Genomic DNA, 144,179 nt, shown 5'->3' with positions numbered 1-144,179 from the left:
TAAGGCACCTACAGAGATATTTTGTCAAGCTGCTCACACAAGGGAAGGTCAGTTTCCAAATGGTTTCAACAGAGAAAACAGGTGGAGTGGAACGCTAAAGCAATGTGAGTTGGAACAATTGGATATAATAATAACAATTGATTTATAAATTTTTTTTATAATATAAATTTAATTTCTGCAAATAAAATCATGTAATATTAGTAATAAATATAGGACGCACAGAAGAAAGTTATACTTATTGTGATCCTGCTTGTTCCTAAATTGTTCAGTCATTAGATATAAAATAATCCCCAATTGAGTCCACCATTGGGTGTCCATATACCTGACTTGGTTTGGAGTACCGCTGGAGGATGTTATGCTCCTGGGATTTCGAGATGACCTCACGATGTTGCAGATGGATTGGTCCAAAGATTAGCAGGTGGTGGCTTCCGAAGATGTTGAAGTGTAAGGGAAACAATATGGCCGACCACGATGAGTATAGGCTTGAGCTGGTTCAGTGCGGGATATAATTCCCGAGTCCTACAGTGTGTCTTGAGCTGGTAGATAGCTCTGTGTTTACTTGCGCGTTTCGGTGTTCAAAATAATTTTTAAATAAGATTGAACACTTTCGGAACACCACCACCTACTGATCTGTGGACCAATCCACCCGCAACATCGTGAGGTATAAATTTCTTCTGTGTGTCCTATATTTCAAGTGCAGATGATTTTATTTGCATAAATAACATTTTATTATCTTTTTTTAATAATTGTTATTGGTACTTGTGTAGTTTCACGTCGCCAGCACTCTATCTTTGAATATTGGCAGCTTGCCAGACTGCCTTACTTTACTAAGCTACGTTATCAGCGTAGCGCCGGCAGCAGCGCGGCTGCCTTGTGTAGTTTCACGGTGGCAGTGTAAGCTACGTTATCAGCGTAGGCTGCCGCCGTGAAATTACACAAGTAACTACCGTACTGTTGCCAGGAACAGCATCTCTGTCCCCGGCGTCCCTGGCAAGCCTAGTGATCGCCTCTCTGACACCGCCAGCGCCAGCATGATCCCCTCTCTTTGGTGGAGAGGTGATTATGCTGGCGCTGGCGGAGATGCGCTCCATCTGTTTGAGCTGCGGGAGCATCTCAGACGCTCCAGCAATGATACGCTCCTGCGTCTGAGTAGCTCTTGCTGACTTGTATGATATGGCAGGCGTGAATGTGTTCCTGAAACACCCCCACTATCCACGGCAGCCCGAAGTGTGTCGAGCGCAACGAGCCCCGCGAGGTGACACATTACGCGTCCTCCCGACCTTTTCATACCCCCACTAGCCCGAAGCGTGGCGAGCGGACACGGATTACTTTACATACACTAACCTGCTGCACAGAATAATATGTAAGATACTATGATGGAGCAGTCACCTAGATACCCCTTTATATACGGGATGCGGTCAATTTCCCGGCGGTCGGAATCCCGACACTTTCTCCCTCCGTGGTTGTCCACGACACCCATAGAGGTAGAATAAATTAGTGTGCCGAGTGTAGCGAGGCACCGGGCCCGCTGCGTGGCGAGCACAGTGAGTCCGCAAGGGGGGATGATCCACGTCCCCCCTTGTCGGGATTTCGGCGGTCGGGATTCCGGCGGCGGAATTTTGAACGCCGGGATTCTGACCGCTGGGATTTCATACCAATCCCCTACTTAGGCATGTGGCTTTCTTAGTTATCTCTAACCACCTGATGTATTTTGTCATACAATTGACTTCATCAGGTGTTTTTGATATCCTCCATCGGCACAGCAGGAATATATAGCATTTATCCCATATACAATGTCTGGTGGACACTCTTTCACGTTTATGTATTTAGTGCAATAATAAGTAAAATGGTATAACACAGCCAAGGCCAATAAAACTCTGGCATGTATTAAAAGGGGCATGGAAACTAGGGATTCAAAAGTAATTATGCCTCTGTACAAAATCATTGGTTAGACCGCACCTCGAATACGGAGTACAGTTCTAGGCCCCGCACTATAAAAAGGACATCATACAATTAGAAAAAATCCAAAGAAGAGCAACAAAACTTATTAGGGGAATGGAGAATTTAAGCTACGAGGAGAGATTAAGCAATCTGGGACTATTTACACTAGAGAAGAGACGTTTAAGGGGGGACATGCTCAACATGTACAAATATATCAGGGGCCAATATAAGGAACTATCAAACACCCTTTTTTCTGCTAGACAGGAATCTAGGACGCGAGGGCACAAGTTTAGATTAAAAGAAAAAAGATTTTGTTTATCTAGTAGAAAAACTTTCTTTACAGTCAGAGCAGTCAAACTTTGGAACTCTCTTCCTAGAGATGTGGTGTCGGCAGACACTATAAATATGTTTAAAATAAGGTTGGATAAACATTTATTGGTTAAAAACATCCATGGGTATGAATAAGTAACATAAACTTTAAAATATCGGAACATACTATACAACAAGGGATAAGATACTATAAACATAGGTTGAACTAGATGGACGCAAGTCTTTATTCAGCCTCACCTACTACGTAACTATGTAACAGCCAGTAACTTGCTGAGATCAGGTGAGATTGGGTGCTGCTATTGGTACCATTATTATAGGCTTATATAATCAACCCTTCCTAGAATTTCTTAAAGGGAAGGATGCAAAAGGAGTTGTCTGTAGAACTGAATTTTATGTAATGCTTGTGCTGTATATAATAATAATAATAATAATAATAATAATAATAACTAATTTGCAGTATACAGCATTTTTCTCCCAATAGGACTCACAGTGCTTTACATTTGCCTTTACAGAAAAGAAAAACAAAACAAACATAACAGCGGACATTAGTGAAATGCTTGAGAGAACAGCAAAGTCTTGAGTCTATTTTTGAAGGATTCCACAGTGGGGGCCTCTCTCACTCTGTGGGAAAGAGTCAGAGCCACAAAGCTGAAAGCTCGACCCACAGATGAGTTCATGCAGATTCTAGGTACAGTTAATAGTCCATCATCTGCAGATCACAGTAATGGAGATGGGCAGTATGGAATCAGAAGCTGCTTCAAGTACCTTGGGCTCTGGTCATGACGGGCTTTGAAAGTCATAAAGCCAATCTTAAAAGCAATTTGCCATTTTACAGGTAAAAAGTGTTACACAAGCATCTCCTTGAGGTACGTTCCACAGGCAACATACGATAACTTGAGAAGACCACAAAGAAAACAAGATGTGTTGATGTCTATGTTGTGCTACTCTTCGTGTCCACAAGAACATCCATTTTTTATGTGGAGTAGATGTTACTATGAGAATATAAAATGTCCTATAAACCATACAGGACATAGAAATCAATGGAGTCCTCTACTGGGTTATTTATTTTCTCTCCAAGATGGCTTTGTAGAATGGCCTTCCATGTGACAAACACCCTTGTGAACATGGTGAATATTTTGTCTAATAATTCAAGGAGTTTTTGTGCACAGCTTCCATATAACCCTCTTCACCTCTTGGTTCCTCAGAGTGTATATAAGGGGATTCAACATGGGAATCACCACTGAGTAGAAGACAGAGACCACCTTGTCTCGTTGATCAAAGACACTGGCAGATGGGTGCAGGTAGATGAAGAAAACTGTCCCATAGATGATGGAGACACACAGGAGATGTGAGGAACATGTACTGAATGCCTTTTGCCTGCCCTTACTGGATTTCAGACGTAGAATGGAAGAAACAATTAGAGCGTATGAGACCAGGACTGTCATCATAGAGCCAATACCACAAGAACATACAATAAAAACATTTACCATGTCACATGGCAAAGTTCTAGAGCAGGACAACATGAGCAGGGGAGGTCCATCACAGTAGAAGTTGTTTATAATGTTTGATCCACAGTAGTGGAGACTGAATACACAGCTTGTCTGCACAGATGACTGTAGGAAGCCAATAGATAAAGAGATGAGAACAAGGATCAAACATTTTTTATAGGTCATAATTAAGACATAATGGAGAGGATGGCAGATAGCGATATATCGGTCATAGGACATGCTGGAGAGCAGAAGAGCCTCTGTGACTGATAGGGCAGTAAAGAAGAAGAACTGAAGACCACAACCAACAAATGAGATGGTTTTAACCTTGGACAGAAGGTCAAAAAGCAATTTAGGCGTTATTGCTGATGAGTAGCAGATGTCAGCTAGGGCGAGGTTGCTCAGGAGATAATACATGGGAGTCTGGAGGGCGGAGGTCTTATAGACAACAGCCATGATGCCAGCATTGCCAACTATGGTCGCCAAGTAAACAAGCAGAAGAAATAGGAAAAGGAAGGGGACAAGTTCTTCATTGTTTGTTAGACCAGAAAACAGAAAGAATCGCACTTGTGTCTTGTTTTTGGTTTCCATCGTATTTTTGGTCTGTATCGGTGAAAAAGAAAAAATATTTAATAATCCCCATATTAAGTAGGGATTTCCAGAGAAAGTCAGTCCCTCCTCCACAGTCTTAAGTTCCTGTAACAGAAATGTAAGTACAAGGGGTCTGTAACCTGAGCAAACCACAAGGAGATCATACAATCTCCAAACTGGTTGGAATCTAACTCATGGCCTTAGCACTGTGACACAACCAGGCTTACCCAGAGCAGGCCCTAACTAATCTGATGCCCTAGGCAAAATTTTGACTGGTGCCCCTTAGCACCATCGCTAAAGATGAATCTTATCAATGCCATGATGCATACACATGGACACATGCATAGCGGCAAGCTGCAGTGAACACAGACACTAGTCAGTCAGGTTTCACTCCATAGCAGTCTATGGCATACGCATGTGTACGCACGTGTGCATCATAGACATGGGCACATTAGTTGTGCCATAGGGAGACGATAGGCGCTAGGAAAGGGATAGTGAGACGTAGGACGGTAGGGAAGGGATAGTGAGACGTAGGACGGTAGGGAAGGGATAGTGAGACGTAGGACGGTAGGGAAGGGATTGTGAGATGCAGGGTGGTAGGGAAGGGATAGTGAGATGCAGGGTGGTAGGGAAGGGATAGTGAGACGTAGGACGGTAGGGAAGGGATAGTGAGACACAGGGCGGTAGGGAGGGGATAGTGAGACACAGGGCGGTAGGGAAGGGATAGTGAGACGTAGGATGGTAGGGAGGGGATAGTGAGATGCAGGGTGGTAGGGAGGGGATAGTGAGAGGTAGGATGGTAGGGAGGGGATAGTGAGATGCAGGGTGGTAGGTAAGGGATAGTGAGACGCAGGGCGGTAGGGAAGGGATAGTGAGACGTAGGATGGTAGGGAGGGGATAGTGAGATGCAGGGTGGTAGGGAAGGGATAGTGAGACGTAGGACGGTAGGGAAGGGATAGTGAGACACAGGGCGGTAGGGAGGGGATAGTGAGACACAGGGCGGTAGGGAAGGGATAGTGAGACGCAAGGCGGTAGGGAAGGGATAGTGAGACGCAGGGCGGTAGGGAAGGGATAGTGAGACGCAAGGCGGTAGGGAAGGGATAGTGAGACGCAGGGCGGTAGGGAAGGGATAGTGAGACGCAGGACGGTAGGGAAGGGATAGTGAGACGCAGGGCGGTAGGGAAGGGATAGTGAGACGCAGGGCGGTAGGGAAGGGATAGTGAGACGCAGGGCGGTAGGGAAGGGATAGTGAGACGCAGGGCGGTAGGGAAGGGATAGTGAGACGCAGGGCGGTAGGGAAGGGATAGTGAGACGCAAGGCGGTAGGGAAGGGATAGTGAGACGCAAGGCGGTAGGGAAGGGATAGTGAGACGCAGGGCGATAGGGAAGGGATAGTGAGACGCAGGGCGATAGGGAAGGGATAGTGAGACGCAGGGCGATAGGGAAGGGATAGTGAGATGCAGAGCGATAGGGAGGGGATAGTGAGACTCAGGGCAATAGGGAAGGGATAGTGAGATGCAGGGCGATAGGGAGGGGATAGTGAGACTCAGGGCGATAGGGAGGGGATAGTGAGATGTAGGATGGTAGGGAGGGGATAGTGAGACACAGGGTGATAGGGAAGGGATAGTGAGACGCAGGGTGGTAGGGAGGGGATAGTGAGACGCAGGGTGATAAGGAAGGGATAGTGAGATGCAGGGTGGTAGGGAGGGGATAGTGAGACGCAGGGCGATAGGGAAGGGATAGTGAGACGCAGGGCGGTAGGGAAGGGATAGTGAGACGCAAGGCGGTAGGGAAGGGATAGTGAGACGCAGGGCGGTAGGGAAGGGATAGTGAGACGCAAGGCGGTAGGGAAGGGATAGTGAGACGCAGGGCGGTAGGGAAGGGATAGTGAGACGCAGGACGGTAGGGAAGGGATAGTGAGACGCAGGGCGGTAGGGAAGGGATAGTGAGACGCAGGGCGGTAGGGAAGGGATAGTGAGACGCAGGGCGGTAGGGAAGGGATAGTGAGACGCAGGGCGGTAGGGAAGGGATAGTGAGACGCAGGGCGGTAGGGAAGGGATAGTGAGACGCAGGGCGGTAGGGAAGGGATAGTGAGACGCAAGGCGGTAGGGAAGGGATAGTGAGACGCAGGGCGGTAGGGAAGGGATAGTGAGACGCAGGGCGATAGGGAAGGGATAGTGAGACGCAGGGCGATAGGGAAGGGATAGTGAGACGCAGGGCAATAGGGAAGGGATAGTGAGATGCAGAGCGATAGGGAGGGGATAGTGAGACTCAGGGCGATAGGGAGGGGATAGTGAGATGTAGGATGGTAGGGAGGGGATAGTGAGACACAGGGTGATAGGGAAGGGATAGTGAGACGCAGGGTGGTAGGGAGGGGATAGTGAGACGCAGGGTGATAAGGAAGGGATAGTGAGACGCAGGGCGATAGGGAAGGGATAGTGAGACGCAGGGCGGTAGGGAAGGGATAGTGAGACGCAGGGCGGTAGGGAAGGGATAGTGAGACGCAAGGCGGTAGGGAAGGGATAGTGAGACGCAAGGCGGTAGGGAAGGGATAGTGAGACGCAAGGCGGTAGGGAAGGGATAGTGAGACGCAGGGCGGTAGGGAAGGGATAGTGAGACGCAGGGCGGTAGGGAAGGGATAGTGAGACGCAGGGCGGTAGGGAATGGATAGTGAGACGCAGGGCGGTAGGGAAGGGATAGTGAGACGCAGGGCGGTAGGGAAGGGATAGTGAGACGCAGGGCGGTAGGGAAGGGATAGTGAGACGCAGGGCGTTAGGGAGGGGATAGTGAGACGCAGGGTGATAGGGAGGGGATAGTGAGACGCAGGGTGGTAGGGAGGGGATAGTGAGACGCAGGGCGGTAGGGAAGGGATAGTGAGACGCAGGGCGGTAGGGAAGGGATAGTGAGACGCAAGGCGGTAGGGAAGGGATAGTGAGACGCAGGGCGGTAGGGAAGGGATAGTGAGACACAGGGTGATAGGGAGGGGATAGTGAGACGCAGGGTGATAGGGAAGGGATAGTGAGACGCAGGGTGGTAGGGAGGGGATAGTGAGACACAGGGCAATAGGGAAGGGATGAGACGTAGGATGGTAGGGAGGAGATAGTGAGACGCAGGGTGATAGGGAGGGGATAGTGAGACGCAGGATGGTAGGGAGGGGATAGTGAGACGCAGGGTGATAGGGAGGGGATAGTGAGACGCAGGTTGATAGGGAGGGGATAGTGAGACGCAATGTGATAGGGAGGGGATAGTGAGATGCAGGGTGATAGGGAGGGGATAGTGAGACGCAGGGTGGTAGGGAGGGGATAGTGAGACGCAGGGTGATAGGGAGGGGATAGTGAGACGCAGGGTGGTAGGGAGGGGATAGTGAGACGCAGGGTGGTAGGGAGGGGATAGTGAGATGCAGGGTGATAGGGAAGGTATAGTGAGACGCAGGGTGGTAGGGAGGGGATAGTGAGATGCAGGGTGGTAGGGAGGGGATAGTGAGACGCAGGGTGATAGGGAAGGGATAGTGAGACGTAGGATGGTAGGGAGGGGATAGTGAGATGCAGGGTGATAGGGAGGGGATAGTGAGACGCAGGGTGATAGGGAAGGGATAGTGAGACGTAGGATGGTAGGGAGGGGATAGTGAGATGCAGGGCGGTAGGCAGGGGATAGTGAGATGCAGGGTGGTAGGGAAGGGATAGTGAGACGCAGGGTGATAGGGAGGGGATAGTGAGACGCAGGGTGATAGGGAAGGTATAGTGAGACGTAGGACGGTAGGGAGGGGATAGTGAGACGCAGGGTGGTAGGGAAGGGATAGTGAGACGCAGGGCGGTAGGGAAGGGATAGTGAGACGCAGGACGGTAGGGAAGGGATAGTGAGACGCAGGGCGGTAGGGAAGGGATAGTGAGACGTAGGACGGTAGGGAGGGGATAGTGAGACGCAGGGTGGTAGGGAGGGGATAGTGAGACGCAGGGTGATAGGGATGGGATAGTGAGACGCAGGACGGTAGGGAAGGGATAGTGAGACGCAGGGCGGTAGGGAAGGGATAGTGAGACGTAGGACGGTAGGGAGGGGATAGTGAGACGCAGGGTGGTAGGGAGGGGATAGTGAGACGCAGGGTGATAGGGATGGGATAGTGAGACGCAGGGTGGTAGGGAGGGGATAGTGAGACGCAGGGTGGTAGGGAGGGGATAGTGAGACACAGGGCGGTAGGGAAGGGATAGTGAGACGCAGGGTGGTAGGGAGGGGATAGTGAGACGCAGGGTGATAGGGAGGGGATAGTGAGACGCAGGGCGGTAGGGAGGGGATAGTGAGACGCAGGGTGATAGGGAGGGGATAGTGAGACGCAGGGTGATAGGGAGGGGATAGTGAGATGCAGGGCGGTAGGGAGGGGATAGTGAGACGCAGGGTGATAGGGAGGGGATAGTGAGACGCAGGGCGGTAGGGAAGGGATAGTGAGACGTAGGATGGTAGGGAGGGGATAGTGAGATGCAGGGTGATAGGGAGGGGATAGTGAGACGCAGGGTGATAGGGATGGGATAGTGAGACGCAGGGTGGTAGGGAGGGGATAGTGAGATGCAGGGCGGTAGGGAGGGGATAGTGAGACGCAGGGTGATAGGGAGGGGATAGTGAGACGCAGGGCGGTAGGGAAGGGATAGTGAGACGTAGGATGGTAGGGAGGGGATAGTGAGATGCAGGGTGATAGGGAGGGGATAGTGAGACGCAGGGTGATAGGGATGGGATAGTGAGACGCAGGGCGGTAGGGAGGGGATAGTGAGACGCAGGGTGATAGGGAAGGGATAGTGAGACGTAGGATGGTAGGGAGGGGATAGTGAGACGCAGGGTGGTAGGGAAGGGATAGTGAGACGCAGGGTGATAGGGAGAGGATAGTGAGACGCAGGGTGGTGGGGAGGGGATAGTGAGACGTAGGATGGTAGGGAGGGGATAGTGAGACGCAGGGTGGTGGGGAGGGGATAGTGAGATGCAGGGTGGTAGGGAGGGGTTAGTGATACATAAGGCACTAGTGAGTGGATAGAGAGATGGAGGGAGCTAGGGAGGGGATAGTGAGAGATGCAGGGAGCGGATAGCGAGATGCAGAAGCAGGGGCTGAGATCCCTGTACAACCTATACCTGTACCTGCAGAAGTTCCCTCACAGCCAGACATCACTGACTGCATTCCTCCTGTTTCTGTGCTCAGCCAGCCCAGGTGGTTTGTGATGTCCCACTACCATGAGCAAAGTAATGATGACAGGGGAAGGACCGATGTCGGTGGTTGGAGGGAAGCGCTGTACTAGGGCAGTGCTCCCATCAACTGCTCATTTTTTCCTGTGGTGCAGGCGCTGCCATGGTGCAGTGATCCTGACATACTGTAGAAGCATTTTACATGCTGTGGTCTGTAATACCCTCATGGTGGCCTTGGGTGCAGGGGAGCTGTGGGCACTGACACATACACACACACACACACACACACACACACACACACACACACTGGCAAATACACTGACACACACATACACTGACACACCTTACCTTCCACTTCCTGGCCAGGTTATTTGCTCCTTCATCTTGCTGACTCCCTCCGCCCTGACAGGGCTTAATGTGATGGCTGTAGCCGGTCCACCTCCACCAGGCAGACACAGGGGAGCAGCAAAAGCAGAGCTGCACCGGGTCCAGGCAAAGAAGGGCGTGGCCTAATCATGGCCCCCGTGGCCACGCCCCTTTAGAAGAAACCCCCTCCAGTGCACCGCACAGATCAAGCTGTCTGGCAGAGGACAGGGGGGGCATGGGACCTGGCAGGTGGCTGATGAATCAGTACGCAACTGCCACTGTCCCTGTCAAGCTGAGCCAGCCCTAGGTTAGGCATGTATGACCCATGTATGACCCGAGGCATTTGCTTAGTCTGCCTATACCTAGGGCCGGCTCTGGGCTTACCACTGTAAATTGCAAGCTTATAGTTAGGGCAGCCGAGAGGAGGGGGGCGGGTACTAATTACCCGGGCCCAGGCTTGCTGGAGGGGCCCTGCAGGGGCCCTGGTCCGACCCCTCCATTCCCCCCTCCATCCCCCCAGGTAGCAACACTTCTACAGCATGTGCTGTGCTGACAGTAGGCTCAGCATGAGCGTCTCACTGGCAGCGTTTGAGCTCATGCTGAGCCTACTGTCAGCACAGCACAAGCTGCAGGTATGTGCTGCTGCTGCTGAGTTTAGAGTTTGTAGAGTTTTCATTCACCCTCCTCTAAACATTTTGGGGGCGTGGCCTAAGTGTGGGAGGTGGCCACACCTCCCACACTTAGGCCACACCCCAAAATTTTACTGGGGTCCGGCATTCCTCTCGGTTGCCCTGCTTATAGGGATAAATAGTATGGTCTCTTAGCTACATGAAAAGTAGAAATATAGAACGATGTACATGCTGTAATTAAGCCATACTGACTGGACCTATTCAGTGACAGTGACTGTTCTCCAAAGATTCTCCAAGCAACCTCACAATGTACCACTCCCAGGGGTGAACCTATGGGTGCTAGGAATTCAGTATTGAGTTGATAGAACTACAGTCAGTAAAAAGCTAAGCAGTCAATAGGTCCACCCCAAATGGTCAACAGACAATAGGTCGACAGTGTCAAAAGGTTGGTCAACACAAGTTTTGGTTCCAAGTTTTATCATATACTATTGAATTACGAGTGCTAATAGAAACCTTGCCAAAAACGTGGATAGGGAACACATTTCCACTTATTTGGCTTCGATATGGTTAAACGTTTTTCATGCCGACTATTTTACTGCAGATCTAGTAAAGCACACCCTAGGAATTCACCCTTCAACCCTAATACTCCCACTTCCCTCTCCATACCAAAGAGCAGTGCAAGCATGTTAGGGTGTGTTCATCTAAAGTGGTTATGTGATCACAAGCAGAACTACCGTCTCAGTTTATAAAAAAAATAAAAGTATGTTTTTTTTATTTTAAAACCTATAAATAGATTATTTAAAGTTTAAACAACCTGTGTGCGCTGTACCACTGTGCGTTTATTATTCACATGCATGATAAAATAAAAGTTCTTTGAATTCCCACAGTGAAAGTTGAGCTGGGAAGTGAAAAATAAATGTATTCTTCTATTGTATTGTACTTTTTGGTGCGCTTTACCATAGTGCGCTTTATTCAAAGCCGTGTGAATACTTGCAGTATGAAACGGGTTGCAAATAAAAATAGATGCTTAACGATCAATTTTAGAGAAAAGCAATCAAACACAAGCACTGCAGTTTGATGAAGTCTCTAGTCCATTGACGTCATCTACTGAAGCCAATGTTCAATGGCCTAAGTCAGGACATCTAAAATAAAAAAGCCAACAGATAGTGTTAAAGACAAAAAATAACCTCTAATAAAGATAAAGTTTGGTTCAGAAAAATATAAAATTGCCAAAATGCCACTCACCACATGCAGTTGCAAGAAAAGGCTCAGGCCTTGGCCCTCGTATATCAATAGTGGTTCTGCAACTGGAAGTGAGGCATCTTCTTCTTCTGCCTCTCATGACGATGCAAAAACTTTTTACTTATACTGCTTTCACATTGCAGAAATGGGTAATGACACGGTATTCTTAAATGGGACTTTAAAACGGGTCTGAGCCTTGAGACCTTTCACATTGCAGGTGAAAACCGTTTTAAAAATAATTTAATACCATTCAAACATTCAACCCGTTTAACCCCCAAGGGACACGTTTCAAGCCATTGAAATAGAGCTGTTCAAACTGCCAAAAAAACGGCTTTGAACCGTGTAGGACTCTGCTTTTTAACCGTGTTGAAATACCGGTTAACTTTAACCGGTAAATGAACTCTGGCACTTTCACATTGCAGCCTTAACCGTTTTAAAATGGAAAAAAAATGGCAATATACCGTTTTAAAAGTGCGATGTGAAAGGGGTATTAGAGTCCAGAAGAAGTGTCAAAACTTGCTGCAGCATCTGCACATGTGAAGAGCAGTGAATGTAAAGATGGTGATGATGAGGACATACTATCTGGATGAGGATTTTGATGGTGTTGTTTGTGTGAGTTATCCCCCAGAGGCTGATAAAAATAAAGCTATTTTGTGATACCTGGGCATAAAACCAAAATGCCACCTCCAGGGTATGGGAATATTTTTGCCCACATCCTGACAATATTTGTGAATGCCTCTCCTCTATTTGGGCCTTATTCTAGTTCACTCTTTCTGACAATATCCTTCTTAGATGGACAAAACCATGTGCACTGCAGGGGGCAGATGTAAAATGTGCAGAGAGAGTTAGATTTGGGTGAGTTATTTTGTTTCTGTGCAGGGTAAATACTGACTGCTTTATGTTTACTCTGCAATATAGATCTCACTTTGAAGTAAAACCCCACCCAAATCTAACTCTCTCTGCACATGTTACATCTTCCCCCCTGCAGTGCACATAGTTTTGTCCATCTAAGAAGGATTTTGTCAGAAAGAGTGAACTAGAATAACCCCCATTGTGAGGTCAAGGTCAGTTCATGAAATTTATGTAGCAAGATTAGATTGCCATTAACACCCTCATTATTGATTATAGGTAGCCCTTCCAAAAAATAGTTTTTTTGGCTTCCTCTCTCAGCCATGATGTTATTATGTCCAACATTCCTAGAGGACAGGAGTCCAGACCTGACTCCTCTAGCATCCTCAAAATCTGTCTGCTGTAAGGTGGCGGACATTTTGTGAGGGTCAGTTTTCATTAGCAGGAGCCAGGAGCAGCGCCGGGACCACAGGCAAGTAGATCTGCGGGTCCCAGTTACGGACCAGGCGGCAAGCGGAGGGGTAAGGCAGGTCCCGGCAGGCAGCAGGGGGGGTGCAGTGATAGCCCCCCCAGACCTCCGGCGCCCACACTTACTCAGCGCCTCCCCTCCACCGCGGGGTCCATGGGGCTGTTATGCCACTGCCAAGCCGCCAGGCTCGATGCCAATAATAATAAAATAAAAATCAATCTTATATACCATAATACAATGTGGCAAACATTCTAAGACTGTAGAGATATAATGCAATAATGTCTATGAGCCAAAAGCTCGTTGTATTAATTTCTATGATTGTGTTATAATAATAATAATAATAATAATTCTTGTGTTAAGAGACGTATATCGCTCCCTTACCTGCCTGGCGCATAATTGTCTGACATCCGGGATCTCCCATCGCCGCGCAGCAAGGCGCTGTATTATATCAGTCCCAGGGACCCCGGAGTATAATTATATTCGGTCCCAGCGCACACACGGATATACACACACACAGCTGTCACATAATGTAGGGACATCGCTCTGGGATCAGAATACAGCTGCCGTCTATCGTAATCATTTCATTTATTACGTTGTCACATTACGGGCCTAGGAAACAAGAGAAGGGAACTTACAACTTCCTGGTGATGCACCGGCCGCTCTGTCAGGACGTCTCTGCTAGGTGGTCCCACAATATATATCATTGCCCCACTTTGGGTCATGTATTCACGTATTATAAAAGGGGTATAGATTAGGTCCACTCATATTAGGTAGACATACATTGTGTCGATTACTGAAGGTCGACATGGCTTAGATTGACAAATTAAATAGATCGACATGGTTAGTTCGACAGGGTTTGAAGGTCGACACAAGCATTCGGTCGACATGGGTAGGTTGACAGTCAAAAAGTCGACATGATTATCTGACGTTTTTTCGAGCCGACATGTGCCGACAGGCGGTATTTCACACCCTACCATCCACTAGGGCATAGAGGGAGAATAAAATAGTGTGCCGAGCGCAGCGAGCCGTGCGAGGTGACACGTTGTACTTAGACGGTGTCCATGGCAACTGTATAAAAAAAACAGACGCTTAATACTCACGGTGTGTGCAGTGGGCCGGCCCCTCTGGTGACTCCGCCCCAAGTGATGCAATGGGACCCGACTCAAAGTGACTGCGCTGCAGAGGTACATCATAGAGGCAGAGATCCTAACTACGTATACGCTACCCCCAACAATTCTCCTGTTCAGTCCAAGCACCCGCAGGTCCCTGTAATCGGCGTCGTCACTGTGATGATCACAAAGCGGAGGGGCAAACGCTCAGGGCTGTGGACGTAGATACCAGCGCCGGAGGCTACTCCCGTGTGCAGCGTTATGGGGCGGGGGCAAACGCTCAGGGCTGTGGGTGTAGATACCAGCACCGGATGCTGCTCCCGTGTGCTGCGTTATGGGGCGGGGGCAAACGCTCAGGGCTGTGGGCGTAGATACCAGCACCGGATGCTGCTCCCGTGTGCTGCGTTATGGGGCGGGGGCAAACGCTCAGGGCTGTGGGCGTAGATACCAGTGACGGAGGCTACTCCCGTGTGCAGTGTTATGGGGCGGGGGCAAACGCTCAGGGCTGTGGGCGTAGATACCAGTGACGGAGTCTACTCCCGTGTGCAGCGTTATGGGGCGGGGGCAAACGCTCAGGGCGGTGGGCGTAGATATCAGCGCCAGAGGCTACTCCCGTGTGCAGCGTTATGGGGAGGGGGCAAACGCTCAGGGCTGTGGGCGTAGATATCAGCGCCAGAGGCTACTCCCGTGTGCAGCGTTATGAGGCGGGGGAAAACGCTCAAGGCTGTGGGTGTAGATACCAGCACCGGAGGCTACTCCTGTGTGCAGCGTTATGGGGTGGGGGCAAACGCTCAGGGCTGTGGGCGTAGATATCAGCGCCGGAGTCTACTCCCGTGTGCAGCGTTATGGGGCGGGGGCAAACGCTCAGGGCTGTGGGCGTAGATATCAGCGCCAGAGGCTACTCCCGTCTGCAGCGTTATGAGGCGGGGGAAAACGCTCAGGGCTGTGGGTGTAGATACCAGCACCGGAGGCTGCTCCCGTGTGCAGCGTTATGGGGCGGGGGCAAACGCTCAGGGCTGTGGGCGTAGATATCAGCGCCAGAGGCTACTCCCGTGTGCTGTGTTATGGGGCGGGGGCAAACGCTCAGGGCTGTGGGTGTAGATACCAGCACCGGAGGCTGCTCCCGTGTGCAGCGTTATGGGGCGGGGGCAAACGCTCAGGGCTGTGGGCGTAGATACCAGTGCCGGAGGCTACTCCCGTGTGCTGCGTTATGGGGTGGGGGCAAACGCTCAGGGCTGTGGACGTAGATATCAGTGACGGAGGCTACTCCCATGTGCAGCGTTATGGGGCGGGGGCAAACGCTCAGGGCTGTGGGCGTAGATACCAGCGCCGGAGGCTACTCCCGTGTGCTGCGTTATGGGGCGGGGGCAAACGCTCAGGGCTGTGGGCGTAGATACCAGCGCCAGAGGCTACTCCCGTGTGCAGCGTTATGGGGCGGTGGCAAACGCTCAGGGCTGTGGGCGTAGATATCAGTGCCGGAGGCTACTCCCGTGTGCAGCGTTATGGGGCGGGGGCAAACGCTCAGGGCTGTGGGCGTAGATACCAGCGCCGGAGGCTACTCCCGTGTGCTGCGTTATGGGGCGGGGGCAAACGCTCAGGGCTGTGGGTGTAGATACCAGCGCCGGATGCTCCTCCCGTGTGCAGAGTTATGGGGCGGGGGCAAACACTCAGGGCTGTGGGCGTAGATACCAGCGCCAGAGGCTACTCCCGTGTGCAGCGTTATGGGGCGGGGGAAAACGCTCAGGGCTGTGGGCGTAGATACCAGCGTCGGAGGCTACTCCCATGTGCAGCGTTATGGGGCGGTGGCAAACGCTCAGGGATGTGGACGTAGATATCAGCGCCGGAGGCTACTCCTGTGTGCAGTGTTATGGGGCGGTGGCAAACGCTCAGGGCTGTGGGCGTAGATATCAGCGCCGGAGGCTACTCCCGTGTGCTGCGTTATGGGGCGGTGGCAAACGCTCAGGGCTGTGGGCGTAGATACCAGCACCGGATGCTGCTCCCGTGTGCTGCGTTATGGGGCGGGGGCAAACGCTCAGGGCTGTGGGCGTAGATACCAGCGCCGGAGGCTGCTCCCGTGTGCAGAGTTATGGGGCGGGGGCAAACGCTCAGGGCTGTGGGCGTAGATACCTGCGCCGGAGGCTACTCCCGTGTGCAGCGTTATGGAGCGGGGGCAAACGCTCAGGGCGGTGGGCGTAGATACCAGCGCCGGAGGATACTCCCGTGTGCTGCGTTATGGGGCGGGGGCAAACGCTCAGGGCTGTGGGCGTAGATATCAGCGCCGGAGGCTACTCCCATATGCAGCGTTATGGGGCGGGGGCAAACGCTCAGGGCTGTGGGCGTAGATATCACTGCCGGAGGCTACTCCCGTGTGCAGAGTTATGGGGCGGGGGCAAACGCTCAGGGCTGTGGGCGTAGATATCAGCGCCGGAGGCTACTCCCATATGCAGCGTTATGGGGCGGGGGCAAACGCTCAGGGCTGTGGGCGTAGATATCACTGCCGGAGGCTACTCCCGTGTGCAATGTTATGGGGCGGGGGCAAACGCTCAGGGCTGTGGGTGTAGATATCAGCACCGGAGGCTACTCCCGTGTGCTGCGTTATGGGGCGGGGGCAAACGCTCAGTGCTGTGGGCGTAGATACCAGCGCCGGAGGCTGCTCCCGTGTGCAGCGTTATGGGGCGGGGGAAAACGCTCAGGGCTGTGGGCGTAGATACCAGCGTCGGAGGCTACTCCCATGTGCAGCGTTATGGGGCGGGGGCAAACGCTCAGGGCTGTGGACGTAGATATCAGCGCCGGAGGCTACTCCCGTGTGCAGCGTTATGGGGCGGTGGCAAACGCTCAGGGCTGTGGGCGTAGATATCAGCGCCGGAGGCTACTCCCGTGTGCAGCGTTATGGGGCGGTGGCAAACGCTCAGGGCTGTGGGCGTAGATACCTGCGCCGGAGGCTACTCCCGTGTGCAGCGTTATGGGGCGGGGGAAAACGCTCAGGGCTGTGGGCGTAGATACCAGCGTCGGAGGCTACTCCCGTGTGCTGCGTTATGGGGCGGGGGCAAACGCTCAGGGCTGTGGACGTAGATACCAGCGCCGGAGGCTACTCCCGTGTGCAGTGTTATGGGGCGGGGGCAAACGCTCAGGGCTGTGGGCGTAGATATCAGTGCCGGAGGCTACTCCCGTGTGCAGCGTTATGGGGCGGGGGCAAACGCTCAGGGCTGTGGGCGTAGATACCAGCGCCGGAGGCTACTCCCGTGTGCAGCGTTATGAGGCGGGGGCAAACGCTCAGGGCTGTGGGCGTAGATATCAGCGCCGGAGGCTACTCCCGTATGCAGCGTTATGGGGCGGGGGCAAACGCTCAGGGCTGTGGGCGTAGATACCAGTGACGGAGGCTACTCCCGTGTGCAGCGTTATGGGGCGGGGGCAAACGCTCAGGGCTGTGGGCGTAGATACCAGCGCCGGAGGCTACTCCTGTGTGCAGTGCTATGGGGAGGGGGCAAACGCTCAGGGCGGTGGGCGTAGATATCAGCGCCGGAGGCTACTCCCGTGTGCAGCGTTATGAGGCGGGGGCAAACGCTCAGGGCTGTGGGCGTAGATATCAGCGCCGGAGGCTACTCCCGTATGCAGCGTTATGGGGCGGGGGCAAACGCTCAGGGCTGTGGGCGTAGATACCAGTGACGGAGGCTACTCCCGTGTGCAGCGTTATGGGGCGGGGGCAAACGCTCAGGGCTGTGGGCGTAGATATCAGCGCCGGAGTCTACTCCCTTGTGCAGCGTTATGGGGCGGGGGCAAACGCTCAGGGCTGTGGGCGTAGATACCAGCGCCGGATGCTACTCCCGTGTGCAGCGTTATGGGGCGGGGGCAAACGCTCAGGGCTGTGGGTGTAGATACCAGCGCCGGAGGCTACTCCCGTGTGCTGCGTTATGGGGCGGGGGCAAACGCTCAGGGCTGTGGGCGTAGATACCAGCGCCGGAGGCTACTCCCGTGTGCTGCGTTATGGGGCGGGGGCAAACGCTCAGGGCTGTGGGTGTAGATACCAGCGCCGGAGGCTACTCCCGTGTGCAGCGTTATGGGGCGGGGGCAAACGCTCAGGGCTGTGGGTGTAGATACCAGCGCCAGAGGCTACTCCCATGTGCAGCGTTATGGGGCGGGGGCAAACGCTCAGGGCTGTGGGCGTAGATACCAGCGCCGGATGCTACTCCCGTGTGCAGCGTTATGGGGTGGGGGCAAACGCTCAGGGCTGTGGGCGTAGATACCAGCACCGGATGCTACTCCCGTGTGCAGCGTTATGGGGCGGGGGCAAACGCTCAGGGCTGTGGGCGTAGATACCAGTGACGGAGGCTACTCCCGTGTGCAGCGTTATGGGGCGGGGGCAAACGCTCAGGGCTGTGGGCGTAGATATCAGCGCCGGAGGCTACTCCCGTGTGCAGCGTTATGGGGCGGGGGCAAACGCTCAGGGCTGTGGGCGTAGATACCAGCGCCGGAGGCTACTCCCGTGTGCAGCGTTATGAGGCGGGGGCAAACGCTCAGGGCGGTGGGCGTAGATATCAGCGCCGGAGTCTACTCCCTTGTGCAGCGTTATGGGGCGGGGGCAAACGCTCAGGGCTGTGGGCGTAGATACCAGCGCCGGATGCTACTCCCGTGTGCAGCGTTATGGGGCGGGGGCAAACGCTCAGGGCTGTGGGCGTAGATATCAGCGCCGGAGGCTACTCCCGTGTGCAGCGTTATGGGGCGGGGGCAAACGCTCAGGGCGGTGGGCGTAGATACCAGCGCCGGAGGCTACTCCCGTGTGCAGCGTTATGAGGCGGGGGCAAACGCTCAGGGCGGTGGGCGTAGATATCAGCGCCGGAGTCTACTCCCTTGTGCAGCGTTATGGGGCGGGGGCAAACGCTCAGGGCTGTGGGCGTAGATACCAGCGCCGGATGCTACTCCCGTGTGCAGCGTTATGGGGTGGGGGCAAACGCTCAGGGCTGTGGGCGTAGATACCAGCGCCGGAGGCTACTCCCATGTGCAGCGTTATGGGGCGGGGGCAAACGCTCAGGGCTGTGGGCGTAGATACCAGCGCCGGAGGCTACTCCCGTGTGCAGCGTTATGGGGCGGGGGCAAACGCTCAGGGCTGTGGGCGTAGATATCAGTGCCGGAGGCTACTCCCGTGTGCAGCGTTATGGGGCGGGGGCAAACGCTCAGGGCTGTGTGTGTAGATACCAGTGCCGGAGGCTACTCCCGTGTGCTGCGTTATGGGGCGGGGGCAAACGCTCAGGGCTGTGGGCGTAGATACCAGTGCCGGATGCTGCTCCCGTGTGCAGCGTTATGGGGCGGGGGCAAACGCTCAGGGCTGTGGGTGTAGATATCAGCGCCGGATGCTACTCCCGTGTGCAGTGTTATGGGGCGGGGGCAAACGCTCAGGGCGGTGGGCGAAGATACCAGCGCCGGAGGCTACTCCCGTGTGCAGCGTTATGGGGCGGGGGCAAACGCTCAGGGCTGTGGGCGTAGATATCAGCGCCGGAGGCTGCTCCCGTGTGCAGCCTTTTGGGGCGGGGGCAAACGCTCAGGGCTGTGGGCGTAGATACCAGCGCTGGAGGCTACTCCCGTGTGCAGTGTTATGGGGCGGGGGCAAACGCTCAGGGCTGTGGGCGTAGATACCAGCGCCGGAGGCTACTCCCGTGTGCTGCGTTATGGGGCGGGGGCAAACGCTCAGGGCTGTGGGCGTAGATACCAGCACCGGATGCTGCTCCCGTGTGCTGCGTTATGGGGCGGGGGCAAACGCTCAGGGCTGTGGGCGTAGATACCAGCGCCGGAGGCTGCTCCCGTGTGCAGCGTTATGGGGCGGGGGAAAACGCTCAGGGCTGTGGGCGTAGATACCAGCGTCGGAGGCTACTCCCGTGTGCAGCGTTATGGGGCGGGGGAAAACGCTCAGGGCTGTGGGCGTAGATACCAGCGTCGGAGGCTACTCCCGTGTGCAGCGTTATGGGGCGGGGGCAAACGCTCAGGGCTGTGGGCGTAGATACCAGCGTCGGAGGCTACTCCCGTGTGCTGCGTTATGGGGCGGGGGCAAACGCTCAGGGCTGTGGGCGTAGATACCAGCGCCGGAGGCTACTCCCGTGTGCAGCGTTATGGGGCGGGGGCAAACGCTCAGGGCTGTGGGTGTAGATACCAGCGCCGGAGGCTACTCCCATGTGCAGCGTTATGGGGAGGGGGCAAACGCTCAGGGCTGTGGGTGTAGATACCAGCGCCGGAGGCTACTCCCGTGTGCAGTGTTATGGGGCGGGGGCAAACGCTCAGGGCTGTGGGCGTAGATACCAGCGCTGGAGGCTGCTCCCGTGTGCTGCGTTATGGGGCGGGGGCAAACGCTCAGGGCTGTGGGCGTAGATACCAGCGCTGGAGGCTGCTCCCGTGTGCAGCGTTATGGGGCGGGGGCAAACGCTCAGGGCTGTGGGCGTAGATATCAGCGCCGGAGGCTACTCCCGTGTGCAGCGTTATGGGGCGGGGGCAAACGCTCAGGGCTGTGGGTGTAGATATCAGCGCCGGAGGCTACTCCCGTGTGCAGTGTTATGGGGCGGGGGCAAACGCTCAGGGCTGTGGGCGTAGATACCAGTGACGGAGGCTACTCCCGTGTGCAGTGTTATGGGGAGGGGGCAAACGCTCAGGGCGGTGGGCGTAGATATCAGCGCCGGAGTCTACTCCCGTGTGCAGCGTTATGGGGCGGGGGCAAACGCTCAGGGCTGTGGGCGTAGATACCAGCGCCGGATGCTACTCCCGTGTGCAGCGTTATGGGGTGGGGGCAAACGCTCAGGGCTGTGGGCGTAGATATCAGTGCCGGAGGCTACTCCCGTGTGCAGCGTTATGGGGCGGGGGCAAACGCTCAGGGCTGTGGGCATAGATACCAGCGCCAGAGGCTACTCCTGTGTGCAGCGTTATGGGGCGGGGGCAAACGCTCAGGGCTGTGGGCGTAGATACCAGCGCCGGATGCTCCTCCCGTGTGCAGAGTTATGGGGCGGGGGCAAACGCTCAGGGCTGTGGGCGTAGATATCAGCGCCGGAGGCTACTCCCATATGCAGCGTTATGGGGCGGGGGCAAACGCTCAGGGCTGTGGGCGTAGATATCACTGCCGGAGGCTACTCCCGTGTGCAATGTTATGGGGCGGGGGCAAACGCTCAGGGCTGTGGGTGTAGATATCAGCACCGGAGGCTACTCCCGTGTGCTGCGTTATGGGGCGGGGGCAAACGCTCAGTGCTGTGGGCGTAGATACCAGCGCCGGAGGCTGCTCCCGTGTGCAGCGTTATGGGGCGGGGGAAAACGCTCAGGGCTGTGGGCGTAGATACCAGCGCCGGAGGCTACTCCCGTGTGCAGCGTTATGGGGCGGGGGCAAACGCTCAGGGCTGTGGACGTAGATATCAGCGCCGGAGGCTACTCCCGTGTGCAGCGTTATGGGGCGGTGGCAAACGCTCAGGGCTGTGGGCGTAGATATCAGCGCCGGAGGCTACTCCCATGTGCAGCGTTATGGGGCGGGGGCAAACGCTCAGGGCTGTGGACGTAGATATCAGCGCCGGAGGCTACTCCCGTGTGCAGCGTTATGGGGCGGTGGCAAACGCTCAGGGCTGTGGGCGTAGATATCAGCGCCGGAGGCTACTCCCGTGTGCTGCGTTATGGGGCGGGGGCAAACGCTCAGGGCTGTGGGCGTAGATACCAGCACCGGATGCTGCTCCCGTGTGCTGCGTTATGGGGCGGGGGCAAACGCTCAGGGCTGTGGGTGTAGATACCAGCGCCGGAGGCTACTCCCGTGTGCAGCGTTATGGGGCGGGGGAAAACGCTCAGGGCTGTGGGCGTAGATACCAGCGTCGGAGGCTACTCCCGTGTGCTGCGTTATGGGGCGGGGGCAAACGCTCAGTGCTGTGGACGTAGATACCAGCACCGGAGGCTACTCCCGTGTGCAGAGTTATGGGGCGGGGGCAAACGCTCAGGGCTGTGGGCGTAGATATCAGTGCCGGAGGCTACTCCCGTGTGCAGCGTTATGGGGCGGGGGCAAACGCTCAGGGCTGTGGGCGTAGATACCAGCGCCGGAGGCTACTCCCGTGTGCAGCGTTATGGGGCGGGGGCAAACGCTTAGGGCTGTGGGCGTAGATACCAGCGCCGGAGGCTACTCCCGTGTGCTGCGTTATGGGGCGGGGGCAAACGCTCAGGGCTGTGGGCGTAGATACCAGTGACGGAGGCTACTCTCGTGTGCAGTGTTATGGGGAGGGGGCAAACGCTCAGGGCGGTGGGCGTAGATATCAGCGCCGGAGTCTACTCCCGTGTGCAGCGTTATGGGGCGGGGGCAAACGCTCAGGGCTGTGGGCGTAGATACCAGCGCCGGATGCTACTCCCGTGTGCAGCGTTATGGGGTGGGGGCAAACGCTCAGGGCTGTGGGCGTAGATATCAGTGCCGGAGGCTACTCCCGTGTGCAGCGTTATGGGGCGGGGGCAAACGCTCAGGGCTGTGGGCATAGATACCAGCGCCAGAGGCTACTCCCGTGTGCAGCGTTATGGGGCGGGGGCAAACGCTCAGGGCTGTGGGCGTAGATACCAGCGCCGGATGCTCCTCCCGTGTGCAGCGTTATGGGGCGGGGGAAAACGCTCAGGGCTGTGGGCGTAGATACCAGCGTCGGAGGCTACTCCCGTGTGCTGCGTTATGGGGCGGGGGCAAACGCTCAGTGCTGTGGACGTAGATACCAGCACCGGAGGCTACTCCCGTGTGCAGAGTTATGGGGCGGGGGCAAACGCTCAGGGCTGTGGGCGTAGATATCAGTGCCGGAGGCTACTCCCGTGTGCAGCGTTATGGGGCGGGGGCAAACGCTCAGGGCTGTGGGCGTAGATACCAGCGCCGGAGGCTACTCCCGTGTGCAGCGTTATGGGGCGGGGGCAAACGCTTAGGGCTGTGGGCGTAGATACCAGCGCCGGAGGCTACTCCCGTGTGCTGCGTTATGGGGCGGGGGCAAACGCTCAGGGCTGTGGGCGTAGATACCAGTGACGGAGGCTACTCTCGTGTGCAGTGTTATGGGGAGGGGGCAAACGCTCAGGGCGGTGGGCGTAGATATCAGCGCCGGAGTCTACTCCCGTGTGCAGCGTTATGGGGCGGGGGCAAACGCTCAGGGCTGTGGGCGTAGATACCAGCGCCGGATGCTACTCCCGTGTGCAGCGTTATGGGGTGGGGGCAAACGCTCAGGGCTGTGGGCGTAGATATCAGTGCCGGAGGCTACTCCCGTGTGCAGCGTTATGGGGCGGGGGCAAACGCTCAGGGCTGTGGGCATAGATACCAGCGCCAGAGGCTACTCCCGTGTGCAGCGTTATGGGGCGGGGGCAAACGCTCAGGGCTGTGGGCGTAGATACCAGCGCCGGATGCTCCTCCCGTGTGCAGAGTTATGGGGCGGGGGCAAACGCTCAGGGCTGTGGGCGTAGATATCAGCGCCGGAGGCTACTCCCATATGCAGCGTTATGGGGCGGGGGCAAACGCTCAGGGCTGTGGGCGTAGATATCACTGCCGGAGGCTACTCCCGTGTGCAATGTTATGGGGCGGGGGCAAACGCTCAGGGCTGTGGGTGTAGATATCAGCACCGGAGGCTACTCCCGTGTGCTGCGTTATGGGGCGGGGGCAAACGCTCAGTGCTGTGGGCGTAGATACCAGCGCCGGAGGCTGCTCCCGTGTGCAGCGTTATGGGGCGGGGGAAAACGCTCAGGGCTGTGGGCGTAGATACCAGCGCCGGAGGCTACTCCCGTGTGCAGCGTTATGGGGCGGGGGCAAACGCTCAGGGCTGTGGACGTAGATATCAGCGCCGGAGGCTACTCCCGTGTGCAGCGTTATGGGGCGGTGGCAAACGCTCAGGGCTGTGGGCGTAGATATCAGCGCCGGAGGCTACTCCCATGTGCAGCGTTATGGGGCGGGGGCAAACGCTCAGGGCTGTGGACGTAGATATCAGCGCCGGAGGCTACTCCCGTGTGCAGCGTTATGGGGCGGTGGCAAACGCTCAGGGCTGTGGGCGTAGATATCAGCGCCGGAGGCTACTCCCGTGTGCTGCGTTATGGGGCGGGGGCAAACGCTCAGGGCGGTGGGCGTAGATACCAGCACCGGATGCTGCTCCCGTGTGCTGCGTTATGGGGCGGGGGCAAACGCTCAGGGCTGTGGGCGTAGATACCAGCGCCGGAGGCTACTCCTGTGTGCTGCGTTATGGGGCGGGGGCAAACGCTCAGGGCGGTGGGCGTAGATACCAGCACCGGATGCTGCTCCCGTGTGCTGCGTTATGGGGCGGGGGCAAACGCTCAGGGCTGTGGGTGTAGATACCAGTGCCGGAGGCTACTCCCGTGTGCAGTGTTATGGGGCGGGGGCAAACGCTCAGGGCTGTGGGTGTAGATACCAGCGCCGGAGGCTACTCCCGTGTGCAGCGTTATGTGGCGGGGGAAAACGCTCAGGGCTGTGGGCGTAGATACCAGCGTCGGAGGCTACTGCCGTGTGCTGCGTTATGGGGCGGGGGCAAACGCTCAGGGCTGTGGGCGTAGATACCAGCGCTGGAGGCTGCTCCCGTGTGCAGCGTTATGGGGCGGGGGCAAACGCTCAGGGCTGTGGACGTAGATACCAGCACCGGAGGCTACTCCTGTGTGCAGAGTTATGGGGCGGGGGCAAACGCTCAGGGCTGTGGGCGTAGATATCAGCGCCGGAGGCTACTCCCATATGCAGCGTTATGGGGCGGGGGCAAACGCTCAGGGCTGTGGGCGTAGATATCACTGCCGGAGGCTACTCCCGTGTGCTGCGTTATGGGGCGGGGGCAAACGCTCAGGGCTGTGGGCGTAGATATCAGTGCCGGAGGCTACTCCCGTGTGCAGCGTTATGGGGCGGGGGCAAACGCTCAGGGCTGTGGGCGTAGATACCAGCGCCGGAGGCTACTCCCGTGTGCAGCGTTATGGGGCGGGGGCAAACGCTCAGGGCTGTGGGCGTAGATACCAGCGCCGGAGGCTACTCCCGTGTGCTGCGTTATGGGGCGGGGGCAAACGCTCAGGGCTGTGGGTGTAGATACCAGCGCCGGAGGCTACTCCCGTGTGCAGCGTTATGGGGCGGGGGCAAACGCTCAGGGCTGTGCGTGTAGATATCAGCGCCGGAGGCTACTCCCGTGTGCAGCGTTATGGGGCGGGGGCAAACGCTCAGGGCTGTGGGCGTAGATATCAGCGCCGGAGGCTACTCCTGTGTGCTGCGTTATGGGGCGGGGGTAAACGCTCAGGGCTGTGGGTGTAGAAATCAGCGCCGGAGGCTACTCCCGTGTGCTGCGTTATGGGGCGGGGGCAAACGCTCAAGGCTGTGGGCGTAGATACCAGCGCCGGAGGCTACTCCCGTGTGCAGCGTTATGAGGCGGGGGCAAACGCTCAAGGCTGTGGGCGTAGAAATCAGCGCCGGAGGCTACTCCCGTGTGCTGCGTTATGGGGCGGGGGTAAACGCTCAGGGCTGTGGGCGTAGATACCAGCGCCGGAGGCTACTCCCGTGTACAGCGTTATGAGGCGGGGGCAAACGCTCAGGGCTGTGGGCGTAGATATCAGCGCCGGAGGCTACTCCCGTGTGCTGCGTTATGGGGCGGGGGTAAACGCTCAGGGCTGTGGGCGTAGATACCAGCGCCGGAGGCTACTCCCGTGTGCAGCGTTATGGGGCGGGGGCAAACGCTCAGGGCTGTGGGCGTAGATATCAGCGCCGGAGGCTACTCCTGTGTGCTGCGTTATGGGGCGGGGGTAAACGCTCAGGGCTGTGGGTGTAGAAATCAGCGCCGGAGGCTACTCCCGTGTGCTGCGTTATGGGGCGGGGGTAAACGCTCAGGGCTGTGGGCGTAGATACCAGCGCCGGAGGCTACTCCCGTGTACAGCGTTATGAGGCGGGGGCAAACGCTCAGGGCTGTGGGCGTAGATATCAGCGCCGGAGGCTACTCCCGTGTGCTGCGTTATGGGGCGGGGGTAAACGCTCAGGGCTGTGGGCGTAGATACCAGCGCCGGAGGCTACTCCCGTGTACAGCGTTATGAGGCGGGGGCAAACGCTCAGGGCTGTGGGCGTAGATATCAGCGCCGGAGGCTACTCCCGTATGCAGCGTTATGGGGCGGGGGCAAACGCTCAGGGCTGTGGGCGTAGATACCAGTGACGGAGGCTACTCCCGTGTGCAGCGTTATGGGGCGGGGGCAAACGCTCAAGGCTGTGGGCGTAGATACCAGCGCCGGAGGCTCCTCCCGTGTACGGCGTTATGGAGCGGGGGCAAACGCTCAGGGCTGTGGGCGTAGATATCAGTGCCGGAGGCTACTCCCGTGTGCAGTGTTATGGGGCGGGGGCAAACGCTCAGGGCTGTGGGTGTAGATATCAGCGCCGGATGCTACTCCCGTGTGCAGTGTTATGGGGCGGGGGCAAACGCTCAGGGCTGTGGGCGTAGATATCAGCGCCGGAGGCTACTCCCGTGTGCAGTGTTATGGGGCGGGGGCAAACGCTCAGGGCTGTGGGTGTAGATATCAGTGCCGGAGGCTACTCCCGTGTGCAGTGTTATGGGGCGGGGGTAAACGCTCAGGGCTGTGGGCGTAGATATGAGCGCCAGAGGCTACTCCCGTGTGCAGTGTTATGGGGCGGCCTCACCACTTAGTAATCTTTTTGTGAAGGAAAACTGGAGATAATGTTTACAACAAAACTTTCTGATCCATGTGTACAAAATAAAATATACATCACAATATTAGATGGCCCCTGTGTCAGGTACAGAAACCCAGAAGCTCCATTCTGCCAATAGGGACATAAGGTGCATGCTCTCGTGAGGAAGGTCCCAGAGAAATTCCACATTGTCTATATATATATATGTAGTATTTGATTGTGTGTCTACGATACACTGGCATCTGCTGGCTATGAGTGAAACTACATCTCTTTCTCTCTCACACATGCACAAGCACAGAGGCAATCACAAGGTAGCAGACTAGCTTACTAGTATACATGTGCGTGCGTGTGGGTCGCTTGCACGTCCCAGTCAGATGGACCGCCATCTTGCCTATCTGGCAAGCCCCGGTGGTGGCTGAGAGACGCTCCATCTGTAGATGCGCAGGACTCACTTCCAGACTGGGGTTGAGATTTCCTCTTCTGGATCAGCGCAGGAACACAAAAAGGATTGTACAACCCCCAAAAGAGAGTCATCACACATTGGGGGAAATTTACTAAGAATACGAATAATCGTATTCGTATTCTTAATACGAATGATTACGACTGGCATCGCCGATGTATTGCATTTACAAATTTGTATTCCGGATGAAAATGTACTAACCAGACGTATTTGACTGATTCGTGTGTTCCGATGACATATGGATTTTTTCCGATACAAATTCGTATTTTAAAATACAAATTCATATTGGCAGCCTGCACGAATCAGCCAGATCTGTGCAGGCTGCAGTGTAAAAAAAACACCCAGCAAAATAAATAAACAATAATAAAAAATGGCGTAGCGTGTCCCCCCCCATGGGCATAACCAGCCCCAGGCTCAAAGAGCCGGTCCTGGTTTTAAAAAATACTGGGGACAAAACGAGTAGGGGTCCCCTGTATTTTTTTATTTTTTTGGAATATATTTTTATTGAAAATTGAGAAAAATTGACAAGTGGTACATCGAAAATGACATAGAACAAAATGATAGTATAATAGAAGGCAGAATGGCACATCACAATATCTCGACATTAGACACATTAGCATCATATTCTGGACACATATATATATCTCTAATTCTATATAATGCATGAGTAAGAAAGGGGAAGACGCCTAGTAGTGGTTCAGAAAGGAGGGTGTCCCCGTTCCGGAGTGGCCAAGTTATACCATGTTGTAAGACTAACCGCTTGTCTAATACGTTCTTTTTCTGGAGTCGTGAGAGAAGATATGAATAGTAACCAAGTGCCAGAGAATTTTGATGCCTTCGTTTCCGTATCCAGTAAGCACTAAATCCAGTCCATCTGGAAAATTAATTTGGTACTTGTGTATTATCACAGCGCCCATCGCTTCACATCGCATATCACTAATTAAGGTATGCGATGGCATGCGATGGCATGCGATGGACCCGATTTCAGCCTTCTCCCGGGCTGAGTATACAATTTTAAAATCGCGTTGCATCGCATGCCATTACAATGGCATGCGATGCGACGCGATTTCCCATTGATTCCCATGTTAAATGGCACCTCCAGACCCGATTTTTAATTGTATACCCACGCTGATGGGTAATGAGTATGTTAAATGCCCCCACATTGTTAACGGCCCCCCACTATGAACGCCAACCCGAAGCGTGGCGAGCGCAGCGAGCTCCGTGAGGGGACGTGGAATACATGTGAAGTAATCCGCGTCCCCTCGCAGGGCTCGTTGCGCTCGCCACACTTTATAAGATCAACTCCACGCAGACGTGGATATTGGGGGTATGAAAAGATTAGAGGATGCGTACTGCCACCCCACGCGGGCTCGCTGCGCTCGCCACACTTTGGGTTGGCATTGATAATGGGGTGGCGTCATAGGCGTGCGCAGCCCAATTTATTAGTGGGTGCACAATTGGAGGGGCATTTCTATCACCGCCTACTGGGCGTGTCTATCACCGCCTACTGGGCGTGTCCATCATGCTTGGAATAGAAAAGAAATACACATAATTTCTAAGTGTGTAACAGTAATCCTAACCCACACCCAGAGTACCCTCCTTCAGAGGCGTAACTAGAACTTTGTGGGCCCCATAGCAAAAATGTATAATGCCCCCCCCCCCAACAGTGCACACCAGTATTGGGAACAGTAAAAATGTGCCTCTCCAAAAGATATTTTAAAAATAAAGAACGCACACATTCTAAAAAAGGGAAATGCCCATTACACATTGTGTGACACACCGCAATGCCCATTACACATTGTGTGACACACCGCAATGCCCATTACACATTGTGTGACACATCGCAATGCCCATTACACATTGTGTGACACACCGCAATGCCCATTACACGACACACTACAATGCCCATTACACATTACACGACACACTGCAATGCCCATTACACATTATGTGACACACCGCAATGCCCATTACACATTATGTGACACACCGCAATGCCCATTACACATTATGTGACACACTGCAATGCCAATTACACATTATGCAACACAACGCAATGCCCATTACACATTATGTGACACACCGCAATGCCCATTACACATTATGCAACACCGCAATGCCCATTACACATTATGCGACACACCGCAATGCCCATTACACATTATGCAACACCGCAATGCCCATTACACATTATGCAACACCGCAATGCCCATTACACATTATGCGATACACCGCAATGCCCATTACGCGACACACTGCAAAGCCCATTACACATTATGCGACACACCGCAAAGCCCATTACACATTATGTGACACACCACAATACCATTACACGTTATGTGACACACCCTATAACCCCCTTCTGACTCATAAAGCAATTACAAACTTACCCTCCTTCTTTCTTCTTCTGTCCCATGCTGCTCCTCAGGCGTCACGGCTCCTCTCTGCTTCACAGGTGCGGGATTACGAGATGCCTCTGGACTATCGCCTTAGCACATGTTGGAGCAGGGGGGTCCATTTAATCATGGGACAATAGAGGGAGTGGGAGGGGGGGGGGGGGGGCGCCGGGCGTGCTGCTGCAGGGCCACCATCAGGAGGTGGACAAAATGGGACTGGTGTCTCAATGACAGGCTTGGCAGGAGACCATGGATCCATATACAAAGCTCCTGAGATGCAGGAGACTGCTGCTGCTGCTGCTCCTAGGACTCGAGTCAAGCAGATTGGGGACTTGGCTGGAAGACAAACTTGTAGAGACAGAGCTGCGGCATTTTGAATTTGCCGCTCTCCTGAAGCAAATCACAGCTCACAGCCAATCAGGAGTGACTGCGAGCAGTGATTAGTTCAGACAGCGGCAAATTCAACATGCAGTTGCGCTGTCTCTAAAAGTTTGTCTTTCAGAACATTACCCGATCTGCTTTACTAAAGGTTTCCTGCCCCTGTCCCTGGGGGGGAGGGGGGAAGGGGCTAGAGATATTGTTGGCGGGGGCATGGGTATCAGCGGCTGCCGGAGGAGGAGCCGGAGGTATCGGCGGCAGCCAGCGCGGGGGGGGGGGGGGTGGGGGGCAGGGTATCGGCGGCGGCAGCCAGCGGGGGATAAGCGTGGATATCATACACTGCCTCTGCCAGGGTGCGTCACCGTGCTGCTGGGCTGGCTCTCTGAGGCAGCACTGGAGGGGAGGAGAGCGTGGGCAGGATGACAGGAGCGCGGCCAGGAGAACAGGAGTGCGGCCAGGACGACGGGCGTGCGCTGTGGCGTCACCATGTCACGCTAGCGTGTGACATCTATAGAGGCGGGGCCGGGGGCTATCTTGAATGGAACCCACAGCCAGCTCCTCCTAGTCACCCGGCCGCCGTGTTATTTTTGCACTGCGGGCTGGAGATCGGCGGCGGCAGCGGCAGGCAAGTAAGGCTGTCCTGACCGCCGCTGGCTAACGGTGCTGCTGCGCATTTTGCGTGCAATCGCGTGGGGGGGCTGCCGGCGGGCATTAGGAGGTGCCTGTGCACCCCTGGCACCCCCCGTGCGCACGCCTATGGGTGGCGTTAACAATGGGGGGGCATTTCACATACTCATGACCCATGACGGTGGATATACAATTAAAAATCGGGTCTGGGGGGGCATTTAACATGGTAATAAGGCATCTGGGTGCCTGTACAATTAAAAATTGGGTGAAATCGCGATTTTTCATTATACAATGCCCTGCGATGGAAATCGTGGGCGCCGTGATAATACACAAGTACCATGAATTTTAATCTTGGAAGCATGAGTTTCAATGAAATGGGGTTGCAGTGTATCCATTGGGAGAGAATGGTTTTCTTTGGCTAAAAGACCCTTAGTACCCCGTGGACATTAACATATTGTATATGGCAATCAAGTCTCCGTTTGTGATTACAAGCAGAGTAATTATGTTGCGATGAATATAATTTTTGGAGCAGTTCTGCCAGGATGCCATCTTTATCTCTATGGAACGGCACATGTTGGATCATGTGATTATTGATTTATTCTGTGCTGCATATGTACGGTGATGGTATTTTTCACTTATTTTTATGTTGTATGTACGTCCTATTATGTCCTCATTTGCCCATTGACTATTATACTATCTAATTGCCCCGGCGCTTGTGACACCTTTTAGCGCTTCTTTCTCTTGGACAGAATTCAGACTGTGCTTTTTGGACCATGTGAGGTCAGATAGCTGAGCACCGCCCATCCAATCCCGGGCGGCAGCGGAGGTCAGCAAGCAGGAGCGGACATGCACTGGGTGTTCTATTTAAGGTAATTCGTTTGATGTACACACTGTATCCTGCAGACGGTCATAATAAAAAGACTGAAATGATAATATTGCAGTAAACCAAAAACTGATTAAAAAATTCTTGAGCGCTTAAGGTTTTAATCCAGCTGCTGTTGGTACAGATGGAAAGTTCCCCTGTAAACTTATCAAAGAATGAATACATTTAAAAAACTATCAGGACTCCTCACAGTGCTGGATTATTTCCTCACAAAAAAAGAAAAACTCCAATACACAGAAAAACAGTAATAAAATATATCTCACAAAAATAGCCAGAAAGAGGTTTCTAGGTGGAGTAAACCGGACCTTTAAGGATATTTCCTTCTTGTGCTCAGTATCTGTTTAGGGTTTTGATGTTATCCCCGGGTATCCCTTCACAGTCGAATGAGTACTCTAAAGGCCCCCATACATTAGTCCGACTTGTCCTAAGGACAAGTCGGACCTGATTTCTCTCAGCCAATTGCTGACAGGCTGAGAGAGCGCTCAGCCAATCACAGGCTGCCCATTCATTGTATGGGCTTTTTTTTTTCAGTGCCGACAGCTCCCGGCTCCCCCCGCCCGGCTCTATGTCACTGCCGCCTGTGTCCCCCGCAGCGTCCACACTACTAGCAGCGTGTCCCCCCCCCCTACCCGGACGGAGCATGACAGCTCCCTGCTCCGGCTCCCCCTGCCGCCCCCCTCCCTCGCCGGCGTCTCCCACCCCCCTCCCTCGCCGGCATCCTCCGAATCACCACGGCTGCACATAAGATTTATCTTATGTGCAGCCGGTCCGACGTCCCGACTCTGACCTGATGCGCACGGGACCGCGCATCGGGTCGGACCGGGTGTCAAAACCTGCGAATTGGTCCGATTTCACTGCCCGATCCATCTGGATTGGATGAAATCGGGGCCGAATCGCATAGTGTATGGCGGCCTTAAGGGCCAGAAATATAATGGGAAAATATTTTTCACTATCACTATCACTTACCGGACATTTTACACATTTTAAAATATATACATCTCTTTTGCTGCTGCTAGCAGCCTCTAAACTATCAGCTTTAAAGAACTGTGTTGGGAATATTTTGTATTTTCTATTCGTTTTTGTATTTTAGGCTGTAGATGTGCTATACATTTTGTTAAACTGCTCTGTGTTTGTGCTGCTGCTCTGTTGCTTAGTAACCAGCCAGCTCACTGCAGCCTTTGGCCTATATTGGTGAACTACATTGTGAGCTGTGATGTCATCCATTTGACTGGAAATGAAAATAAATTATGTTAATACTATTGCAGGAAAAAAGAAAAATCGAAATGACACGGTTTTAGCAGATTCTTTTTAATACATTTTTAAAGAAACTAGGATCCAAACCCAGAACATATGAAGATTTAAATCACTACTTGCGTACACTTAAAGGTACCCATACATCTGCGGGGGTGACCCTTCAATCTGCTGGATGATCAGGAAAATGAAACAAGTTAAAAGATGCCAGGATCTGTGGATCGGAATTTCTTAACATCCTCAAATACCCAATACACGACTGTAAGGGTATCGTTATTAATTGAACCTCAAATGCAACAGGTGTTATCAAGTCCCCCTCACCCCACAATAGAGTGCAAGCTCCTAGTAGATATGCATGATGCTTTTTCAGTTCAATCACCCGATGCGTTTTGTCGTATGACTGACTTCTTCAGGTACTTTATTCTCCATGTCCATATTTATCCCATATACAATAGGTCTGCCTGAGGAGACGCTTCTACACTTTTGTTTGTTTGTTGGCAGGATTCCGGTCTATAGCATTGAGTGTTATCTGGTTGTGCAAACTAGATTGGCCAAGTGCAGGGGTGGATTGGGAACTCAAAGTGGCTCTGGCAATATTTCTAGAAGTGGCCTCATGTGGGCGGCACCAAATTCAATGTAGGAGGAGCCAACACAAAAATAGGTGCTATCAATGCAACTCTAGACCTGTGTGGAAGCCGTTGGTTTAATTATGCTTGACAGTCTTGTGGCCCCCAGACCTTTAAGCAGCTGTCACAAACTAAAACCTCCACATTTCACATTATACCCCACCTCCCCCCACTGAGACTGAACACAGACCCCAAAACCTCCATCAAGCAGACAAACTACTCATTACCAAATATCACAAATATCCCCACCCCTTCCTCCAATGAAGCCTTGAGACACCAGAATTCGTTACACACCCAGATTGCACCTACTTCTGTCCCTTTAACAGATGTCACAATGGAAATAGATAAGTCTTAGATGAGTTTATGCAGCATCCAGCAAAGGTGGTTTATGTGGGAGACAGGAGGTGGATGGGTCTACAGCTATTTTTTTTAAAAGTCACTGGCTGACAGGTGGCCTCCCAGGTGCATCGGCCTCCCAGGAATCTTCCCTGTAAAGTCTTTGGCCAATCCGTCCATGGCCAAGCGGTTCTTATTCTGCCATCGAATTCTGTTGTGTGCAGTCAGTCAACCATCACTGAGCCACAGAGCATTGAAGGTCTGGATGTATCCAATTTAGTAGCTGTTATGGACCCCTTCAGAAACACTGGATAGATTTTATCACTGAAAAGGATCTATTACACAAACATTGAGAAGACCACCCATGGGGAGAAACATTATGGATCTCTATGCTATCCAACTCTTTGTGTCTTCAAGGAGAGTATTTTAACACATGGCTTTGATGTTAACCCTAGAAGGTAATGTGTCTTATAAGCCATGCAGGACATGGAAATCAATTTAACCCTATACTGTGTTGTTTATTTCAAAGTCGGCTTGTGGAAAACACTCCCATTATCCTCATGTGAACCCGATGAACGCTTTGTCTAATTCAATGAGGTTTTTGCAATACCTCCACCATAATCCTTCTTACCTCTTGGTTCCTCAGACTGTATATAAGCGGATTCAACATGGGAATCACCACCGAGTAGAAGACAGAGACCACCTTGTCTCGTTGATCAAAGACACTGGAAGATGGGCGTAAGTAGATGAAGAAAACTGTCCCGTAGAAGATGGAGACACACAGGAGATGTGAGGAACATGTACTGAATGCCTTTTGCCTGCCCTCACTGGATTTCATCCGTAAAATGGAAGAAACAATTAGAGCGTATGAGACCAGGACTGTTATCATAGAGCCAATACCACAAGAACATACAAAGAAAACAGTTAACATGTCACATGGAAGACTTCTAGAGCAGGACAACATGAGCAGGGGAGGTCCATCACAGTAGAAGTGGTCTATACGGTTTGATCCACAGTATTGGAGACTGAATACACAGCTGGTCTGCACAGATGACTGCAGGAAGCCAATAGATAAAGAGAGGAGAACCAGGTATAAACATTTTTTATAGGTCATAAGTAAGACATAATGTAGGGGATGGCAGATAGCGATATATCGGTCGTAGGACATGCTGGAGAGCAGGAAAGCCTCTGTGACGGCTAAAGCAGCAAAGAAGAAGAACTGAAGAGCACAACCAGCGAATGAGATTGACTTTATCTTAGACAGAAGGTCAAAAAGCATTTTTGGTGTCACCACCGAGGAGTAGCAGAGGTCAACTAGGGCGAGGTAGCTCAGGAGATAGTACATTGGAGTGTGGAGGGCAGAGGTCCTATGGACTACAGTTATCATGCCCACATTGCCAACTATGGTCACCGCATAAACAAGAAAGAAGAATAGAAAGAGGAAGGTGACAAGTTGTTCGTTGTCTGATAGACCAGAAAACACGAAGACTTTCACGTGTGTCATGTTTATGACGTCCATGGTTTAACCTGAGGTGGCCAAAACAATACAAATATTAACTTTACCCCTCTAAGTAAACTATAAACATGTAACAGAGAACATAAAGCCAGGACACATGTAATAGGGAATTAAGTACAATGCAAATGTCTATTTATTTTGCCTTTTAAATAAAACCCTCAGATCTGGCCGTGGAATGCCACCAAATTAATCAGGATGGGGAATATTGAATCATTGACATCCGTCCTTGCCCACTTAGACATCTTAGGGGGGTACTCAATGTGGCATTCCAACTGTCAGAACGTCCAGACAGTCGGCATCCCGGGCCTTTTTTGGTCAGCTCACTTGCAACTCGACATGCAGAATTCAGTGTTCCGCCTGTTGAGTGGTGAAAAGTGGGCGTGTCGGCGAAAACGGCTGCGGATTGTCCAGAAATGGCCATTAACTCGACAATCCGACAACACAGATAAGCCTTGGTTTCCAGTCGGATCTGTTTTGTCCACCTCGGAAACGGCAGCAATGATTAGGGGGTGGACTCTATTTCCCCTGGCAGAATTGAATACCCAGCCGACATTGAATTCCCCCCTTACAGTCAAAGCTGCCACAAAGCCTGGGGACTATATGAAGCCACGTAGCCTTCAGTATGTAGATGGACTGGCAGAGAAACCAGAGGTAAATAAAGGGAGAACCTGCCTCATGGGAAGGACAGACGGCATCTTCATTGGTCCTCGGAGACCCCCACTCAGATACTTACCCCAGGTTGGGGTCACTTACAGGAGGAATGAAATATCTGGGTGTGATATTTTGGGTGGAAAATGTTTAGGACGACAGGTTGACAGGCACAATGTCGACAGTGGCAAAAGGTTGCCACAAAATTGGAGTGTCCATTTGTTGTTGTCAGCACTTTACCGGTCTAAGGAAGTCAGAAGCAACATGGATGTAGACCTTCGAGACATGGGGGGAAGTCACTAAGACGGGAGTTCTAGAGAAGATGGGATGTTCTTACGGGCAACCAATCAGATGCTATCTGTTATCTTCTAGAAGGAGCTAAATAAATAAGTAGAATCTGATTGGTTGTTCCGGGCAACATCCCATCTTCTATAGAACTCCTATCTTAGTAAACGGACCCCATAAAATGCAGATTTAACATAATTATAGAACAAAACGCATTTGTGTAACTTAATCGACATACATGTATAAGTGACACATAAAAACTATACACCCACACACTGAGGGTCCACAGGGTTGGAAGGTCGACAAAACATTAGGTCGACAATGAGAAGGTCGACAGTCAAACTGACGACATGAGTTTTTCACATTTTTTTTGAGCCGATGCGCCGACAGGCGGAATTTCATGAGTTCATTAAAATAGTGGCTGAAGTATGTGTGGGGACGCGTACACTTAGACTGTGTCCATGTCGACGTGTCGGCATTCAGAACAACCCCCCCTCACGTGAAAAACACAAGTCGACATTTTGACTGTCAACCTTCCCATTGTTGACCTAATGCTTGTGTCGACCTTCCAATCCTGTCCCTGTCAACCTTTGGCATGTCGATCTATTTCATGTGTCAACCTAAGCCCGTCAACCTTCAGTGGTCGATCCAATACATGTCAACCTAAATTGGGTGGAGCCAATGTCCCGAACCCTAAATATTATCATTCCCAGTTGGTGCTTTCATTATTCATTTTTTGATAAATAAAAAATATATTTTTTCCATTAGACCAAAAAAGGTTTCTGAAGATGTAATTGGAGATTACTGGTGAGGAGGAACTCCATGGCATAGAACCACAACTGATATGAAAAGTTGGACGTCCAGATGGATAGCAAAATCATGCTGCACTGCAGGTGGGGCAGATGTAACATGTGCAGAGAGACCTGGGTAACACCATGCTGCACTGCAGGGGGCAGATGTAACATGTGCAGAGAGACCTGGGTAACACCATGCTGCACTGCAGGGGGCAGATGTAACATGTGCAGGGAGACCTGGGTAACACCATGCTGTACTGCAGGGGGCAGATGTAACATGTGCAGAGAGACCTGAGTAACACCATGCTGTACTGCAGGGGGCAGATGTCATATGGGCCTATATCAGTAAAATGGAAAAATGATGATAACAAGTAGTAGTAGTAGTATGTTTATTTATAAGGCGCCACAAAGTGTCCGCAAACAAAAAACAAATGAGAAGTTAACGTACAGGGTGTGTTGATAAAATACAGTATAAATAGGGGTATAGCTGGTAGAACTAAAATCAGCATCAGTTCTGCAGTAGGTGTCGAAATTGTCGAGGAGACTGAAGATGAAGTAGAGGAAGGGAAGAACAGGACAGGAGCACATGTGAGGTAATGAGGTAGGGTGAGTACGTGAGGAAGGAGGGCCCGTGTAACAAGTTACAGTATCAATAGAGACACAAGGGTATGGGTTGCTTGGTCAAGCTGCAGTGTACTCGTAAGGATTGTCACACCCGTACAAAAATCTGGAAACAAGAAAAGGAAGGTGTACACCGCGCTAACTAATGAAATAATCATGATTTCCAATGTTTGAATGACAATGACGGTCATTAAAAACACATTTAATAATATAGACAACAATTAGAATAAAAAATAATAAATACGATTTTAAAAGTAATGAATTAAGAATGAACACTGCTAAGTGCAGGGCCGGCAACAGATTGTTTGGGGCCCCATACTCTGAAATATCTGGGGGCCCCCCACACCCTCAAAAGCTAACAACCCCCCCCCCCATTTGCTGGAACATAAACTGGATGCACTGCGGCCTGCGTTCTTTACCACTGACCCCCTTCCTCACCCCACAGCTGGGACTCTATCATACTTCCTTACCCCGAGACCTTCGCTCTATACTGTAACACCAATGCACTCTCTTACCCTGCGCTCTGTCACACTGATGCTCTCCCTCATCCTCTGGCCTGCGCTCTATCACACTGATGTACTCCCTCACCCTGCAGCCTGCGCTCTATCACACTGATACATTCCCTCACCGTGCAGCCTGCGCTCTATCAGACTGATGCACTCCCTCACCCTGCTGCATGCATTCTGTCACACTGATGCACTCCCTCACCCTGCAGCCTGCGCTCTATCACACTGATGCATTCCCTCACCCTGCGGCCTGTGCTCTATCACACTGATGCACTCCCTCACCCTGTGGCCTGCGCTCTATCACACTGATGCACTCCCTCATCCTGCAGCCTGCGCTCTATCACACTGATGCACTGCCTCATCCTGCAGCCTGCGCTCTATCACACTGATGCACTCCCTCACTCTGCGGCCTGCGCTCCATCACACTGATGTACTCCCTCACCCTGCTGCATGCATTCTATAACACACTGATGTACTCCCTCACCCTGCGGCATGCATTCTATATCGCACTGATGTACTCACTCACCCTGCTGCATGCATTCTATAACACAGTGATGCACTCCCTTACCCTGCTGCATGCATATAACACAGTGATGCACTCCCTCATCCTGCTGCATGCTTTCTATCACACTAACACAATCCCTCACCCTGCTGCATGCATTTTATAACACACTGATGCACTCCCTCACCCTGTGGCATGCATTAAATCACACACTGATGCACTATCTCACCCTTCGGCATGCGTATAACACAGTGATGCACTCCCTCACCCTGCACTCTATCACACTGACGCACTCCCTCACCCTGCGCTCTATCACACAGTGATGCACTCCCTCACCCTGATGCATGCATATAACACAGTGATGCACTCCCTCACCCTGATGCATGCATATAACACAGTGATGCACTCCCTAACTCTGCTGCATGCGTTCTATCACACTGACACAATCCCTCACCTTGCGGCATGCATTCTATAACACAGTGATACACTCTCTCACCCTGCTGCATGCGTTCTATCACACTGACACAATCCCTCACCCTGCGGCCTGCATTCTATAACACACTGCTGCACTCCCTCACCCTGCGGCATGCATTCTATAACATAGTGATGCACTCCCTCACCCTGCGGCATGCATTCTATAACATAGTGATGCACTCCCTCACCCTGCAGCATGCATTCTATAACACACTGCTGCACTCCCTCACCCTGCGGCATGCATTCTATAACATAGTGATGCACTCCCTCACCCTGCAGCATGCATTCTATAACACACTGCTGCACTCCCTCACCCTGCGGCATGCATTCTATAAAACACTGCTGCACTCCCTCACCCCGCGGCATGCATTCTATAACACACTGCTGCACTCCCTCACCCTGCGGCATGCATTCTATAACACACTGCTGCACTCCCTCACCCTGCGGCATGCATTCTATAACACACTGATGCACTTCCTCACCCTGCGGCATGCATTCTATAACACACTGCTGCACTCCCTCACCCTTCGGCATGCGTATAACACAGTGATGCACTCCCTCACCCTGCACTCTATCACACTGACGCACTCCCTCACCCTGCGCTCTATCACACAGTGATGCACTCCCTCACCCTGATGCATGCATATAACACAGTGATGCACTCCCTCACCCTGCTGCATGCATATAACACAGTGATGCACTCCCTAACTCTGCTGCATGCGTTCTATCACACTGACACAATCCCTCACCTTGCGGCATGCATTCTATAACACAGTGATACACTCCCTCACCCTGCTGCATGCGTTCTATCACACTGACACAATCCCTCACCCTGCGGCCTGCGTTCTATAACATAATGATGCACTCCCTCACCCTGCGGCATGCATTCTATAACATAGTGATGCACTCCCTCACCCTGCGGCATGCATTCTATAACATAGTGATGCACTCCCTCACCCTGCAGCATGCATTCTATAACACACTGCTGCACTCCCTCACCCTGCGGCATGCATTCTATAACATAGTGATGCACTCCCTCACCCTGCAGCATGCATTCTATAACACACTGCTGCACTCCCTCACCCTGCGGCATGCATTCTATAAAACACTGCTGCACTCCCTCACCCCGCGGCATGCATTCTATAACACACTGCTGCACTCCCTCACCCTGCTGCATGCATTCTTTAACACACTGCTGCACTCCCTCACCCTGCGGCATGCATTCTATAACACACTGCTGCACTCCCTCACCCTGCGGCATGCATTCTATAACACACTGATGCACTTCCTCACCCTGCGGCATGCATTCTATAACACACTGATGCACTACCTCACCCTGCGGCATGCGTTCTATAACACAGTGACACACTCCCTCACCCTGCTGCATGCATTCTATAACACAGTGATGCACTCCCTTACCCTGCTGCATGCATATAACACAGTGATGCACTCCCTCACCCTGCTGCATGCGTTCTATCACACTGACACAATCACTCACCCTGCGGCATGCATTCTATAACACACTGACACAATCCCTCACCCTGCGGCCTGCGTTCTTTAACACACTGACGCACTCCCTCACCCTGCTACATGCATTCTATAACACACTGATGCACTCCCTCACCCTGCTGCATGCATATAACACAGTGATGCACTTCCTCACCCTGCTGCATGCGTTCTATCGCACTGACACAATCCCTCACCCTGTGGCATGCATTGTATAACACAGTGATACACTCCCTCACCCTGCTGCATGCGTTCTATAACACACTGATGCACTCCCTCACCCTGCGGCATGCATTCTATCACACACTGATGCACTCCCTCACCCTGCGGCATGCGTATAACACAGTGATGCACTCCATCACCCTGCGCTCTATCACACTGACGCACTCCCTCACCCTGCGGCCTGCCCTCTATCACACTGATGCACTCCCTCACCCTGTGGTATGCGTTCTATAACACAGTGATGCACTCCCTCCCCTGCAGCATGCATTCTATAACACAGTGATACACTTCCTCACCCTGCGGCATGCATTCTATAACACACTGCTGCATTTCCTCACCCAGCGGCATGCATTCTATAACACACTGATGCACTCCCTCACCCTGCGGCATGCGTTCTATAACACAGTGATGCACTCCCTCACCCTGCGGCATGCATTCTATAACACACTGATGCACTTCCTCACCCTGCGGCATGCATTCTATAACACACTGATGCACTCTATCACCCTGCGGCATGCATTCTATAACACACTGATGCAGAGAGCCCTGAGTAACACCATGCTGCACTGCAGGGGGGGGGGGCAGATGTAACATGTGCAGAGAGCCCTGAGTAACACCATGCAGCACTGCAGGGGGCAGATGTAATATGTGCAGAGAGACCTGGGTAACACCATGCTGCACAGCAGGGAGGCAGATATAACATATGCGGATAGACCTGGGTAACACCATGCAGCGCTGCATGGGGCAGATGTAACATGTGCAGAGAGACCTGGGTAACACCATGCTGCTAACAACCCCCCCCCCATTTGCTGGAACATAAACTGGATGCACTGCGGCCTGCGTTCTTTACCACTGACCCCATTCCTCACCCCACAGCTGGGGCTCTATCATACTTCCTTACCCCGAGACCTTCGCTCTATACTGTAACACCAATGCACTCTCTTACCCTGCGCTCTGTCACACTGATGCTCTCCCTCATCCTCTGGCCTGCGCTCTATCACACTGATGTACTCCCTCACCCTGCAGCCTGCGCTCTATCACACTGATGCATTCCCTCACCGTGCAGCCTGCGCTCTATCAGACTGATGCACTCCCTCACCCTGCAGCCTGCGCTCTATCACACTGATGCATTCCCTCACCCTGCAGCCTGTGCTCTATCACACTGATGCACTCCCTCACCCTGTGGCCTGCGCTCTATCACACTGCTGCACTCCCTCACCCTGCAGCCTGCGCTCTATCAGACTGATGCACTCCCTCACCCTGCTGCATGCATTCTGTCACACTGATGCACTCCCTCACTCTGCGGCCTGCGCTCCATCACACTGATGTACTCCCTCACCCTGCTGCATGCATTCTATAACACACTGATGTACTCCCTCACCCTGCGGCATGCATTCTATAACACAGTGATGCACTCCCTTACCCTGCTGCATGCATATAACACAGTGATGCACTCCCTCACCCTGCTGCATGCTTTCTATCACACTAACACAATCCCTCACCCTGCTGCATGCATTTTATAACACACTGATGCACTCCCTCACCCTGTGGCATGCATTAAATCACACACTGATGCACTATCTCACCCTTCGGCATGCGTATAACACAGTGATGCACTCCCTCACCCTGCACTCTATCACACTGACGCACTCCCTCACCCTGCGCTCTATCACACAGTGATGCACTCCCTCACCCTGATGCATGCATATAACACAGTGATGCACTCCCTCACCCTGCTGCATGCATATAACACAGTGATGCACTCCCTAACTCTGCTGCATGCGTTCTATCACACTGACACAATCCCTCACCTTGCGGCATGCATTCTATAACACAGTGATACACTCTCTCACCCTGCTGCATGCGTTCTATCACACTGACACAATCCCTCACCCTGCGGCCTGCATTCTATAACACACTGCTGCACTCCCTCACCCTGCGGCATGCATTCTATAACATAGTGATGCACTCCCTCACCCTGCGGCATGCATTCTATAACATAGTGATGCACTCCCTCACCCTGCAGCATGCATTCTATAACACACTGCTGCACTCCCTCACCCTGCGGCATGCATTCTATAACATAGTGATGCACTCCCTCACCCTGCAGCATGCATTCTATAACACACTGCTGCACTCCCTCACCCTGCGGCATGCATTCTATAAAACACTGCTGCACTCCCTCACCCCGCGGCATGCATTCTATAACACACTGCTGCACTCCCTCACCCTGCGGCATGCATTCTATAACACACTGCTGCACTCCCTCACCCTGCGGCATGCATTCTATAACACACTGATGCACTTCCTCACCCTGCGGCATGCATTCTATAACACACTGATGCACTACCTCACCCTGCGGCATGCGTTCTATAACACAGTGACACACTCCCTCACCCTGCTGCATGCATTCTATAACACAGTGATGCACTCCCTTACCCTGCTGCATGCATATAACACAGTGATGCACTCCCTCACCCTGCTGCATGCATTCTATAACACACTGACACAATCCCTCACCCTGCGGCCTGCGTTCTTTAACACACTGACGCACTCCCTCACCCTGCTACATGCATTCTATAACACACTGATGCACTCCCTCACCCTGCTGCATGCATATAACACAGTGATGCACTTCCTCACCCTGCTGCATGCGTTCTATCACACTGACACAATCCCTCACCCTGTGGCATGCATTGTATAACACAGTGATACACTCCCTCACCCTGCTGCATGCGTTCTATAACACACTGATGCACTCCCTCACCCTGCGGCATGCATTCTATCACACACTGATGCACTCCCTCACCCTGCGGCATGCGTATAACACAGTGATGCACTCCATCACCCTGCGCTCTATCACACTGACGCACTCCCTCACCCTGCGGCCTGCCCTCTATCACACTGATGCACTCCCTCACCCTGTGGTATGCGTTCTATAACACAGTGATGCACTCCCTCCCCTGCAGCATGCATTCTATAACACAGTGATACACTTCCTCACCCTGCGGCATGCATTCTATAACACACTGCTGCATTTCCTCACCCAGCGGCATGCATTCTATAACACACTGATGCACTCCCTCACCCTGCGGCATGCGTTCTATAACACAGTGATGCACTCCCTCACCCTGCGGCATGCATTCTATAACACACTGATGCACTTCCTCACCCTGCGGCATGCATTCTATAACACACTGATGCACTCCCTCACCCTGCGGCATGCATTCTATAACACACTGATGCAGAGAGCCCTGAGTAACACCATGCTGCACTGCAGGGGGGGGGGGCAGATGTAACACGTGCAGAGAGCCCTGAGTAACACCATGCAGCACTGCAGGGGGCAGATGTCATATGTGCAGAGAGACCTGGGTAACACCATGCTGCACAGCAGGGAGGCAGATATAACATATGCGGATAGACCTGGGTAACACCATGCAGCGCTGCATGGGGCAGATGTAACATGTGCAGAGAGACCTGGGTAACACCATGCTGCACTGAAGGGGACAGATGTAACATGTGCAGAGAGACCTGGGTAACACCATGCTGCACTGCAGGGGTCAGATGTAACATGTGCAGAGAGACCTGGATAATACCATGCTGCACAGCAGGGAGGCAGATATAACATGTGCAAATAGACCTGGGTAACACCATGCAGCGCTGCACGGGGCAGATGTAACATGTGCAGAGAGACCTGGGTAACACCATGCTGCACTGCAGCTGGGGCAGATGTAACATGGACAGAGAGACCTGGGTAACACCATGCAGCACTGCAGCTGGGGCAGATGTAACATGTGCAGAGAGACCTGGGTAACACCATGCTGCACTGCAGCTGGGGCAGATGTAACATGTGCAGAGAGACCTGGGTAACACCATGCTGCACTGCAGCTGGGGCAGATGTAACATGGACAGAGAGACCTGGGTAACACCATGCAGCGCTGCAGCTGGGGCAGATGTAACATGTGCAGAGAGACCTGGGTAACACCATGCTGCACTGCAGGGGGCAGATGTAACATGTGCAGAGAGACCTGGGTAACACCATGCTGCACTGCAGCTGGGGCAGATGTAACATGTGCAGAGAGACCTGGGTAGCACCATGCTGTAGTGCAGGGGGCAGATGTAACATGTGCAGAGAGACCTGGGTAACACCATGCTGCACTGCAGGGGGCAGATGTAACATGTGCAGGGAGACCTGAGTAACACCATGCAGCACTGCAGGGGGCAGATGTAACATGTGCAGAGAGACCTGGGTAACACCATGCTGCACTGCAGGGGGCAGATGTAACATGTGCAGGGAGACCTGGGTAACATCATGCTGCACCTCAGCTGGGGCAGATGTAACATGTGCAGAGAGACCTGGGTAACACCATGCTGTAGTGCAGGGGGCAGATGTAACATGTGCAGAGAGACCTGGGTAACACCATGCTGTACTGCAGGGGGCAGATGTAACATGTGCAGTGAGACCTGGGTAACACCATGCTGCACTGCACGGGGCAGATGTAACATGGACAGAGAGACCTGGGTAACACCATGCTGCACAGTAGGGGACAGATGTAACATGTGCAGGGAGACCTGGGTAACACCATGCTGCACCTCAGCTGGGGCAGATGTAACATGTGCAGAGAGACCTGGGTAACACCATGCTGTAGTGCAGGGGGCAGATGTAACATGTGCAGGGAGACCTGGGTAACACCGTGCTGCACTGCACAGTCTTGCTATGATGGAATATGTGATGTGACAAGGATAACAATATTTGTTTTTAATCAAGGTTGAACAAACAGATAATACCTGCAATAACGGGGATTGTACCAATGTATCCCACATATGACAATGGTTATAGAAGGACAGAAGAAATAGTCAGCCATTCTCCATTGTAGTAGGATAGAAGAATATATGTTATTTGAAAGATATTACATTGGGTCTATTTCAGATCTGATCGCAGGACAAATTTGTTCTCGAAACAGGCAAAACCATGCTGCCTTGCAGGTGGGCCAGTTGCAACATGTGCAGAGAGAGTTAGATTTGTGTAAGTTATTTTGTTTCTGTGCAGGGTAAATACTGGCTGCTTTATTCTTACACTGCAATATAGATATCAGTTTCAACACACCCCACCCAAATCTAACTCTCTCTGTACCGGTTACATCTGCCCCACCTGCAGTTCAGCAGGGTTTTGCCCATTTTGAGAACAAACACGTCCAGCAATCAGATCTGAATGAGCCCCTATGTACTATAAGTCAGTTCCTGTCCCATCTCCTGGGTCCCAGGTGACAGCTCTCTGCTTGTCCAGTTACCTTCAGAACGTGTCCTGATTGTGAAGGATCCATCTGATGCCACTGTCATACTCAGTCACCATCTCTGGTTGCCTCTTACCTGCCTGGCATGTAACCGTGGGACAGCCAGCAGCCGAATGTCTCCCGATCACTGTAAATAAGAGCGTTAATATAATACACACAGAGACCCAGGGGGATAATCATCGTCTGTCCCACAGCACAAGGCATTAGCTGCTGTCTATGGGGGAAAACAAAGGTTGCTTAATTGGTTTACACACAGTTATACCTATAATAATTGTATATTCTTTATAGTTTATGGAAAGCTCAGTCATACTGTACTGTACACTCACATACTGTACTGTATACTCACATACTGTACTGTACACTCACATACTGTATGTACACTCACATACTGTACTGTATACTCACATACTGTACTGTACACTCACATACTGTACTGTATACTCACATACTGTACTGTACACTCACATACTGAACTGTACACTCACATACTGTACTGTACACTCACATACTGTACTGTACACTCACATACTGTACTGTACTGTACACTCACATACTGTACTGTACACTCACATACTGTACTGTATACTCACATACTGTACTGTACACTCACATACTGTACTGTATACTCACATACTGTACTGTACACTCACATGCTGTACTGTATACTCACATACTGTACTGTACACTCACATACTGTACTGTATACTCACATACTGTACTGTACACTCACATACTGTACTGTACACTAATATAATGTACTGTACACTCACATTCTGTACTGTACACTCACATACTGTACTGTACACTCACATACTGTACTGTATACTCACATACTGTACTGTACACTCACATACTGTACTGTATACTCACATACTGTACTGTACTCACATACTGTACTGTACACTCACATACTGTACTGTACTGTACACTCACATACTGTACTGTACACTCACATACTGTACTGTACACTCACATGCTGTACTGTATACTCACATACTGTACTGTACACTCATATACTGTACTGTATACTCACATACTGTACTGTACACTCACATACTGTACTGTACACTAATATAATGTACTGTACACTCACATTCTGTACTGTATACTCACATTCTGTACTGTACACTCACATACTGTACTGTACACTCACATACTGTACTGTACACTCACATACTGTACTGTATACTCGCATACTGTACTGTACACTCACATACTGTACTGTACACTCACATACTGTACTGTATACTCGCATACTGTACTGTACACTCACATACTGTACTGTATACTCACATACTGTACTGTACACTCACATACTGTACTGTACACTCACATACTGTAGGCAGAATTGCCAGAGGTCTCTATGAATAGTTTGACGCACTAGCCAATGAGGCGACCAGTGAACGCTAGATGTGCCGTGGTCTTCACCTATTGTGATCCCCCTTTCCATAGAGTAATATATTCTCCTAGATTCTTAGCTACCCCCAGAACTACAAGCTCATAGTAGTCAGGATTTATATACTGTACGTGCTGGCTTGTATAGGAATATGGAGATTCACAAGTATTAGGCAGACATAGATAGATAGGCAACCTAGATCCAAGGCAGATGGCAGCAGGACGACAACCAGGAACAAATGATAGGTCAGGACAGGCAGCAAGCACAGGTCAAGACAGGCAGCAACAAAACCAGCAACAAAACAGGTCAAGACAGGCAGAAACAAAGCAGGTCAGGACAAGCAGCAAGCAAGCACAGGTCAAGACAGGCAGCAACAAAACAGGCCAGGACAGGCAGCAAGCAAGCACAGGTCAAGACAGGCAGCAACAAAACCAGCAACAAAACAGGTCAAGACAGGCAGCAACAAAACAGGTCAAGACAGGCAGCAACAAAACAGGTCAGGACAGGCAGCAACAAAAAAGGTCAGGACATGCAGCAGAAATCCAGCAACTTTAATGAAGCCAGAATCGTCAGCATGTACACACACACACACACACACACACACACACACACACACACACACACACACACACACACACACACACACACACACACACACACACACACACACACACACACACACACACACACTGTCCCTATTTTGAGTAGGTGGGAGGCACCAAATGTCTAATTATGGCACTGTCCGTGATAACATATGGAACAAACACATCCAAAATGACACCTACTAAGATGGGTTAATTAAAGACGTGAGACACATAATACGATGTCTTTGCTTCAGGCGGATAAACGCAAAACGGATCTTGCCTGTGCCAAGTGCTTGTCAGCGCCACCAACTATGGGCCTATATCAGTAACATGGAAAAATGATGATAACAAGTTACAGTATCAATAGAGACACAAGGGTATGGGTTGCTTGGTCAAGCTGCAGTGTACTCGTAAGGATTGTCACACCCGTACATAAATCTGGAAACAAGAAAAGGAAGGTGTACACCACTCTAACTAATGAAATAATCATGATTTCCAATGTTAGACTGACAATGACGTTCATTAAAAACACATTTAATAATACAGACAACAATTACAATAACAAATAATACATAAAATGTTAACAGTAATGAATTAAGAATTAACACTGCTAAGTGCAGGGCCGGCAACAGAATTTTTGGGGCCCCATACTCTGAAATATCTGGGGGCCCCCCCACACCCTCAAAAGCTATATACCCCCCCCACCATTTGCTGGAACATAAACTGGATGCACTGCGGCCTGCGTTCTTTACCACTGACTCCTAATCTCACCCCACGGCTGGGGCTCTATCATACTCCCTTACCCCGAGACTTGCGCTCTATACTGTAACACCAATGCGCTCCCTTACCCAGCGCTCTGTCACACTGATGCACTCCCTCACCCTGCTGCATGCATTCTGTCACACTGATGCATGCGCTCTACCACACTGATGCACTCCATCACACTGCTGCATGCATTCTGTCACATTGGTGCATTCCCTCACCCTGCGGCCTGCGCTCTACCACACTTATGCACTCCGTCACACTGCTGCATGCATTCTGTCACACTGATGTACTCCCTCACCCTGCGGCATGCGTTCTATATCACAGTGACGCACTCCCTCACCCTGCTGCATGCATTCTATATCACACTGATGCACTCCCTCACCCTGCTGCATGCATTCTGTCACACTGATGCATGCACTCTATCACACTGATGCACTCCCTAACCCTGCTGTATGCATTCTGTCACACTGATGCACTCCCTCACCCTGCGGCCTGCGCTCTACCACACTGATGCACTCCGTCACACTGCTGCATGCATTCTGTCACACTGATGTACTCCCTCACCCTGCGGCATGCGTTCTATATCACAGTGACGCACTCCCTCACCCTGCTGCATGCATTCTATATCACACTGATGCACTCCCTCACCCTGCTGCATGCATTCTGTCACACTGATGCATGCGCTCTACCACACTGATGCACGCCATCACACTGCTGCATGCATTCTGTCACACTGATGTACTCCCTCACCCTGCGGCATGCGTTCTATATCACAGTGACGCACTCCCTCACCCTGCTGCATGCATTCTATATCACACTGATGCACTCCCTCACCCTGCTGCATGCATTCTGTCACACTGATGCATGCACTCTATCACACTGATGCACTCCCTAACCCTGCTGTATGCATTCTGTCACACTGATGCACTCCCTCACCTGCGGCCTGCGCTCCATCACACTGATGCACTCCCTCACCCTGCTGCATGCATTCTGTCACACTGATGTACTCCCTCACCCTGTGGCATGCGTTCTATATCACACTGATGTACTCCCTCACCCTGCGGCATGCGTTCTATATAACACTGATGCACTCCCTCACCTTGCGGCATGCGTTCTATAACACACTGACGCACTTCCTCACCCTGCTGCATGCATTCTATAAAACAGTGATGCACTCCTTCACCCTGCAGCATGCATTCTATATCACACTGATGCACTCCCTCACACTGCTGTATGTGTTCTGTCACACTGATACACTCCATCACCCCGCGGCCTGCATTCTATCACACACTGATGCACTCCCTCACCCTGCTGCATGCATTCTATAACACACTAATGCACTCCCTCACCCTGCTGCATGCGTTCTATAACACAGTGATACACTCCCTCACCCTGCTGCATGGGTTCTATAACACTGATGCACTCCCTCTCCCTGCTGCATGCGCTCTATCACACTGATGCACTCCCTCACCCTGCGTCATGCATTCTATAACACACTGATGCACTCCCTCACCCTGCGGCATGCGTATAACACACTGATGCACTCCCTCACCCTGCTGCATGCGTTCTATAACACACCCATGCACTCCCTCACCCTGCTGCATGGGTTCTATAACACTGATGCACTCCCTCACCCTGCTGCATGTGCTCTATCACACTGATGCACTCCCTCACCCTGCGGCATGCGTTCTATAACACACTGCTGCACTCCTTCACCCTGCGGCATGCATTCAATCACACTGACGCACTCCCTCACCCTGTGGCCTGCGTTCTATAACACTGATGCACTCCCTCACCCTGCGGCATGCATTCTATAACACTGGCGCACTCCCTCACCCCTGCAGTCTGCATTATATAACACTGATGCACTCCCTCACTCTGCTGCATGCGTTCTCTATCACACTGATGCACTCCCTCACCCTGTGGCATACATTCTATCGCACTGACGCACTCCCTCACCCTGTTGCATGTGTTCTCTATCACACTGACACACTTCCTCACCCTGTTGCATGTGTTCTCTATCACACTGACACACTTCCTCACCCTGTTGCATGTGTTCTCTATCACACTGACACACTTCCTCACCCTGCAGCCTGCGCTCTATCACACTGATGCACTCCCTCACCCTACGGCCTGTGCTCTTTTACACTGATGCACTCCCTCACCCTGCTGCATGCGTTCTCTATCACACTGACACACTCCCTCATCCTGCAGCCTGTGCTCTATCACACTGATGCACTCCCTCATCCTATGGCCTGCGCTCTATCACACTGGTGCACTCCATCACGCTGCGCTCTATCACACTGACGCACTCCAACATCCTGCGGCATGCATTCTATCACACTGATGCACTCCCTCACCCTGTGGCCTGCGCTCTATCATACTGATGCACTCCCTCACCCTGCACTCTATCACATTGATGCACTCCCTCACCCTGCTGCATGCGTTCTATAACACTGATGCACTCCCTCACCCTGCGGCATGCATTCTATAACACTGGCTCACTCCCTCACCCCTGCAGTCTTCATTCTATAACACTGACGCACTCCCTCACCCCTGCAGTCTGCATTCTATAACACTAATGCACTCCCTCACTCTGCTGCATTCATTCTATAACACAGTGATGCACTCCCTCACCCTGCGGCATGCGTTCTATCACACTGATGCACTCCCTCACCCTACGACCTGTGCTCCCTCACCCTGCAGCCTGCGCTCTATCACACTGACACACTCCCTCACCCTGCTGCTTGTGTTCTCTATCACACTGATGCACTCCCTCATCCTGCAGCCTTGCTATGGGCCTTATTTTGGTTCATTCTTTCTGACAAAATCCTTCTTAGATGGGCAAAACCATGTGCACTGCAGGTGGGACAGGTGTTACTTGTGCAGAGAGAATTAGATTTGGGTGGGGTTTTACTTCAAAGTGAGATCTATATTGCAGTGTAAAAATAAAGCAGTCAGTATTTTCCCTGCACAGAAACAAAATTACTCACCCAAATCTAATTATCTCTGCACATGTTACATCTGCCCCCCCCTGCAGTGCACATGGTTTTGTCCATCTAAGAAGGATTTTGTCAGAAAGAATGAACAAAAATAAGGCCGTATATCACACTGATGCACTCCCTCACCCTGTGGCATACGTTCTATCACACTGATGCACTCCCTCACCCTGCGGCATGCGTTCTATCACACTGACACACTCCCTCACCCTGTTGCATGTGTTCTCTATCACACTGACACACTCCCTCACCCTGTTGCATATGTTCTCTATCACACTGACACACTTCCTCACACTGATGCACTCCCTCACCCTACGGCCTGTGCTCTTTCACACTGAGGCACTCCCTCATCCTGCTGCATGCGTTCTCTATCACACTGATGCACTCCCTCATCCTGCAGCCTGTGCTCTATCACACTGGTGCACTCCCTGAATGGATGATTATGCAAATCATCCATTTTCAGCCAAGCGGGGGATCAGCCCATGCGAGGGAACGGGGGGGGGCTGTAAGGTCCAGTATCCCCCCAAATTTTTTTCTCTATGGTGGTGCAGCCAAAGAGTATAAATGGTACAGGTAATGAGGGAAATAAAAAGAAGGTACTTGTTTCCTAGCAGGGCGCCACCGATTTTAATTGTATGAAATCGGGTCGCAAAAATCGGGTCAATCGCATCGCATGCGACCAAATCACATGCGATGCGACGCGACGACCCGATTTTTACATTGGAACCAATGTTAAATGGTCCCTGAGACCCGATTTTACATTGGCCCAATGTTAAATGCCCCCCAGACCTCATTTTTCATTGTATTTCCCCCCATTGTTAACGCCACGATCAACGTCAACCCGAAGCGTGGCGAGCGCACCGAGCCTGCGTGGGGCGGCGGTACGCGTCCTCCGACCTTTTCATACCCCCACTATCGACGTCGACGTGGAGTTGATTTTATATAGTGTAGCGAGCGCAGTGAGCCACCGAGCCCGAAGCGTGGCGAGCAAAGCAAGCCCCGCGAGGGGACCTGGATAACTTCACATGTATTCCGCGTCCCCTCGCGGGGCTCGCTGCGCTCGACATGCTTCGGGCTCGGTGACTCGCTGCGCTCACCACACTATATAAAATCAACTCCACGCCGACGTGAATAGTGGGGTTATGAAAAGGTCGGAGGATGCGTGCCGCCGCCCCTCGCCACGCTTCGGGTTGATGTTGATTGTGGCGTTGCATTAACAATGGGGGGCATTTGACATAATTAACCATCAGGTGGGTTTACAATTAAAAACCGGGTCTGGGGGGCATTTAACATTGGGTCCAATGTAAAAATCGAGTCGGTCGCGTCGCATCGCATACCATTATAATGGCGTGCAATGCGACCGATTTTCAACGTGGCCGCCATGATAATACACAAGTACCCAAATTTGTACTGCGATCAGATCTGAATAAGGGCCAATGTATACAAAATAAATATAGTTTAAAAAAATGGTGTCATTCTGCTTAAAGATCACATGTGATATTACAGATTTTATTTTGTATCTACCAGACGAAAATAATTAGTATATATGCCCAAAAATGTATAAAAGAATTCCTATATAAAGAGAATATATATATATATCTATATATATATAGATATATATATATATATCTATATATATATATATATGCGAGTAGGTGAGGCCGGCACTCCCCTGGTTGCCAGTGGATACTTGGCCCGGTGCCATCCAAGGCCTGCGTTTATATATATATATGTTGTTGTGGCTGGCCGGCACTCCTGGGCTTTCAACATAGTAGTGCTTGGTGCCCTCCGTAAATTACCTGCTGCAATGGCAGGCTGCTACATAGGTTGGTGGGTGACGGCGGCACTCTCAGGCTCCATAGAACAAACAACACTTGCCAAAGGTTTGCTTCACTGTTTCAGTGCCCGTGCACTTTTATCAAGAACGGCAGAACGTTCTTGATAAAGCATTGTATAGCATTGTATGGCATTGTATGGCATAAAATGGCATACGATGCGATGCGATTTAACCCTTCCCGCCCAATTGTAATCCCGCCCTCTGGCACATCTGGCAGAATGTCACTCTGAGGTGATTTTGTGAGGAGATAAGAAGTATATTGGAGAGCTGCTGTGATTGTGAGGTGTTGTGGATTGGATTTGATCGATTTGACGATGGCTGCATCGTCAGCTTCTTCTGTGAGCCTGTTCAGCCTGCCGCAGAGCGAGGAGGATGCTGTGCGGTTTTTGCAGGTCCGTAATCTGCTGCCAGTCACGGCAACATCCAGCAATGGACACCCAATGAAGTTGTCCATAAAATAATATAAGTGTAGGTGCCACATCAGGAGCTGTAGGAAGAAGGCGAGCCTGAGGGCAGGGCTTTTCTTCCCCGGGTGCCGCTTGCCCTTTGTGAAGTTAGTCAGATTTATATACTCCTGGTGCGAGGAGCTTACATCAATTGACTTCTGTGATTGAAAAGGGGTGACCCTAAGGTCGCACAGAAGCGCTAGTATGTTAACACAATAAAACTTTTAATAGTGTGTATCTATAAAAATCTATTAATCTCTTTGGGTATAACTGCCGCCTCCTGTCAGAGGTATTGTGTTCCTCTGCTAGTAGAACAAGATTTGGGAGTGATAGAATACTATCACAAGGTGGCGCTGTTTTACCACAAAGTACAATTTACACAGTGCTGTGATATCACTTTGATTTAATAGAAAAACATATTAAAATACAATTCATAAAACACTCAAATGTACGTATAAAATAAAAACAAACAACATATAACATATAATAGCATATATTATGCAGAGCGAGGCATTTTCAATATATGAGGCTTTTTGATTTGTTCAGATATACTTTGTGAGGCAAAATGACCATAGTTACCAGTCCCTTAGATGCTGTTCCTTTGGGTTTTTGTATATATTGGAGATATTGTCCACTGTATTCCTATTTCTGAGCAATTCAAAATGGGTCCTGCAATGGTTGGACCGGCTCCAGGTATAAGTGTCCAATTTTGTAAACTCCTTTTTAGGCTCACTGAGCCAATTTCAGCTCACCCAATATTTAGCAGTGTGCAGAAGCTGATGGTTGCAGCGTTTCAGGGTGCTGGTACCGGGCTGTAACGGGCTTCCAATACGCGTTTCTCCGCCTTAATGGTGCTCGGCGGCTTCCAGCTGAGGAAGCCGCCGAGCACCATTAAGGCGGAGAAACGCGTATTGGAAGCCCGTTACAGCCCGGTACCAGCACCCTGAAACGCTGCAACCATCAGCTTCTGCACACTGCTAAATATTGGGTGAGCTGAAATTGGCTCAGTGAGCCTAAAAAGGAGTTTACAAAATTGGACACTTATACCTGGAGCCGGTCCAACCATTGCAGGACCCATTTTGAATTGCTCAGAAATAGGAATACAGTGGACAATATCTCCAATATATACAAAAACCCAAAGGAACAGCATCTAAGGGACTGGTAACTATGGTCATTTTGCCTCACAAAGTATATCTGAACAAATCAAAAAGCCTCATATATTGAAAATGCCTCGCTCTGCATAATATATGCTATTATATGTTATATGTTGTTTGTTTTTATTTTATACGTACATTTGAGTGTTTTATGAATTGTATTTTAATATGTTTTTCTATTAAATCAAAGTGATATCACAGCACTGTGTAAATTGTACTTTGTGGTAAAACAGCGCCACCTTGTGATAGTATTCTATCACTCCCAAATCGACTTCTGTGATTGACAGCTACACATGTCAAACAAGACAGCTGTGCTGTATAATGGCTTCATGCGGGAGGCCTGCGAACTTGATTTGTTGGGACAGCCGCAGCGCCGCATTGGGGGCCCGGGACAAATTGTGGAAATAGATGAGACCCTATTTGTCAAAAGAAAGAGCAATGTGGGGCGAGTATTACCCCAACAGTGGGTTTTTGGAGGAATTTCGAGAGAGACGGGACAATGTTTCATGACCCCTGTGCCGTAACGGGACACCTCCACCCTCATGGCCGCAATCATTGCGAATATTGAGCCGGGCACAACTATATTAAGCGACTGCTGGCGTGCTTACAGCACACAGGAACTTGAACGCGCTGGATACCAACATGCGTGGGTTAACCATCGATACAACTTTGTCGATTCTGACAGTGGAGCTCACAATCCAACACATTGAGCGTCTTTGGGGATGTGTGAAATGGCGAAACAAGCAACATCGAGGTACTGCTCGCCAGCACTTCCAATCATACATGCAAGAATTTGTGTGGAGGAAATGCCTTGCAGGAGACCAACCATTTGACCACATCTTGCATGCATTAACACTGATACCGAAATCAAATTGACTTTTCAAATTTTTTTCTTTTTATTGTCATTCATGTTGTATTTACTGTTAGTCTTATTGGCCTGTCATTGCCACTTTTATTGTTGATTTTTCATGATATTTATTGTTCTATCATATTTTATCATTATCTTCTAAAAATTAATACAGTTCTTCGTTAACACCTGTTGTCATTACTGAGTCAGATGATTGATATTGGTGGTGTGAATGTGTCCCCAAGGCCCACACCCCCCCCCCCACTATCCACTATATCCCGAAGCGTGGCAAGTGCAGCGAGCCCTCGAGGGGCAGCGGTACGCGTCCTCCGACCTTTTCATACCCCCACTATCCACTTCGGCGTGGAGTTGATTTTAGATAGTGTATCAGATAGGGTTTGGATGCAGGGGGGAGAGGACATGGAAAGCATTAAGCTGCAGGTGGGGAGGGTTAGAGTTTGGTTACAGGGATGGGGGCGGTTAGAGTTAAGCTGATTGAGGGTAGGGTTAGAATAGGGGAGGGGCAAGTTCATTCTGCTACTTGATTTTAAATCCTACTTGAAGTTAGATTTAACCATTGTTAAAGCACAGCTCATTCTTTCTTTCACTTCCTCCTATGCCTTCTCTCCCCCTGAAAAGTGGTGGCACCAGTAGGCAGGATCAGTCAGCGAGGCCTGGGGAGGGGGTTAGGGTATGACTTACTGTGGGCTGCACTAGACAATCTGCCATAGGATCACACCCCTCATCACATGCCCATCACTGCGCACCCCAGTGTTTGACAGGGGAAACCCTCAATAGCAATATTTACCGTATATATTTATTAAGGGGCCCAAAGCATGCAATCTTGGGCCACACTCCTTAACATGGGCCCCTACAAATGAATTATCCCGGTGGGCCCAGACCATGCAATTTTTAATGGTTAGCCACACCTCTGGAGACTGGCCACTCCCCTTAACATGGGCTTAGACTGACACTGGCATACCCCCTCACCACATCCCCATCACTGCACATCCCCATTACTAAACTCCACCTTATCACATCATCATCACTGCACCCCATCATTTTATATTCCCATCACACCCCTCATATCATCCCCATCACTTCACACCCCACATTATTACGCACCTCATCATCCCTGCATACACCCCTATCAGTGAGCGTCGCCCCACCACTGCACTCCAATCACTGCACCCCCCCAATTACTGTGCACCCCCTCATCGCTGCACACACCTCCCTCAGTGAGCATCCCCCCATCATTATGCACTCGACTTCCGCCCATCACATCCTCATCAACACATCACACCCGAACAAACGCACGGTACCAGTCAGCAGGGCTGACTCCTTTCTGAGGAAGCCACCGATATAAAGGGGCAGATGTTAACAAGAGATAAATGCAAGGGTGATAAAGAGAGATAAACGTCCAGCCAATCAGATCCTTACTGACTTTTTTCAAACACAGCCTGTAACATGGCAGTAAGGAGCTGATTGGCTGGACGGTTATCTCTCCTTATCACCCTTGCATTTATCTCTTGTTAAGGCTGAATACATCTGCCCCAATAGGTGGAGAAACGCGTAAGGTGACCCGTTTACACATTTTGCTGACCGCACTGCCGCACGCTTACCGTCCCGTGGAGAAACCATGAAGGGCTGTATATAATCGGTTGGGAACCAGCAGCCAGGACACCGCAGTTTTAGACGAGACCAAGCACTGCAGCGGGGAGGTTGGCAAGTTAAAGCTCACAGGAGCCCAATTTCTTTTTTATTCTGGCAGTAGGTGTCGGGATCGGGAGGCACTGGCAACCCTGATCATAGAGACCTGGCTTCATTTGGGGACATGATGGCACCACCGCCATTGGTCCCATCTCTCATCTTCTGAAATATGAGCGGCCACCAACAAAATGCTTTGTTACGTCCGTAACTTGGGCCGGCTGTTGCAACTGCAGAAATTGTTAGCATTTGCCAGCGGACCCCCTATGTGCCTGCTCCTCTGTGCCCCCTTGATCTCTAATGACTTCATTGCCTCCAGGAGTTACACCACTCGGGACACCTACCATTAGTGGAAGATTAAGGAAGTAGAGTCATGAGAGGTAACAGAGAAGAAACAGTCAGACAGGTAGGGGGACAGCAAAGTCAATGACTGGAGGCGAGGTGGAAGTGGGCAGAGAAGGGAGTTGAAAGTGGTGAAGTTGGGGGTTTGAGGATTGGGGGAGACAAGGTCCTTGATATGGCTTGAAAAGGGATATATACTAGAATATATATCCACCTAAGGCACTAGGTATGTGTGTGCTTGGCTATTAACAGCAATCTTAGAAAAGGGGGAGTCAACCCCAATACAATATGGATAGCAAAAGAAAGTGGTAGATTGCGCTCAAATATTAAATGGTTGTAATTACAAGTACAAACAATAAAAAATGTTAAAAATTGGATGGTCAGGTGTGGAAGTAGAACAAAGAATGTTTAATATGCAACACTAAGCTTAACAATACAAAAACATGTAGCTCTAAAATTGTATGATAAAAATTAAAAGTAACGGTCAGATCAAATACTCACCCAGATGGATCCAAGTGGCCCAGATCTGCAGTCACTAGGTAAGCACCTATGCGTTTCGCTGTGCCCAGCAGCTTTTTCTTGAAAAAGCTGCTGAGCGCAGCGAAACGAAACGCGTAGGTGCTTACCCAGTGACTGCAGATCTTCTCTACACCTTGTGCCAGCTTCACCCAACAATTACACCAAAAAGTGGCTATTTATAGAAATCCACTGAGGGACATCCGTTACCATCTGGAAAATACCACAGCTCGCAAACCACCACAGCTGACCGACCCACTCTGGCTCCGTGGCAACAAAATCATTTGCGGGTACGCCACCTCCTAACAAGCCCGGCTACTACATCAGAGGTCTAAGGTTTCCAGCATCATTTGAGCATCCTTTTCCTTCTACCAATCGGATTACAAATTTCTCCCTCAGAAGTGTGATATATACCACGATAAACTCGCAAGCTGGCCACTTGGATCCATCTGGGTGACTATTTGATCTGACCGTTACTTTTAATTTTTATCATACAATTTTAGAGCTACATGTTTTTGTATTGTTAACCTTAGTGTTGCATATTAAACATTCTTTGTTCTACTTCCACACCTGACCATCCAATTTTTTTTTTTTTATTGTTTATACTTGTAATTACAACCATTTAATATTTGAGCGCGATCTATCACTTTCTTTTGCTAAGGTCCTTGATATGTTTAGAGAGGGAAAGGGCATCACTGTAGGATGTGACCATAAAAGTGAAATGGAGGATGTCTGGAGGGGGTGTGATATCCTACACTGTCACTCTTTTTTCAGGTGTGTATCTGAGAAGGTAATCAGCAATATCTGCAGTAGTAGAGCCAAGAGCAATTGTATTGGAGGTTTTGTGTAGGGAAGTGGCTTGTTCGGGGCAGGACAGAGAGACAAGAGGACTTATTCACGTAGGACGTAGGGACTTATTCATAATTGATGCTTCATAGCAAGTTAACAATAGAGAACATTTCCATTTTCCACTTGTTAAATTGATTAGTGCAAATTCCTCATAGAGTCAGTTCTAAGAACATTTGCACTAAAGTGAATTCTCCTATGAGCTTTTATTGCTAGTTTTATTTACAATTACATATATATGCAGTTGGTTCGCAGCACTACAATTTACACCACTAGTGACCTCAACTTTAAAATACAAAGATCTCTCTGAGATAAGTAACAATATTGCGTGATAAAACAAAGTATACCAAATTTGTTGTTATGTAGGCTCCATAACTGATAAATGACATAATTAAATCTGCTTCTGTTTGTTCATCGCTCGTAGGATGACTCTTTTCACCTCTTGGTTCCTCAGGCTGTATATAAGTGGATTCAACATTGGTGTCACCACTGAGTAAAAGACGGAAGCCACCTTGATGTGTTTCTCAAAGGCATGTGAAGGAGAGTGTAGGTATGCAGCGAAAACTGACACATAGTAGATGGTGGCACAGGTGAGGTGTGAAGAACAAGTACTGAAAGCTTTCCGTCTGCCCTCGGCAGATTTCAGCTGTAGAATAGAAGAAAGGATGAAGATGTATGAGATCAGAATAGTTGTCAAAGAACCTAGGCTACAAGAAACTATTAGGAAAAGGGTGACAGTGTCACAGGTGAAAGTGTCGGAGCTGGACAGCTTGAGCAGTGGAGGGACGTCACAGTAGAAGTGGTCTACAATGTTTGAGCCACAGAATTGGAGACTGAATATACAGCTGGTCTGTGCTGAAGACTGTAAGAAGCCAATGGAGAAAGATAGGACAACTAGATACCAACATTTTTTCTTGGTCATTATTGAGACATAATGCAGAGGGTGGCAGATGGCAGCGTACCGGTCATAGGACATACTTGAGAGAAGCAAGACCTCAGTACAGGCAAGAGCAGCGAAGAAGAAGAACTGAAGGCCACACCCAACAAAGGAGATGGCCTTCTTAGTGGATATAAGGTCATAGAGCATCTTAGGAGTTATAACTGAGGAGTAGAAAACATCCACCATGGAGAGGTAGCTCAGGAAGAAGTACATCGGAGTTTGGAGGTTGGATGAAATATGGACAATGGCCACCATACCGATGTTCCCCACTACAGTCACTATATAAACATGTAAGAAGAGTATGAAGAGGAACGGGGCAAGTTTCACATTGTCGGTAAGTCCAGAGAACACAAACACTCTCACTTCTGTACTGTTCATGACGTCCATTATTCTCTCTGTATGTAGTGAGGAAGAAAAAAAAGACTAAGTAATCACACAAAAATAGCACACTGTAATACAACTGGCAACAAGGGACCGTGTTTAAGGCCAGGAACTAAACCCCACTGCAGGGGCAGACGTATCACTCCTTCTCAGGGCCGTCGCTAGACTATTTGGCTCTCACAATTAAAAATGCGTCCCCCCCCCCCAATTTTTTTGCACATCAGAAAGGAGGTGTGGCCTCCTGAAAGTGGAGCGTGGTCTTTGGGAAGGGGTAGCCTTGCAGAAAAACCCTACTTTATACCCCAGTTTTGTCCTGCATGCCCAGTCCTTGGCCACCACAGGAAGATAAATGTTCTGATTCTTGCCCCTTACATTATTTGTAATTTTTCCTCTTAAAAATACCACTAATATATTATTCCACACTTTATAATGCTCTTCAAAATCTTAGAGGTGAGACAGCGCATGCGCCAGCCACCGGGTGGAGTAAAGAGCTATCCGGTGCCCGTGGAGTAATATGCTGCATACGCAGAAGTATACTGACCTGTTTACTATGAGTCCCATTCCTGTTACTTTAGCGCCCAGCAGCACCAATCCACAACCATACAGGGCTGGACGCATAGCGCCAGGACAGCGCTGCATCCATGGGTTGTTATGGGCACTACTCCTCTAATTCCTGGGAATATTCCCCCATCCTTGGTGCCTTCACCTCCGCTTCCTCTCAGCAGCACAGGTGGGAAGGAAGGACCTGGCAGGTGGCGGGTGAGCTGCCTTTCGGCAATAGCATGAATCAGCGGATGAGCTGTGCAGTCACGCGGTGCGGTGGAATGCACGGCGCCCGCCCCCCCCCCCGCCGGTAGAAATGGCCCGCTACCTCTAAAGTGCACAAGTAGAGATGTTGTCAATAGCAACCAACCAGCTGCATCCTATTTTTTATTAAGTACTTTCTATAAAATGCACTTTAGAGATGTGCGGTTCAGTTCTTCAGAAATCCGAGTTCCCCCTGAATTTTGTTTATCTGTCCTGAGCCAAATCCTGGTTTGAATCTTCCTAAAAATCTGAATTTAAGGTTTTGGATTGCATAAATCATGTGAACTTAGCTTTTTTTTATAGATTTTTTTCAATGTTTATTGATTTTTGTTAATTTTAATTTAAACTGAACCAAAAGGCAAAGTCAAACCAAAAAACTTGAGGTTGTTTTTGCCAAAACCCAATGATGAAATATATAAATGGGGTCTGCACACATGTCTAGGCTTATTTAGAACATTTGATACATCTAGACCTGTGTAACAAAGAGAGTTTAAAAACTTAGATTAATATGATACTCTCTTCACATAACCAGAATATATAACTTTAATTGAGGAGTCCTGCACCTATGAAGACTGGTGCAGAAAATGAAATTCCCGGGTCATACTTAGCTATTCATGACTGTGGACCTCTAAGAGTTGCGTCTTGATGTCCGATAGATGAAATTCTGTGTTAATGTAGCATCGGAGCCTGGTGTTTCTATTGGATGCTGTTGAAGGGTGCAGAGCAAATAATCTTTTGATATGAACAATGCACTTTGGGTCGATGTTGACTGACTTAAAATTCGATCTTAATTGGTGGACTTCAAAGACTAGAACAGAAATTTACTACTTTTTAAAATGAATATAAATATTTGACTGTGTTTTAACACTGGAAGCCCAACATTGACTAAGATCATGGTTGGGGTTTTAAATTGATCAACATCGATAAAAAATTATTATAAAAACAACAACAACAAAATAATAATAATCCACCAACATCAACCAAAATCTACTTTCAGTAAATGTGCTCCCAATAAGAGAAATTTAGTGCTGATAATGCTATGACTATATTATGGGTTTGGGAATAAGATGTCTAACGAATCACAATTATACTTATGATATATAAAAATATGGTGGACATAAATTCTGCATAAAATAACCAATGATTGTTAAAGGTAATCAATATAGTGGCAGAATGAGGACAAAATAAATACAAAAAATTGGAAAATTGTATGGACATAAGGACACCAAGGGGGAGTTTATCGATGCGAAGATACAGATATGGACGGAAACATATACACAATGCAGCTTGTAGATAATAGTGGGTTGAAATAATAGATAGTTTATATCCCTTTCACACAGAAAATGGAATTCCCGGGTGAAGCAGTTCCACCCGGGAATATCATGACTTTTTCTGTGTGAAAGGGTCAATCCGGATCTTAAACACCGGGTCTTCGACCCTGCAAATGACCGGGGTCGAGGACCCGGAGTTTTTGATCAGGGTTGACCCTTTCACACAGGCGATAACCCCTAATTTAAAAACCCTCTAAATTTTAGACCCGGAGATTTGCTCTTCTGTGTGAAGGGAGGTCTGACAGCACACGGCCAAAAAACCCGGCACTTTAAATGTTGGGTAATTGCCCGGTTATTCGGCCACGGCTATCTGAAAGCGGTATTAGAGTATTACAGTAGCTAAAGGTCAAGGTGGATTTATTACAGATGGTACATTAAAAAGACATGGGGGAAAAGTATCAAAGCGTAGCAAGAGTGAAGAGAGATAAAGTCCCAACCATAGCAGTGGCCGTCGTTGAACCCACTTTAGTTACGCCCATGGCTATGATTGTATATTAGCCATGTAACACTTGCCCCCATATTTCAGTCATCAGTTTCTTGTCTCTTATTTCTGTAATGGATAAATAAAGTGATACCTGAGGTTGGAGATGTTCGGTGTGTGGGTCTCCCCGCTGTCTGTACATAGCTGTCTGATATCCAGGATACACTGCGGTGGCTGAGGAACCTTTATTATAGATATCTCAGTGACCCCAGAGTACAATTATCTCCAGCCCCAGAGATAATGACACTAATCAGTTTAATTTAGAAACAAAGCAATTTGCAATGAATGAAATAATTTGCCTCTACACAAAGGATTACAGTTATACCATAATTTAATATATTTTTTTTTTTATCAGTAACCTATACAGTATTATGGGTAATGGAAAACCAATATCTATGTATGTTAAAATGAGTTATGTATTAACTTTAATCAATCAAAGTCCTATAACCACAACAACCACTTACTTTGGATCAGTTATGTGGTGGAATATGGAGGGCACTGCTCCACCTCCCTCCATGATTCTTTATAGCTGAAGCATCTTCCTTTACCAAGATGGCCATCGATACTGCACATGCGTGGCCACATCTTCTCATGGTACTTGTCAGTGGTATGCGACTGGGATGCAGTCAAAATCCGGACAGGGTCAAAATCCCGACTGGGTCAAAATACCGACAAGGACAAAATCCCGTCCTAGTCGGTATTTTGACCCATTTGGGATTTTGACCCTGTCGGGATTTCATACCGAATCCATGCGACTGTATGCCGCTAAGCTCCTTGGAGGAACCTGTGATATAATGCTAAAATTGCCTTCATGCATGACCACCCAGTCCTATGCACAATAAGAATCTCCTCCAGTCTGCAAACCTTCAAGTGTTCCCCGAGAACTCACCTATTAGGCAGCTTAGTTATCACATTCCAGAACCAGCCACATATGCTTCATAAATCTTTACTGTCCAATTACATCCCCACATTACAGTCCTCACCTATATTCTTTCTCTTCCCCAACATTGCTGGTCACCATATGATACATCCCACCAAGAGCCTCTGCATCCTGGTGGCCATTAAGCAATAGATAGCACCTATCCTTGTGTATCACATGCCTATTTCCCTATTGAGTGTAAGCTTGCGAGCAGGACCCTCCTACCTCTATGACTGTCTGTAACTGCCCAGTTTGTTTGATCACTGTTCCCCATTGTAAAGCGCATGCCACAACACAATTTTGTCTACCTGGGACACTTATTACTCCTGCCATGCTGAGGTCCAAACTTATGGAATAGTGGCAGCATTCATTGTCCAGATACTTAGGCCTCTGTTTTGGCCTGCTAGGACGCAATTCACATAAGAGCTTAGGCTGGAGTACTGGCTGCTGTAACAGGTCCCAATAACTTGACCTTGGTTGATCCAATCCAAGCCAGACTGAGTCTCACTGAACCACTTGACTGCTCAGCCTCTCACAGACTTGTCTTCAGCATGCCCAGAGCTTGCTTCTCTTAGTGGCTCTTCTTCACCTCGTTTACAGTGATGGCATGACATCACATACACCATGCCAGAAGAAGAAAGCTAATTGGACAGGCTTTCTATTGGAATTACTCTGCAGGGCTGTGGTGGAGTTGGAACTACAATAGTTCATCCTACCCTTACAGGTGGTGGAACGCCACACTTTAACCCCTGATCCCAACCAACAGCCTATTTGTATCCAGTATCCGGTCTGAGGATAAATCCATTCATTTCCAATTTTTTTCCAGAGCAAGTTTTGGTTGTTTGCAATATCCCTGCATTGTTAAAGACTGTGACTTTACCTACTGATGCTTTAATCACCTCTATATGAATAACCTGCACTTTCCGTCTACTACAAGAAATCAGATCCAGGATTACTGGCACTAAGTAACGAGAGTGTCTTATTAGTACCTACAGTACCAATCCAGTGTAGACTGGTTATCTACAGTTACACTATGCCCTGCTACAAATTCCATTCTGTTCCTGGTGTTCCAGGGGTCAAGATGCGTCTCCCTCGATCTGCCGAAACCCGGGTTTAATTCTCAGTGTGGAATTGTATTTACTCTTCCACTACATACAGTACCAAGTGTTTTCCCAGATCAGCCAGTCTCACATAGTCCTGCAGCCACCCACACAGACTTATAAAGACTCAGGGTTCACAAACAAGCAAGTGTATCAGGGCAATGGAAAACATTAATAAATAAATAGTCCACCATATGAACAGATATTGGACATCCATATTCACAGACACAGGTGTACAATACCTGTTCAATACATATGAAACCAAGCTCCTGGCTAAGTCTATCTGGCTGGTGTGCTCCAACAATTAGTGTATACTATGAGGGTTTTTGGAATGACAAATGCTTGGTGGATAGGCTGGTAGATGGTGGACAAACCTTTGCTCCAGCTTAGCTGAGGCTTTAACAAGGATCATGCTGATAAATGTCAGGTTAGTTTGGCAGAAGAACATCACATTGGACATCATGTTGGAGGGGGTATGGTATGCCCTGAGCTGGTCAAGGTGGAGTTTGAATCTCAGTGGAACAAACATTCAAGTCAAAGCAAGGGTTGGTGGCTAATACCATATATTAATTCCTGTGTGTGGAACCATTGCCAACCTTTGACGGAGCTAACTAAATGAAGATATTTAAAACGGATAGTGTGGACTCCTGAAGATGAACAGGCTTTTGTGTTGCTGAAGACAGCCCTGACCCAATCTCCAATATTGGATGTTTCTTACTTGACCTAGAGAATTTCAATACGTGCATTATGGAGTCAATTGGTAACGGGTTGGAATGAGCATCCGATATATACGGTATCTTTCTAAAAAATTAGACTAAAATAAGTCTAAGAGCTTGATTCTAGTTTGATCGGTCCACATCATATTCACACCGGGAACACATGGGGACACCCAGCGTTTCCTGGGCAGGAAAACACTGGGCATCGCTGGGCATCCCCATGCGAATTCAGGTGGGCAGCTGCCTGCTGGGGGTGGGGGCGGCTGATGTCAAAGGACGTCAGCCACCCATCCCGTTCTCGTAGCTTCAATTCTGCAAAGATTGCAAATATAAGTGAAGACTGAATTATATTTGCAAACAGGGGAATAATTATTCGATGGTCAGCAACCATTGAATAATTTAGCCCACATACACTCCCCACGAATGGATGTTTATGCTAAACATCCATTCGCAATGCATTGGGGAATTTCACATGGGGGGTGGGAGGCGGACATTCACTCACCTTGCGGGTGGCACTAGATGGCTCCCTGAGCAGCAAATTTACACTGCTTAGCAAGTCAACCAGAATCAGGACCTATGATTTGTTCTATTTGACTGTAGGAAGAGCGCCAAGCCATCGTGTGAGTCATGAAAAAATTGCAACCCCATCTTTACGGACAATAGGTCACTGTAGTAATGGCTCATTAGTTCCTTGGGTGGTTACAATAATCTTAAAGTGTAAATGGGAGATTGCTGATACAGAGTTTGTCATCGCAAGGTTTTAACCTTATTGTTTCCTATAAAAAGGAGAGAACATTCCAAATGCGAATGGGCTGATACGACGGAACAAAGAGATCTCCAAGCCATCCACACCACCCATCCGATTAAGTCGTCTTGGACCCAATTCTGGGCCAATTTCTTTTGGCTCGATATAAGAATGGGGAAGTATGTGATGACTTTTGAACCGTGGAGGAGAGAATCTGTTGGTTTACTAACCTGTTTGTTCTAAATCAGAAATATTTTATTCAATTTTGATAAAAAAACATACATCACATATAACTAAGACAAACATACAGTGCGAGATTAGTTTGTGCTACTAATATATACGTTTTATCTATGTGTGTAGCACAAAAATCAAGTAGAATGAACCGTGCTAGGCGAAGAATTGTACATTAGAATTCAAGAAGATATGGGTAAGAAAATTATATTACCACTTTAATAAGTTAGAGATGTCCCTGTGATCTGGTAAGTCTGAAATTGGATATTATGTATCACACAAAAGTATATTGCAACAAATTATATTGTAACTTAAATCCTATTTGTGGAAAGTAAGAGTGGATAGTACAAGTAAGAAAAGATAAGGCTATCAGGGCAGATTACCTGCTGTGCTGCATCATATAGAATTACATTGGATACAGCATGAGTTTCTTCTGCTTACCAAAAAACCTTATATTTTTAAATATAGAAAACAGAGCAGAAAAAGGATTGGAGAATTTTAAAGGGGAGCTTGTACAGGACTAGCCACTAACACTTACTGGTTCCTCTCATGTATGTAACAGCGGAGAGGGAGGTTCAGTGTCTAAGCTCCGTGTCTCAGAATCCTGACAGCTCTTAAGTAGTTACTGCTGTCGGCATCTAGCCCTTTGTTAACCCGCCGATGAGTGAACTCTGAATAAGTATCAGAAAAGGAAAGATTGAGAAAGTCCACAGAATATGTGGATTCTAATGTTTATAGATTGGTTAGTGTGTACAGAACACAGAATTGGTACAATATAAGTCTGGTTGGATTGTATTTTAAATATATAGCCACAAAGTTTCCCTATAGAGAATACAAGCTCAGGTTACTGGTTTTTTATGCATTACTGTTGCCCATTCCGTGAATTCACACACAAAAGTATCTACTCAAATTATTAAATTTTCATACTTAAACAATGCATATATAGCAGCAAATTTACCAAATCGGACTGGATCGCCCGTATATGGATTAAGGCAATAATCAACATGTATAGAGAAGCACAAAAAACTACATATTTTTTGCAGATTGGTCAGTGTGTATGAAACACGGAATTGATACAATCTAAGATTGATAGGTTTGTATTCAAATATATATCAACACTAGTCTTGCGCTTAAAATCTGTAAATTTACAAATTATAGAACAATAGTCAATCTATACAGAAAGACAGGAGTATGAGATTTATAGGTTAGTCAGTGTATATGAAATACAGAGTTGGTACAGTATAGGTCAGGTTTTAGATTGTATTTTAATATATATCGACATTGGTCCTGCACTTAAACTGCTATCCATAAATATACATAGTCAATCTGTACAGAGAGGCAGGAGCATGAGATTTGTACATTGGTCAGTGTGTATGAAACACAGAATTGATACAATATAAGTCTGGTTTAGATTGTATTTAAATGTCTACTGACATTAGTCCTGCGCTTGAACTGCTGAGATTGTTCAACTAAATATGGACATTAAGCAACCCATCAATATAAAGTAACGTTATGTGTGCAGACTATAACAATAGTAGTACTATCTGTTCTCAGCTATATCAACACCATCGCCATCCAATATATTGTACAGTCTGTATGCAATTAGTTAAAAAAAAAAAAAAAATTACATAAACCTTTTAAGAGATAGTAGTAAAAGGTAGATTGCTATATGAATAAAGCGATATTTTACATTACCACTTCCCTGAGCTGAAATATGCCGTGTATAGGTCCTGGAGCGTTCTCAGCTTTTTGCAAGGTAGAAGGCTGTATCTGGATTTATTCTGTGGACGGTACTGCTGCTTGCAGTGTCAGCTTCGTTTTGGAGCAATCTCAGGCTGCTGGGGGGAGAGGATGTATGTTTTTTTATCAAAATTGAATAAAATATTTTAAACATTGTATAGATTTAGTAAGTAGTGCCCCAGCAAAAAAGAGTTTCTTTTCTCTTTTCTTTTTGAATATTTAATTAAAACTCTATGGGAGCACCGCCAGACATGTTATTTAGTTTATAAAATAATCCTGTATAACATGGTTAGGGTCTCCATAAATTAATAGGATATACCCTTATTTTTCCAAAAATTCTGGCTGAATGAAATTGTTTTAGCCTGTGCATAGTAACAATCCCCCCCTTTTTTTGCACTACTTTACTGGGCTCTTTCCCAGTCTTCGGTTACTAAGCACGGCATACTGTACCAGCAATATATATCTAACAAACCCTCGTCATATATAACCGTACAGTGTGGTTTTTGATTCAACTTTATTATGTCTACCTTCAGTCTCAAAAATGAGCTATTAATAAGAAAAAGACACAAGGAGGACGTTAACGACATCTTTCCCAGTCATACGCCAGATACATCACTGGCAGGGAATTGGGAAGAGGAACTCAGAAAACTAAAACTTACACTACAGAGACAAATTAGAGTAAGTTGGGACCAAACCACTTTAGAAAATTATGCCAAACAAAAAATCTCGCCAAGAGGTCTAAGACCAAAAGTCTTCCCTTCCTTCGAACTAGCATCACCAGGTCTGAAGGAAGAGTGGGAAAATAGTCTCAACAAATGTTCACAAGAACTAATCAATATTCTCATAAAGCATGATCTACTGATACTTGACACAGTTGAGAAAGAGATTGAAGTGAGCAGACAAAGATTGGAAGAATGGGAAACAAACACACAATTCCAACTGAATTTTGATAAATGCAAAAAAGATCTAGAACAGTATGAACAAAATATTATTGACAGGAAGAAAAACAAATTTATTCGTGACAAAAGGGATTTTTCCACTAACACTGTCTTCAGATGGTCCACTAATAAATGGAAAGATACTAAAAAGACTGGTACATATAGGTACAGCTCATCGGAACTGGACTCATCTGACTCAGAAAGTCAACATCCTTCATACCAAGGACCTCATATTCCAGAACAACAGTCAAGAGACCCCCAAACTTCGGATGTTCATTTTTTAGAAGAACGTCGGGGGAGAAGAGACTATATGGGAAGAGGTGGATATCTATATCAAAGAGGAAGACAAGGAGAAGTAAGAAGAAGAGGAAGGAGACAAATGCTGTGGGAAGAATCACCTCCAATACGACAGTCCCAGAGACAACAGAGAGTGATCAACTACAGATTGTGAATTTGTCAACTCTAATACTCACAAAAGAACAAGAGGCAGTACTTCAGAAAGGACTTTTCTTTTCACCTCAAAAACATTTTGATAGATTTGATTGGGAGAAGGACTTGAACCTCTTCTGTAGGAAACTGCTACTAATGAAGTTTCATGCATTAAAAGAAAATCATTCTTCAACTCCGGAAACACCAAATACAGATGAACTTGAGACTCTCACAGAGGAGGATTCTGAGGCACTTGAGATTCTAGAAGAACTATGGGATCCCAGAGAAAATTCCAACAATGTCAATACTCCAATTAGACCACAGTGCAAAAAAAGATCAACTTTCTTTCCTCAAGAACAAATATGCCCAGTAGTAGGAGTCTTTAAAAATCTAGTTTCTGGAGAGCTGGACAAACTATATCTGAAGCAACATGATCAACCAGTACTAGATGACAACCTCACAAAATCTGAAAGAAAAGCTCTACAAGAGATTAAAGACTGGAAAGGAATAATTATTAAACCTTCCGATAAAGGAGGAAATATTGTCATATGGCCACAAGAAATGTATGAAAAGGAAGCCATGAGACAATTAGGGGATAAGAACTGCTATAAACTCCTCTTCTCCAACCCTACTCAGGACTTCACCGAGATTTATAATAGAATGATACAGACAGCATTCCACGATAACGTCATTACCAAACAAGAGCTTACATTTCTAGAAGTGACAGATCCCAAGGTACCTACCCTTTACCTACTACCCAAAATTCATAAGAATTCGAGCCAACCACCTGGGAGGCCAATTGTTTCAGGTATAGGAGGTTTATCTGAACAAGCAAGCAAGTTTGTGGATCAACACCTGAGGAGACATGTAACGAGCTTACCATCATATTTGCAAGACACCCCGGATGTTCTGAGAAAAATTAGTGGGATCAAGATTGAGAAAAACCATTTTCTAGTCTCTCTGGATGTGGAATCCCTTTACACCAGCATTAACCACTCAAAGGGGATAGGAGCGGTAAAATACTTCCTGCAAATGGAAGGGATGGGAGACCTACAAGTCTTCCTCTTGAAGCTTTTGAATTTTGTCCTTCAAAAAAACTATTTTACTTTTGCAGACAAATTCTATATACAAACGCGCGGGACCGCGATGGGTTCTACATGTGCACCAACCTATGCTAACATCTATTTAGGTTGGTGGGAACGAGAATTTGTGTTTGACTAGACTAATGAAGATCTGAGCCAATATGTCACTTTATGGCTTAGATATATAGATGACATTCTGCTTATTTGGAATGGCACAGAGGAACAACTCAAGAATTTCATAGCAAGACTAAATACTAATGACTTAAATCTTAGATTGACCTCAGAAATAAGCAAGACATCGGTCAATTTCTTAGATTTAAAAATCTCCAAGGAAGAAGATGGCACCCTCTCCACAGATTTGTGTAGAAAAAGCACAGCCACCAACAGCATTTTACATAGCTCAAGTTCTCATTTCCCTCCCACAATACAAAATATTCCCAAGGGAGAATTCCTCAGATTGAGGAGAAACTGTTCATCGACTCCAGTCTTCAAACAAAAATGTAAAGAATTAACAGAACGTCTCAGAAACAGAGGCTACAGTCACAGAAGCATCAAGAGAGCCATACATCATACCTTGATGCTGGACAGAGAGAAACTAATTTTTCCAGAAAACATACAAAATGACAAGAAAAACATGACCACATTAAGATTTGTAGGGAATTTCTGTCAAGAGTGGCGACAGATTTCACAGATTATACAGGACAAATGGTCGATAATTCTGAGTGATAAAGACCTAGGATCCAGACTGGACTCAAGAATACCAATGAGCTGGAGGAGATCAAATAATCTGAGAGACAATCTAGTCGCTAGTCACTATGATAGAAAAGGTCGACATGAACAAAGCACGAAAGGCTCATATCCATGTGGCGGCTGTAAGGCGTGTTTACACATGCCCAAACAAACATCAATACTAGACCGCTACAACAGAGAAATAAAAATGAAAGACTATGTAAATTGCAACACACAGGGTGTCATCTACTGCCTACAATGTGAATGTGGACAACGATATGTGGGCATGACTTCAAGACCCCTGAAGAACAGGATACTTGAACATTTGGGCAATATTCGTAATGCCAGTCAGGATATCTCAAAAATGAAAAAATTGACTTCAGTGGCAAGACATTTCCATATAAAACATCATGGAAAACAACATACCATCAGATTTGTAGGATTGGAGAGAATACGACTCGGAATAAGAGGAGGAGACCTCAACAAAGAACTACTGAAACGTGAAAGTTGGTGGATTTTTCGTTTGGGCACCCTTGTCCCAGAGGGTCTTAATGAATATATAAGTTATAGTCCATTTTTAACTTAAAATCCAACTCTCCTCAACCCTTTTTTTTCTTCTTCTCTTCTTTTTTTCTTTTTTTCTCTCCTTCTTCTCTTCCTCCTTCTCTCCCCCCCTTTTTCCACCCCTGTTTTACATTTTCTTTCTCTAAAAGTATCAGATATACTCTCAGAACAAACAACCCCTGGATTTCAGGGACATATCTCTCATAACTGTTTTCAACCATTATGTGCTTTATCCTCTAAAAATCTTCACTCTCCCTCTAAAAATCTTCATTAAACTGTGCATCAATCCCAAAACCCAGCATAATTAAATTTAACTGAATTTAATTTAATTCATTTTATGTTTTTACTATTATTAAAAATTATCCAAAAATAGATCGATCTACTAATAAATTTTCCAACATAATTAATCATATGCATTTATTATTTATTTCATTTAATATATTACCCGATTATTCTAAAAATTCTTCATATATATAGAGATCTTTGTATATATTCTCTATCATTACAAATTTTTTCTATTTCACTTTAATTATTTCTTTCCCATTTTTTCTGAGTTCTTTTTAATATTTTAATATATTGTTCTTTCAAATTATTATAGGTTATGACCCACAATATACTAACATTTAAATAGAAAGAAATTTATTATACTACACTCCTTGCTATCCCAAGAAATGTATTTGGTTATTGGGATAAGCGTCTAAATAATTAAGTATTCACAATGATTCAATTAACACCTCAATTATCTTTAATTAATATAGAGGAGTGTCTATAAATACAAATCTCTCCCACCAAGAGAGTCACCGTGAACAAGCCTTCAGGGCGAAACGATATCGTCGGTTTAAAGGGTATGCACTGTGCGCACAGTGCAAACCCATGAGATGAACATCCCTGCAAGTCTCCAAGATTGCATCCCCATTACAGGATACACGGACTCCAAATTGTTTGCCTAGAACTGCACAGTATCTATAGTGCACTATTGGGATTTTCGTTTAGACACTGTCTTCTACTACCTCACTGGCTGCAAGCGCTCCAAAACGCTGTTAATGTGAGCGGCAGCATTACCCACGGATACAGCCTTCCTCTCCCCCCAGCAGCCTGAGATTGCTCCAAAACGAAGCTGACACTGCAAGCAGCAGTACCGTCCACAGAATAAATCCAGATACAGCCTTCTACCTTGCAAAAAGCTGAGAATGCTCCAGGACCTATACACGGCATATTTCAGCTCAGGGAAGTGGTAATGTAAAATATCGCTTTATTCATATAGCAATCTACCTTTTACTACTATCTCTTAAAAGGTTTATGTAATTTTTTTTTGAACTAATTGCATACAGACTGTACAATATATTGGATGGCGATGGTGTTGATATAGCTGAGAACAGATAGTACTACTATTGTTATAGTCTGCACACATAACGTTACTTTATATTGATGGGTTGCTTAATGTCCATATTTAGTTGAACAATCTCAGCAGTTCAAGCGCAGGACTAATGTCAGTAGACATTTAAATACAATCTAAACCAGACTTATATTGTATCAATTCTGTGTTTCATACACACTGACCAATGTACAAATCTCATGCTCCTGCCTCTCTGTACAGATTGACTATGTATATTTATGGATAGCAGTTTAAGTGCAGGACCAATGTCGATATATATTAAAATACAATCTAAAACCTGACCTATACTGTACCAACTCTGTATTTCATATACACTGACTAACCTATAAATCTCATACTCCTGTCTTTCTGTATAGATTGACTATTGTTCTATAATTTGTAAATTTACAGATTTTAAGCGCAAGACTAGTGTTGATATATATTTGAATACAAACCTATCAATCTTAGATTGTATCAATTCCGTGTTTCATACACACTGACCAATCTGCAAAAAATATGTAGTTTTTTGTGCTTCTCTATACATGTTGATTATTGCCTTAATCCATATACGGGCGATCCAGTCCGATTTGGTAAATTTGCTGCTATATATGCATTGTTTAAGTATGAAAATTTAATAATTTGAGTAGATACTTTTGTGTGTTAATTCACGGAATGGGCAACAGTAATGCATAAAAAAACAGTAACCTGAGCTTGTATTCTCTATAGGGAAACTTTGTGGCTATATATTTAAAATACAATCCAACCAGACTTATATTGTACCAATTCTGTGTTCTGTACACACTAACCAATCTATAAACATTAGAATCCACATATTCTGTGGACTTTCTCAATCTTTCCTTTTCTGATACTTATTCAGAGTTCACTCATCGGCGGGTTAACAAAGGGCTAGATGCCGACAGCAGTAACTCCTTAAGAGCTGTCAGGATTCTGAGACACGGAGCTTAGACACTGAACCTCCCTCTCCGCTGTTACATACATGAGAGGAACCAGTAAGTGTTAGTGGCTAGTCCTGTACAAGCTCCCCTTTAATATTCTCCAATCCTTTTTCTGCTCTGTTTTCTATATTTAAAAATATAAGGTTTTTTGGTAAGCAGAAGAAACTCATGCTGTATCCAATGTAATTCTATATGATGCAGCACAGCAGGTAATCTGCCCTGATAGCCTTATCTTTTCTTACTTGTACTATCCACTCTTACTTTCCACAAATAGGATTTAAGTTACAATATAATTTGTTGCAATATACTTTTGTGTGATACATAATATCCAATTTCAGACTTACCAGATCACAGGGACATCTCTAACTTATTAAAGTGGTAATACAATTTTCTTACCCATATCTTCTTGAATTCTAATGTACAATTCTTCGCCTAGCACGGTTCATTCTACTTGATTTTTGTGCTACACACATAGATAAAACGTATATATTAGTAGCACAAACTAATCTCGCACTGTATGTTTGTCTTAGTTATATGTGATGTATGTTTTTTTATCAAAATTGAATAAAATATTTTAAACATTGTATAGATTTAGTAAGTAGTGCCCCAGCAAAAAAGAGTTTCTTTTCTCTTTTCTTTTTGAATATTTAATTAAAACTCTATGGGAGCACCGCCAGACATGTTATTTAGTTTATAAAATAATCCTGTATAACATGGTTAGGGTCTCCATAAATTAATAGGATATACCCTTATTTTTCCAAAAATTCTGGCTGAATGAAATTGTTTTAGCCTGTGCATAGTAACAATCCCCCCCTTTTTTTGTTCTAAATCAGAGCCAGGTGGTTTGGGGTGGTCTCCACTATGGGGCTTTCTGTCTCCCCAGAAGTTACTCCTAGTACGAGAACATCTTCCATCAAGCTCCTCTGGGATATCCTGTTTTGCTGGCCCTGGTTTGTGAAATGAACATGAGTTTTAGTCATGTTCCAGTATGGTTTAAAAAGGGGGAAAAGGGGTTGATTGAGGGCCTTGTTGGGGAAATGGATTGGCCAGATGGCCAAGACCCTGACGATTTTGCTGGAGTTATTTACAGAAGATTTTGAGGGGACTGTAATAAACTGGGTGCACAGGTTTTCTCCCTTAAGCGCACCGGTAGGATAAATGGCTTCTAAAAATTCTTAATCCGTGGATGTCCATGTGTTAGTGAATTTGGATTTTAAGCTTCACTTGGGACGTGCCTAATGTGTGACCACTCGGTTTTTAATAAAGTCAACTTTCACTTAAATACAGTATAGTGAATACTATTACTAATGAAAGCATTACTTTTTTTATGGTATAAACAATTTTTGAAAAAGTGTTGCTAGTGTGTCCTGTCCAATCATTGGTTCAGCCTTATCCAGTTTTCTTACACATGAATCAGCCGGAGCCATGTACTTTTTTAATAACAAATAAGGAAAAACAACGGCTCTATCAATGTATCTGTTAATCGCATTCTATGGGTGACAATTAATGAGATGCGAAAATTGATTTGATTCGCACGTTTTTCCGAAATTGCATGTTTACTGAGATGCGTAAAACGGCAAAAAAATGCGGATTTTGCCGCGAAATCGCACATTCTGAAGGTGCGATTTTTAGTACTGCCGGAACTCGCATCCAGATGTTTTCCCATTATAAAGTATACAAATCACATATTTAATGAGATGCGAAAATGGGAAAATGTTACTAAGAATCGCCACACATGCAGACCTGGTTCTGACAGGCGAATTTGCCAGAACCATGCACAGATCATTGAGATCTGTGCATGGTCCTGTATTAAAAAATGCCCCTCCTGAGCATAACCAGGCTCATTGAGCCGGACCTGGTTTCAAAATACGGGGGAACACCAGATTTTTTGTCCCCAATATTTTTCGAACCAGATCCGGCTCAATGAGCTGGGGGCTGGTTATACTCAGGAGGGGGGACCTCACGCCATTTTTTTTCCTTTTTCTAAAATTTGCACATTTCCTCAAATTCACACTTTTTTGCCCGGAACACGCAGCTCAATGAATATGCGAAATCGCAGCAAAAAATGCAATTTTAAAAAGTGCGATAATGGGCGATTTTGGAAAGTGACTAAACCTCTCATCCCAATAAATGTCACCCTATATTTTATCTATTGCATCCTGGAGAATTATAGACCAAAGCTGATTGGTTTGCTATTGGCAACTAGAAGCTTTAGTGAAGTTACCGCAGTGAGTTTGTGGCTGGAGAGATACAGGGGGCACACAGCTGATGTAACACAGGGGGCACCAGCCGCAAACCCCCTGGGGTAAAATTACTAATGCTTCTAAAAAATGAAAAGATGTGAAGTTGCCCATAACAACCACTATTACATCATCATTAGTCTGTATTGCTATAGCTTCATATTATGCTGGGAACATCCACTATTCGTATATCGAACATCAATCCTTAACTCTTGACCTTGAAAGGTGTTATGTTGAGTCCAATGGATTTATGGATAACCATGCTTGGGCACAGGTGACTTAATGAATAGTTCAGTCAATTTGATTTACCCACCATGGATATCCTGAAAACTTGGACTGTTGGGTGCCTTGAGGACAGATTTTGAGACCCTCTGGTAGAGTCTCTTTTACTCATTAAATGCAGTAAACAGATGATAATCTCATTTGTGTAATCTACTTGTTACACATTTGCCTGCAAGTTGTACTTACAGGGTACAGGATACTAGACGTCTCCAAGATATAGGTGGAGCGCCTGTCAGCCAGCCTAAGGAATCACCAGATCTCCATAGCTTGTGCAGGCTGGTGGACCAGAGCTCCATCTGACTGGTTGGCGACGGATAGCGGATTCCCTGCCTGTCTCCACTTCAGGGAGACTGGCAGGGTGAGTGGGGGCTGTGGGGGGCTACACGGGAGATGGGGGAGCAGCGGGAAGGCAGGAAGGCAGGAGGGGCTCCAAAAGAACGGGGCATACGAGCGTCTCATGCGCGATCCCTCTTCTTTCGGATGGCGCACAGTGGCAATTTGTTTTTCTATCTCCACTGAGAGCTGCTCCATCTGTAGTTTACACGTAAACAAGAGAAGATTGTTCAAAGGGCAGTACGGATGGTGTAGTGGTTAGCATTATTTGCCTCACCGCACTGAGGTCATGGGTTTGGGTTCCACCATGGCCCTAACTGTGTAGTGTTTGTATATTCTCCTGGTATTTCCTTGGGTTTCCTCTGGTTTCCACCAACACTCCAACTCACCACTGTTGGGGCGTGCCCAGCTGCTCCTTGAGCTGCTGGCATTGCCCCATGCCCCTCTGTCTGCAGTAATATATGCTGTGCGCATACCAGCCCAGGGAGGGCTCCTCCGGGACGTTCCTGCGATAAGCGGGACAGTTGGGAGGTATGGCAACATCCCATATGAATTGAACTCTCATCTTAATAAATTTCCCCTATGTTTAAGTCTAATATAAAATATATTTTTTGAAGTTTATACTTTTCATCTCCAATAGTCACACTTGAAATACAGCACTTACAAAAGCTGTTTTTAAGTAATAGAACTTCCTTTTTAGGTGAAAATGAAGTACCATAGAACATTTTATTAACACCCTCTATAGTTTTATTTTACATTGCACAAATTGAAATGGTACCTTTTATAAACTGTAACTTTATTTAATTTCTGATAATTATCATCATTATTATTATTACAGGTTGAGTATCCCTTACCAAAATATATTTTATCCAAATTATTCAGAAAAACCATAGTTTCCAGAAAGTTTTTATGCTAAAAGCATTACTGGGGACGTCTCTAACTGGCACTACTGGGGATAACTTCAACTGACAGTACTTGGGACAGGATATGTAACTGGCACTACTGGTTACATGATATGTAACAGACATTACTGAGTACATCTGTAACTGTCACTACTGGGGATATGATATGTAACTGGCACTACTGGGGACATGATATGTAACAGGCACTACTGAGGACATCTGTAACTGGCACTACTGGGGACATGATATGTAACAGGCACTACTGATGACATCTGTAACTGGCACTATTTGTGGCATGATATGTAACTGGCACTACTGGGGACATGATATGTAACTGACACTACTGGGGACATCTGAAAATGACACTACTGGGGACATCTGCAACTGGCACTACTGGGGACATGATATGTAACTGGACCTACTGGGGACATGATATGTAACTGGCACTACTGAGAACATGATATCATGATATGTAACTGGCACTACTGGAGGTATCTGTAACTAGCACTACTGGGGACATGATATGTAACTGGTACTACTGGGGACATCTGTAAATAGCACTACTGGGGACATGGTATGTAACTGACACTAATGGGGACATGATATGTAACTGGCACTTCTCGCGTACATAATATGTAACTGGCACTACTGGGGACATGATATGTAACTAGCACTACTGGGGATATCTTTAACTGGCACTACTGTGGACATAATATGTAACTGCCACTACTGGTGACATTTGTAACTGGCCCTTCTGGGGACATGATATGTAACTTGAACTACTAAGGACATGATAGGTAACTAGACATCTGTAACTAACACTACTAGGGACATGATACTGGGGACTACGGGTGTGGTATAGGGGTCCAACAGTCGGGATCCCGACAGTCATTAGCCCGATGTTGGGATGCCGACTGGCCAGACTCAGACAGCATGGCGAGCACAACAAAGCACCTTGTGGGCTCGCTGCGCTCGCCATGCTGCCGGCATGGTGGCTCGCTGCGCTCGCCACCTATTCAATTCTCCCTCTATGGGGGTCGTGGACCCCCATGAGGGAAAATAGCAGGTGGCCGTCGGGTACCCGTCTGTTGGTGTTTTAACAGTCGGGATACAGTCGGGATACAGACGTCGGGTAAATGCCATCGTCACCCGGGGACTACTGGTGACACCTGTAACAGCACTACTGAGGAAATTATATGTAACTGCCACCAAATATGTGCAAGGACCAGGGGCAAACGTAGGATTTGTAAGGGGGTTTCCAGTTATGCAAAGTGCTGATTTGGACAACCTTTTTGTTATGTTTTGAAACTTCTCCTCAACCAGACCTAGTGCAGTACATATGTGTGTGTGTATATTTTGCACACAGTGATGCCACTTACACCTTACGTCACACACCATAGTGCCCATTATACGTCACGTTACACACTGTAATGCCCATTACACATTATGCCACACAAGTGAAGCCCATTACACTTTATGAAATACATCTTGATGCCCTTTAAACATTATGCCACACAATGTGATGCCTATTACACATTTTGCAATACATCTTTATGCCCATTACACATTATGCCACACCATGATGCCTAATACACATTGTGTGTGTTGATTGGGGGGTGCAAATGTTGGCCCAGTAAGCGGTTGTCCTGCGAGGTGTGAGACTTGTTTTTTGGTTGCGAATAATTTGGAGCGCGAACACTCCGAGCGCTCGCACAGTGCTGCAAAGCCACCACCCAGCGCTTGTAGTCACCACCCATGTTTACGCCCCAGTTTCGCCTACTTTTGTGGCCACGCCCATACAACGCCCACATAATGCCTACTTTGCGTGAGTTCGTTTGCAATCGTATTTATGCTCGCAAGGTCGCGTGCGTGTACGGTTGAACAAACCTGCACATGCACATTGCGGACGGTACGCAAGCATAATAACCCAAAATCGGTGCAATTTCGTGCTGGACCAAGTAAATCAGAATAAGGGCCATTATGCCACACATCATGATACCCATTACATATTATACCACACATCGTAATGCATATTATGCCCAATAAGTGCTGTTTAGCTACTGTACATCAGGATTCGCTGAATCTTTTGGGAGCACCACCAACCTAGTACCCCATAATATTCTTCTTGTTAAAAGGTCGCATGTTGGTCTACCACTAAAATCCCTTATTTCAATTTTCTTTCCTCACAACCTGCCTGTGACACTTCACCCAGTTATTTTTAATAGCTACTGTACATGTCAATTGCTAGGGGCTTCATGCTCGATGCCATGGAGGATTGCATGCTCATAGCGGAGGGCTCAGGATCCAGGCAGGGATACTGGGACTGGGATCTGGTGTCGGCCTGCCCTGTGGAGAACAGGGAGTAGGATGGTCCTGCTAGGACAGGGGCTCCTCAGATGACAGGGCTAGTACTTGGCGGCGGTGGAGCCTAGGGCTCAGGGGACTGGGACAGCCTGGTGACCAGCCTGGTGTGCTGTCAGCGGCCATCCAGGCTGCCCTGTGATGGAGAACAGGCAGCATGAACAGGGAGTAGGAGGAACTGTATTCACATACCCTGGGGTGCTGCCTCACCTCCCACTTCCAGAACCTGGATCTAAACTAACTAAGCAGCACCCAGAGGCAGCAGCTGAAGATCTGCCCCCATCATTGAAGCAGCTGCCTGTCAATCCCAGACTGGCCACCTGCCTGGCTCAGCAGCAGTAGCGCCACATCAGCCGCGACAAGCAGCCGAAGAGGGAAGGTGAGCAAGGGAAAGATGGTGGAGGAGATGCAGCCCACAAATACTGTAGAGACGAAGGCAGAGCTATCTCCGTCTCATAAAACAAATCCTGGTCCATCAGGGGAGGTTCTGGGTACTCGGAAATCCCCCTGCGTGTGCCTGGCACTAGTGATAACATGATATGTAACTGGCACTTCTAAGGACATGATATGTAACTAGACATCTGTAACTAACACTACTGGGGACATGATATGCTACTGGCACTAAATATGTGTAAGGACATGATTGCTTGGCATTCACATTCAGTACCTGAGATAGTACACAAACTCTGTTTCATGTTTTAATACCATGTTTCATTCACAAATAAAATATATATGTGTATTTCATGTGTTTGATGTATTTATACAACCTAAATGCATTTTCTGTTCACAAATGGGTCTCGTCCTCTATAAAAACATTCTGAAATACGATATAATCTGTTATCCAAAATCTTTCTGGTCCCGAGTATTTTGGATAAGGGACATTCAATCTGTATTTTTATTATAATTTTATTATATTTTTGTGTGCAGATTTATACTGATTGAAACTGCAGATATCAATGATAAGATGCAGAAAATAAATTTGGAGAAATGTTGGCATAATATGGATCCATACTCTCTGTCCTCAACAGGTATCATATTTTGGATGATCATACGATAATTTTGCTTTATACTGTAGCTTTAACATTTACTTATCCCAAATTATGTGTCGATTAAGCTTCGATAGCCTTTCTGTCTATTTATCATCCTCTGACCCTAAGACATGACATCATTATATCTTCTCCAGATTGTACACTGCTTGTATGATGACTCTTTTCACCTCTTGGTTCCTCAGGCTGTATATAAGTGGATTCAGCATTGGAGTCACCATGGAGTAGAAGATGGAAGCGACCTTGATGTGTTTCCCAAAGATATGGGAAGGAGGGTGTATATATGCAGTGAAAACTGACACATAGTATATGGTGGCGCAGGTGAGGTGTGAAGAACATGTACTGAATGCTTTCCGTCTTCCTTCTGCAGACTTCAGCTGAAAAATGGAGGAAAAGATGAAGATGTAGGAGATCAGGATGGCTATCAATGAACCTAGGCTAATATCAACGATTATGAATAGGGTTACAACGTCACAGGTGAAAGTGTCTGAGCAGGACAGTTGAAGAAGTGGGGTGACGTCACAGAAGAAGTGGTCTATAAGGTTTGAGCCACAGAATTGGAGGCTGAAGATACAGCTGGTTGGTATTGATGACTGTAAGAAGCCAATGATGAACGATAGGACAACTAGATACCAACATTTTTTCTTGGTCATTATTGAGACATAATGGAGAGGGTGGCAGATGGCAACGTACCGGTCATATGCCATGTTTGCTAGAAGTAAAATTTCTGTAACTGCCAGTCCCCCAAAGAAGAAGAACTGAAGGGCACACCCAACAAAGGAGATGGCCTTCCTTGTGGAAATAAGGTCTGATAGCATCTTAGGAGCTGTAACTGAGGAGTAGAATACATCCACCAGTGAGAGGTAGCTCAGGAAGAAGTACATTGGTGTATGGAAGTTAGATGAGATACGGACGATGGCCACCAGGCCGATGTTCCCCACTACAGTCACCATGTAGACATGTAAGAAGAGTATGAAGAGGAACTTGGCAAGCGTCGTATTGTCAGTGAGTCCAGAGAAGACAAACACTCTCACTTGTGTACTGTTCATTACCTCCATTAACGTCTCTCTATGTGGTGATGAAGGAAACATTAATAAAACAATATAAAGTAAGTTGTAAAAGTGGCAATGTCATACCACTCTACAATGACATATAATGTAACTGGGAGTGTTCAAGCACAGGAACCAAACTACATTGTAGAGGTAGATCTATAAAACTTTCTGAAGAGGGCAAGTGGAAACATTGCCATAGCAACTAACCAGCTTCTACCTACCTGATTTGTTGCACTGTTCATTTCTTCTCTTTAGAAGGTTTGATAAATCTCCCACTTTCTGAGAGTGTAAATCCATAGTGATTTTTTCCTTAGACTTGTATTGCATTCTATTCAAGTAACCAGAATATGAACGGTAAGTAGTTATAGATGAATTGTGGAGTTTAGCTATAGTAAAAAGTGGTCTGCGCTTGGATGAAGAGTCCTACTCCTACATAGACTTGTAAAGACTTGTACTTAGCCATTTGTAGCTGTGGAACACTGAGCGTTGTATCTCGATGTCCAGTAGATGGATTTGAGTGTACAATAAAAAAATGTTTTGTGGAAGAGATACTCGCAAAGCATTTCACACAGTGAACTCAGTTCAGGTGCACTGGTGTCTGTTTGGGGCGTCTGTATGAGTGGTTAAGCCTGCAGCAATCAAAAACAGGGATTGTCAGTCCCTATATAGCAAAGAAAAAAGTGGGGGGAGATTGCGCAATTGAGGACAGAACAAGGATTTGTAAAAATGTAATAATAACAATTTATTTAAACATTTGATAATTTAAAAAGTGGTGCAATTGCATCAAAAGGTAAAAATGCGAATAATTGAAAGAGCTGAGTCCAGTGGTAGATAATATCACCTTGATCTCTGGCAAGTAGAGATGGGAGAAGGGGACGGTGGAATTGTCCTCCAGACCCTGAGATGGGAATTCCTTTACAGAGTGTCCTCCAAATCTGGACTGTGATGGTATAAGTCCTTGATTAGGATTCTCTGTATTGTAAGATTTCCACTCGAGACCATGTGAGGGTACCTTAGATAGGTGGCATTCCTTCAGATGTTGGTACCTTAAACAGTGGTTTGGTGGGTAGGTAACCCGGTCTGGTTCTCCAATAGTTAGATATAATTTTGTAGGTTTCTTTTGTCAGGTGGTGTCTGGAGCAACAGCAATGAAGAGTGAGGGTGGCTGGGTAGCCTGTGCCAACACGTTTCACTGCTTAGGAGCAGCTTTTTCAAGGTAGCCGGCTATTGGAGAACCAGACCGGGATACCTACCCACCAAACCACTGTTTAAGGTACCAACATCTGAAGGAATGCCACCTATCTAAGGTACCCTCACATGGTCTCGAGTGGAAATCTTACAATACAGAGAATCCTAATCCAGGACTTATACCCTCACAGTCCAGATTTGGAGGACACTCTGTAAAGGAATTCCCATCTCAGGGTCTGGAGGACAATTCCACCGTCCCCTTCTCCCATCTCTACTTGCCAGAGATCAAGGTTATATTATCTACCACTGGACTCAGCTCTTTCAATTATTCGCATTTTTACCTTTTGAAGCAATTGCACCACTTTTTAAATTATCAAATGTTTAAATAAATTGTTATTATTACATTTTTACAAATCCTTGTTCTGTCCTCAATTGCGCAATCTCCCCCCACTTTTTTTCAGTTCAGGTGCAGTCATGTTTGGTTACTCTGATGACCTGTCTCCATAGTCTCAGAAGCTACTGTAGGCACCTCCACCCAAACTTTGACTTTTGCAGTAAGCTATGCCATGACCTGTATTGGACCCTAAACTGCATTCTAATGCTGAGCGTGCGTCTTTCAAACAACACCATTATATGAGCCAGTTTACAAAAGTAAAATGACAAGAACATATGATAATGCATAAAGTTAAAAATAATACAGTAAAAATAATAATAATAATAATAATAATAATAATAATTATTATTATTATTATTAAAAAGATTTGTTCCTAAGCAGGATCTAAACCCCAGATGCTGTGCATGTGAAGCAGTCAGCTTAGACACTGGGCACACAGTCTGTTGTAAAGTCAGACACATCCAGTGGCTGATCCAGAGGTGGAGCTGCAGCACAGTCCGAAATTCTAATAGGGGAGCAACACCAACTGCCAGTGAGTCAGATTAGAATGACAGTTGGTTGCAGTTGCTATGCCTCCCTTATTTGAAATTTGAACTGTGCTGCAACCCCCCCCCCCCTCATGATCTGCCACTGGTCACACCTGATGCCTGCAGAAACTAGAGTACATTACACTGTATATAGCGAGCTCAGCATGCGGCAGCATTGAATAAAAGAGAATGATGGGGGTGGGAGCAGTATAATATTGTGTCATTGCTACTGAGCATGAATAGAGTATTTAAGAGTCTTTAAAACACCAATGTTACGTTATGGCAAGGCATAGATGTGAAAGTTATAGTAATATAACACAGTATTAATAATAAATCCACTTCAAATTGACTCAAGTGCAGTCTCTATGATCAGGGGAGTAACCACAACTTTGTGGGCCCCATAGCAACATATTGATTGGGCCCCTGTCCTAGTGCTTCTTGAGAGACACCTCTCTGCAGTAGTCTCTGTATTCATTTTATGCTCCAAAACATTGCCCTAGTTCATTATCTGAGCAATCGTCGTGCCCTAGATAATATTATACCCCATTGTAGTTCCCTAGCTCATTTTAGGCATCATAATAGTGCCCTGGATAATATCATACCCCATTGTAGTTCCCTAGTTCATTTTATGAACTGTGGTAGTGCCCTAGTTTACATAATGTCACACTGTAGGGCTGCCAGTACACATTATTCTATACACATTATCATGAGTTCTCATTATGACATACAGTGTCGTCATATCATATTACACCACATTTGTGTGCCCCCTATTCATACTATGCCACATTAAAGTGTCTTCAAGCAGTGGCGTAGCGCCAAATTTTGCGCCCCCCCCACTGGATAATATCAGAGCCCCCCCTCCCAAAATTTAACTCTGCCTCCCTGCCGGTCTTACCCTGCCTCCCCGCCGCATCTGTATTCGGCCAGGAGTCGGGACCGCATATCTACTAATCTGCCTCCTGGTTCCTTATGAGTCAAATGTCCTTCACAAAATGGCGGCCTCCTTACAGCAGACCGTTTGTAAGGATGCTAGAAGAGGCCACCGCTGCCTCCTCTAGCATCTTAAAAAACTGTCTGCTCTAAGGAGGTCGCCATTTTGTGATGGACATTTTACTCATAAGGAGCCAGCAGGAGCGCCGGGACACAGATTAGTAGATCAGCGGCCCCGACTCCCAGCCGAATAAAGATGCGGCGGCGGGATAAGTAGCGTAACAATAGCCCCCGCAGTTTGCGGCTCTATTGTTAAGCCACTGCGGACTAGTCTAACTGCGGGCGGAAGGAAGCTGACACGGGCAGTGGGGAAGGCGGGCTGCTGCCAGGGGATGGCTGTTGCTAGGAGATGGATGCCGAGCACTCCGCTCCTAACAGAGCGCACAGTAAGGAGAGGGGTGGAGGGCAGTGGGCCGGTCCGGATGGCGTCGCGGGCCGCATCTGGTGCGCAGGCCAGAGTTTGCCCACCCCTGGTGTAGTGTGACAGACTCAGAAATAATTGTCTGTCACACTCAATCAGTGCGCCGGCTGCCGGGTGGGTGCCGGCACCCGGCGACCACGCAGCCCCAGCTCCCCCAAGCAGCAGCGGGGGCTGCCTTACATTATCTACGCCACTGTCTTCAAGTTCAAATTATGCCACACTATAGTGCCCCAGTTCTTATTAGGCAAAATTATCATACCCTCCACACTACAATGAGCAGATCAGATTAAGACACATCATAGTGCCCTCCAGTTCATATCATGCCCTTACTAATATAACAGCCGCTACACACTCCTCTCACTGACAATAAAGTATCACACAATTCAGGCTGGGCAATGGATCAGACCCGTAACAGACACATCTGGTAAATCGGTATGCAACTATATATCCTGGGACCAGGCCCCCTTAGCCTCTGGGCCCCACAGCAGAGGCCCCCTTGTACACAGTATAGTCATGCCCATGCCTAGGATTGTATTTAAGCCATGTAACACTGTTCCCTTGTATTTCAGCCACCAGTATTTTGTCTTATATTTCTGTAAATTGATAAAGCGATACCTGAGGTGGGAGATGAATGGTATGTGGGTCTCCCCGCTGTCTGTACATAGCTGTCTGACACCTGGGATTCACAGTACATCGCACTGCAGTGACGGAGGGGCCGTTATTATAGCTATCTCAGGGACCCCAGAGGACAATTATCTCCAGCCCCAGAGATAATGACACTAATCAGTATAAAATAGCAACAAACCAATTAGTGAATGTATTTACCTCTACACAAAGGATTACAGTTCCAGTGTCCGGAACATATTATGGATGATGGAATAAAATACACATCCGTATGTTATTATTATTGTTATAATTATTATTATGTTTATTTACATGGCACCTACAGGGATCTGCAGCGCCAACAAACTACATAAACAAAATAAGCGAAACAAGAAAACAGTACAAGACAATGTAGGACAAGTATATGGTCCAAATATGTCTTTATACAGCGTTGCTGTGGCGCAAACGCTCCGTTACTCTTGAGGTGAATCCGAGCTACGTGCACATGTGCCTGCCTCCCATTGATTGGCTGTATATTCTAATTGTGGTCCCACTTCAGGCTGTACCGGGACAAAGAATAAGCACTGAAATAAGTATCGGGGGGCGGGGGCAGAAACTGAGGTCTAGGAGCCATTGTAGGGAGTATGGAGTAGGAGATAGTCTAAGTAAGGGAGTGAGAAGCACATGGGGAAGAGAAGCCCTGCCCACGAGGAGCTTACATTCTAAAGAGGACAGGCAGGCTGACAGCAGTGACACAGATGGGTGACTCCGTGAGCGTGGAACAGAGGGATAGGATGAGAGATGGCTGGGTTTGGGGAAGAAGTGGGTCCTGAAAGCATTTAGTAAATTGACCCCCCATGTACTCAAGTTGTCTCCCAAAAGAAAAGGTAGCTTAATTGGTTTCTATAAAAACCTTACCTCAGGGGTGTCCACATAAGCTTAAAAAGGGGATGATATTGCCAGTGAAAGTATTACTTCCATTATCTTGTATAAACAATTTTTTAAAGCTTGCTAATGTGTCCTGTCAGTGGTGGCTCTTACCTCTGTGGGGAAGGGCTGCTGCAGTGTGGGGACCCCCTTCACTGCCGCTGCTGATGGACCCCACTGCCGGTGCCCGCTTGACCCCGTTGCAGGTCCTGACCCCCGTGGCGGTCACATGACCAGCACATGCTCAGTAGCTTTTTTGGTACTGCGCATGTGCAGGCCCCCAGACTCTATGGGCTGCTTCGGCAGCAGTCCATAGAAGAATATTCACGGCTCCGGGTCCCGGGTCCGGCGCATGCGCAGTATCGTCCTCTGTACTGCGGATGCGCAGAACCCATTTTTATGGGATTCTGCTGCAGCAGCCAATAGAGGCATCCCAGAGGGAGGGAATACCTGCCAATGGGACTGCCTTGGGTGACTGGCAGGTTGGACTTCCAATAGGAAGTTACTGCCAGTCACAGAGAAGCCAGTGCTGTCACCCCAGTCCTGAGGTGCTGCAGCCTATAGGTAAAAACCACCACTGGTCCTGTCCATTCATTGGTCCACGCTTATTCAGTTGTCATACACAAGAATCGGCCTGGATCATGCACTTTTTTTTAACACTTAAGGACAAATATAATGGCTCTTTCAATGTATCTTTAAAAAAAAACTAATTTCAAGGAGACACAGTGGCCGATGCAGACCTGCATTTTCAGTAATGCACATGTGCAGGTACCGGCTGTGAGCGCCTCTGCATATTTCGCCTGACAGGTGGGAGGCGTGCCGGGGTGGACCCCCGTTGTCTCATGGGCGTGCCAATAAAAATAGTGGACATGCCCAGGAAAACGCTGGGAGTCAATCCCAGCCGTCCCTTTGTGCAGGAAATCCTTACAGCCGCGGAGTGACTCCTGGGTCACGTGGCGGCTGCGAGTGCTGAGGAGAGGAGAAAAGATCATTCAATGGTAAGTAACCATCAAATCATTTTTCCTTAGTGCTGGTGCTAGTGAGCAGATGTGTGCGTTTGGCAGGGCGGCGTTAACCTGCTCGCTGGGCTCCAATCACATGCAGCTTAGCGAGCAGGTCTGAATCAGGCCCACAGCGGGGTTGTGGCAGGAGAGATGCAGGATTCAGGAGGGGACACAGTGAGTTTGTGGCAGGAGAGACACAGGATGCAGGAGAGGACACAGTGAGTTTGTGGCAGGAGAGACACAGGATGCAGGAGAGGACACAGTGAGTTTGTGGCATCAGAGACACAGGATGCAGGAGGGGACACAGTGAGTTTGTGGCTGGAGTGATGCAGGAGGGGACACAGTGAGTTTGTGGCTGGAGAGACACAGGATGCAGGAGGGGACACAGTGAGTTTGTGGCTGGAGAGACACAGGATGCGGGGGGGACACAGTGAGTTTGTGGCTGGAGTGATGCAGGAGGCAGGAGGGGACACAGTGAGTTTGTGGCTAAAGAGACACAGGATGCAGAGGGGACACAGTGAGTTTGTGGCTGGAGTGATGCTGGAGGGGACACAGTGAGTTTGTGGCTGGAGAGACACAGGATGCAGGAGGGGACACAGTGAGTTTGTGGCTGGAGAGACACAGGATGCGGGGGGGACACAGTGAGTTTGTGGCTGATGTGATGCAGAAGTCAGGAGGGAACACAGTGAGTTTGTGGCTAAAGAGACACAGGATGCAGGAGGGGGCACAGTGAGTTTGTGGCTGGAGAGAAACAAGGGGCAGGAGGGGACACACTAAGCTTATGGCTGAAGAGATGCAGGAGGAAGGAGGGGACACAGTGAGATTGTGGCTGGAGAGATCCCGGAGGGGACACAGTGAGTTTGTGGCTGGAGTCATGCAAGAGGCAGGAGGGGACACAGTGAGTTTGTTGCTGGAGTGATGTAGGAGGCAGGAGGGGACACAGTGAGTTTGTGGCTGGAGAGACACAGGATGCAGGAGAGAACACAGTGAGTTTGTGGTTGGAGTGATGCAGGAGGTAGGAGGGGACACAGTGGCAAGTATTCAATGCCGGTGCGAGCGGCCGGCGAGGGGGTTAAACTGCGAGGATCACAGAAAACCAGTGATCCTCGCAGTTTAACCCCCGCGCCGGCCGCTCGCACTATGCAACGTTCCGGGGGAATCCTCGCAGTCACAGAACGGCGAGGATTCCCCTAAACTGCGAGAGCCGAGGCTAGTGCAGCAAACTCGCTGTAATTAGCCTCGATTCTCGCAGTTTTTGGAGGCACATTCGCAAATTCCCCCTCGCTCAAAAAACGGAGCGAGGGGGAATTTGCGAATGAGGGGGGTCAGTTGAATACTGACAGGGTGAGCGGTGACTGCGAGCAAAAAGTCCTGCTCGCAGTCACCGCTCGCCCACGGCATTGAATATATGCCAGTGAGTTTGTGGCTAAAGAGACACAGGAGGCAGGAGGGGACACAGTGAGTTTGTGGCTGGAGTGATGCAGGAGGCAGGAGGGAACACAGTGAGTTTGTGGCTAAAGAGACACAGGATGCAGGAGGGGACACAGTGAGTTTGTGGCTAAAGAGATGCAGGAGGGGGCACAGTGAGGTTGTGGCTGGAGAGAAACAAGGGGCAGGAGGGGACACACTGAGCTTATGGCTGAAGAGATGCAGGAGGAATGAGGGGACACAGTGAGATTGTGGCTGGAGAGATCCCGGAGGGGACACAGTGAGTTTGTGGCTGGAGTGATGCAGGAGGCAGGAGGGGACACAGTGAGTTTGTGGCTGGAGAGACACAGGATGCAGGAGGGGACACAGTGAGTTTGTGGCTGGAGAGACACAGGATGCAGGAGGGGACACAGTGAGTTTGTGACTGGAGAGACACAGGATTCAGGAGGGGACACAGTGTGTTTGTGGCTGGAGTTATGCAGGAGGCAGGAGGGGACACAGTGAGTTTGTGGCTAAAGAGACACAGGATGCAGGAGGGGACACAGTATGTTTGTGGCTGGAGTGATGCAGGAGGCAGGAGGGAACACAGTGAGTTTGTGGCTAAAGAGACACAGGATGCAGGAGGGGACACAGTGAGTTTGTGGCTGGAGTGATGCAGGATGCAGGAGGGGACACAATGAGCTTATGGCCAGAGAGACACAGGGGGCAAGTGCCTTCTTTCCCAGGGGCCCAAGGATTTTAGGGGCCTGCCGCCCACCCCGATGGGGAAGACGGCACTGCCTCGGGGAGCTGCTGAGGCTGCGGCGGCGGGTGGCGGGCAGGGGGGATCCAGGCAACTGCACCTGGGAGCTTGTAGTGCTGCGCCTTTTTCCCGGAAGCAGGGCAGGAAGTAAGCACTGCTGAATTTGAAAAGATTGGGCAGACGCTGATTGGCGGAGATAATTCAGCCAATCAGTGTCCGTAAAGTCTTTTTGAATGCAGCAGCGCTTACCACCCGCCACCTGGCAGATAGCGCTACATGCTCCCAGCTGCCACTGCCTGAATCCCTGCTGCCCGGATGACACTGCCGGCATGGAGCGGGGGAGAGAGAGAGGGAGAGAGAGGGGGGCCCAGTGAATTATTTTGCCATGGGGCCCGGGCTAATGTTAAGATGTCCCTGCAGGGAGCAGGAGGGGACACAGTGAGTTTGGAGAAGACACAGAAATCAGGTGGCTAAATAACACGGGAGCAAGTGTGTAGGATAAGTGGGAAAAATTAAAAAGTGCAATTCTAAAAGCAACAGAACTTTGTGTCAAAAGAGTTAGGAAAAACACAAGAAAAAGAAAGCCATTGTGGTTTGCAAAAGAAGTAGCAAGTATTGTGAAAGCAAAAAAGTTGGCCTTTAAGAAATTTAAGCAGACGCAGAAGAATGAGGACAAAGAGGTGTATCTTGTTAGACAGAAGGAGGCTAAGAAGGTAATCAGATGTGCAAAAGCACAGGCTGAAGAGAAAATGGCCCAGTCAGTGGGTAAAGGGGGGAAAACTTTTTTTAGGTATATAAGTGAAAGGAGAAAAACAAAAAGTGGAATAATTAGACTGAAGACAGAGAGTGGAAGTTTTCTTGAGGGGGACAATGTAATAGCAGATAATATTAATAATTATTTCTGCTCAGTATTCACTGCTGAAAGAGAGGGGAAGGGGCCACAGTTAAGTTGCAAGTATAGTCAGAAAACTGAGGGAGAGACAAGTACATTTACAGAGGAGAAAGTCCTCACAGAACTCTCAAAACTGAAAGTGGATAAATCAATGGGGCCAGATGGGATAAATCCAAGGATACTAAAAGAGCTTAAAGGGGAGCTGGTAAAACCAATAACAGAATTATTCAACCAGTCACTAGCTACTGGAGTAATCCCAGAGGACTGGAAAACAGCGAATGTAGTCCCACTGCACAAAAGTGGAAGCAAGGAAGAGGTAAGCAACTATCGACCAGTGAGCCTTACATCAGTAGTAGGGAAATTGATGGAAACACTCTTAAAACAAAGAGTTGTAGAATATCTCAAAACCAGCAATTTACAGGATCCAAAACAGCATGGGTTTACTGGGGGAAGATCATGTCAAACAAATCTTATAGACTTTTTTGACTGGGTGACTAAAGTAATAGATCAAGGTGGGGCTGTAGATGTAGCTTATCTAGACTTTAGTAAAGCTTTTGACACTGTCCCACATCGCAGACTGTTAAATAAACTTGAAAGCTTGGGATTGGATTCTAAGATAGTTAAATGGATAAGAGCGTGGTTGCAGGACAGAAAACAGAGAGTTGTAGTAAACGGAGCACAGTCAAAGGAGGGAAAGGTTACAAGTGGAGTACCCCAGGGATCTGTACTTGGACCGGTGATTTTTAATATCTTTATTGGTGATATTGCAAATGGAATTAAGGGTAAAATGTGCCTTTTTGCAGATGACACAAAGGTATGCAACAGGGTAGACACACCAGGAGGGGTAAAACAAATGATTGAGGATCTAGGTAGATTAGAGAAATGGTCAAGAGAATGGCAACTACAGTTTAATGCCAAAAAATGCAAAATCATGCACTTGGGTCTCAGAAATCTAAAGACTCAATATAGTATAAATGGCACTATAATGGAAACTACTGAGGAAGAGAGGGATCTAGGTGTCACTATTTCAGGGGACTTAAAAGAAGGTAGGCAATGTAACAAAGCAATGAAGAAGGCAAGTCAGATGCTTGGTTGCATAGGGAGGGACATGATAGAAACTTTCACATATATCAAGGGTTTTAACAAGGTACAGGTGGGAGACATTCTTCACAGGAAGAGGAGCAACAGAACACGAGGACATGCACTCCCTCAAAACCCACTTTTTCGACTAGCCTATCCTTCCTCCTAACCTCTTTTGATCCTCCTATCCTGCCTCCGTTCCCCTCCGTTCCTACTTATCCTATTGTTTTTCATTCGTCCACCCACCTATTTTTAGTATGTTAACTCTTTTGAGTAGGGTCCTCCTTCCTCACGTACTCACCCTACCTCTTTACCTCACCTGTGCTCCTGTCCTGTTCTTCCCTTCCTCTACTTCATCTTCAGTCTCCTCGACAATTTTGACACCTACTTCTGAACTGATGCTGATTTTAGTTCTACCAGCTATACCCCTATTCATACTGTATTTTTCAACACACCCTGTACGTTACCTTGTCATTTGTTTTTTGTTTGCTATGTACGGCGCTGCAGACACTTTGCGGCGCCTTATAAATAAACGTACTACTACTACTATGCACTGAAACTAGAGGGAGGAAGATTCAGGGGAAATGTGAGGAATAATTTTTTCACAGAAAGAGTAGTAGATAAGTGGAATAGCCTCCCAACAGAGATGGTAGACGCAAATACAGTAGTACAATTTAAACATGCTTACAAAAAATAAGGATCAAATATGGTTTGAGGTAACATGTTTAAAAAAAGGGGCAGACTAGATGGACCAAGTGGTTCTTATCTGCCGTCACATTCTATGTTTCTATGTTTCTAAGTGGCAGGCGTGGCAATGAGGGCACAAGTCTGATTGAACCAATATTGTATGATGATTACATTGGTTATATCCCTATCCCTTCCATAAAAGAGAATACTGACTGGAGAAAGGGTCTGTCTAGGAAGGATCGATTTCTTCAGAGTGGACCGCGTCAGAGAAAAAAGGGCGGGCACCTAAGAGACTTTTATCCCTTGCCTCTACTTGGTCTAGAATCAACCCTAATCCCAAGGAGAAATATTATAATGTTTCATTATGAGCAATGGATATACATTGCATAAAATAATCATAAATCTGAGGGTTGTGTCATATGACGCTGATAAGCAGCAATAATGATCACTACAGGGGTGTTTTATTGTAAGCCAAAGTCATACAGCCTAAAGGCATCCACCGCTGCATAAGGTTTTGACATGAGATTTCATAGTCTCTAATCCTTGAGAACTGGCGGGTCTGATGGAAACCACGCAGGTTTGGTCATTGGTGGAGAGGAGATATCATGGGCTGATTTAGGGGTGCGTGTGCCCATCGCAGGGCCAGTTAAACAATGGGGCGTATGGAGCTGCAGCTCCAGGCCCCCACATAAATATAGGCCCATCACCATGACAACACGATGATCACTACACAGACACCAGCTGCCACATGGTCTCCCGTAAATCATAAGTATCACAATTGCATTTCTATTTTTACACTTTTATGCAATTTTTTTACTTTTATATATTTCGGGAGACATTGGGGTGTATAGTGTGTGGGTTCTTCACAGGCCACTGGAGGGCGGTACTGAGTTGAAAAGAAGGATGAAAGCAGGAAAGCAGCCAACCGCTGATCATCCCAGTCGGCATAGGGCACTGCCTCCAGGGAGAAGTAAGGTCTCTCTCCCCCACACTACCAGCACCCCCCCTCCCCCCACGGAGCAGTTCAGCGGCAGCTGCTGGTAGCACCCCCGTAGAGCAGAGGTGGCCTCTTCCCCCCCACACACATGTCAGTAGCAAACCTCCCCATTTTGCCTGGGGTGCCGAAGTGAATTGCACCGGCCCTGGTTCTACATGCCGACATGGCATGGTTCTGGTATAAATGATTGAACAAAAATCGGAATACCGTCCCTAGGTCGACACTTATGGAGGTCAACATACATTAGGTCCACCACTAAAGGTCAACAGAGCTTAGGTCCACACATGAAATAAGTCGACATGCCTAAGGTCTATGGGTCCAAAGGTCACCACAAGCATTAGGTCGACAGTCAAAAGGTCAACACAAGTAAAAAAAAAAAATTGAGCCGACATGTGTCGTCAGGTGGTATCTCATACTCTGCCATTCACTAGGGCGTGGAGGGAGAAATTCGGGACAAAAACACTTGAAAAATTGGTACTCTTTACCTAGAAGGGCGCCCATCGCGACCATCGCGACCATCGAATGCACTAAAAATCGGGTGCGACGTGATGCCCGCGATGGCCGCGATTTCCCATAGGGACCAATGTTAAAAATGAGATTGGACCCGATTTTAGTGTTCAATGCCTCAATGCCCGCGATTTTTACATAGGAAACAATGTTAAATGGGCCACAGAGCCCTAATAGTCACCGTGAACTCTGAAATGGCCCCCACAATTGTTAACGCCACCCCACGATCAACGTGAACCCGAAGTGTGGCGAGCGCAGCGAGCCCGCGAGGGGCGGCGGTACGCGTCCTCCGACCTTTTCATGCCCTACTATCCACGTCGGCGTGGAGTTGAGAATAGAATAGTGTGGCGAGCGCAGCGAGCCACCAAGGCCCGAAGCGTGGCGAGCCCAGCGAGCCCCGCGAGGGGACGCGGATACCTTCACAGTTATACGCGTCCCCTCGCGGGCTTCACAGGTGTCCGTGGCGAAAAGAGGACACCTGTGAAGCCCGCGAGGGGACGCGTTTACCTGTGAAGGTATCCGCGTCCCCTCGCCACGCTTCGGGCCTCGGTGGCTCGCTGCGCTCGCCACACTATTCTATTCTCAACTCCACGCCGACGTGGATAGTAGGGCATGAAAAGGTCGGAGGACGCGTACCGCCGCCCCTCGCGGGCTCGCTGCGCTCGCCACGCTTCGGGTTCACGTTGATCGTGGGGTGGCGTTAACAATTGTGGGGGCCATTTCAGAGTTCACGGTGACTATTAGGGCTCTGTGGCCCATTTAACATTGATTCCTATGGCCAAATCGCGGGCATTGAGGCATTTAACATTAAAATCGCGGTCAATCACCGTTTTTAACATTGATCCCTATGGGAAAATCGCGGTCATCGCGGGCACCCGTTTTTAATGTACCCGCGATTTACCCACGATGCCCGCGATGGCCGCGATTTTTTACCCCCGACGCCCGCGATTCCAATCGCGGGCGCCCTTCTAGGTAAAGAGTACCGAAAAATTCATGACAACCTTTCAACTGTCGACCTTCCTAATGTTGACCTAATGATTGTGTCGACATTTCGACCCGATTGACCTTAGCCATGTCGACCTATTTCATGTGTCAACCACCTAAGCCTTGTCAACCTTTAGTGGATCCCGTAATGTGTGTCAACCTGCATACAGCCCTATGACCCCTACCCCAACAATCACTAGGCTGACCACTAATGGTGAGTAGCTCGACACCTAGAAATGGTTGGCAAACTCTAGGTCAACACAAACACAAGGTCGACATGAACATGAAAGAGTCAACATCCATTTTTCATTTATTTTTGTGTCTATGTCAACATATGTCGACATGGACATCGTATAAGTATACCACGAGTCAGTAAAAGAAGGGAAAAAAAATGACCTTTTCACGCATCGACCATGTTCTAGACATGACCTAGACTAGTGGTAGCCAACCCTAGCCCTCGAGAGCTACCAACAGTGCACGTTTTCCAGACAACCTAGCTGCTGCACAGCTGCACTCATTAATCACTGACACATTTTAAAAGATCCACAGATGGAGCTAATTAGCTCACTTGTGATTCTGTGAGGAGACCTGCAAAACATGCACTGTTGGTAGCTCTCGAGGACTAGGGTTGGCTACCACTGACCTAGACATTAATAGAACCTTGAACATTTCCAGCTCCAGGCCCATTCAGCCCTTAATCCGGCCCCTAGGCACACTAGTAATGGCTGACCCCCCCTTGCCTAGTTTTATTTGATTTGTCATTATGATGAATAATAAAAAACATTATGACATTTTTTATAATTTTTTTAAGAAGTATACATATTTACTAAGAAGGACATGTTTTACTATTTACACTCCTATTCAAAATGGCCTATTGTACAGTACAGTGGACATATCTTGCAGTTACAATACTGACTAATAATACCAACACAAGCAACCAAGTATGCCGCCCTCAAATACGTGCCACCTGTAGGCACGTACCTCATGTGTCGAATGGGAAATTCAGCTATTCAGAAGTTCGTGAATTTTTATTAAACCCCTGGACACTACTGGAGAAGAGGACCGAGCATCACAAGGTTAGGTGAGTATGGATTCCTCCTCATGTAGCGGAATCTACTTGGACAAGTGGACCAAGTGGCACCAGGGACAATGATCTATGTGTTCTGACTTCATTCAAACATTTCTGTTACAGGGGTACTATAGGTTCCAATGGGCTCTTAATGCCCCACATGCCCGCTCTTGTGGTTCTTCAATTATCAGCATTTGAAGGAGTTTTGCTGGGAATTGTAGTCCTCCTGTAAAAGACAATATTATGCACCTTACTGAATGCTGTCAATTCGGCAATCACCACCAAGGAGAGCCTAGAATATCCCTAGTTTCACCTTAGCCCATGGGGGTTCCTTGGGAGGGGGAACACCTTCATTGGGGGGTCCCAACTATCTAGGTGACTTCCAAATTTGGTTCAGATCCTTAACATTTGGATTTGTGCAGAATCAAACCACACAATTGTAAATTACCTTGATTGATAGAACCACAAAACTATCCTAATACATGAGATAATTATATCTACATTAGTAAAATTTACAATAGCTGCTTAATGGCTCTTTTCACCTCTTGGTTCCTCAGGCTGTATATAAGTGGGTTCAGCATTGGAGTCAGTACTGTATACAAGACAGAAGCCATCTTGTCTTGTTTCTTCAAGACATTGGAGGGAGAGCGTAGATAAGTGAAGAAAACAGACACATAGAAGATGGAGGCACAGGTGAGATGTGAGGAGCAGGTGCTGAAGGCTTTCCGCCTGCCCTCAGCTGAATTAATCTGTAGAATGGAGGAAATGATGAACGTGTAGGAGATCAGGATGATTATAAATGACCCCATGGCGCAAGAAACTACAAAAAAAACTGTTAGTGTGACACAGGAGAAGGTGTCGGAGCAGGACAGCTGGAGCAGTGGTGGGACGTCGCAGTAGAAGTGGTCTATAAGGTTTGATCCACAGAATTGGAGACTGAATATACAGCTGGTCTGCACAGATGATGTCACGAAGCCAACGGAGATAGCGAGGACAACCAGATACACACATACGTTTTTGGTCATTATAGACACATAATGGAGAGGGTGGCAGATGGCAGCGTACCGGTCATACGCCATGTTTGCCAGAAGTAAAACCTCAGAAACTGCCAGTCCATCAAAGAAGAAGAACTGAAGGGCACACCCAACAAAGGAGATGGTCTTCCTCTTGGAGAGAAGGTCAGAGAGCATCTTAGGAGTTATAACTGTTGAATATAAAAGGTCCACCAGAGAGAGGTAGCTCAGGAAGAAGTACATTGGGGTGTGCAGGTTAGATGAGATATGGACAATGGCCATCATGCCGATGTTCCCCACTACAGTCACCACGTAGACATGTAAGAAGACTATGAAGAGGAATGGGGCAAGTTGTCCATTAATATTAAGGCCAGAAAACACAAACACTCTCACTTCAGTACTGTTTATGATCTCCATTGTGTTCTCTGTATATATGTATGAAAAACAAATATCGGTTATAAACAAAACAGTAATTCACACAGATGAAAACAGTTCCAAAATGAGCAATGCCACAAAGGGCAGTATTCAATGAGAAAAATTCTCCGTGCATGACGAGATATTTTTTTTCTCGCCATGCACTCGCCCTGTTCCGGAGGGCTCGCTGCCACTCCTGCTCCCACTATTCAATGTGGTTAAGACTCGCCGCCACTCACGGCGAGTCTTAACCCCTGCAGCGGACGAACGTCCGTGGCAGGGAGCTGGCAGGGAGCCGGGGGATGGTGGCAGCCAGGGAGATTAAAGTCTCCCTTGCTGCACAAGAACATATGTGGAGGGGAGGAGGGCTCCCCGGGACCCAGGCAGCACAAGCTTCCCCCCCCCCTATAGCCAGCGGGGGACCCAGTATTCACTGCACCCGATCGTGCATATGTAATGATCGGGTGCAGTGAATATATGAATATCTAATGAGCGGCTCGAGAGCTTTTTTTTTAAATGAGAGATTTTTTTTAAATGAAATATATATTCACATGAATAAAAATAACATGCCCCTTCACAGAAAAAAATCCTGATTTTTTTACACCAAAATTAAAAAAAAAAAACCTTTGAGTTTAAAAGTTCACATTCCAGTTCTCCATGAAAAGATGGAGAATTGCTACACGGAGAGACACGGCAAAAATCACTTAAAAAGATGGCGAAAATATCACATTGAATAGGGTGGTTCACTTTTGGAGAGCAAAATGCTCCTTCCAACGCGAAAATAGCACAAACTCGCCATAAAACACGGCGAATTTTTCTCATTGAATACTGCTGTCAAAAACAAACAAAAAACATGACATTATTGATGTGTATCGACAGACCTTAAGGTGCCCATACACGGTCCGTTAAACGGATCCGTTTGGGTCTTAATTAGCATGCATCGTATCGGATCGCATGCCTAGTGCATGTCTAGTGCATGCAATGCGATCCGAAACGATGTTTAACTAGTACAAAAAGTATGTGCAGCACATACTTTTTGTACCGTACTATGTGATGCGCGGGAGCGCGCATCGCATAGTACAAAACGGACGGTCCGGGAACTGATGTACTCATAGTCAGCTCCTAACATAAACAGAACATGTCTTAAGACCTATTTGCCAGTTCTTAGTGATAGACACCATGGGTGACATTCTATGGGATGCGATTTTGCTTTTTTTGCGGTAATTAGACCACAAAATGGCGATATCGCATTTTCCCATTAAATCGTTAATTTAATGGGATGCGCTAAGGGACTGAAATCGCATATTATGTGCGTTAAGGTATGCTGAATAAAAATGCGAGATTAATTCGCATTTTTATCGCATCCAGATGTTTTCGTATAGAAAAGTATACAAGTCGCTTATTTAATGCAATGCGCATTTGCACATCGCATTATTTAGGTGCCTAATTTTCGCACTTATTTCAGACCAGGGTCTGTTTGGCGAATTAGCCAGAACCCTGCACAGATCGCAATGTTCTGTGCAGGGTTCTGCTGTAAAAAATAAAATAAAGGGTTAAAATAAAAAAAAAAAACGAGCACGGGGTCCCCCGCCAGAGTATAACCAGCCCCGGGCTCACTGAGCCGGTGCTGGTGACATAAAATCAGGGTCTCCGACAGGGTCTCATGCTCTAGATGCGCTGAGATGTTACTTCCTCGGCGTCTGTATTCAGAATGATTTCTGGCCAATCAGGAGCCGACTTTCTCGGCTCCTGATTGGCCAAGAAATCATTCTGTGCAGAGACGCCGAGGAGGAAACATCTCAGCGCCTGTCAAAGTCCTGCGAGCCGGGTAGCAGATGGGACCAGCGCTGTCACCGGAGAGGATTCCGAGGTCGTCGCCGGGGACCAGGTGAGTTGGATTTGCTTCCTTAGGTACCCCTGGGGACTACCTCGGATCCCGGACCCCGGATTCTGCAGCCCAGGAGCCCCGGAACCCCAGGACCAGCCCCGGAACCAGGACCAAGGCCCCGGAACCGGACTCTTCTGTCCTGGAGCCCCGGAGGACGGACCCAGGATCCAGGGACCGACCTACGGGCTCAAGGTAGGTAAGTATCAGTGTGTGTGTGTGTTTGGTATGTATTAAACTTTTATTTTACAGTGTGTCAGTGTGATTTTGTTAACTATTTTTTGTACTGCTGAACTACAAGTGCCAGCGGGCCCTTTAATGCCCCACATGCTGGGACTTGTGGTTCTCCAAGTCCCAGCATGCGGGGTAGGCTTGCTGGGACTCATAGTTCGCCAGTATAAAACAATAGTTTTACTTCTTTTTTTACACAAGCCATCAGCCCGATGCCCACCGCCCAGGGGTATCGGGGACAGCCCCGGACTATCAGCATGGGCTGGTAAGTCCTGGAGGGGGGGGACCCCTTCATTGGGGGGGTCCCCACTTCCCCAGGACCCCTGCCCATGCTGACCAGCCAGGGGGTTAATGCTTTGGCCGCGGGAGCTTATATAATAAGTTTCCCCCGGCTGTGGCATTACCCTGCTGGCTGGTTGTGTCCGGTGCTGGTTCTTAAAATACGGGGGACCCCTAGTCACTTTGTCCCCCATATTTTGGGAACCAGCGCCGGACCTTGAGCCTGGTGCTGGTTTCATGAAATCAAGGGGACCCCGATTTGTCGGGGACCCTGATTTTATGTCACCAGCACCGGCTCAGTTAGCCCGGGGCTGGTTATACTCGGGCGGGGGACCCCGCGCTCGTTTTTTTTTTTACACTTTGCGCTGTCCTGCAAATGTGCGATTTTCAGACATGAAATTCGCACATTTTCAGGACTAAATACAGCGCACCACTTCGCCGCAAATCGCCCCTCTTCACACTTTTCAGCCTCCAATGCGCATCACATTAAATATGCGCATTTTGACTGAAAAGTGCGATTTTTAAAAGTGCGATTTGCGGCGATGTGGTGCGCGAATAAAACATGCGCATTTAGCGCATCCCATATAATCTCACCCCATGTCACTTACCTTGGAGATGGGATCTCTCCTCTGGTGGGGATTCCAGTACTGCTATAGCTCTGAGACGGCTGTATGCTGCTCCTGTTTCTGGGTCAGGTCTGTCACTAGTGTCCTCCCCTCTGCATGTTCCCCCCTCTGTCTACTGGGTCCAGCTATCTTGGAGTTGGTAAGCTAACCAACAATGGCACAACAGGACCAAGTCATGTGATCCAAACCACCAATCCCTGTATAGCAAGTGGAAAAGAATTTACATCAGTGAGTGCTAGATACCATGGTCTGTGAGGATGAGGAGCCACTGAGGCTGTGGGGAGTAAAAAAGGACACTGTGTAATGGCCAGTGAAAAGAAGTTGGGTGAGATGCCAGTCATCCCTCCATTAAGATAAATATTATTACTACTACAGGCAGAATATTAGGGGAACTACAGTATATTAAGTCTCAGTTTCCTAATTACTTTATAGACTGCTGTAAATGTTTGCAATGACCAGGAGACTTTCTAGGGATGACTTTGGTCACTGGGCAAGGTAGGTAGGGTGCCTTTGAAAAAGCTGTCCCTTAGAGACAGCGAAACGCGTTAGAAACTGCACACCCACCTGCCCCCAACTGCCACTTTATGCACTTTGCACTTTATTGGGACCCAACCAGCCGTCCCGCCACCTTTTGGAGGACTTTTTCCACATCATCCAGATCTTCAGTGGACTTTTGTTTCATCTTCACCACCGAAGGAGAACAATGCTGCGAATGCAATCCTAACAGGATATAACACTCCCATGGTGAACTGCAGCGGTAAATACACTTACTTCAACTTAACCTGAATTCTATGGAAAATGCACAAATTCTTGTGACCAAAATGGTCCTTCCTCCACCTTTACACCATCGGGGCGGTAAATATAGGAGCGGATCCTGCTTCCTTCATCAATATCAGTGGCTCATTGAGGGCAATATATACATGTTTTTGACAGCACCCATTTGGCCACCCTTTGGTAGTGTCTGTTTCCCTTTCAGTGAGACTAGACACTAATCTGAGGCACTGAATCATATTTACATGAAACAAATCCTCTTCAATCAACTAACAGCAGTTGTTGCTTTATATATACATAGATATATATCTATATATATCTATATATATATATATATATATATATCTATATATCTATATATATATCTATATATCTATATACACATACAGCCTAATGTACCTACCTGTTTAAGGTGACTAATGTGACTCAGATACATTAACAACTCTAGATATTATTTCAATGTGCTAACAATTTTCCACGTTTATTACACAACCTCACCTTTGTAGCAGAGTCTGGCTGTTCCTCACCCAGTTTTAAGCTTCTCACACAGCTGTTTCTGTTTCAGTTGATGACTGTGTTTCAACCAACACATTTTAAAATGATGCTCATTTACCACCTGTTTGGTGTAATTGGTTAATCCTACACCTGACTGCAATCCTACAAACTCTCTGACTTTGTGCAATTCCACCTAGAAGAATAGATACTGTATTGAAGGCACAGCAAATACGGATTTGATGTAGACTTTTTCTCCTGTTCATTTACTAAGCATTTCGCTAGTCGATAAAAATAATCTATTAACACTACATTGATAATCATACTCCTTACAGGGAAACCTCTTACGTGTGCATAACCAATGTAATTACAGCAAGGATAAAACCCACTATACACAAGCAGAAAATCCATGCACCATATATCATAGATAATGATGAGACCTGCAGTAAGAGACTTGTATCGGTCTGTAATCTGTCTGCATGGAACCGTCTGACATCCAAGTCACACATATCTCTTGGTTACTGGGACGGAATCCTGTATTACTATTATATAAATCTCAGTGACCCCTGAGTACAATTATCTCCTGCCCCAGAGATCTAATTACTAATTAGGGTTATTCTGAAAACATCCAATTAGTGAGCTGTTTCCTTTCATTTTAATTTTATTTTGTTGTTATTATGTGTAGTATTTATCACAGCATTTAGGAACATTAAATCCTTTAGTGATTTCATTTATTTAGTCTATAAGTTAGGTTATGAACAATGGTAAAAATAATAATTTAACTAGCATTAACATTTGGGGGTCTTTTGTGGCATATACCCCAATTAAACACAATTGATGCGATGCCTGCAACATTTAGAGTATCCCCTGTATCTGTCTAAGGGGGTATTTGAGGTATCTGCTGCGATCGCTGTTTTCAGTCTAAATAAAAGCACCCGTGGTATCGCAATGGGAAGTGGCCTGGCAACAGATACATGTATGTGTGGAGTTTGTATATTCTCCCCGTGCTTGCGTGGGTTTCCTCTGAGTACTCTGGTTTCCTCCCACAATCCAAAAATATACTTGTAGGCTAATTGACTCCCCCCCAAAAAATTAACCCTGTAATGTCTGTGTGTGCGTGTACATGTGGTAGGGAATATAGATTGTAAGCTCCACTGGGGCAGGGACTGATGTGAGTGTTCAAATATTCTCTGTACAGCGCTGCAGAATATGTATGCGCTATATAAGAAACTGTTAATAAATAAATAAATAATAGATGGAACGCCCCCTCCTCCCACAATTATTATGTTTGTCCTTGGCCTGGGAGACAGGGGGAGGCTGAGAGATATGGGTGGTTGAGGAGGCTGAGAAACACAGGAGATGGGGAGGCTGAAAAACACAGAGGGAATGGGGGAGGTCAAGTACACAGTGGGATTGGAACACTGAGAAACACAGGAGATGGGGAGGATGAGAGACACAAGGGGATGGAGGAGGCACAAAAACACAGGAGATGGGGAAGCTGAGAAATACAGGAGATGGGGAGGCTGAGAAACACAGGAGATGGGGAGGCTGAGAAACACAGGGGGAATGGGGAGGATGGGAGACACAAGGGGATGGAGGAGGAACAGAAACACAGGGGGATGGGGGAGGTTGAGAGACACATAGAGATCGTGGAGGCTGAGAAACACAAGGGGGTGGAGGAGGCTGAGAAACACAGGGGGATGGAGGAGGCTGATAAAGACAGGGGTAAAGAGGAGGCTGAGAAACAGGGAGATGGGGGATGCCAAGAGCAGAGAGGGATGGGGAGGCTGAGAGACATAGGAGGGTGGGGGAGGCTGATAAATACAGGGGGATGGGGGAGGAAGAAAAACACAGGGAAATGGGGAGGCTGAGAGACATAGGGGAGGTGGTGGATGGAGGACACTGATAGACACAGGGTGAAGGAGGAGGCTGAGATAAATAGCAGGGTCGGGAGGATCAGAATCACATGGGGAAGGCTGAGAGACACAGGGGGATGGGGAGGCTGAGAAACACATGGGTTGCGATGATGATAGACACAGGGGATGGGGAGGCTGAGAGAAAAGGGGAAGAGGAAGGCTGAGAGACATAGGGGGATGGGGAGGCTGAGAGACACAGGGTGATAGGGAGGATGATAGACACAGGGAGATGCTGATAGACACAGGGGGATGGTGGAGGCTGACACAGGGGGATCATTAATGACATATGTGGGTGGAGGCTGAGAGACACAGGGTGATAAAGGAGGCTGAGATACAGGGAGATGGGGAGGCTGAGAGACACAAGGAGATGGGGAGGTTGAAAGACACATGAGGATGGGGAATGCTGGAAGACCCAGGGCGATGGGGAAGGCTGAGAAACAAAGGGGGTGGGCAATGAGAGAGACAGGGGAATGGGGAAGGCTGAAAAACAAAGGGGAATAGGGAAGGCTGACAGACACAAAGGGATACAGATGGGAGGAGGCTGAGAGATACAGGTTGGAATGGAAGGATGGTGCTGGGGAACCAAAGGTGATAATGAGACTGGAGAGAGATGGTGGGAGGGATAAGCCAATGGGTGAGCAGCCTGTACTTATCTTGGAGGGATAGAGGGCCCCAAACATATCAGTGTACAGGGCCCCAGGATTTCTGTTGCCAGCCCTACCCAGCTGGCTCCTGTTCAGTGACAGGAGCCTGGTGCTGCACTGTAACTTTATGTGCAGCACCCTGCTGCTTTTACTATGTAGAAGGCGGCAATGCAATCACAGCACTCTGCCCACCCCGGACCTCAAAGTGGCAAAAAAAAGAGTGTGGGCCACAAGGCCATTCCACCTTGTGAGATCATGCCACTCTGTGAAGTCACACCCCCTTTATACGCTGCATGACTATGGCACATGTATAGAGCTAAGATTGCCGCAGCATGTAGGGGCAAGTGACACCCCTGAGGAGCACAACTGGTGAGGCGTCCCACTTACTATACATCTGTGTTTTCCAGATGTCCAACAAAAGGTAGGGTTGTCAGTCGCACGGGAGATGTGACTTATTTAAAATTTGAACCTCCTTATTTTTCTATGTATACATATAAATATATACTCTGATATGTGCTACCGTTAGACAATGAATGAGATGTTATCAAAAGAAGCAGGAAGAATGTCTATGATCCATGCACTGGGACAAGAAATACTTTTAGCAATAAAAATTAACCTTTATTATTATAGACTTAAAATAATTTTTCAGCGATATAAAAAAAAACAGGAGAAGTGAAAAAGATATATAAGAATTTGTGTATTAAGAAGAATATAAAATCTTGAGGTGGAGAGAGTCCAGTGTCACTCAATTCAATATCACTGACTCGAATGCATGTATAGATGCGTCTTACTCATATGGGTACAAATAAGAAACAAAATAACAATGTGTGTATCAGATAACACAGTTTATTCAGATGTAACAATTAACGCTGTTTAAAACAAAGTCACCCCTCTCCTGGGATGCTTGTGGAGTCTCAGTGGGATTCAGGTGATTCAACATTGACTTAGGTTCTGGCTTATGCAGATGAAGCTCACTGTGAAACGCGCGTCGGCATTCCCACGTGTGCGAGCAGTGTCCAAGTGTCACTCTAATGAAATGTATTGTGATCTGTTTAGCTTAAACTTGTTGTGCATCTATAATTGATTGTTTAGGTAGTCCGGTGGTTAGTTAGTGATAGAAACATAAAATTTAATGGCAGATAAGAACCACTTGGCCCATCTACATTCCCCCTTTTTTAAACCTGTTACCTCAAACCATATTTGATCCTTATTTTTTGTAAGGATATCAATATGCCTATCCCAAGCATGTTTAAATTGTACTACTGTATTTGCCTCTACCATTTCTGATGGGAGGCTATTCCACTTATCTACTACTCTATCTGTGAAGTAATTCTTCCTCACATTTCCCCTGAATCTTCCTCCCTCTAGTTTCAGTGCATGTCCTCGTGTTCTGCTGCTCCTCTTCCTGTGAAGAATGTCTCCCACCTGTACCTTGTTAAAGCCCTTGATATATTTGAAAGTTTCTATCATGTGCCCCCTTTCCCTTCTCTGCTCCAAAGTATACATATTAAGATCTTTTAGTCTTTCCTGGTACATTTTGTGATGTAGGCCATGCACCATTTTAGTTGCCCTTCTTTGTACAGTCTCTAATGTATTTATATCCTTCTGGAGATATGGCCTCCAGAACTGAACACAGTACTCTAGATGAGGTCCTACCAATGACCTATACAGTGGCATTATTACTTCTTTCTTTCTTTCTTTCTTTCTTTCTTTCTTTCTTTCTTTCTTTCTTTCTTTCTTTCTTTCTTTCGCTGATACCTTTCCCTATGCAACCGAGCATCTGACTTGCCTTCTTCATTGCTTTGTTACATTGCCTACCTGCCTTTAAGTCCCCTGAAATAGTGACACCTAGATCCCTCTCTTCCTCGGTAGTTTCCATTATAGTGCCATATATACTATATTTAGTCTTTGGATTTTTGAGATCCAAGTGCATGATTTTGCATTGTTTGGTATTAAACTGTAGTTGCCATGCTCTTGACCATTCCTCTAATCTACCTAGATCATCAATCATTTGTTATACGCCTCCTGGTGTGTCTACCCTGTTGCATACCTTTGTGTCATCTGCAAAAAGGCACATTTTACCCTCAATTCCATTTGCAAAATCACCAATAAAGATATTAAAAAGCACTGGTCCAAGTACAGATCCCTGGGGTACTACACTTGTGAAGTTTCTATCATGTGCCCCCTTTCCCTTCTCTGCTCCAAAGTATACATATTAAGATCTTTTAGTCTTTCCTGGTACATTTTGTGATGTAGGCCATGCACCATTTTAGTTGCCCTTCTTTGTACAGTCTCTAATGTATTTATATCCTTCTGGAGATATGGCCTCCAGAACTGAACACAGTACTCTAGATGAGGTCGTACCAATGACCTATACAGTGGCATTATTACTTCTTTCTTTCTTTCTTTCTTTCTTTCTTTCTTTCTTTCTTTCTTTCTTTCTTTCTTTCGCTGATACCTTTCCCTATGCAACCGAGCATCTGACTTGCCTTCTTCATTGCTTTGTTACATTGCCTACCTGCCTTTAAGTCCCCTGAAATAGTGACACCTAGATCCCTCTCTTCCTCTGTAGTTTCCATTATAGTGCCATATATACTATATTTAGTCTTTGGATTTTTGAGATCCAAGTGCATGATTTTGCATTGTTTGGTATTAAACTGTAGTTGCCATGCTCTTGACCATTCCTCTAATCTACCTAGATCATCAATCATTTGTTATACGCCTCCTGGTGTGTCTACCCTGTTGCATACCTTTGTGTCATCTGCAAAAAGGCACATTTTACCCTCAATTCCATTTGCAAAATCACCAATAAAGATATTAAAAAGCACTGGTCCAAGTACAGATCCCTGGGGTACTACACTTGTAACCTTTCCCTCTTTTGACTGTACTCCGTTTACCACAACTCTCTCATTTCTGTCCTGCAACCGCATGTGGGACCAATGTTAGACAGCACTTACATAGACAGCCATTACATCGACACCATTAGTTCGACAGCTCAATAGGTCGACATGCTTTTAGGTCGACATACCATTAGGTCGACATGTCATTAGGTCGACAGCTCATTAGGTCGACAGCTCATTAGGTCGACATGTTTTTAGGTCGACACAGCCATTAGGTCGACAGTGTCTATGTCGACAGTCAAAAGGCCGACATGGTTTTTTTCACTGTTTTTTGGCCGAAATGTCGACACAGTCGACATGGACACAGTTTGAAGTGAACCGCGGCCCCTCGCATTGCTCGCTTCGCTCGCAATGCTTCGGGCACGGTGCCTCGCTGCGCTCGGCACACTATTTTATTCTCCCTCCACGCCCTAGTGGATAGTAGGGCATGAAATACCGCCTGTCGGCACATGTCGGCTCAAAAAACAGTGAAAAAAACCATGTCGACCTTTTGACTGTCGACATAGACACTGTCGACCTAATGGCAGTGTCGACCTAAAAACATGTCGACCTAATGAGCTGTCGACCTAATGAGCTGTCGACCTAATGAGCTGTCGACCTAATGACATGTCGACCTAATGGTATGTCGACCTAAAAGCATGTCGACCTATTGAGCTGTCGAACTAATGGTGTCGATGTAATGGCTGTCTATGTAAGTGCTGTCTAACAATAGTCCTGATACCCCTGCAACCACGCTCTTATCCATTTAACTATCCAATCCAATCCCAAGCTTTCAATTTTATTTAACAGTCTGCGATGTGGGACAGTGTCAAAAGCCTTACTAAAGTCTAGATAAGCTACATCTACAGCCCCACCTTGATCTATTACTTTAGTCACCCAGTCAAGATTTGTTTGACATGATCTTCCCCCAGTAAACCCATGCTGTTTTGGATCCTGTAAATTGCTGGTTTTGAGATATTCTACAACTCTTTGTTTTAAGAGTGTTTCCATCAATTTCCCTACTACTGATGTAAGGCTCACTGGCCGATAGTTGCTTACCTCTTCCTTGCTTTCACTTTTGTGCAGTGGGACTACATTCGCTGTTTTCCAGTCCTCTGGGATTACTCCAGTAGCTAGTGACTGGTTGAATAATTCTGTTATTGGTTTTACCAGCTCCCCTTTAAGCTCTTTTAGTATCCTTGGATGTATCCCATCTGGCCCCATTGATTTATACACTTTTAGTTTTGAGAGTTCTGTGAGGACTTTCTCCTCTGTAAATGTACTTGTCTCTCCCTCAGTTTTCTGACTATACTTGCAACTTAACTGTGGCCCCTTCCCCTCTCTTTCAGCATTGAATACTGAGCAGAAATAATTTTTAATATTATCTGCTATTACATTGTCCCCCTCAAGAAAACTTCCACTCTCTGTCTTTAGTCTTATTACTCCTCTTTTTGTTTTTCTCCTTTCACTTATACAGTATAAGAGAAAAGACAAAATCGGTGTCACACTAAGCGATCCCACATAAATAAGAGTTCACTGATTCTCACATCAACACCTTCTGGATAGATAGGATGATTCAAAATGACTCTTGATTCTATTCTGAAAACTCAGAAAAAAAACAGATATAGTGCAGATGGTTTAAGTACCATAAAAATTCTAATTTTAGTATGCCACTCACATGGTGGATGTCAGTATATCAGCAGAAAGGGACACTGAGGTCCTGCATAGATCACTCCGAAATAGATGGTGAATTCAGGCTGTACCTAGAACTTAGAGAGTATTCATAGTGCAACACTGTATAGGTAAAATAACAGGTTTTTATTACGGGTTCACACTCACATTTAATATCTAAAAACAAGCATATCACTCCACAGCGGGTGTATTTTAGCCAAGGATTATACTTGCTGCTTGCTTCAAATGGGGTACCGGTTCCTCCAGAGAAAGCAGATGGTTATAGGCAGCCAAGCAGGAGCCAAAGCCTATTCCACAGGGTCCAAATGAGATGGTGTGTAGGCTTAAACGTGTTTTCGGACCTGTGTGGTCCTTCCTCAGAAGCTGATGACACCATGTCCTTGGAGCCTTTTTATGGGCTAGGAGATAATGACACCATCTCCATCTCTATGCTCATTATACAGACGCCGAGGAGGAAGGATCTCTGCGGCTCTGACAGTCGGGGAGCTTGCTGGAGTCGCCGGCAGCTTGAAAAAGAAGCAAGAAGATGGAAGAAGAAGGAAGAAGCCCTGGACTACGTCGGACCAAACCAGAAGAACTTCCATGGAGGACCTGGGTGAATTGGATTTCCTTCCACAGGTCCACCATGGATTTCTTCGGACCCGGACCTGACGCCGACATGAAGATCAACATGGTGAAGAATGACGACATGATCCGGAACCAGGACAGTGAACTGAGACACTGATTTTGTCTTTTCTCTGTGTATCTCAAAACTTTGGTGAAAGTTTATTGGGTGTCATTAGAGCTGTATTTCACAAGGTGGCGCATTTAGGAGATTTATATATTTTTGCTCAGTTTGTATATCCTTTCACTTATATACCTAAAAAAAGTTTTACCCACTGACTGGGCCTATGATATTGAATTAAGTGAGTGACACTGGATCCTCGCCACCTAAGGATTTTCTGGGACTTGTAGTTCCACAACATAACCCAATAGTTACTTATTCTTAATTTTACACTTTATGGCTATCAGCCCGGTGGCCACCGCCCAGGAGCACTGGGGACAGCCCCGGGCTTCAGCCTGGGCTTGGGGTAGCCTTGAGGGGGGCCTTTATTGGGGGGTCCCCACTCCCTTGCCTGGGCTGACTAGCCACAATTTGATGCTTTGGTCTGGGGAACTTGTATAAAAAGCTGGCTGTTTGGGCCCGGTGATGGTTGCCAAAATATGGGGGACCCCTAGTCATTTTGTCCCTGTATTTTTGGAACCAGAACCAGCCCATGAGCCTGGTGCTGGTTATATAAATATGGGGGGACCGCAACTTGTTTGCCCCCTGTATTTCTGCAACCAGGACCGGCTCTATGTGCCCGGGGCTGGTTATTGCTGGGCGTCGGACACCACGCTGCTTTTTAAAATGTATTTATTCTTTTTTTTTTACACAGGGCAGCATTGCATGGATCTGACTGATCTGACTGATCTGTGTGATGCTGCCGCTTTGTACCTACTTGGCGGCCGTAAATATGGCCACCGAATATGAATGAATATGAACGGCTACGACATTGGAAAATGCGAATCAGGTGAAGTCAGAAAATCAGTAAATTTGCCCTATCCACATATTCGTATCTTCACAGGAATACGGCCGAATCCCAGGATGTTAGTAAATTCCCCCATTGTATTACCTCCCATATTACCCATATTTATTATGTTGTTTTCTTTTACCTACTGTATTACAGTATTACCTCTTACTACTACCCCCCCCCTTTCCACTCAGTTCTCTTCTATGGGGGCCTCTCCTACATCCATCCGGACCCGAGGGCCTCCCAGGTGGCAGGGTGGACATCCTTCTCCCCCGTGTACCATTCATGTCATCCCCAATAAGACCTCCCGTTCTTACACCTTGTTTGAGGTCAACTCTGTCTCTTCTAACCCATATATATATATATAACTACACGCCTTAGTCATTTACCATGCCCCGTGCAGCCCGGCTTCTCCTCTACCCCTCCACGGACCTCCCATCCACCATCCTAGGTGATTTATCATCCACAATGACCAGACATCCACCCTACTTGCAAGCTTTGCACGTTTTACATTGAACTCTCTTCCTGGAGAAGTGGCGTCGGCTGACTCAATAAATACATTCAAAATAAGGTTGGACAAACACTTATTGGTTAAAAACATCCATGGGTACAAATAAGAATCATAATCTGTCTTTAAAATATCAGAACATACTATGCAGCAAGGGATAATCTATTACAGGTTGAACTAGATGGACACAGTCTTTATTCAGGCTTACCTACTATGTAACTATGTAACCTATGTATTAAGGGGCAGGAGCATTTAGGCAGAGTCATTTGATTTGATGGTGGTTAGCCCATACATGCAGTATATATGAAAACCTCCACTTAAATCAATATTTATTTAAAACAACCAATCTTCCCGCCACACACTGGATTTGAACTACCAACCTCATACATTACAGTAATGTAATAACAGAGGAGATAATTGCTCCTGGCATTCTATTTGATGGTGGTTGTAATTGTCAGTTCAGGCCATTGCAACTAAGCAGATGAAGGCAGTAAATGGAAAGCGGTGGTGCATGAGGTTGAATGTTCAAGTCCTTCACATCAAACTGACAGTTGTTACTGACAAGGTGAATGTAAACCGGCTATAACTGACAGCTCACAAGTTAAGTATATAAGTATGGTATAGGAGGTCTGGTGTACAACTCATTAAAAGTTTATTTCTCCATTTGCTGTTACTGTAACATTTACATCTCATCAGTACTGTAAAGGGTTATGCTGCTTTGGGTTGAATTATTCACTAATAAATCTGTATATAATGCACACATATTACCAGCACATATTTACCATTCATATCAGTCACTGCTCCAGAGAGCTTACAATCTATATTCCCTACCACATGTATATATACACATATACTCTGTTCACTAGGGTTCATTTTTGTTGGGAGCCAATTAATCGGGTTGGGATCATTTGGTCTACAGCATTGTGGTCGACAGTCATTAGATTGACACCATTAGGTCGACATGGGAAAATGTCGACATGGGTCTATGGCGACATGGGAAAAGGTCGACATGGTTCTAGGTTGAAAGGTCATTAGTTCGACAGGTCATTAGTTCGACATTGTCTAGGTCGACAGTCAAAAGGTCGACATGGGGTTTTTCATAGTTGAATGTCAACACAGTTGACATGGACACAGTTTAAAGTGCACCGCATCCCCTCGCATCGGGCACGGTGCCTTGCTACGCTCGGCACACTATTTTATTCTCCTGCCACGCCCTAGTGGATGGTAGGGCATGAAATACCGCCTGTCGGCACATGTCAGCTGAGAAAACAGTGAAAAACTCCATGTCGACCTTTTGACTGTCAACCTAGACAATGTCGAACTAATGACCTGTCGAACTAACGACCTGTCGAACTAATGACCTTTCGATCCTAGAACCATATCGACCTTTTCCCGTCGACTTTTTCCCATGTTGACCATCATGCTGTAGACCAAATGACCGCATCCCAATTAACCTACCAGCACGGGGACAGAAACTCGTTAATGATAACACAATTATATTGTTTGCACTGATTTGAAATTACTGATCTCAAGGATGAGATGCAAAAAGTAACTCGGAGAAATGATAGTCCAATGCCAAACTCTACTGCTATAATCTGTTCTTACACAGTACTATACGCGTTTCATTTACTGGGTCATAAATTCACAAATAGTTTATGATGAGAAGTTGACTTAGGTCATAAACTTGTGTACTGCATGCACAATAGCTTTTTTCACCTGTTGGTTCCTCAGGCTGTATATGAGAGGATTGAGCATTGGTGTCACCACTGAGTAGAAAACTGCAGCTATATTTTCTTGTTTCTCAACAACTTTGGATGGCGAGCGTAGGTAAGTGAAGAACACGGCCATGTAGAAGATGGTGGCACAGGTGAGATGTGAGGAGCAAGTGCTAAAGGCTTTCTGTCGGCCCTCAGGAGACTTCATATGAAGAATGGAAGAGATGATGAACATGTAGGAGATCAGGATGATGATAAATGACCCCATGCCACAAGATACTATGAAGAAAACTGTCACCATCTCGCAGGAGAAGGTGTCCGAGCAGGACAGCTTGAGCAGTGGAGGAACGTCACAGTAGAAGTGGTCTATAATATTAGAGCCACAGAATTGGAGGCTGAACATACAGATGGTCTGTAAGAAGGACTGCATGAAGCCAATGGAGAAAGCCTGGACAACCAGACACATGCATATGTTCTTGGTCATTATAGAGATATAATGGAGAGGGTGGCAGATGGCAGCGTACCGGTCATACGCCATGTTGGCAAGAAGTAAACATTCAGTACAGGCAAGACCAGCAAAGAAGAAGAACTGTACGGCACACCCAACAAAGGAGATGACCTTCATCATGGAGATAAGGTCAAACAGCATTTTAGGAGTTATCACTGAGGAATATAAAAGGTCCACCAGAGAGAGGTAGCTCAAGAAGAAGTACATTGGAGTGCGGAGGTTGGAGCTGTTATGGACAATGGCCATCATGCCGATGTTTCCTACTATGCTCACCAGGTAGACATGTAAAAAGATTATGAAGAGGAACGGGGCAAGTTGTCCATTGTCGGTGAGTCCCGAGAACACAAACACTCCCACTTGGGTCATGTTTATCACATCCATAGAGCTCTTTGTACTGTATGGTGACATAAAAAATATGTTTAACCAATATCAATAATTCACATGTCTATAGCAAGTCGTAAACTAGAGTTCTTGGGAATGATCCAGAGGAGGACACAGAGGAGGCTGCATCTTATGGTGGCCACCTGTGATATAATGCAGGTGCCGATATGTTTCCTCTGGTGTATATCCATTCCTGTGAGGACCTGTGGGTGCTGTAATACTGAGATGGTGCGTCCTTTGCACTGTGGAAGCTGCACACCCTCTGTCAGAATATGGGCTCCACATATCTTTTGTAAGCAGCGAGACATAAATTACACATTTTTTTTTCATTTTGGTTGATGATGAGAATATTTCACATATTAGACAGTTTTAAAGATAAGCAAATATCATCTATAAAGCGTCACTCACATTTGTTATATAAAGTCAAATAAAAAATGTGTAAAAAAAAAAGATGATATTTCCCCTATATAAGGTTAGATAACAGGTCATTATGTTAATAAAAAAATTGGAAATTTTCACACCAATTTTGACACATTCACTTGGCACTCAAAGGATTAACTAAACTCTGGAAATTGTGTCATTTGGGGCCTATATTCAGGTGCCGTAGCTCCTGTGCAGACTTCCCAGTTCCCCTTCCCTCTATTTATGGACTTTAAAAGAAGTTTGCAAATAAACGTGAAAACCATTGGCCAATAAAACGAAGGCGTTCCAGATGCCAGCCAATGTTTGGAACAGAGGTGGGGCTTGGATAGACTGCGGTGTCTCCTGCTTTACCCTGAACTAGACCCAACAGAGACAAGTAAGTGCTTATCTCATACCCTCCAACTGTACCGATTTAGCCGGTACAGTACCGTTTTTTAATGGTCTGTACCGGCTAAATCGAACTGTACCGAATGTACCGATTTTTTAAAGCCAGCTCTTCCTTCTCTGGGAGTTGTAGTTCCCAGTGCTTGCTTCAACGCTGGCTGCTCTAGTTCCTGCAGTGTGAGCCGTGAGGGGGGAGACTACGACTCCCGAGGTGCCCTGCGGGGGGACTCAGCAGTCTCAGCGTGCCCGCCTCCCCCCTGCTAACATGGCTGTGGCCCTGCCGCCTGCCGGGGGTTCTGAGAGTCCACACACACGTGCGAATGACAGGCGCTGCTTTAACAGTGAGGGTATGCCAGCCCTGCTCCCTCTTGCTGTGAGCCGAGAGACGAGCACTCAGCCCTCCCGCTACCGCACATCGCCGGAGAGGGGACTGAGGTTGTGCTGGAGCTGGACTGGGTGAAGATAAGGTAGGCGGCAGCAGCAGGGCAGGCTGTGTAAACTACACGATGTGGTATGAAGGGCAGGCTGCAGCTTTTGTTTGGCTCTGGGACTGGCTGGCTTTAAAAAAAAAAAAAATGCACATTCGGAAAGGGGGTGTGACCACGCCCACTTTTACCCGTTACCACGCCCACTTTAACCCGTGGCCACACCCCCTTCCCGAATGTGTACCGATTTCTGCCGCACAGATGTTGGAGGGTATGTTATCTGATATATATATATATATATATTTCCACTGTTTTTGTGGGTGACAACCTCTTGCAGGCACATTCCCAATGCACTAAATACCTCCAAGTAATACATATCACATATTATAATACTGTAAAAGGTTTCAATATATATAAAAGAGCTAAGATTCTCACTCACCTGGACAGAGATAACACGGGCTTATCTGAGCAAGGCTGGAAACTGGGGTACGCTGGACCCGTTCCCTTGCGGCCACCCTCCGAGGAAGTCAGGATGTGTGGCAACTCCAGAAATCTCAGCTGTCAGATGCAAATCCAGGGGTTCTCTGATACGTTTCATTGTCAGCAGGACGTTATCAAGGGTACCCAGTCCCCACAGTGACCCTAATATTCAATAAAGGAACAACAATCTATAAGGAGAAACCATCCAAACTGATGGGAAGTGTTTCTTCCAAGGAATTACCTGATGTTAGAGAGATATCTATAGAAACATCCTGCGATCATTGATTTCATCTATATTAATCTACTGTACTAGGGCAGGAATTCAATTCCAGGTGAAGGGGGTGGATAACCATTGGCATTGAAGCACCTACAACATCCCCCTATCTCACACCCCCTGTCTGGTCCGCCGAATGCCCAATTACACAAAAGCACTCGCTTACCTATGGGGCAGTGAACAATGTTGTGCAAGTTCCCGCTACTGTACAGTTCAGGAATTGAATCACCCCCCTCATATACGCTGTATACAGAGTGTAAGAGGTGTGATCATTTGTCTACAAAGTGGATACATTGAATTCCTTACAACCCTGTTGGCTGCAACATTAATTATAGTTCTAATGAGAGACCTAATAACCACCACAGAGCCGTGACAGTCTGTGCAGTACTTACATAGGGAATGGTGGTGACTATTAGGGCACATGTGCAAAACATCAGACACTTTACTTCGATGTTCTGTTTCTCATGAGATGTTGCTGTGGGCAACCAATCAGAATCTACTTTCTATTTATTCAGCAAATTCTAGATAATAGCTAGTTTCTAATTGGTTTCCCATCTTAGCAAATTTCCCCTTGGAATCAGGCCTAAGGGGTCTATTTACTAGGGCTTGCATGGGATAAAGTGGATGGAGATAAAACAGCAGCCAATCAGCTCCTAGCTGCCATGTTACAGGTGGTGTTTGAAAAAATGACAGTTAGGGACCATGTTATATCCTTCTAACTAGACCCTTGTCTCTTCTCACACATGACCTCTTTTTAACTCTATGGTCAATGTACAGTGGCGGTAGCAATACTACTGCAGACCAAGTGGTGGCTTGGGGGAGCCGGCATCGCAGGGCGCGGGGTCTATGTAGATTCCATGCGGTCTGAGCTTTTGCATAGAATCTGCTGAAAATACACCTCCAAAAATGCTGCAACCTAGGAAGAGACTGATGCTAGAAGTCATAGAAACATAGAAACATAGAATTTGCAGATAAGAACCACTTGGCCCATCTAGTCTGCCCCTTTTTTAAACATGTTACCTCAAACCATATTTGATCCTTATTTTTTTGTAAGGATATCAATATGCCTATCCCAAGCTTGTTTAAATTGTACTACTGTATTTGCCTCTACCACCTCTGATGGGAGGCTATTCCACTTATCTACTACTCTTTCTGTGAAGTAATTCTTCCTCAAATTTCCCCTGAATCTTCCTCCCTCTAGTGTCAGTGCATGTCCTCGTGTTCTGTTGCTCCTCTTCCTGTGAAGAATGTCTCCCACCTGTACCTTCCTCCCTCTAGTGTCAGTGCATGTCCTCGTGTTCTGTTGCTCCTCTTCCTATGAAGAATGTCTCCCACCTGTACCTTGTTAAAACCCTTGATATATTTGAAAGTTTCTATCATGTCCCCCCTTTCCCTTCTCTGCTCTAAAGTATACATATTAAGATCTTTTAGTCTTTCCTGGTACGTTTTGTGATGTAGGCCATGCACCATTTTAGTTGCCCTTCTTTGTACAGTCTCTAATGTATTTATATCCTTCTGGAGATATGGCCTCCAGAACTGAACACAATACTCTAGATGAGGTTGTACCAATGACCTATACAGTGGCATTATTACTTCTTTCTTTCTACTGCTGATACCTCTCCCTATGCAACCAAGCATCTGACTTGCCTTCTTCATTGCTTTGTTACATTGCCTACCTGCCTTTAAGTCCCCTGAAATAGTGACACCTAGATCCCTCTCTTCCTCAGTAGTTTCCATTATAGTGCCATTTATACTATATTTAGTCTTTGGATTTCTGAGACCCAAGTGCATGATTTTGCATTTTTTGGCATTAAACTGTAGTTGCCATGCTCTTGACCATTCCTCTAATCTACCTAGATCATCAATCATTTGTTTTACCCCTCCTGGTGTGTCTACCCTGTTGCATACCTTTGTGTCATCTGCAAAAAGGCACATTTTACCCTCAATTCCATTTGCAATATCACCAATAAAGATAGTCTTACTGGACCTCTAGTATCTGTCAGGCAAGAGCAGAGCATAGCGTTACCCATAAGTGCCAGGTTCCCGGAAAGCTGGCATGACTGATAAGGTGTAGACCTTGGGGCTACTCACTGACTGGCACACCTGTGAGCAAGAAGCCCTTGGCAGCGAGCATGAAACCCTATGCAATTAGTTTGAAACCCCTGACAATGAGCATGACACCATTGGCAATGAGCATGAAACTCCTGGCAATGAGCATGAAACCCCTGACAATGAGCATGACACCATTGGCAATGAGCATGAAACTCCTGGCAATGAGCATGAAAACCACTGACAACGAGCAGGACACCCTTGGCAATGAGCATGAAACCCCTGACAACGAGCATGACACCCTTGGCAATGAGCATGAAACCCCTGTCAATGAGCATAACATCCTTGGCAATAAGCAATGAAACCCCCGGAAATGAGCATGAAACCCCTGACAATGAGCATGACACCCCTGACAATAAGCATGACACACTTGGCATTGAGCATGAAACCCCTGACAACGAGCATGACATCCTTGGCAATGAGCATGAAACCCCTGACAATGAGCATGACATCCTTGGCAATGAGCAATGAAACCCCTGGAAATGAGCATGAAACCCCTGGCAATGAGCATGAAACCCCTAGAAATGAGCATGAAACCCCTCTCAACGAGCACAAAACTCTTGGTAACGAGCATGAAACCCCTGGAAAGGAGCAATGTACTGTAGGTAAACAATAATAATTAATGTATGGGGGAAGGTAGAATTTCTTTGGCAAAATTTATTTTGAGAGAGATAAAGTACCAGCCAACCAGATCCTACTTTTGTAATCTTTTGAAACACAGCCTGTATAATGACAGTTAGGAGCGGGTTGGCTGGTACTTTATCTCTCTCCATTGCTTAGTACATAGACCTCTGTGATATATAAGGAAGGCAGGTGGCACAGGAAGACTTGATGTCACCCACCCAGCGGACGTTCCGCAGTCAGTGAGTAGCCCCGAGGTCTGCACCTTATCAGACATGTTCTCAGTTATCTTGTCCTCAGTAATGTGTAACATATAAAACCTGGTTCTATTAGTTTTTGAATAGGATTATGCCGACTCTATGTCATCATCTTACATCCCATAATACAGATTTCTATAGGCACAGTGTCTCACTGACAGGGACATCACAGGGAATCTCTGGTGCTGCGGTGACTCACAAAGGCATTCTAATAGCACAAATTCTAAAATCTATTTACGCAGTGGCTGTGCCTCGTGCCTCGTTCCCGGGTCTCTCTCCCTAACACAGCACCTGTGCTCTAGTCAGCAGCATCTCTTCCTATACAATGATAGATACAGTACTGTATTTCGGATGTGTCCCTTACCTGCCGGCGTGTAATTGTCTGATCTGGGGCCTAGATGCCGCGTTTCGCTTTATAAGGATCTCAGTGACCCGAGGGGACGATTCTCCTCTGTCCCCGGGAACCTGCGGTGTCATTAATCCACAAACAAACCAATTAGTGATGTGTCCTGTAATTGTTTTTTATTGTTTTATGTTTATTATGTATTTATCCATCTCTGCCTTAATGATTGCAGATATATCCGAAATCAGTGTTCAATACATGTACCAAACAAAGAGCCTCATTCAGACCTGTTCTCTAGGCTGCAAACAGGTAAATGCCGCCTGCCAAACGTCCCCCTCGCCGCGCGAATCCCTGCGATATTGATAGGACTGAATCGGCCCCTTAGTACCTAATACTTGGTACTTAGCTCAGTATTAAACGGAATATGTTGTCATTGGCCAGTTTGTATAAGATTAGATACGAGCAGCTCAAATGAGAGCCGCTCCCTCTGTACTTGCCATAAATAATGTGCCATTACTGCCCCCTATCACAGGTGCCAAGACAAAGTATCAGATGTGATACTCACCAATGGTGACGGGATATTGGGCATATGTGGGTGAATATGGTTTAATATAACAACAGGAACCACCACCCGTCACACAAAAAGATAAAGGTTGGATGTGAGGGAGGCAGTCTATCGATAATTCACAGCAGGAAGGAGTGGGGCCTTGGGAGCCTGTTTGAAACTTTGTAGAGAGGTAGAAAGTTTGATAATCCACACTGGAGAAGACCAGTCGGTGGAGGAGGGTAGCATCCTGAATGAGGAAGGGTCTGGTCCTAAAAATATTTATGGAACCAAAGTTCCAGGTCAAGTCTATCTGTTCAATTCTAGACTGCAAATTGCTCCTGCTACACTTTAACCCCTTATCGACGAGGCCTTTTTTGTTAACTTTTTTTTTTTTTTTCCTCCTCGCGTTCAAATAAGCGTAACTTTTTTAATTTTCCGGCTATATAGACACATGAGGGCTTTTTTTTTGCGGGACAAGTTGTACTTTTTAATGGTACCATTTACTATACCGTATAATATTCTGGGGAATCAGGAAATAATTCAATGTGGGGTAAAAAAAAAAAAAAACGCCATTCCACAATTTTGCGCTGGTTACGGTTTTTTGGAGTTCATAGTTCGTTTAAAATGATGGGTTATCTTTATTCTATGGGTCGTTACGATTCCGGTGATACCAAACTTATATAGTTTTCGTTACGTTTTACCACTAAAAAAAAAATAGAAAATTTTAAGTTTTTTCTAATTTGCGTCGCGTCGCCATGTTCTGCGGCTTATAACTTTTTTATTTTTCCACCTACGGACCTGGGTGAGGGCTCATTTTTTGCGGGCTGAAGTGTACTTTTTAATTAATACCATTATGGGATATGTGCGACTTTCTGATCTCTTTTAGTTACATTTTTTTGGGTAGGCGATGCGACCAAAAAAACATAGTTTTGGCGTTGGGAATTATTTTCCGTTTACGCCTTTAACCGTGCGGGATAACTAATGTTATATTTTAATAGATCGGACTTTTAGGAACGCGGTGATACCAAATATGTTTATTTTTTTTATTTTTTATTTATTTTTATTTGTGAAATGGGTAAAGGGGGGTGATTTGAACTTTTAATATTTTTTTTTTTTTTTTTTAACTTTTTTTTTTTTTTTTTTTACTTTTACTACAAGGCCCCCTAGTGTACTTGACCACTAGGGGGCGCGATCGCCTGTACTAGGTTCAGCCATAGAGCTCTATGGCTGAACATAGTGATTTTCAGCACTTCCTATTACATCCTGCCTCAGGCAGGATGTAATAGGAATGCTGACATGGCCAGCACAGGGGTCTACATTAGACACCTGGCTACCATGGCAACCGATTGGCACCCTCCGATCTCGCCGCGGGGGGCCCCGATCGGCGCCGGAGGGGGGCGCCCCCCCTCCGATCAGCTATTTAAGCACTGCGGGCGCTTTGCCCGCGGTGCTTAAAGGGTTAAACGGCCACGATCGGCGAACTCGCCGCTCGTGGCCGTGAGAGCAGGTACCTGGCTGTAATATACAGCCATTACCTGCTCTCTTTCAAGCCAGCTCACTCCGTGAGCTGGCTTGATTCCCCCGCAACCGGCATATGACGTACATTTACGTCATATGTCGGGAAGGGGTTAAAGAATGGTGGACTGAATGGTTTTAGGGTTGACTGACCTTTTCCTTGAGCTTATTTAGATGATGTCACTATGGCCCTTATTCTGATCGGTGCGGCCGGATCCGATTATGTGGCCAGGACCGTGCGTGCGAAACCCCTTCCCGACATTTGACGTACATTTACGTCATGGTCGGGATGTACTTCCCGACACATGGCATAAATGTACGTCATGACTTTAAACTGTCACTGCGTCTAGAGACGCAGTTAGGGTTACCACCTTTTTGTTGAGAGATTCCCGGACAGTGGCCCGCCCCTTGACAAACCCACTGCCCCGCCCATGTCCCGCCCCCAGCTCCGCCCTTTGACCCGCCTTATGTTGATTTTTTTTTAAACCTTTGCTTCAATTTCATTCTTGATTTTGCATACCATAATGCCAGTTACATGTTACATCATACACAGTAATGCCCATTACACGATATGCGAGAACTGAAAACGTTTTTTGGTAAGGTGGAATAACACAGACAGTGCGCGCCGAAGGCGCGCGGCAAAAATGTTCAACATAATGCTGATTACATGTCACACACCCATTACATAGTGTACAAAATGCCATAGTATACCACATGCCATAATGCCCATTACACGTCAAACAGTGTGATGCCCATTACACGTTACGCCATACACCGCAATGCCCATTACACAATATGCTAGGACTGAAAAAGTTTTTTGTAAAGGAGGAATAAAATAGACAGTGCGCGCCATAGGCGCGCGGCAAAAATTTTCAACATAATGGCGATTACACGTCACACACCCATTACATAGTGTACAAAATGCCATAGTATACCACATGTCATAATGCCCATTACATGTTATGCCACACACGATGATGCCCATTACACATTATGCTTATTACTTGTTATGCCAGGACTCAATTTTTTCCGAAGATAGGGACAACACAGACACCACTGCCACTTTATAAACAAGCGGAGGGAGCCGGGCGGCCAGACGGGGGACTCATTCCCGCACTATGTATAGTCCGGGGAAGCCACCTGTCCGGACTCCGGACGCCGGTCTAAATTACCGGACTGTCCGGAGTAATCCCAGACGGGTGGTAACCCTACATCATCTGTGTGTGAAGCACCTTTCTCATCAGTAAACCTGACTTCAAAAGCCATATGTAATATACACATATCGTATTACACATCATATATGTATATTAGACACACAGTGTATATAGTAAGGGCACACCATGTACTGCACATACAAATTATACACACAACAAGCATATATTATATGCATGTCACATATGTATTAGATTACACATCCACTACACGCATGACACATCATGTATGACTCAAACAATACACATGTATGTTACAGCCCCCAGACCTGTGATGTAATTGGTCCATTTGTAGAGCACGAGCACCCCTTCCATGGCTATGCTCAGTGCCGGCTCATCCTGCTGCTAGACTCCGGGACCCTGGGGCTGTGGGGCCGGCCGGCTACTCATGTCGGAGCCGGGGGATGCTCCAGCGTACATCCCGCACTGCGCTCCGTCCTCCCATCCAGACAGCCGCTGAGCGCCGCCGCCGCCTCCCCCTCCTCCGTCACCTCACCGCGCTTCCCGGTCACCCTGATGCCCGCATCACTTCCTGGGGCCGGGGTGACCAGGGTCATCGCGTGCAGGCCAGGCTGCCAGCCTGTGTGTGTGTGACTGCTGCAGTCACAGTGCTGTGCAGCGGAGGGAGCCGAACAGCCGGGGCGGGCAGACAGATTGAGGGGGGGACAGACTCATTCCCGGACTAAGTATAGTCCGGGAAAGCCACCCGCCCGGACTCCGGACGCCGGTATAAATTACCGGACTGTCCGGAGTAATCCCGGACGGGTGGTAACCCTAGACGCAGTGACAGAGGGACGATGTCTGCTGTCCCTGACAGCAGACATGTCCCTGCATGCCCAGGGGGGGCTGCGATGCCACCCCCCCGTCGGCGATCGCTGTGATTGGCTGTTCAGTGTGAACAGCCATTCACAGCGTTTTCCTGTGTTACCAGCGAATCAGACGCTCGGTAACACAGGTGTCAATCACCGCCGGGCGTCAGGGGGCATGAGGGGGTCATCGGTGACGACGACACCTCACCCCACCTGCCCCCAAGGCTGTGATTGGTCCGTGGGACCCACGGACCAATCACAGCCAAGGCGCGACATTTAAACTAACGGTGACTGCGCTGCAGACGCCATTCCGGTCTGGAATTGCATGCAGAGCGGTCACCGTGCCTATCTGCCGTGATACTGACCTGATCCTTGCAAATACTTACCTGATCCTTGCAAATACCTTACCTGATCACCTGATCACTGCTTGTAGCGTGATGGATGCTTCCTGGATCTGACTTCTTGTGACTTCCTGCTGCTGCTGCAGTGTGATAGAGAGATAGAGAGAGATAGAGAGAGAGATAGAGAGAGATAGAGAGAGATAGAGAGATAGTGACAGAGAGTGCTATATTTTGTGTCTGCTACCCCCCCTTTTTGGGGGTGCAGGTTTTTTTTTTTATATATATATATAACTGTCAGTGCTGCTGCTGCAGTGTCATAGAGTGATAGATAGTGATAGATAGTGAGAGATAGAGAGATAGAGAGATAGTGATAGAGAGTGCTATATTTTGTGTCTGCTACCCCCCCTTTTTGGGGCTGCAGGTTTTTTTTATATATATATAACTGTCAGTGCTGCTGCTGCAGTGTCATAGAGTGATAGATAGTGAGAGATAGAGAGATAGATAGAGAGAGATAGATAGAGAGAGATAGTGACAGAGAGTGATAGAGAGTGCTATATTTTGTGTCTGCTACCCCCCCTCTTGTGCTGATCAGTATATCTGTGCTGATCAGCAACTTTTTGGGGGTGCAGGGTTTTTTTTTATATACAGTATACCTGTCAGTTGCTGCCAGTTGCACTGTCAGTTGCACCAAAGGTTGTGCACCTGCTGCCCCTCACTGGTAATCAGTGTCGCATCAGTGATCACCTTTTTTTTTATTTGAGGGTGCTGTGGGGTCTTTTTTTAATTTTTTTTTTACACACACTGTGATTTTGTGGGTGTCCTGTGGCCACTGTGCGCTGATCAGTGACGTACATCACTGATCAGCTTTTTCGGCACAGGGTTGATCTTCTTTTTTTTTTTTTTTTTTTGATCAAATTCCTGTTGCCTTTCAGCGCTGTCCAGTGACGGACGTTACTGACCAACATCTGTGCTCAATTTTTGGCGCAGGACCTTTTTTTTTTTTTTTTTTTTTTCTGCACTACATACACACTACACACTACATACTACATTGAAATAAAGTTTGTACCCCCCCTACACTATACACGTGTTGAAACATTTCACTACCAGAAACACAAAAATAAAAATGTCATCCCAAATGTCATCCCAGTCATCCAGAAGATTGTATTCAGCGGAGGAGGCATATGCCATGCTTGCCTCTGACTCTGACACAGCCAGTGAGGCAAGCGGGGAATTTGAAGGATTCATCTTAAGCTCCTCTTCCTCCTCTAGTGATGAGGGACCCCCTCAAAGATGCCCCCGTAGAGCAGCTGAGACCCCCCCCCAATAATTGATCTCGTATGGACCCCACCACCAGACAATTTTGAGCCCCAGGTTCCTGAGTTTTTGGCCATCCCAGGAATCCAATTTGATTCAACAGGTCTCAGAGAAATTGACTTTTTCAAATTATTTTTCTCTGATGATTTTATAAATTTAATGGTGGACCAAACTAATTTATATGCCCAGCAGTTTATTGCTCAAAACCCCACGTCATCATTTGCTAGGTGGATCCCTGTAGATGCAGTAGAGATGATGACGTTTTGGGGTCTGGTGTTTCATATGGGCATAGTAAAAAAGCCAGAAATTAGGCAATATTGGAGTACAGATGTTCTGTACAGCACCCCACTTTACCGTATGGCCATGACCCGGAATCGTTTTGAGTTAATCCTTACATTTTTGCATTACAACGATAATGCACAGTGCCCACCCAGAGATGATCCCACCTTTGACCGGCTATTCAAAGTCAGGCCGGTCATTGATCACTTCAGTGCCAAATTTGAAGAGATGTACATCCCAGATAAATTCATTTGCATAGACGAGTCCCTTATACATTTTAAAGGAAGGGTTAAATTCCGCCAGTACCTTCCCAGTAAGAGGGCAAGGTATGGCATAAAAATGTATAAGCTGTGTGAAAGCACCTCAGGGTACACCCACAGGTTTAGGGTATATGAAGGGAAGGATTCAAGAATTGAACCGCCAGAATGCCCCCCCTCCCTCGTAGGTGTTAGTGGAAAAATTGTCTGGGATTTAGTGCACCCCTTCCTGGATAAAGGTTATCACCTCTATGTGGATAACTTTTACACCAGCATCCCCCTGTTTAAGGCCCTTGGTTCAAGAGGTACAGCAGCTTGCGGTACTGTGCGCAAGAACCAAAGAGGCCTCCCAAAAATGCACATTGCCCAAGTAATGAGAAGGGGTGAAAGCAGGGGAATATGCACCGAAAATATGTTGTTGGTCAAATATAAGGACAAGAGGGATGTCCTTATACTGACAACAATTCACGGAGACAGTACCACCTCCGTCCCTGTACGAGGTACCAGTACCCACACCTCAAAACCTAATTGTATCCTGGATTACAATAGGTACATGGGCGGAGTGGATCTTTCAGATCAGGTACTGAAGCCGTACAGTGCCCTGCGGAAAACAAAAATCTGGTACAAGAAGCTGGCCGTGTATATCATCCAGATGGCACTGTATAACGCTTACGTGCTATTCCGTTCTACCAGCCAGAGGGGGACATTTATGCACTTTCAAGAGGAAGTCATAAAGGGCCTAAAATTTGGGAACCAGCAGGCAGAGGGCCCCAGTACTTCTAGTACTGGCCCCCGTATTGTACCAGGGCAGCATTTTCCTGATGAAATCCCCTCCACTGGAAAAAAGGGCAGGACACAAAAAAGGTGCAAAGTTTGCTATAAAAAGGGAATAAGAAAGCAAACTATTTTCCAGTGTGACACTTGCCCCGACAAACCCGGCCTATGTATAAAGGAGTGTTTTAAAATATACCACACATCTATGGATTATTAGGTTCATCATTTTACCGTGCTTCGGGGGTCTTGCTAATGCCACATAGCACCCACCATTCATTCCACCAGAATCTGAGCCGCAAAATCCAAAAATCACTCCTTCCCTTCTGAGTCCTGCCATGCACCCAACTGGTATTTTTTGGTCACAGGCAGAGGGGTGTGAGGATAACCAGCGCTAATTGAAGAACTTGCTTTTGAACTGGATTAATCTGAGACAGGTGAGGATTCTTTAGTGGGTCAGTGGAACCACACTTACTTCTTAATCCTGTCTCGAGTTCACAAAGCAGTTTCTTTAATTCCAAACCATATGGATGCTTCTTCAGCTTTCCAAAACAAACACTTACTTTCTAATTCTTTCTCGAGTGCACACAAAGGTATCTTTCTCTCTCATATATCACAGTGATAGTATGGACATAGGTAGACTTACATTGGTATTCAGTCTCGCGTACCCGTAACAGTTTCTTTAAAGGATTCTCCAGAAGTCTCGGTAGGTGCACAAGATTTATTCATAAACACAAAAGGATAAAATACAGGAAAATCGGGCTGACAGTTCTCCGTCCCCAAGCGCTGCAGACGCTAAAGTGGAAAGTCCTTCTAATGCGGTCCCGATCTCCGTCACCAGAATCTGAGCTGCAAAATCCAAAAATCACTCCTTCCCTTCTGAGTCCTGCCATGCACCCAACTGGTATTTTTTTGGTCACATGTGAGGCATTGCCATACTCGGGAGAAATTGGGGCACAGATTTTGGGGTGCTTTGTCTCCTTCATTCCTTGTGAAAATGACAAATTTGGAGCCAGAACTGCATTTTTGTGTAAAAAAATTAATTTTTCATTTTCACTGCCCAGTTGTATCAAAATTGGTGAAACCCCTGGGGGTTTAAAATGTACACTATACCCCTAGATGAATTCCCTGAGGGGTGTAGTTTGCAAAATGGGGTCACTTGTGGGGGGGTTCCTAACTTTTAGCATCTTATGGTGCCTAGAAACCTACATGGTGCCTAAAAAATAATCTCATAAAAAGGAGGCTCCAAAATCAAGTAGGTGCTCCTTCTATTATGAAGCCTGTGGTTTGGTCAACGTGCACACTAGGGCCACATATAGGATATTTATGAAAACAAAAGAATTGGGGGAATCAATTTTTAGTCACATTTCTCTAGTAAAATGTACTGTGTTCCTTAGAAAAATGTATTAAAATTGCAAATCTGCAAAAAAAATGAAATTTTGAAATTTCACCTACACTTTGTTTTAATTCCTGTGAAACACCTAAAGGGTTAACAAACTTCCAAAATGCTGTTTTGAATACTGTGAGGGGTGCAGTTTTTGAAATGGCATCATTTATGGGGGTGTCTCACATACAAGTCCCTCAAAGTCACATCAGAACTGAACTGGTCCCTAAAAAAATCAGTGTTTGAAATTTTCTTGAAAATTTGAAAATTTGCTATTCATATTGTAAGCCTCCTAGTGTCCAAAAAAATTAAAAGGAAGTTGAAATAATGATGGAAACATAAAGTAGACATATGGTCTATGTTAGTTATTAACTATTTTGAGTGGTATGATTATTTGTCTCACAAGCAGAAAATTTAACATTTTGCAAATTGCTAAATTTTCCATTTTTTTCCGACATTTTGGTATTTCTCACAAAAAAACACAGACTGTATCGACAAAAATTTACCACTAACTTGAAGTACAATGTGTCACGAAAAAACAATCTCAAAATCACTGGGATAAGTAAAAGCAAAAAAAAGTTATCCCCACTTAAGTGATACATGTCAGATTTGAAAAAAAGGGCTCTGTCAGGAAGGCAAAAACATGCTGTGTCAGGAAGGGGTTAAAGGGTTAAACGGCCACGATCGGCGAACTCGCCGCTCGTGGCCGTGAGAGCAGGTACCTGGCTGTAATATACAGCCATTACCTGCTCTCTTTCAAGCCAGCTCACTCCGTGAGCTGGCTTGATTCCCCCGCAACCGGCATATGACGTACATTTACGTCATATGTCGGGAAGGGGTTAAAGAATGGTGGACTGAATGGTTTTAGGGTTGACTGACCTTTTCCTTGAGCTTATTTAGATGATGTCACTATGGCCCTTATTCTGATCGGTGCGGCCGGATCCGATTATGTGGCCAGGACCGTGCGTGCGAAACCCCGCCTTCCATACGGATCGCCAACTCCGTCCGTACGCGGTAAGAAGCTGGCCGAACGGACCGCACGTGTATTTTTCACGGAATACGCCTCCTCCATCTCAGGGAACCTCCCCCATCATTCGATGGTCGCAGATGACCGAGTGCTCCACCAGCTCCCGCAACCTCAGGCCACACGGGCATTTCTCCGTGCAAAAGCAGGGATCTGGGCGGGCAGCTGACATCCGGCGATGTCATATGTCCGCCCCCTACACGTGCGTCACGGCCGCATTACCATACGTACGCCCAGCGTTTTCATGGGAACTCCCATGAAACGCGGGGCGTATGCATATGGTAATGAGCCCAAATAGCCCTTCATGCCCCTCTCCACCCCTGTTCGGAGTGTTCACATATCATGCGGGATTTGGCCGTACGCCCCGCTCGCACATGCGCAGAGACGCCTCTGCACATGCGCAGACACAAAACATCGGCGGGCCGAACGCACGTGGATATATCCGCACCAACCAGAATAAGGGCCTATGTTTAGTTGGATTTTGGAAGAACATTTGGGTGATGTGGAGGTTTTTAAGATGCATAAGACAATCCAGTTTGACTATTCTGGTAGAGTTCATATCTCAGTGGCACAACCTTTAAACCAGAGGCAAGTGAGAATGTTTCTAGAGATTCCTGGGTAATACCAGAAATGTCTTCATGATTATAGTACCATTGCCAAAATTTTGATAGAGCAATTGAAATAATAAAAAAAAATTGTGTGGACTCCTACATCCACGCAGCGGGGTCCGGCCAGCGGGGGTTGAGCGCTTGTAGCGGGGTGGGAAGGAAGCGCTGCTGATTTTGAAAAGACTGGCCGGACGCTGATTGGCTGAGAGCCAATCAGCATCTGGCCAGTCTTTTCAATATGTTTTCAAATTCAGTAGCGCTTCTCGCTTGCCGCCTGGGAAATAGTGCTACAAGCTCCCAGCCGCCACTGACCGGATGCCGCGGCCTGAACGCTGGCATCCAGGCAGCGGCGGCTGGGAGCTTGTAGCGCTATATGCTGGGTGGCAGGGCAAGAAGCGCTGCTGATTTTCAAAAGACTGGCCAGACGCTGATTGGCTGAGATAATTCAGCCAATCAGCATCCGGCCAGTCTTTTTTGAAAAGACTGATTTTGAAAAGACTGGCTAAACGCTGTTTGGCTGAATTCTCTCAGCCAATCAGTGTCAGGCCAGTCTTTTAAAAATCAGCAGTGCTTCCTTCCTGCCCTGCCACCTGGCAAATAGCGCTAGAAGCTTCCAGCCCCCGTTGCCTGCTAACCGCCACCTCAACAGCTCCCCGGTGCAGTGCCATCTTCCTCATTGGGGTGAGTCCCTTGGATCCTTGCCCAATCACTGCCCCTGTGTTGATTGTCTATTGTATAATTTGATGGAGGAGGTTGATAAGCATACCTCGCAACAGTCCCGTTTTTCGCGGGACTATCCTGGTTTTTTGGGATGGTCCTCCCCCCTGCCTGGGGCTGGCAGTGTCCCGTGGTGGGGGAGGGGCAGTTGGCCGGAGTCCCCCCAGCCTGAAGGAATGTGCGTCTATTCAGTGATACAAAGGGTGAAAAAGGGGGCATGGCCTGGCGATGTCATCATTTGCATAGGCCATGCCCCTCATTTGCATAGGTCACTTCCCCTTTTTTGGTGTGAGGGTCCCGCTTCCTACATTCAAGAAGTTGGGAGATATGCAATAGACAGCTGCAGTCAGACAATTTACATGGAAGGTAAAGCTAAATCCCAAACCTAGATTTTATAGCCCAAAAGTGCTGCTCTAGTGTTCAGATATCAGATATACATCATTATACTTATGCTGAGCAGGGGTATCCAGAAGGGACATTTAGGGCAATAGCCAGACTCACCTGTAAGGGTGAGAGACAGTCACAGGTGAAGGTTCTATTACCAATATATACACATAGAGGGCCAGATGCACTTAACTTCGAAAGTAATAAAATGGAGAGTGATAAACAGCAGCCAATCAGCTCCAACCTGCCATGCCAGAGACTGTGTTTGAAAAATGTCTGGCTGGAACTGATTGGTTGGTTGTTTATCACTCTCCATTTTATCACTTTCGAAGTTTAGTGCATCTGGCACATAATGAGTGAAGAAGAAGGTTCCACATAAAAATGGCCATACCTAACAGCTGCCCGTCCATCATTTGTCCCAATTTAACATTCACATTGCAGGCATGACTGACGGTAAAGGCTTTGTGGCATGAGCTGAATACAACTCTCAATATGTTTAGGCATGTATGACACACCCCCTGCAGCTTGGTAGAATGGTCTGGTGCCTATTCAACTATAAAAAAGACCCTAGTTGTAGATGGTCACTGACAGTGAGCCTGCTGTCAGCACAGCACATGCTGTAGGTGTGGTGCTGCTGTGGGGAGGGGGGTGGGAAAACTTTAGAGTGTTTTTTCACCAACCTTAAACATTTGGGGGTGTGGCCTAATCGCCCCCCTCATATACGCTGTATACAGAGTGTAAGAGGTGTGAGCATTTGTCTACAAAGTGGATACATTGGGCGGTATTCAATGAGCCTGATTCGCCATGTTTTTATGGCGAATTTGTGCTGTTTGGCGAATTTCTGACTAAATCACCCTATTCAATGACCACATGGCGAATACATTTGAAGGTTTTTTTCGCCATGATTCACCGAGTAGCAATCGCTATCTTTTTATGGTGAAGTGGAATGTGAACTTTTAAAGTAAAGTGTTTTGTTTTTTACATTTGGTGTAAAAAAATCAGGAATTTTATTCTGAGGAGGGGCATGCTACTTTTATTCATGTGCTGTAAGCACATGAATATATATTTAATTTAAAAAAAAATATATAAATTTTTTTTTTTTTTACACAGCAGCCAGCAGGGGGCGCCGGAGCCGAGCCGCTCATTACATATTCATATATTCACTGCACCCGATGTTACGATCGGGTATAGTGAATATACACTCCCCTGCTGGCACCCCCGGGGGGCAGCCTGTGCTGCCTGGCACCCGGGGAGCCCACCTGCCCCCCACAAACGTTCAGGGACAGGCAGAGAGACTTCCATCTCTCTGCCTGGCACCCTCCTCAGGCTCCCTGTGGCATTCGCCGCAGGAGCTCATATTCGCCAGTCAGGGGCAGCGAGCCCCTGACACGTTGAATACCGGAGCCCGCTGGCTCCGGAACGTGGCGAATGTGCAGCGAATCCTAAAAAGGATTCGCTGCACCTCGCAGGTATTCACATTGAATACCGCCCATTGAATTCATTACAACCCTGTTGGCTGCAACATTAATTATAGTTCTAATGAGAGACCTAATTACCACCACAGAGCCGCAACAGTCTGTGCAGTACTAACATACAGAAGGGGGTAACTATTAGGGCACATGTGCAAAACATCAGACACTTGGAGGAAATTTACTTTGATGTTCTGTTTCTCATGAGATGTTGCTGTGGGCAACCAATCAGAATCTACTTCCTATTTATTCAGCAAATTCTAGATAATAGCTAGTATCTAATTGGTTTCCCCATAGCAAATTTCCCCTTGGGATCAGGCCTAAGGGGTCTATTTACTAGGACTTGCATGGGATAAAGTGGATGGAGATAAAACAGCAGCCAATCAGCTCCTAGCTGCCATGTTACAAGCGGTGTTTGAAAAAATGACAGTTAGGAGCCATGTTAACTCCTTCTAACTAGACCCTTGTCTCTTCTCACACATGACCTCCTTTTAACTCTATGGTCAATGTACAGTGGCGGTAGCAATACTACTGCAGACCAAGTGGTGGCTTGGGGGAGCCGGTGTCGCAGGGCGCGGGGTCTATGTAGATTCCATGCGGTCTGGGCTTTTGCATGGAATCTGCTGAAAATACACCATCAAAATTGCTGCAACCTAGGAAGAGACTGATGCTAGAAGTCTTACTGGACCTCTAGTATCTGTCAGGCAAGAGAAGAGCATAGCGGTACCCATAAGTGCCAGGTTCCCGGAAAGCTGGCATGACTGATAAGGTGTAGACATTGGGGCTACTCACTGACTGGCACACCTGTGAGCAAGAAGCCCTTGGCAGCGAGCATGAAACCCTATGCAATTAGTTTGAAACTCCTGACAATGAGCATGACACCATTGGCAATGAGCATGAAACCCCTGGCAATGAGCATGAAACCACTGACAATGAGCATGACACCCTTGGCAATGAGCATGAAACCCCTGACAATGAGCATGACTTCTTTGGCAATAAGCAATGAAACCCCTGGAAATGAGCATGAAACCCCTGACAATGAGCATGACGCCCCTGACAATAAGCATGACACACTTGGCATTGAGCATGAAACCCCTGACAACGAGCATGACACCCTTGGCAATGAGCATGAAACCCCTGACAACGAGCATGAAACCCCTGGAAATGAGCATGAAACCCCTGGCAATGAGCATGAAACCCCTAGAAATGAGCACAAAACCCCTCTCAACAAGCACAAAACTCTTGGTAACAAGCATGAAACCCCTGGAAAGGAGCAATGTACTGTAGGTAAACAATTATAATTAATGTATGGGGGAAGGTAGAATTTCTTTGGCAAAATTTATTTTGAGAGAGATAAAGTACCAGCCAACCAAATCCTACTTGTAATCTTTTAAAACACAGCCTGTATAAAAGATTCCCAGTGGCTGTGCCTCGTGCCTCGTTCCCGGGTCTCTCTCCCTAACACAGCACCTGTGCTCTAATCAGCAGCATCTCTTCCGATACAATGATAGATACAGTACTGTATTTCGGATGTGTCCCTTACCTGCCGGCCTGTAATTGTCTGATCTGGGGCCTAGATGCCGCGTTTCGCTTTATAAGGATCTCAGTGACCCGAGGGGACGATTCTCCTCTGTCCCCGGGAACCTGCTGTGTCATTAATCCACAAACAAACCAATTATTGACGTGTACTGTAATTGGTTTTTATTGTTTTATGTTTATTATGTATTTATCCATCTCTGCCTTAATCATCGCAGATATATCCGAAATCAGTGTTCAATACATTTACCTAACAAAGGGGGTTATTCTAGTTTATTCTTTCTGACAAAATCCTTCTTAGATGGACAAAACCATGTGCACTGCGGGTGGGGCAGATGTAACTTGTGCAGAGAGAATTAGATTTGGGTGGGGTTTTTCTTCAAAGTGAGATCTATATTGAAGTGTAAAATCATGCAGTCAGTTTTTTCCCTGCACAGAAACAAAAAAACTCACCCAAATCTAATTCTCTATGCACAAGTTACATCTGCCCCCCTGCAGTGCACATGGTTTTGTTCATCTAAGAAGGATTTTGTCAGAAAGAGTGAAGTAGAATAGCCCCCAAAGAGCCTCATTCAGACCTGTTCTCTAGGCTGCAAACAGGTAAATGCCGCCCGCCAAACGTCCCCCACGCCGCGCGAATCCCTGCGATATTGATAGGACTGAATCGGCCCCTTAGTACCTAATACTTGGTACTTAGCTTAGTATTAAACAGAATATGTTGTCATTGACCAGTTTGTATAAGATTAGATACGAGCAGCTCAATTGAGAGCCGCTCCCTCTGTACTTGCCATAAATAATGCGCCATCCTTCCCCCATCACAGGTGCCAAGACAAACTATCAGATGTGATACTCACAAATGGTGACTGGATATTGGGCATATGTGGGTGAGTATGGTTTAATATAACAACAGGAACCACCACCCGTCACACAAAGATAAAGGTTGGATGTGAGGGAGGCAGTCTATCGATAATTCACAGCAGGAAGGAGTGGGGCCTTGGGAGCCTGTTTGAAACTTTGTAGAGAGGTAGAAAGTTTGATAGTCCACACTTGAGAAGACCAGTCGGTGGATGAGGGTAGCATCTTGAATGAGGAAGGGTCTGGTCCTAAAAATATTTATGGAACCAAAGTTCCAGGTCAAGTCTATCTGTTAAATTCAATTCCACTGGACTGAAAATTGCTCCTGCTACACGTTAAAGAATGGTGGACTGAATGGTTTGAGGGTTGACTGACCTTTTCCTCGAGCTTATTTAGATGATGTCACTATGTTTAGTTGGATTTTGGAAGAACATTTGGGTGATGTGGAGGTTTTAAGATGCATAAGACAATCCAGTTTGACTATTCTGGTAGAGTTCATATCTCAGTGGCACAACCTTTAAACCAGAGGCAAGTGAGAATGTTTCTAGAGATTCCTGGGTAATACCAGAAATGTCTTCATGATTATAGTACCATTGCCAAAATTTTGATAGAGCAATTGAATTTTTTTTTTTTAAATTGTGTGGACTCCTACATCCAGGCGCAGGGTCCGGGCAGCGGGGGTTGGGAGCTTGTAGCAGGGCGGGAAGGAAGCGCTGCTGATTTTGAAAAGACTGGCCAGACGCTGATTGTCTGAGATAATTCATCCAATCAGCATCTGGCCAGTCTTTTCAATATGTTTTTCAAATTCAGTAGCACTTCTCGCTTGCCGCCTGGGAAATAGTGCTACAAGCTCCCAGCCGCCACTGACCGGATCCCGCGGCCTGGACGCCGGCATCCAGGCAGCGGCGGCTGGGAGCTTGTAGCGCTATATGCTGGGTGGCAGGGCAAGAAGCGCTGCTGATTTTGAAAAGACTGGCCAGATGCTGATTGGCTGAGATAATTCAGCCAATCAGCATCCGGCCAGTCTTTTTTGAAAAGACTGATTTTGAATAGACTGGCTAAACGCTGTTTGGCTGAATTCTCTCAGCCAATCAGTGTCAGGCCAGTCTTTTAAAAATCAGCAGTGCTTCCTTCCCGCCCTGCCACCCGGCAAATAGCGCTAGAAGCTTCCAGCCCCCGTTGCCTACCAACCACCACCTCAACAGCTCCCCGGCGCAGTGCCGTCTTCCCCATTGGGGTGAGTCCCTAGGATCCTTGCCCAATCACTGCCCCTGTGCTGATTGTCTATTGTATAATTTGATGGAGGAGGTTGATAAGCATACCTCGCAACAGTCCCGTTTTTCGCGGGACTATCCCGTTTTTTTGGGATGGTCCCTCCCCCTGCCTGGGGCTGGCAGTGTCCCGTGGTGGGCGGAGGGGCAGTTGGCCAGAGTCCCCCCAGCCTGAAGGAATGGGCGCTGTGCATCTATTCAGCGATACAAAGGGTGAAAAAGGGGGCATGGCCTGGCGATATCATCATTTGCATAGGCCATGTCTCTCATTTGCATAGGTCCCCTTCCCCTTTTTCGGTGTGAGGGTCCCACTTCCTACATTCAAGAAGTTGGGAGATATGCAATAGACAGCTGCAGTCAGACAATTTAGATGGAAGGTGAAGCAAAATCCCAAACCTACATTTTATAGCCCAAAAGTGCTGCTCTAGTGTACAGATATACATCATTATACTTATGCTAAGCAGGGGTATCCAGAAGGGACATTTGAGTCAAACCTTTAGGGCAATAGGCCAGACTCATCTGTAACGGTGAGAGACAGTCCATCATTTGTCCCAATTTAACATTCACATTGGAGGCATGACTGACGGTAAAGGCTTCGTGGCATTAGCTCAATACAACTCTCAATATCTCAACTCTCAAAACTATAAAAAGCCCACTTACTGTATCTTCATCTCACTGTGTCTCCTGACAGGGGAAGCAGAGACAGGTGCAGGAGAGGGTCTGTGAGGGCTGCAGCCCATAACTTGCATCATGTATCTGGAATACATTGATTGTGATAACCCAGCCACACGGTCAGTACTGCCAGCACCTTGTGTAGGCCTGATATGGCTTGTGATCAGGCTGTGTCTGGCTCATGCTGAGTTTTAACAAGGTGATACAGGTGCATTAAGGCACAGGTTCTCAAATACAGTTCTCAGGACCCCACGCAGTCAGATTGTGGCTGAGAGAAACAGGGTGCCGGGGGGACAATGTGAGCAGGGCCGCTGATGGGGGGCGGGTACTAATTACTTGGGCCCAGGCTTGCTGGAGGAACCCGGTGGGGGCCCTGGTCTGACCCCCCATAACTTCTCCCTCCGGCCCACCCGGGCAGCAGCAGCACCACACCTACAGCATGTGCTGTGCTGTCAGCAGGCTCAGCATTAGCGTCTCACTGACAGTGTGAGAGCTCATGCTGAGCCTGCTATCAGCACAGCACATGCTTTAGGTGTGTGCTGCTGCTGCTGCTGAGGTGTGAGGTGGTGGAGAGGGGGGTGAGGGATGACTTTAGAGTGTTTTTGCACCAACCTTAAACATTTTGGGGGTGTGGCCTAATCGCGGGAGGTGGCCATGCCTCCCGCGATTAGGCCATGCTCCAAACTTTTACTGGGGCCCGGCATACCTCTCGGCTGCCCTGAATACGAGCTAGTGGCTGGATAGACACAGAAGGCAGTGCTGGACTGGGAAAGCGGACGTACTGTATATCTAGGTAACTTTCAACCCTTAATAATGACGGAGAACGCTGAAATAATGGCCGACTGGCACTGGTTTGTAAAGTGAATGACGATGCTTTTAATTAGAGACAACTTAGTCACATATATCAGCAATACGGACTTCACACAAGAAATAAGATAGGTTATAGCATTGATTAATTAGAACTTATACAGGAAAAGTATAAAGACAACAGGTGCAGAAAGCAAATATTTCATACTGTACGTACGTAACGGGCAGCTCCGCCCCTCACCTGTCTAACTCCTCCCACTGTCTCTCTGCATGCCTGGTTTACAGTAATCACTTCAGTGAGTGAACATCAACATAACCGGCAGCTCCGCCCCTCACCTGTCTAACTCCTCTCACTGTCTCTCTGCATGCCTGGTCTACAGTAATCACTTCAGTGAGTGACCATCAACATAACAGGAAGCTCCGCCCCTTATCTGTATAACTCCTCCCACTGTCTCTCTGCATGCCTGGTCTACAGTAATCACTTCAGTGAGTGAACATCAATATAACCGGCAGCTCTGCCTCCGCCCCTCACCTGTCTAACTCCTCCCACTGTCTCTCTGCATGCCTGGTCTACAGTTATCACTTCAGTGAGTGAACATCAACATAACCGGCAGCTCCGCCCCTCACCTGTCTAACTCCTCCCACTGTCTCTCTGCATGCTTGGTCTACAGTAATCACTTCAGTGAGTGAACATCAACATAACCGCCAGCTCCGCCCCTCACCTGTCTAACTCCTCCCACTGTCTCTCTGCATGCCTGGTCTACAGTAATCACTTCAGTGAGTGACCATCAACATAACCGGCAGCTCCGCCCCTCACCTGTCTAACTCCTCCCACTGTCTCTCTGCATGCTTGGTCTACAGTAATCACTTCAGTGAGTGAACATCAACATAACCGCCAGCTCCGCCCCTCACCTGTCTAACTCCTCCCACTGTCTCTCTGCATGCTTGGTCTACAGTAATCACTTCAGTGAGTGAACATCAACATAACCGCCAGCTCCGCCCCTCACCTGTCTAACTCCTCCCACTCTCTCTCTGCATGCCTGGTCTACAGTAATCACTGCAGTGAGTAAACATCAACATAACCGGCAGCTCCACCCCTTATCTGTCTAACTCCTCCCACTGTCTCTCTGCATGCCTGGTCTACAGTAATCACTTCAGTGACTGAACATCAACATAATTGGCAGCTCCGCCCCTCACCTGTCTAACTCCTCCCACTGTCTCTCTGCATGCCTGGTCTACAGTAATCACTTCAGTGAGTGAACATCAACATAACCGGCAGCTCCGCCCCTCACCTGTCTAACTCCTCCCACTGTCTCTCTGCATGCCTGGTCTACAGTAATCACTTCAGTGAGTGAACATCAACATAACCGGCAGCTCCGCCCCTCACCTGTCTAACTCCTCCCACTGTCTCTCTGCATGCTTGGTCTACAGTAATCACTTCAGTGAGTGAACATCAACATAACCGCCAGCTCCGCCCCTCACCTGTCTAACTCCTCCCACTGTCTCTCTGCATGCCTGGTCTACAGTAATCACTTCAGTAAGTGACCATCAACATTGCGTGCACATTGGAATCAGGTCGTGGGCACAGTAGGATAACACAAGCTGGCATTAAGCAGGCTGAGACTTGTAGTTCATTAATGGTAGGAGTTACCCAGATTGGTTCAGGTCGAGTAAAATGTTTTTCCATCTTGAGCAATAGAGATGACAATTGTCTACACTGACACCCAAAAAATGTGAAAACCTCATGTCAACCTTCTTCATGTTGACATTTTGATCCGTCGATCTTTCCCATGTCGACCTTTATTTAATAATCCACACCCCCTCCTATTATCCTAATATAATGGGCCATGTTTCGCCTTCCATGCAATGTACGTTGTTAGCTCAGTAGGTGACATTGACAATAATAACTTGGGACGTGGTGGTAGGAAGCCAAGATCTGAATGCTACAGTCATATCTACACACCCACTATGAGTTCCCAGCTACAGTATAATCCAGTGTATTCTAAGTAAGATATCACGTGTTACAGATTGGGCCTGCAGCCACAGCAAGCCCTTCCCTGGTGTTCATCCGTGTGCCCCAATGACGCTGTATTACCATCTCGTGTGTCTTTACATGACAGATCGGTCCCAGCAGCAATTTACAACCGCTATTTGGTAGTACGGCTCCTAGGTGAATGGCTAAGCCCTCTTTTTACCGCTACACTCCCTCCACAACAGAGCTGGACAAACCGGGTCCTCGAGATCTACTAACAATTCACATTCTCCAGACAACCTAGCTGGTGCACAGGTGCAGTCATTACTAACTGTCACATTCTCCAGACCACCTAGCTGGTGCACAGGTGTAGTAATTACTGTCACTTTTCCCCAGATGACCTAGCTGGTGCACAGGTGCAGTCATTACTAACTGTCATGTTTCCCAGACCACCTAGCTGGTGCATAGGTGGAGTCATTACCAACTGTCACATTACCCAGACCACCTAGCTGGTGCACAGGTGCAGTCATTACTAACTGTCACATTTCCACAAACCACCTAGCTGGTGCACAGGTGCGGTCATTACTAACTGTCACATTTGAGTAGATGTGTCAAAGAGATGACTACAAAGGAAGAAAGAAAGGGTTTTGGGGCACACTTGATGAATGATAATTGGAATGATTTAAAAATGTACTTTTATTGGATAATTACGCTAAAATAATGGTACACTATATAAAGACAAATTAAACTCAGAAATGACATACAATGAAAAAACACCCTAGGTTCAAATATTATTATTCATAGAGTTTGTATGTGCTTTTCTGGAGTAAATATAACAACGCTTGACACAGAAATTGCCCTATAACTGTCTGCATTGACTGGTGTCCCTTGTAGTAAATGCATCCTCTATATGTGGCAATCCTCCTAATTAAATACAGAAATAGCCTTGGTCTAAGTATGTACTGAGCAGAGGAATGTAATGGTGAGTGTGAAGTTATCAGACTCACCGTAAGACTGTAATTATTATATTTTATTAGGTGTAGTGATTAATGTACTTTTTTAGTCCGTCTGTACCCTCTTATTCTCCATAGATGTTTCTATCCCCCAAATCTGTGTGTATTTCCAGAACCATAGTATTAGACTGTATGTTGCCCAAATATGGTCGGACAGGAAATACCCAGGAAAGAATTCACCAAAATGTTTTGTCCAATTACCATACTATTGTTCCTGCTATCACAGGAGGGTGGTAGCTGGGGGACAATCTTCACAGGGGGTGATCAGCACATAACACAATCAGAGGGTTATTGTTCGTTGTATTGACACTCCTGTGCATATCTCTGGACTCTAGTAGACTCTTTGGGGCCTGACCCAGCAGGGGGGGGGGCAGCAGCAGTAGCTGGGAGGGGGATATACCTGACTATTGAATCCACCAATCAAGATCCACTGCAAGCCCACTTTTGGTTTGTGCACCGTGGGAATTTAGAAGTTTTTTAAAATGACTTGCACACAAGCCAGAAGGGAGATTTTGATGGACTGTCCTGGACTAAGAGGTTATGCTCTGTCTAGGTATCGTGTGGACTTATATGCTATCACTGCTGTGTGGAGGAGTGATAGTTTTGTGCTTTGGAACTGCTGCTACAAGGACTGCCATTGGACTGCTACCCGATAACATTTATATGCTACATTTGCCTCTTGTTCCTGTGTTTGTCTACCTGTGTGTGCTGTGATAAAAATAAACCATATTTTGGTTTCATCTGCTCGGTGTCTGAGTGATTGAAGAACTCGTATCCTCACATTTGGCGGCAGCAGCAGTGGGATCATTCAGACACCAACCATCGAGCACAGAAAGCACAGAGAACAGAGGATCAGACCATATGTAAGGAAACGGAAAATGCAATAAGGTGAAGTTCTGCAAGTGAGCAGGTGTCAGTCCTGTGAAAGGGAAAATGTTTCCAAGGAAAGAAAATCGATGCCTCAAGACCCCTGGAGCAGAGGAGCTCAGGGATGGAGGTTCTTCAGTGTATCGGCAGGCTGGGAAGCTGGATCTGTTATTTATTGTCAGGAAAATGCAGTATATCTGGGAGTACTGGGAAGAAGCTCAGCAGATGATCAGCAGGTGGAGAGTATCCAGCATACAGGACAAGTTGTGTTACCTGGGGGATGCATTCCTGCACTGTAAAGGTGAGGCCACCTCGTGGAATCTGCTGGGGGAGCCAGAGTTTGTAGAATTTACAGAGGAAGTGATTGCTACAGTTACCCCGATGCTACAAAGAGGACAATATTCTGAGGCTGAAGGACAAGTCCAGAATAAATTGATGCCCCAGATAGAACCAGAGGAAAGGTCTAGAAGGGGGCTACTGCAATCTGGGCAGACAACCGAGGGGTCTGCCACAGAATTATTTGTTACCACAAGAGAAGGGTCGTTGTCAGGGGGGGGCCCTAACTGCCCTTGAAGAAATGAGTATGGAGGAGCTGATAGCAGAATGTCAGCTGCGAGGTATACCCATCCGATCCTGCACTCGCGGGGAAATCCTTCAGCAGATCCTTCAAGATCAGGGAGATCCTACAAATGCATTTGCTGATTATCGGGCATGGATCCTCCATTTTGGTGCTCAGTTGAGTGTGTGGGAACAATTGGAGTGTCTGGAGGAGTGCTTCGTGGTGGCAGAGGAAGAGGCGATTGATCGCGGGCTCTTGGATACCCCAGCATGGCAAGATCAGTGTCGCAGGGGGCGTGATGAAAGGCACCGTTTGCAACTGCTTCTCCCCCATCCTAGGGAGGAAGCTGCTCAGTGTTCTCTGCAGGGGGAGGTTATCCCCAAAGTGAAGGAAGTGGGGCCTCTGAGCCAGGCACCCCGGGAGGAGCTGCACTACAGCTTCCCTTTTGCTGAGATGGAAGATGAAGAGCTATTATCCTGCTGCCAGGGGATCTATGAGGACTGCGTCCAAGAGGAGATCACCGTGGTTAGAGGAGTATTCGCCAACATCCAGGCCACAAGAATACCAGTCACAGATGACGTCTTGTTTCAGGCTACCCAGCATATTCAGCTGGGGAAGGTGGTTATCCAGGAGGAGGAGGTGTGCGCAGAAGTGGCTGCAGGTGAGCAACTGGCTTGTAAGGGGATAGAGCTGATACGGCCTGTCCTGCAGCCACCAGCGGAATTGTTCCTCATGGAGGGTCCCTCCTCAGCCCTGGACATTGAGACCAAATGCTGTACTGAAATTTGCCATGCCACTAGTTTGGGTTGGAGGGAGGAAGGATGTGACAGAGTGGCAGAAGTGCCAGGGCCAGAGCCCCTATATTGGCCTGCTGTTTGGCAGCTGTTCCTTGTGCAAGAGGGGGAGGTGGAAAGTGCTCCCTGCCCCATTATGCCAGAGGCAAAAGTATTAGTACCCCCTATAGGTGTACCCAGTGTAAAAGGTTACAATGTTGCAGAGAGGGGGTACCCAGCATCTGAAGAAGAGGAATTGCTAAATCCCTTGTTAGTTCAAATGTATAACTTAGATTGTGATATTGCCCTTGCTGATTCTGCAAACCAGCCGCCTCTTACAAGATGGGTTTGGTATGATGTCACTCTGTGGGACTCAGGTGGTACATCCAAACCCCAGATTCTCTGCTCTACATCCCACTCCAGGTTGTTATTGGTTCCTGAACAACTTGGTACAGGGACTAAAATAGTAGGGGAAGGAATGTGAAGTTATCAGAATCACCGTAAAACTGTAATTATTATATTTTAATAGGTGTAGTGATTAATGTACTTTTTTAGTCCGTCTGTACCCTCTTATTCTCCATAGATGTTTCTATCCCCCAAATCTGTGTGTATTTCCAGAACCATAGTATTAGACTGTATGTTGCCCAAATATGGTCGGACAGGAAATACCCAGGAAAGAATTCACCAAAATGTTATGTCCAATTACCATACTATTGTTCC

At 47.3% G+C, this 144,179-nt stretch overlaps 6 protein-coding genes across 6 annotated transcripts; all 6 read right to left on the bottom strand.

Annotated features, from left to right (window-relative positions):
• Window positions 1-3,419: 3,419 nt before the first annotated feature.
• Window positions 3,420-4,349, bottom strand: LOC146073519 (olfactory receptor 5A1-like). Its single transcript, XM_083180696.1, has one exon. It carries the CDS (start codon window positions 4,347-4,349, stop codon window positions 3,420-3,422), a length of 930 nt encoding a protein of 309 aa, XP_083036822.1.
• A 29,994-nt stretch (window positions 4,350-34,343) lies between these two features.
• LOC146072893 (olfactory receptor 5AP2-like) lies at window positions 34,344-35,273 on the bottom strand. Its single transcript, XM_083180072.1, has one exon. The coding sequence runs from the start codon at window positions 35,271-35,273 to the stop codon at window positions 34,344-34,346; it is 930 nt and encodes a 309-aa protein (XP_083036198.1).
• Window positions 35,274-59,952: 24,679 nt separating this feature from the next.
• Window positions 59,953-60,888, bottom strand: LOC146073518 (olfactory receptor 5B12-like). Its single transcript, XM_083180695.1, has one exon. It carries the CDS (start codon window positions 60,886-60,888, stop codon window positions 59,953-59,955), a length of 936 nt encoding a protein of 311 aa, XP_083036821.1.
• Window positions 60,889-82,293: 21,405 nt separating this feature from the next.
• On the bottom strand, window positions 82,294-83,247 carry LOC146072892 (olfactory receptor 5A2-like). Its single transcript, XM_083180071.1, has one exon. It carries the CDS (start codon window positions 83,245-83,247, stop codon window positions 82,312-82,314), a length of 936 nt encoding a protein of 311 aa, XP_083036197.1. The 3' UTR covers window positions 82,294-82,311.
• A 14,946-nt stretch (window positions 83,248-98,193) lies between these two features.
• LOC146072891 (olfactory receptor 5AR1-like) lies at window positions 98,194-99,111 on the bottom strand. The gene has a single exon (XM_083180070.1). It carries the CDS (start codon window positions 99,109-99,111, stop codon window positions 98,194-98,196), a length of 918 nt encoding a protein of 305 aa, XP_083036196.1.
• Window positions 99,112-114,255: 15,144 nt separating this feature from the next.
• On the bottom strand, window positions 114,256-115,188 carry LOC146072196 (olfactory receptor 5B21-like). Its single transcript, XM_083179524.1, has one exon. The coding sequence runs from the start codon at window positions 115,186-115,188 to the stop codon at window positions 114,256-114,258; it is 933 nt and encodes a 310-aa protein (XP_083035650.1).
• Between the last annotated feature and the right edge of the window lie 28,991 nt (window positions 115,189-144,179).

The sequence above is a fragment of the Crinia signifera genome, chromosome 4, assembly GCF_055691185.1.
Source record: "Crinia signifera chromosome 4, ASM5569118v1, whole genome shotgun sequence".
Classification (NCBI taxonomy): domain Eukaryota; kingdom Metazoa; phylum Chordata; class Amphibia; order Anura; family Myobatrachidae; genus Crinia; species Crinia signifera.
Note: the sequence above shows the minus strand (reverse complement) of the source record. Positions and strands in the feature narration are given on the sequence as shown.

Bases quoted from the DNA above. Each gene is read 5' to 3' on its own strand.
- LOC146073519 (XM_083180696.1), bottom strand. From the start codon at position 4,349: ATGGAAACCAAAAACAAGACACAAGTGCGATTCTTTCTGTTTTCTGGT.
- LOC146072893 (XM_083180072.1), bottom strand. From the start codon at position 35,273: ATGGACGTCATAAACATGACACACGTGAAAGTCTTCGTGTTTTCTGGT.
- LOC146073518 (XM_083180695.1), bottom strand. From the start codon at position 60,888: ATGGACGTCATGAACAGTACAGAAGTGAGAGTGTTTGTGTTCTCTGGA.
- LOC146072892 (XM_083180071.1), bottom strand. From the start codon at position 83,247: ATGGAGGTAATGAACAGTACACAAGTGAGAGTGTTTGTCTTCTCTGGA.
- LOC146072891 (XM_083180070.1), bottom strand. From the start codon at position 99,111: ATGGAGATCATAAACAGTACTGAAGTGAGAGTGTTTGTGTTTTCTGGC.
- LOC146072196 (XM_083179524.1), bottom strand. From the start codon at position 115,188: ATGGATGTGATAAACATGACCCAAGTGGGAGTGTTTGTGTTCTCGGGA.